Raw genomic sequence first — 121896 nt, 5'->3', positions numbered from 1 at the left:
CTCTAAACACAGGGTCTCTCCGATTTTTATTCATACCTGCAGAAATAAAACCAGAAGGTTGTTCTTTTTAAAAATCAAAATAGTCTCTGTGCAGTGTATCTGATTCAAACCATATTGCTAGCAAGGTGGAACCTTGAAAACATTAAGATTTTTCTATGGCAAAAGTTAAAGATTAGAGGGCCCTGAGGAAACAGAACACATGGGCCAAAAGTTTTAAACCCAAATATTAAAGATAGTCAGCCAAGTCAAAACATTGGCATCTACATGAAGGGGTCGTGAATTACAGAGGGACTGAGCACCCACTGAGTCTATTTATTCCCTAGCACTTCTGAAAACTACTCCAGTTTTAATTAAATACCTTCATGTGGCTGAAGCTGCTTCAATTTTGTACGAAGGAATTCATGTGCTCCTTGCTTTACTGGAAAAACCCCAAAAGAGTTTGATCCCTTGTCTTTCTACACTGGAAAGAGAAGAACAATGAGAGAAGCCTTTGGGGCTGACAGAGGTTTTTTCAGCTGAATCAGAACTAACCCCCCCAAAAAACACCAAAGGGACCCATCGCATAATTCGCCAATGGCTCAGCAAAAGGACTTTGGAGGAACAGACACCTCCCACCACAACTTCAGCAGCTTCAGGATCAAAAGCTTAGGATGGGCTAACCCCTGTGAGTTGCACAGCGAAAGGTACCTTTGACTTGCCACAGCTGATCCTGCCTGTGGTCCTCCGGGGGCTGACCTGGGAAATCCATTGCCTTGAGTTAGCTCAAGGAGCTGTTCTCATCTTTCGAGTATAAGAAAACTCACAACACTGAAATAATTTCAAAACCAAAGCTTAACTTCTCTGAATGATAAAGAAAACCCCAAGGTACTCTAGATCGTATAGTAAAAGAAAATAGGTGCCATATTTTAGGTTGAATTACAATGTTGACGTCCCACCTGATAGAAACAAATGAATATCTGCTACTGTAGAGCTAAAAGTAGGTCTCCCTCACCGATGTCGGGAGGACCTTTCCTAAGCTGGAGGTTGTGACAGCAAAATATGCCATCTGCCATCCTTCTGGACTCGCACACCTTGTGGGGTGACTGAAGAACAAGCACGGGGAATCCTCCGTCTGAAAGACATCGGGCAGCTGTCCTTCCATCACTCTTCATGTAAAAGCAGAGGAAAAGCTTTCCTTCTCTTAGTTTAAAAGATTATCTCAGTTAAAACCAATAATTCACATTTCCCAATGTAACCACAAGCCTGGGCTTCTCTGCCATTCCTGTCCTTTGCTGGACGGTATGGCTTTGGACAAGGCACAAAAGACGTGTCTGTACACACCTTCTCCATTCACAGTATAGCGAGCCCTGGTGCCAAACACAACATCGGGGATGCTGGTGTCGGGGCAAGGCACTCGAAAGTTAAGTACTGAGACAACGAACTTTGAAGATATGTCAATCTTTCACTGGATCTAGTCATAAGCATCTCTAGCCTAGAGGCTAATGAACTGGAGGGTGTCTGATTTTTCATGCCTACTCTGAGACATCCTAGCCTGACTATCAGAGGTTGTCTATTGTCCATACACCCGAAAATGCATTCTTATTTTAGCAACTGCCCTTCCTCCCAGTCGTTGAACAAGATGAGCATGCCCAGACTCAGGAATGAAAATCTATTCCTGTCTGTGGATAGACACGTTAAAATTTCTTGTCTATAAAACCCGTTCAGTGACAGTATTCTATTTCATTTTTGTCATGCAAAGTTTAGTTTGTATTTACAAGCCTTATTTTGATACCAGAATAAATGTGTGTTGTTTTTAATTATTAGTGCTCATAACGTGTCAGAAGGTTGCATGGGACAGCGATTATGAATCACACTTTCACCTCCAAAAATGCAAAACCTGATAAAATTTGACCAAGCAGCAGAGAATTGATCAGGCAGCCGTTACTGACGCTTAATTGTCTGGTTTATGTAGTGGCCTGTGGCGCAGCACGATCAGAAGGGATAAAGTCCCGTCAGCTTGCACTTCAGATTCCTTCTGGTGTGTAGGAAGTTTTTGCTCCATATGATAAAGCAGGAAAGAGCCCCTAAAAAGTCTGTTTCTGGCTGTCAGGGGACGTCAGAGTTGAATTTCAAGGTGTAGGTTTTTTGACATATTTAGTCGTTCTGTTCAGAAGGCACAGGCAGCCTAGGCGGGTGAACCGGGTTAGTAGTGGTAAACTTGGGAGTCAAAGGATGTCAGTAGCACTCAGGTACCTAATCTGCCAAAATCACTTTGGCAAATGTAACCTGGCCATCTAAGTCACATAGGCTTTGCCACTCGCAGAAGTGATATCCAAGGGCATTGGACAACCCGGGCTGAAAAATAAATACAGTTTGAGTGGCTGATGCAAATACAGGTGTTGCTAGCCAAAGGCTACACTACCGTTTTATGACTTGAGGCACAGACAGAAAGATTTCTGTGCTTCTTTGGGACTCCCTGCCAACACGCATGTACAGAAGACCTAGGTAAACACAGCAAAACCGGTATGTGTAATTGAAGGTTTAGCGCGTGTTCTGTGTCTGTAACAGAAGCACAGGAGCAGAATGAAGGTAAACTTCAAACCTAAAGAAAAACCTCTCTCCTGGTTCGGCAGAAATGCCCATATTCTCTAATTCTAACTTGAGCCCTTAGAGGTGGCCAGAGCCGTAGAGAGGCAGGCACCTGTGGAGACTGGCTGTGATCTTATGTGAGCCCAGACATGTCCTGGAGAGTCTCTGTTTCTTTTTGCTGCCCATGCCCCAGGCCTGGGGTGAGCAGGCTCCTCAACCGGGCAACTCACTTGGTGCCTTAAATGAAGCAGGGTGACCAGGTCAGCTGCCTCCCGAAATAACCGTCGCTCTGACTGTGAACACAGGCATGGCTGCAGTGCCCTGGCGAAAAAAAAAAAGGGCAGCATCATACTTTAACCTTAAAAATTAGCATATGCTCAAAAGTTTTGGGAACAGAGAGCTTCCTGGGATACCAAAGCAGCAGCAGAACTGGGGACCCTATTCACTTGTAAGATGCAGCAGCTGGCTGGGGCCCTCCCTGACCTCCCAGAAAAGGGAATGAAGTCAAACATGCCGGGCTGGGAGGGTCTCCTCCCACCCACCCTCACCTCTGACTGGCTTTGCTGGGATTTATTCATTCCACCCCCCCCCCCCCCAAAAAAAGTTGCTCTACCAGCTCTTCACAGCTACAACGACATAAAAAATAAAAGTGCAGAGGCCAGGGGAAGCTCCTGGGGGATAACCCCCCCCCGACTGGGTTACAAAGTACTTTTTTGGTGGGTTTTGCGCAGAGGATCAGCACCCTTCCTCTTGCCACGGGCACCTCCTCGCTCCCGAAAGCGATGCCCACCCCAGCCCCTCTCCCCACCGCCCCACTCCTGGGGGGCTCACGGCCTCCCCCTTGCACTCCTCTGCTGGAATGTGCCATTAAAGAAATCAGCGCGCTATACGGTTAGGAAAAAATAAAAGGAGAAAAATAAAAAAAAAATTTAAAAAGGAGGGGGGGGGGGGAAAGGTAAAAATTAAAAAAAAAAAACCAACCGCGGCAGAGGGAAGCAAATAAATTCCCCCACCCCGAGCCTCGGCGTTTCCGCGGAGTGCGGTGGGAAGGGGCGGCGGGGCCGGGCGCCCGCAGCGCGGAGCAGCGCGGAGCAGCGCGGAGCAGCGCGGAGCAGCGCGGAGCAGCGCGGAGCAGCGCGGAGCAGCGCGGAGCAGCGCGGAGCGGCCCAGCCGGCGCCTCCCGTTAGATGGCGCTACAGACTTACGTCAGCGTTTACCGAGGGGGGTGAAAAAAAAAAAAAAAGAGAGAAAGACTAATAATAACAAAAAAAATAACCCTTTTATTGTCCGAAACGCCGGGAGGGCCGGGGAAAGGGGGGGGGGGAGCAAGTGGGGGCCCGGCGGAGGAAGATCCTGGGGGGGGGGCCGGTTCCCAACCGGGGAGCTTGGAGAAACCTGCGCGCAGGTTCTCGTCCCGTGTTCCCCCCCCCCGTTACTTTTCCTTTCCAAAAAGCTGCTCAGGCAATCTGCGTTGTTTCATCACCCCCCCCTCTTTTTTTTTTTTTTTTTTTTTTTCCCCCCTGAGTCCCGCGTTTTCCCCCGGTTTATGACACCCCCCCCCCCTCCGGTCGGTCGGTGGCTGCCGCGGGGTCCCGCCGGAGCGGGACTGCCCCCGGTGCGGGGCAATGCCCCTCGCCCACCCCGGCCGAGGAAGATGAAGAGGAGTCGGGGGGGGGGGGAACGGTGCGAAGGCTGCTCCGCTGAAAGCCAACTCCCGAAGCCTGCGACCGACTCGGCATCACTTCTCCGCCCGGTCCCGAGCAGAAAAGCGGCGGGGTGTCCCCAGCCCCAGTCGCTGAGGGGGTAGGCGAATATTTTGGGAAGGGGTTAGGGCTGTCCCGACGCAAAGGGCCCCCCCCCCCCCCCCCTTGCCGTCGGGCTGCCAACTTTCCGGTGGGGTAAGTTCTCCTTTAAGCAAGCGATCTGTTCCTTATGCATATTTAACGGTGTTTGTCTGCAGCGCCCAGCTGACGCGGGGCTGGAGGCTCACACGCGGGACGTGAATTGTAGGGGAGTAAATCATCCGCACTTTAAATGCCCCCCCCCTTGCCATTGCTCTAAACACATGTAAGTCAGAACCGGGGGGTGGGGGGGGGGCTGGGGAGGAGGAGGAGGAGGGAGGGTGAGACTAGTTAAGGAGATGAGTGGGCTATTTTGTCCATTCCCATCACAAAAAACCAAAACAAACAACAAAAAAACCCCAAACCAAACACCAAAACCCAAACTGGTAATACAGTTTAGGGTAAGAAATCTTCTCCTTGGACTTTTTTCTTTTTCTCTTTTTTCTTTTTTTCTTTTTTCCTTTTTTCTTTTTTCTGTTTTTCTGGGTTTTTTTCTTTTTCTTTTTTCTTTTTCTTTTTTCTTTTTCTTTTTTCTTTTTCTTTTTTCTTTTTCTTTTTTCTTTTTCTTTTTTCTTTTTTTCTTTTTTTTCTTTTTTTCTTTTCCGTATTATTTTCCGCCCAGCCCAAGGGCTGCTGCCTCCCCCCTTCCCTCAGCATGCGTGTATCCCTAAAGTAGCCGAGCGGGGGGGGGGGGGAGGTTCGGGGCTCCCTCCCTCCTTTTACCCTCCACCAAAACGCTTTGCTGGGTGCGCAAGTGTGCGTGGGAGGAGCGCCGGGTGGGTAAATCAACCCCGGGTGGGTAAATCAGCGGGGGGGGGAAGGAGGACACCTTTCTTGTCACCAGGGCATCAGAGGGCTCCTCCGCCACACTGGGGGGGGCACAAGACCCCGAGCAGCCTCTTCGGTCTGCAGCGAGCAGGGTGGAAACCCCCCCCGGGGATGCGAGCGCCTGGGAAAAAGCCCCCCCCCTCGCTGGGTAGGCACCCTGCTACCTCTATGTATATATGTATGTATGTATGTATGTATACTTCTGTACGGATACGAACCGACAAAGTGTATGGGAAGGTCAGGCGGGCGATCTTCCACTGCAGCTCAAGTGGGAAGGAGCAACTTTCAGTGCTGTGCTCTTAGCGGTTTCCTGCCTTTTAAAGTGAACTTGTTCGAGTGTGTTATTCAAAATGTGGTTCAGTAGTTATGCCTTCAAATTAAGTTGCTTCTCGGTCCTCATTGGGAAAAGCAGACATGTGTCCTCAATTGTATAGTATAAAAAAAAAAAAAAATCTACTAGGTACTTTATGATTCCATCTGGAGAAATTAAAAGCCCAGAGCTGTAATGTTTATTCTTACATAGTTTACAAAAAAAGGGGGAAATGTGTGAGACACATGTCTCCAAATATAACCAAAGTGCTTTCCCTTCTGGTTAAAAAGTTGCATGCAAATGTTTTCATTTTAACACTCCCTGCCACCTGTACTTCGCAGGGAAACTTTTCTTGGCGTTAGTGATGAAGCACCAATAGTACTTATTAATGAATTAATTATTATTATGGCTGCTGAATTGACTTAAAGTGCTTTGGAGGCCAAACTAATCCATGTTAATCAGTTACAATTAATTGTGTTTCAGCTGCTGTTTTAAACACAGTTTCAAAGACAGAGGCGAGGAGGTTGTGTATGGGGTGTAGGCGGGGGGGTGTGGGGTGTGTGATCCTCCCCGGCCCCCAGCACCGACCCCCGTGCCCAGAAATTTCCTTTTAGGTTGCAAAACCCGTCGGGATTTTGTCCCGGTGCCCGCCTCAGGTCACACCAAGGTGCGAGGGGCAACTTGGGTGTCAAACTCCTCTTTCCCTTGCCGAAAGCTGCAAAGGTGATGGGATTCCCGGGACGAGGAGCGAAGCCCCGGAGGGAGATTTCCCTCTGGATTTTGCCTTATGGGAGAGGGCAGCGGTCGTGGGCTTTGCTGGGCCGCCTTTGCTTGCCCGCCTTGCTCCGGGGGGGGGCTTTTTTGTTGGCGGCGGGGACGAAGAGGCACCGGTGGGCAGCGGGGCTGGAGGGTGAAGCCCCTGCCCAGGAGGGTTTGGGGGGGGGGGGGGGAGAAAAAAAGCCCCCCTGAGGGGACAAGCGGCAGCTGGGCCGGGCTCTGTGCCTGCCGGGGAGGACAGAGGGGGGGGCCAGGGCAGGAAAACCCGGGGGAGGCAGGCAGGGAGCCGAGACACCAAGGGGATGGGCTCCCCCCTGCCCTGCTGCTGCCCGGGGGCTCGGGGGGAGCCGGGAGGGGCAAACCCCCGGGGGGGGGCGATGGGCCGAGGCGGGGGGGTCACTGCGAGGGCCGTGGTTTGGGCAGCCGGGCTCAGGGTGGCCCGTTTGTGCCCGGTACGGGGGCTGCGGGAAAGCATCCCCTCCCCGGGGGGGGGGTGTGGGGGGGTCCAGCTGCCCCTTTTCTGCTAGGGAAGCGGGTTTTTCCATAATAATAACGCCCCCCCCGCCCCCGCCTCGCGAAGTTAGGGGCGGGGGGGAGAGCGGTAGGTTGCGCTGGGGAGAGCCGGTGGTCCCCCGTGTCGTCGTCCGTGTCCCCCCCGCACCCTGCCGGCTCCTCGGCCTTCAGCGGCCCCCCCGGGGGTGGGGGGCAAGCCTGCACGGGGGGGCACCAGGTGTCAGGAAGGATTGCTTGTCGTTAGAGACTTACACTTCGCAAAGTAAAACTCTCCCCCCGCCCCCGCCTTCAATGTGATTTTTTTTAATATTTTTTTTATGGCAGTCCGCAGAATGGCAATTGGGAAACTGTACTCCCTTCCATCCTCTCTGGAACTGGGTTGTTGGGATTTTTTTGCGGTTTGATTTTTTTTCTTCTGCCACTCCGGCTCTTTCTGAAAGATTCACCCTCTTTTATTTTATTTTTTTCTTCTTTTTTTTTTTTCTTCCTTCATCCCATTGAGTCTGCTGAACTTTTGCTTAAGACGGGCAAGCAAAAAACCAGACAACCCTCCCCCTATACGTGCAAACAGACCTTTCTTGGAGAGCAGTTAAACAAAAAAACTTTTACCTGCAAGAGAAGATAGTGTACAAAATCACACCACCATCCCCCCCGTCCCGTCCCGTCTCGAATACAGCTGTAATTTAATGAAACTTGAGGGAAGAGATGCATTTTCCACGTGGGAACGGAACAAATAAGGTGGCAGCGGGCGGCCGGGTGGGTAGGACACCTCGTTCCTGCTCCTCACGCGTGGAATCGTTTTCTCCGGCTGGGGCGGGTGATGATGTTCTCGCAGAGGTGCAGGAAACAATCCCCGGCTCTCCTCTATCACAAAAGCAGGCTGCGTTTGATGAAACATGCCTATCAACCAACTTTCTCCCCTTCCCTCCCTATTTTTATTTGTTTCTTTTGGTTGCGGGACCTAGGTGGTCAAAAAAAAAAAAAAAAAGGAAAAAAAAAAAAGCCCGCTTGCGTTTGTGGAGGCACTTTGTCGTCGGGGCAGCACACCCGCATTAGATTATTGCCGGGGATTTATTTGCATGCAGCTGCAAACCCACAACCCGGCTGCTGACCGCTGCGCATAAAGGGGCTGCCGGGGCCGGCCCCTGCCCGACCGCCGCGGTTCTCAGCGGGAGCGCGGCCCGGGGGCGGCCGGGGAAGGGGGGGGGGGGAGATTTGGGAGTGGGTTTGCTCCCGGTGGGGGGGGGGGGGGGTGTCAGAGAGGCGGCAGCAGCAGGGTCCCCAGCTCAGCCAGAGGCTGCAGGTGCGGGGGGGGACACACACAGCCCGCAGCCCCCCCCCCCCGGCTCCCGCTGGCCTTGCTCACAAGCACCTCCGAGAAAAGCATGTGTCCCGGGGAAAAAAAAAAAAGAACCGGTGGCGGATCCTCGGGATTTCTTAGAGCTATTTTCAGTGCTTTGAAATTTGCAGTAATGCTCATGTTCCCCCCCCCCCCCGCCTTCTTCTCCCCTCTCTTCAGCCCAGTAGCGTTTGGCAACGTTTGACGAGGGAGCTCTTAACCTTTGAAGCAAGGACTTTAGGTTCCAGCTGCCTCCTCCGCTACCCCCGACATGCCCCCCCCCCTCCACGCACACCCCTCCACGTTGCGAGGATGGATCTGGGATGGATGCATTTGTCTCCTAAGGCCTTCCTCTACCTCGGGCTACACCACCAGCTCTCCTTCATCTTCTCCCGGAGAACCAGCCGAAGGCGCACGGTTCCCGGGATTTGAACTTGCTCCCCTCCCAAAGCAACGGGAACAAAAGCTGCCCCCCCCCCCCCCGCTTCCCCGAAGCGGGGTGAACCCCCCCCGGCAGCGCTGCCCTGGCCTGGCCCGGCTTTCCCTCCGTGTAGGGAAGGATGGGGTCAAACCAGCCCCCCCGCAAACTTTTTTTTTGGGGGGGGGGGGAGCTGCTATCCATCCCTCTGCCCCGACGGCCAGCATGAGGGTGTAGAAGACAAAACTGGCTGCGGGGTGTTTAATTATTTTGGCAGAGGAAAGGGATGTTCCCACTCCACGTGGGCTCCTTCGGCCGGGGGGGGGGGGCTGCTCCGGGCGTTTCTGCCAAATACGGGGGGCTACGGAGTGGGGTCTGCCAGGCAGGGAGGGCAGCGGCGGGTGGGCCCTTCCACGGGGAAAACCTCCCCGGGAGGACGATGCTGGAAGGACAATGGAGATCCACACACACACAGACAGACATGTTCGTCCCCCCCCCCCGCATCCCCACGGGGATGCGTGGGGATGCCGCGCTGCCCCCCCCCGGGAGAGGGGGGGGGTGAATACCTTCTCCCTGCTGACATGCCGGGGGGGGGGGGGTGGACACGGTTTGGGTGGGCAGCCCACCCCGCCGGGCCGCCCCATCTAACGTGGACCCCCCCACCCGGGTCCGGCCGGGCTGCAGATGCTCAGGAGCGCACAGACCCCCCCCTCCCTCCCCGCTTTATCCTTCCCAAGGCACAGAGAAGGGAGGGGGTTCTCCAACCCCCTTCCCCCCTGGAAAGCGGGGAATAGCGGGCCGGGGGTGCTTGCGCGAAGTGGGGAGCTCCTGTGCGCTTTTTGGGGAGGGGGTCGGTAGTGAGAGTGGGCAGGAGAAGTGCAGGGCAAGGCAGGAGGGGGCTGAAACCATTCGCAGGCTCCGTGCGGAGCCGGGAGGGGATGTTGTCATCTTTGTTTTGGTCGTGTTGTTTTGTTTTCCAGGGGATTGGGACAATAGCTGGAGTGGATTATTCATTCCCGTAGGCAATACTTCCCTGTATGGGCTTCAGGATGCAGTTGGAGGCTCGGGAACAAAGCGGGCATCTAATGTCAAGGTAACTGGTCCCCTTCCTTTGTTTATGCTATTGTTAATGACGGGGCTCGCTCAGCCCTGGCCTCAGCCGTGCTGTATGGCATTAATATTGACTTGAGAGAATAGGCAGGACAATTAAAAAGCAAACCCAAAACCCAGAGCAACAGCAGCATCCAGCCCAAGCCCAGTTCTTCAGGTAAAACATGCCTCTTCTGGGGTACTGAGAATGATATTGTCATCTCGCCTGGCATTCACAGAAATACACGTACCGTTCGTAAGATTAAACACGTCCGTATCCATCATTAACACCTAGGGGAGACACCGTAACCCTGTCCTTCAGTCCAAAACCAAAAGAGAAAGATCATTATTTTCAAATACCCACTATTAGAGCACGAGGGAATTCTCACCACTCTACAGAAAAACACCAACAAAAAACCAAAAAAACAACCCCCAAAACCCCTAACAAAATAATTCTTTTAATTACGATAATCTAAAAGTAGCAGAAACCTGAGCATTTATTGACTCATTTTCTTCTTCTCGAGGTAGTGGATGGTATTTAAAGTTCAACATTTCACACAGCTCCTTGTTTAGTTTAATTTCCTCGACAATCTAGGCGATTTCAGCAAACTGAGTTAAGAATTTTGGTACACATTTGAGTATGGATCTGCATAAAATAGAGAAGGCGGCAGAACCAGGGAGAGGATATTTTATTATTCTAGGAAGAGAAGGGAGAGTATGTTTGCATGTGTGTGGGGATGCATGGAGAGAGAGAAACAAATGGAGAGCTTTGCACCTTACATTTGATCTGTGGCTTTAGTGTGGACTCTGGAACAAATATCTATTAGATTTCTCTGAGAAATGTCCCACTTGGGCGGATGGGCCCCTGTTTTGAATAAGAGCTCCAGAAGACGAAAGAAATGTATGTTACTCCAGCACAATTCTTCACCAAGCCATTCCTGCCCCCCCCCTTTAGAAAGATTAGTTTCAGCTCTGCTACCCTGGGCCCATTTTCTGTCGGGGAAGGGATATAATAATGATCAATACCCAGCACTTCTCATTTCTTTTGTACTTGGTAAATACTCGCAATGTCTCAAACTTGGAGGGGAGGTGGAGAGATGAGCCCAAAGTCAGCTTCAGAGGATGTCCCCGTCCTCTGGCTCTCGCCAGCACTCACACAGAGGGGGGAAAAAAATCCAAACAACCAAACCAACCCACTCAGAAGACCCTCCAGCCCACACCTCCCCTACAGCCACACGCTCGCTTTTTGTATTTTAGCTGCCTGCTCGGTGAATTGGTCTGCACACATCGGGCTACCTGGGTTTACACCACCAGCTCAGGGTGTACGTTAGTGCTCCAGTTGGAAATGGAGCCTGGAGTTGTTGAGCAAACAGTTCCCGCTCGACTGTAGCGCGGACTGAATGCTGTATAGTCAGCTCTATGGAGCGCTGGCAGGGAAGTAGCACCAAGCATTTCCAAAACTAATAACAAAAAGGTTACTATATATAAAACGTTAATACAGCCCACACTGCCTCAAGTTGTTTAAATTTCGGTTTGATGCACATAAATATAGCAGCCATGCGGTTCCCCATTAGCCAGTCCCTGCTTTTTTAAATCAATTCATTTCAATTTGAAAGGATGGCCCCGGACGCAAGGCAGTCAACAACCCTTTGGCTTTCTCCACTCAACGTGGACCTCAGGAAGAAATAGCGCCTGTCTTTGTCATTTCACACGCGTATCTCGGTGCCTTGACGTTGTGTTTAAGAGCAGGCCTACCACCAGTGAGGGTAACAGTCCCCAGCTGGTTTCCCCTTTCTAACCCATTTTCCCCCTTCTCGTCCTAGGCTCCTTCCGAGGAAGAAATAATTCTGCTGGGACCCCGTGCCTGGACTTTGGAGGGCATGGCGCAGCGGTCTGATCTGAAAGCACCGTCCCTGTGGGTAGAAACTCTCCTCTGCATTGCGCGCCTTGCAAGAAAGGCAGCGAGGGGGCACTCGGAGTGACCAGGCATCTGGCATCAAGGAGCAGCCACCCGCTTCACGCTACTGCGGAGGGAAGTTTGTTCCCAAACCGAATACTTTGTGGTGCTCGGTACTGGTGTCGAATTGGTTCGAACCACCCCAAGTCAAAAATAAAGATCTCCGTTGTGGTATGCCAGTGGGCTTGTCTTGCTAAACCTTCCCTGTTTGCGTTGAAGGTATCGAGCTGATGTAACGCTGCCTTTTCACCCCACTGATGTGAGCAATAGGAACAATTCAGAAAAGTTCTGTTTAGCTTTTTTTCCCCTTGTAGCTGAAGAAATGCAAGCTATCAGAAACAAGCCTATGTTTGAAGGTACAGTTTTCAACACGTGAGGTGGGAAACATATGTACTGGCACAATTCAACCGCTCTGTAAGGGCTGTGCTCGGATTTTGGCTTTTAATCTCAACTCTGTTAGAGAGAGAAAGAGATGCAAAATGGAAGGGAACGTGATTATTTATGCTGTAGCCTTGTGATGCTCATCCTATAACCGTCGGGGAGAGAAGCAAAACACTCTGCTAAAGCTTTGGGTGAGCCTGAGTTTCAGGGGGACTCTGGTCTTCACAGGTTCTCACTTCACTGCCTTTCTTCCCTTGGTATTTGTTATATGGGATTTTTTTTTTTTTTTTTTTCCGCTGTTCTATGTTTTAAAGTGAGTAGAGACTAAATCCTGCTGAGAGAGCGAGCTCCCTCCATCACAAACTCACGTTTGGAAAATGCCTACCCCCCCCCGACCAGCCCCCCTTCAAGCCATCCTCCCCCTTTCAGGGGAGAAAAGAAAACCTTAAAAGAGAAAGAGAGAAGGGGGGAGGAGGGGGGACCCCCTGATTCCTCAGTGACCTGCACGGCTCGGACAGACCTCCAAGTTCCCCTTCCCCTCCTGCAGACAAACCCCGTCGGAAAAAAAAAAAAAAAACCAACCCACATGCCTGAACTTTTAACGTGGCTTGGGGTTTGTACAATACAGGCTCAATTTTAGCACTACCAAGGGGTCAAAAAAAAAAAAAAAAGAAAAAAAAGGGGAGAAGAAAGTTTGGATTTAACTCTTTGTTTCTAAAAAAAAGAAGCACCACAACCAAACCCCCAGCCATAAATAAAAGCAACCAGCGGCCCCCAGCAGCCAGTGCCCCATCCCAAAGGCTAACCCTTCCCGCAGGCAGCTGCCCGCACACAACACGGCAGGCAAAAAGAGAGAGACAGCTCCAGCCCCGGCTGCCAGCACCTTGTGCTGCTGCTGCTGTCGTGCCCGAGGGCTCCTGCCCCCCAGAGAGGGGTCACCTACCCCCCCCAAAACGCTGCGGGGGAAGGCAGCCCTGCCTGGAGGCTTCGGGGCTGGCAGGGAAGTTTTTTGGTACTGCTAAAGGCATATACACACACACACACACATATATATATCTCATACACACACAGCTTTATATATAGATTTATATGTAGGTGTCTAGTCTATGTTTAAATAATGCTATCTATACACACAGTCCTCCTCTGATGAGGTCATTCTCCCATATATACGAGATTGGGTGCATGATGCCAGAATCTACCGCCAAGCTCTTATCTCCACCGATCTAAGAGCAATGTAAAGTAAATGTTAGCAGAAGGGGAAATAAATTTTGGAGAGAAACATTCAACAAGGTGTCCCCGAAGGCTTCTCTCCTGCCCTCCCCAGCCGAAGTACCCACGCACTTTTATGCCAAAAAGAGAGCCATTTCGGCGCAAGCAAGGGCAAGGACAGGCTGCACCCCGGATCGTGGGGCTGTGCCTGGCTGGGGCTGCACCTTGACATTTTGAATCCCCCCCTTTTCCTGAGCGATGCTCGCCTCTCTAACGCGCTGGGCGGCTGCAGCTTATTTATTTTTCTTTTCCTTTTTTTTTTTTTTTTCCCCCTCCTGTGGCTCCAAATGTCTTAATGTTTTTTTGATTTCAGGAAACTCAGAGCGGAAGGGGGGATGCTACTTGAAAGTGTGACTCAAAAAAAAGGTTTCGCTTTACAGCCATCAGTAGCACCAGGAGACAGCTCCATTAAAAAAGTAGTTTTCCACTGCTCTTGAAAAGCCGTTATTTTTTACATCGCTTTTAGGAAGATAGATTAACAAAACATCACATTTCAAGCCACTCTGATCTGTAATTAAATGGAGGAGCCGGTTTGTATTCTCCTATGGCTTTTACAGAAGTTGCAGTGATCCAAAGTCAGGTTGCTGTGTCAGAGTGGCATTTTTATTAATGAGAATACAAAAAGCTTGCATATTCTTAGCCCGGCTTGAATTTAGTTGCTAAGCAACCGCTGTATGGTAATTCATCCGCGAAATTTAAATCTTGGAGAAAGGATCCTGCGTTTTGCTGAATGGTCGCCACGAGGAAAACAACTTGTGGGACCCGCAGCAGCTGCCGCCGCCTCCACCGACCCACCGACCCACCGACCGCCGGCTCCCCCCGGGGCCGCCCGCCGCCCCGGGACGGTTCCGTGTCCCCCCCCCCCCCCCTCCGGGACCACCGGCCCGACCTCCCCTCCCGGCCCGCTCCGCCTCCCGGGCCGCCCCACCGCGGCGAAGGGAACGCGGCCGGCCACCGGCGCCCGCCCCGTCGGTGCTGCCCCGGCCCGGCCAGCCACGCGTGGGGAAAGGCGGTACACCGCGTTTCCCCACGCGGGGCGAGGAACGGGCCCTGCCACAGCCGCCCTCCCTCGGGGAAGCGTGGTTTTGGTTTTTGTTTTGGTGGGGTTTTTTTTAGGGGGGGGGTGGTGGCCGGCGCGTCCCCGACGGCGCGTCCCCGTGGGCGCCCCCCGCGGCCCCGGTTGCTCCTTTGGCGTCGGGGAGGACGGGATCGGCGGCCAGCCTTCCTCCCCCCCCCCAACCCTCTCCTCCCCGCCCCAGCTCGGCCTTCACCCCTTAGCTTTTTGTCTCGCCAAAGCCTCTCGGCCAAAAAAAAAAAAAAAAAAAGCTCCCTACTGCTGTGTCATTGATACCGCGGGGCCGCTGGCCGCCCCCCCTCGCTCCTCTCCCCCCGCCGGCTATTGAAGGCTGCGCCCGCTCCATTATTGCAAACTGCAACTGAAAATACCGGTGGGGTAACCACCGCCTCCCCGCATCCATCTCCTCCGCTCCCTCCAGCCAGCCAGCCGGCTCGCCACAGGGCCACCGAGCTCCTCGCCATCCTCCTCGCCATCCCTGCTTCGAGCAAAATCCGTCCCTGTCCTAAAGCGCTCGCTCCACGCCTGCCTCCGAGGCCGGGACTTGTTGCATCCCTTTTTAGAGTTTGATTAATTACCCGGGAACTTAAGCAAAGTAAAGTGCGTGTGGCGAAGCAGCTCACGCCTACGGTTGGGTCCTGCAAGCCTGCCAGTTACAGAGGTAATCTTTACACTCTTGTGCCAATCCGAACAAGCGCCTCAAAAAAAAGGTAGCCCTGTAGAAATATATAGAAGTATCGATTTGGCTGTAGCTTGAAGGTGTCGATCATTTATTACAAAAATAAACGAATAAATACAACAATATATTGTTGCTTTCAACAGGATAAATATTTTACAAATATATAATTTAAAAAAACAAATTGAGCTGTTAAAATTATTGAAAATATTACACTTATTGATAAAATTATCAATAGTATATACTGCATTTCATAGTAGAACCAATTATTCTCTGAACGTTCCATTTAAAACCATTCATACAAAACAAGTTATGAGCATTGTAATGTGCAAACACGAGTCACTACAGTAAAGCATAAGGATTCTGTAAAGATCACTTTCCGATAGGAACCGCTGCGTTTTTAAACCGAGGGAGAGCTCTTTGCTAAATTCCGGGAAATATGCGCATCAACAGCAGTGAGATGACTATTTCAAATACACCTGAAAATGATTTATTGTGTACAGACTCGACGGGGGAAGGATGGGATGTGAGGGAGAAGACTGGGGCGTAGCAGAGGACCGCAGGATATGAAAACGCAAACTATAAATAATCACATCTCGGGATTACCCAGACTGATCAAACATAACTTTGTAAAACATTTGGCTTTCCTTTAGGCAGAAGAAGAAAAAAAAAGAAGAAAAAAGAAAAAAAAAAGAGTAAGGAAGACGATGCCGACTCAGTCACCAAGCACAGAACGCTGATATTATAAATGAACACAATTACTAAATTCATTAAGAGATCTGGCGATATATAACAATATTTTCATTATTTACACGTGTAACAATATAACCCTAAGCGCAAACCCTCTCACTTATTATCTACCTCTTGCTATCTCATAGCCTCACAACCCTGAAATTCCCAAATACATTCAAAGGCTTCAGTTTCTCGGGGGCGGGCGGGGGGGGGGGGGGGGAGTGCGGGGAGAGGGGGGGGGGGAGCGCCCATGGCCTCACTTTTTGTGCATAACAAGTCCACGTTTTGCCAGTCCCTCCGCCCAAACGTTACCCCCCCCAGCCTGAACCCCAGCTTTTTTTCAGGCAAGCAACCCGCAAAAGGTTTGCCTTTTCGCAGACACCGGTGCGAAGCCCAACGCGAAACCCTTTGTTGCCATCCAAAGCCGGTAACCGAACACCGCTCCCAAATTTCAACAGACCTTCTCCATCTCTAATAAACCTCTCCCCTTCGTGGGTACCAAACGGGGAGCCCACCTCACCTCCTAACGGTACCCGGTACCGGGAGAAGGGGGTCCGGCGCTGCCAGCCTGCCCGCACCCGGCCTTTGCCCCCCCCCCAGCTGCAAAACCAGCCAGGAGCTCCTGCTCCAAGGAACAAAAGAAAAGAGCGTCCTTTACCCTTTCGGGTTTTCATTCCCTTTGTTGTTTTTTTGTGGTTTGGTTTTGTTTGGGGTTTTTTTTCCCCCCTCTTCCCCCCCCCCCCTTTTTTTTTTTTTTTTTTTTCCCCTCCGTGTCAGTAGGGCCTTTCGGATTTCACAAATCAAACCCACGGTGATATTTACTACGAGGTGGTGTTAAAATAATGCATCCCGGTGCACGGCTCTCAGGTTGGCTTTGATTTATGGACCGACACCAGGCCTATCTGAAAGGAAGAAATGTTTGTTGTTCCTACAGCAGTTTTTCGGGGGGTTTAACCCCTGCCTCAATAGCACGTAGAGAAGCTAAGGCGGGGAGGGAGGGGGGTAAGGGGGGGAGAGGACGCGGACGAGGGGAGGGAGAGGAAGGTGAGGAAGGAGCCACGGACGAGATGGATCATAAAAGAAAACCTTCTTCGCCCGTAGACTATCAGCGGGGGTGGGCGGAGGCGTTAGGTGCAGCTTTCTAGTTCCCACAACCTCCCCGCTTCAAAAAGAAGAGAGTTGAAACGGTCATTCACTTGTCCCTATATTGCAATAAATTATAGCGGATAAATATGACAGGCCAGGCAGTGCCTCTGTTGGCATCCCCAACGTTACTGACACACGCGTGTGTTTGCAAAGAAGGTACGGCAGGGCAGAGTGGAGGAGAAAACTAGACTACAGCACTTCACACCCCAGCGAAAAAAACCACCCTAAACCAACAACAACAGCAACAGCAACAACAGAAACGGTGAACTAGGCGGACCGCGCGTAGGATGCTGGAAGCATTATTCTATAGAGCCTTTCGGGGAAAACAAAGCAAAAAAAAAAAAAAAAAAAGAGTACCTTCTCCTTCAATTATAAATTAAATACAAATATTTATACAGACATAAAATGCGTCAAAAGAAACGATAGCTTAGCCTCCCTCCCCCCCTCTTCGCCCCCCCCCCCCCCTCCCCCGAGTTTGAAAAGGAACTTTTGGAAACATCCCCGCTCTCCGCACCGAGGTGCAAACCAAAATGGAACGGACACAGCCCCCCCTCCCTTTTTTTTTTTTTTTGGGGGGGGGGGGGGGGAAGGTGGCTTTCGCTCATCCCTAATTTTCGCCTATCCTTCCCCACGACACGGGGGTCCGTGGGGTGGGTGGGAGAGGCGGTGGACCTTTGCTCGGCGGAGGGACGGGCACCGGGAGAGCCCCGCGGCCGGGATGCTGGAGGGCGGGGAGGGGGGAGGCGGGAGGGGGGGGCTGCAGAGAGCAGGTCGGACCCTGGGTACTCCTCTCACTTCAGCATTTGCAGTACTTCCCTCCAGAGAACTTTTTTTTTTTTTTTTTTTTCTTCGACACAGCGTTTATGCATCAGACACAGACTATTTCATTCTAACAAATTTATTTTCTCAATCAGCTCTTACGGAATCACTACTCAAATTAAATTACAATCAAATTATCACATCAAAAGATACCCTTATTACCTAACAACTGTCCATATTTTCATTTCATTTTGATTTGTGCTCGTCTGAAAAAAACACGTAATACAAGATCTGGGGAAAAAATAAATTACCGTTTTGCAGCAGTTCATAGGTATTCTGAATAAAATATTAAAAGAAGTCATTTAATGAAAATATAAAGCAAATTTTTTTTTAGATCAACAACGGATCTAACAATTCTATATTGCCGTCTTTTTGAAAAGTCTGTTTATTAAAACCTACCAAAAACACTGCTTGGAAATGGCAGTATTATATAATCACATCCACAGCACCCATTCAATCAAAGTTGGCAACGGATTTAGGAGAGGAGAAGTTCAGATAAGTGCAGCTGCAGATGCTCAGTCCTTCTAAATCCCTTTATCTGAATCAGTCCAGAAATAAAAAATAAAAATATTAATAAAAAAAATATTAGCAGTGGATTTTTTTTTTTTTTATGACTCTTCCATGATGATTGGCAGCCGTCAGGAGCAGGACTTTGACAGCCCTAAATTATTTCCCTTTCTCTCGCTGGTTCCCTTAATTCATGCAAAGTCCTTCTACAGAGCTCGAACTTTAGGGACCAACAACCTCTCCTTCTGCCCCCCTCCCCCCGGCGTCTGTCCCTCCCCCCTTTCTCCTCAGGGTCAGTTTTTCGGCGTGCGGGCATTTATTTCCATAGTTTTGTTCTATAGCTATACCTATATATATAGATAAATATATATATATGTATTTGCTTCCCTATGCAGTCTGCTTGTTTTTAGTGCTGTGTGCATATTTTATTTTTTTTTTTCCTGGAAAAAGTGGCCCCTTTCATTTTGCAGAATATATAGATATATAGATATATATGTTTTCAGAGTGGATGGCTGCCTTGCACCAAAATTCTACGGTTTGGCCAAGAAAAACAGGGTGCTGGAATGCAGCAGGCACCCTCTGATTAACCGGATTATTTTGCTTCTGCTTCCCTTTTTTTTTTGATTGCTCCCATTCAAAAAAAAAAAAAACAACCAAGCAAAAAACCCCAAAAAACAGAAAAGGAAAGGAAAGAAAAGAAAAAAAATAAAACCAAAACAAGAGGGAGAGAGAAAGGAGGAAAAAAGTTTCCGTGATTCATAGGAGAGAGCCCTTTTGGGGATAGGGGGGAGAGTGCGGGGAGGGGGGGGAGGAGGGGAGAGAAGAGGTGCAGGCATCAGTGGTGTTCCTCGCTGCGAGAGGGGGCTAATTTGGAGAGCGAAAAATAAAAAATAATAGCAATTTAAAAAAAAAAAAGCAAAAAAAAAGCAAAAAAAAAGCCCAAGCCCACCCTCCCAAGCCCTCTCCCCACAACCAACCCCCCGGCACATCTGCAGTTTTGGTGCATTACGCATCTCCACCCCGTTTTTTTCCCAACACGGTCTAAACGCTCTCGCTCGGATCGACCTTCTCCACCGCTCCCTATCGGTATCGACCTTATATATATATAGATGCACGCATATATCCATATATATATAAACACAAGCAGTCTGAACGAGCCTGGATCGTGTGTGTGTGTACGTGTACGTGTGTGTGTGTGTGCGTGCGGGTGAGTGTGTCCGTGTCAGCGTGCGGGTGTGCGCGCCGGGGCCGGGCCGGGGCCGGGGCCGGGGCCGGGGCCGGTACCGGGGCCGGTGCCGGTGGCGGTGGCGGGGCCCGGCCCGGCCCGCGCTGCCCCCCCCACCCCAGCGTCCCGTCCCTCGTCCCCCCCGTCCCCTCGGGCCCCCCCCTCCACTCCGCCCCGGCCCGCCCGCGGTGCCCCTCACTGCACGCTGGTCTGCAGTCCGTGGTGAGGGGGCGGCGTGTCGGAGTTGACGGTGCCGACCTGGGAGTAGACATCGTCGGGGGTCTGCTGCTGGATCCCCGGGGGGGTCATCCGTTTCTCTTTCTGCCTCCGATTGCAAAACCAAACCCTGACCACCTCCTTCTCCAGCTGCAGGCTGTCCGCTAGGTTCGTAATCTCCTGGGCGGAGGGCTTGGGGCATTTCAGAAAGTGGCTCTCCAAGGCCCCCTTGACACTCACCTCGATGGAGGTCCGCTTCTTCCTCTTCCTGCCCTGCGCCGCGATCTTGTCGATGCTGGTGGGGCTGCCGGTGGAGGAGTCGGCTTCCTCCAGCCACTTGTTCAACAAAGGCTTCAGCTTGCACATGTTCTTGAAGCTGAGCTGCAGGGCCTCGAAGCGGCAGATGGTGGTCTGCGAGAAGACGTTGCCGTAGAGGGTGCCCAGCGCCAGCCCCACGTCGGCCTGGGTGAAGCCCAGCTTAATCCGCCGCTGCTTGAACTGCTTGGCGAACTGCTCCAGGTCGTCGGAGGTCGGCGTGTCCTCGTCCGAGTGCGGGTCGTGGCTGTTGACGCCGCCGTGGTGCGGCGGGTGGTGCCCGGGGTGCTGGTGGTGGTGGTGGTGGTGGTGGTGGTGCCCGGGGTGCTCGCCCAGCTCCGGCGTCTCGCCGCGCACCAGCCCCGGGTGCACCAGGCTCTGCCCGCCGGGGGGGGGGCTCAGCATGCCGTTCACCGTGAAGCCCCCGGGCTGCGAGTAGAGGAGCGACTGCTGCTGCTGCTGCTGCCCGCCGGCCATGGCGGGCAGGTGGGCGGCCGCCGCCGCCGCCGCCCCCCAGGCCGCCGGGTGCCCCTGGTGCGGGGGGCCCAGGTGGGGCGGCCGGTGGTGCAGCGCCGCGCCCGAGTGCAGGTCGTCGCGCCCGCCGCCGCCCTTGACGTCGGGCGGCGGCGGCGGCCTGCTGGGGGCTGCCCGTCATGCCCACGGGGCTGCCGGACCAGGGCGAGCCCGCTTCGGCGGCGGCGGCGGCGGCGGCGGCGGCGGCGGCGGCGGCGTGGGGCAGGGCCGTCACCCACTGGTGGGCATGGCTCAGCATATGGCCGCCGTTGCTGGCGGCCATGGCGCCCGGCATGAAGTCGCTCTGGACCATCTTGGCCGCCGGGTCGCCGCGGTAGCCGCCCGCCACCGAGGTGACGGCCACGCTGCCCGGCTGCATGCCGCCGCCGCCGCCGCCGCCGCCGCCGCCGCCGCCGCCGCCCCGAGTCGGCGTGGACGATGGAGCCGGCCGCCAGGATGCCGTTGCCGGGGAGGTAGGGGTTAGAGGTGGCCGCGGCCATCCCGCGCCCGCCGCCCGCCGCCGCTCGCCCCCGCCGCGACGCCGCCGCCGCCGCCGCCGCCGCCGCCGCCGCGCCGCCGCCGCCGCCGCCGCCGGCTGCCGGGCGAGCGCCCTTGCCCGGCGCTGCCGGGGCCGCTGCCGGGGCCGCCGCCCGCGCCGCCGCCGCCGCCGCCGCCGCCGCCGCCTTCCCAGCCTCGCCGGGGCGCCGGGGCGCGGGGTTTCACCTGCTAGCGCTCCGCGGCGCGCTCTCCTCCGCCCGTCCGCCGGCCGTCCTGCCTCCGCTCCGCTCCGCTCCGCTCCTGCGGCGAGCTCTTTGCAGCCCCGCCGGCTCTCTCGCTTCGCCTGGTTTTTTTTTTTTTTTTTTTCTTTCTTTTCTTTCTTTTTAAAATCGCTTGGCTTTGCTTTCCGCTTGCTTTTTTTTTTTTTTTTCCCAAAAAAAAGGAGAAATATTTAGCTGTACATGTCTTTTTTTTTTCCTCCGCCGCCTTCTCGCCCGAGTTTGCTGCTCGCAGGGAGGAAACCAAACAAAGGCTAAAAAGCGAAAAAGAGGGGGGGGGGGATCAAAAAGCCCCCGTGCCTTCTCCCCTCCGCTCCCCTAGGAGTACATCTCCACCTCTCAGCCTTCCCCTCTCGGAGTGAAACTTTTCCTTTTCTTCTTCCTTTAAGGCTTTGTGTGTGGGTATATTTTCCTTTTTCTGTCTCTCTCTCTGTGTCTTTCTCTCTCTCCTCGGCTCCTCGATCTCCTTTTGCTCTTTTATTTGCAAGTTTTGTTGGTGTCCTAAGAAAACTTCCTGTGATGATGATGGTGGTGATGGTGGTGATGATGCATTTCTCAAAGTTGTGCTGTTGCTGGAGCACTTTGTCCCCTTTGAAACAAGAGTCCTGCCGGAGCCTTCTTGCTAGAGTCACGCTCTGGATAAGACATTTTTTCTCTCTACCTTTCCTTTAGGCGGTTGGAAAAAAAAAAAAAAGTAAAAAAAAAAAAAAGAAAAAGTTGAAATTTCTCGTTACCTCGCGAATTGTTTCTCTCCCTCTCCCGCTCGCTCGCTCTCTCGCTTGGTTTGTTGTTTTTTTTTGTTGTTTTTTTTTTTTGTTGGTTGGTTGGTTGGCTTTTTTTTTTTTTTTGGTGTTTGTTTTGCTTTTTATTTTAATTCCAGCAGTTGGTCGAGGAGGAGGCGGAGGAGGAGCGCCTTGCTGGAGAGGTGTGTGTATGTGTGTGTGCATATATGGTATCCTTTATACACTAACTCCAGCGGGGAAGTTGGCTGCCGGGCTGGCAGCGCGCACTGGCGGTGCCGGAGTCCCGCCGCTCGCCTCTCCCGCCTCCCTCTCCCGGGCCGTGCCCGCGCCCTCCTCCCCTCCCTCCTCCTCCTCCTCCTCCTCCTCCTCCTCCTCCTCCTCCTCCTCTCCCTCCTCCCTCCCTCCCGCCGTCTGCCCGCCGCCGCCGCCGCCGCCGCCGCCTCCCGCGCCGCCACGACCCGGCCCCGCCGCCGCCGCCGCCCACGCCGATTGGCTACTCGCCCCGTGATGGACAGCCCGCCGCCGGCCGCTCGGCCCCCCTTCCGGCCGTTCCGATTGGCTACTTTTTAATTTAGGCAAAAGTGGCGTCGGAGCTGGAAGTGCCCCCCCCCTTTACCCCCCCCTCCATCATCCCTCCATCATCCCTCCCTTCTCCATCCCTCCTCCCTCTTTCCTCCTCCCTCCGCCTCTTAACTCTTCCCGCCCGGCAGACACACGCACCTCGGAGCTCTCCCGGCCGCTCGGGCACGGGGGGGGGGGGGCAGCGGTAATAATTAATAACGATAATAATTAATAATAATAACGACGCCGAAGCCGGGCGGGGGGTAGGAAGGGCGTTTGTGCGGGGATGCCACCCCCGGGGCACCCAAAGCCCTTCCTCCCCCCTCCCTCTTTGTCCGCCCCCCCCCCGCAGCCCTTCCCGCCGGGAGGTCGATCCCGGTAGTCCCGGAGAATGGCCGCCCCGTCGGGGAAAGGGATGGGGCGACCGGGCTGGCCCGGCGAGCCGCGGTGTCTCGCAGGGAGCCGGCCCCGCGGTATGAAACGTTGTATTATTTTCTTCGTCCAGCCGAAAGGGTTAAGGGAGGCGGGGGGAAAAAGCCTGGAGGGGGGGGTTGAGGGGGGGGGGGGAGAGATGCGACCGAGCGGAAACGCCGGCACAGGCAACCTCAGTGAACCACGGAAAAAAAAAAAAAAAAAAGAAAAGAAAAAAAAAAAAAGAGAAAGTGGCAACAAAAACAAGGGCAAATTGAACGCTCCCGGGGGACCGCCGGTGCAATAACACCGGTCGGACATTCGAGGGGACGCGGCGCTGCTCGGGGTCTCCCCGTTCTCCCCTTAACGGTGGGATGCGCGGGGGCCCGCGGAGGGAAAAGGGGTGTTAAAATGGGGAGCGTGTTCCCCGTCCCCCCCTCCGGGCCTTCCTCCGCACGCCGAATGATTTGGCTCCGGGAGGCGGCGAGCTGCGGTCCCGCTCTCCGCGCCCGCGGAGCGCCCGCGGAGCCAGCCCCGCCGGCCGCTCCGGGAGCCGGTGTTCGGGGCTCCGGGCAGCCCCCTCGGCTGGCACGGGGAAAAAAAAAAACCCAAAAAACCAAAACCCACGGTGGGTCGGGTTAGAAAAAACCATTAAAGTGAAGCGTACGGATCTGAAGGGCACTGGTAACTAAACCCCAAACATAACGATTATAGCTGTATATTTTTTTTATTTTTTTGTTCCCATGCGTCCTCCAAAGGTTTCTTTTTTATATATAAAAGATCCAACACAGATTTCATTGAATAAATCTGAGATCTCCAGGTGCAGACGTTTGAATAGTCAGTGCCAGAACCCCATGTTTTCCTTTCCAGCCGATTTTGCTTGGATCAGGCTCAAAAACCGAGTGAGTCTCGTGGTTTTGTTTACACTGAATGGGGAGGATAGGAACGGTGCCATGGGGCCGTCTTTCATTAATATACAGTGAGGATTTTGTCTAAATTACTGCTATGAATTTCACAGTACACGCTTTCAAAAGCCGTCTCAGGTGGCCTGATGAAACGTGATAGCGCCTCTGCAAACAGATCTACTTTCTTAATAAAAAAGGAAGGGGGGGGGGAAGAAATCCCCCCAAATAAAAAAAAAAAAGTACACCCTCATAACAGCGACAACAAAAAATAAAGCTCGAGCTGGAGTAATGTCTTTTATTTAAAAAAAAAAACCACACAAACCCAACCAACTTAGTTCCCCAACTCTTCCCACCCCCTCCCTTGCAGAGTGTTGATTGTTTTGTCTGGAAAAAAATCCAAAGTATAACAAGGGGAGAACAGTTAGTGCTGATTTTCATTTGCATAAATTTTCATATATTTTGGTGAAAATAATAGACTAGTGGAGAGCGGGGCTTAGTGGAGTCAGTGCAAAGGAAAATCTTAACATGGATCGTTTCGCTGGAGTTGAGAACATGCTTTTTCCCCCCTGTCACCTTATTAAAATCAAAAATTAAAAAAAAAATCTCTAAATCCTGGAAGTATGACCGGTAAGTGTTTTACATTTTTTTATCTACTTTTGTTTTCTTTAAAGTCTTCTGGATGTATATTTTCAAAAGCTTAGGACAAGACAGGGAAACCCATGGCAACTGCCTGGAAGGAAACCGGCTTAAAAAAAAAAAAAAAAAAAGGGAAAGGGAAAGGAAAAAAAAAAAAATCCCACCAGCAACAAAAAGCACCTTAGTGAAATATTACATAAAAAGCATGGATTCATTCCAAAGCTCAAGGCAGCAAAGCAATTCTTCAGCGCTGGAAAGTCTTTCTGGTTACTACTTCACTTTTCTGGGCACTGTTAATTATTGTAACACCAGGACTCGGGGAAGGGGGGGGGGCGGGGGGGGGGAAGGAAAAAAGGAAAGCTCTCGAAAATATTACAGATTTGTAAAGGAGAGGAGAGGCAGAGACGCGGGCTGTTGTCAAAGGCTGCTTCTCGGAGCTGGGGGGGGGGAGCGGGCGGGCGGGGGGGGGTCTCCCGGCGGGCGGGGAGGGGGCCGGGGCCGGGGCAGGGGCCGGTGAACCGGGCACCTGCCGGGAGCGCCGGTGCGGAGGGACACGGACACGGACACGGACACGGACACGGGGGGGGCGGGGGGGGGGGGGGAGGCAGGGGAAGGTGCGGAGCGGCGGTGCACGCAGAGGGTTAATATCGTAACTAGGGAACAGACGGTTAAGCACAACATCTAGAGCTCTGTAGTGAAAGTCCATCAGAAAGAGTATAATCAATCAAAACTAACCAGGACATCCCTTCATTTTATTCTCCAAGGAGATTGGGGCTGGAGGATTACAGACCAGATTTCACTTTGTTTCTCGCTCGCTCTCCTGGCAGTCTTGCCTGTCTCTCCGCTTTGCCCGAATCCCGTCTAATTGAGAGGTGCAGGCTAATGATCTGAAACTCTTTTATAGCGTTTGGGTCAGTGTGATAAATAATGTGATAAATAATGTAGGATGAAATTAGTAGGCCAGATACCGCTCCTGAAAACTTTACCGAGGCTTAAATATCCCATTACGCGACTTTCATTTATTTTAATTTTGCCGTGTTATTTGCATGATTTTTTTTTCCCTCCCCCCCCCCCCCCCGTTGCTGCTCTTTTGGACACACAATAGCTGATGATCATTGTAATTTCCTAGAATTAGTTACTTCTTTGGAAACGGTCGATAGTCAAATCAATAAAATGGCTTGTAAAACTAGGGAGGTATAGGTTTCAATTTGGGGGGGAGAAGAATCGCTCATTTTCCACTTCTTGTTGACGTGCCCAGCGTCTCTTTTGACTGGGGTTAACTCTGTGTGCTCCATCGGAACAGATGCCGTATAGAGCTGCTCCCTCAAGATCATTTGTTTCCTTGATGGGGGAACATTTCTGAGCAGAACATATTGGTTGCCATAGAGAAAGAAATAAAAGGAAGAACACTAGTCACATTAAGCTATATGTTTGTGCACTGGGCTTTAGATAAAAGGACCCCAGTTCAAGCCAGAGAGAACGGGGCCAAACCAGAGCTTCTTAGCTTCACTAAAACTAGCTTTATTTTGTTTTGGACTTTTTACGGTTGAAACATGTAAGCTAATTTTATTGGCCGTCGTTAATTTTATACGATACGCCTTGCTGAACAAAATCAACTTTCGGCGCGCTCCGCCGAGGCGGCGGCCGCCCGCCAGGGGGGCGCCATAACCCCCAGCCCCCCCCCCCCCCGGGTCCGCCCCCCCCCCGTCCCGTCCGTCCCCGGGGTTTGGGGGGGACCGAGGGCGAGGGGGGGGCAACCTCGGGTTCCCCCGGTCTTTAACCCCCCCCAAAGGCACCTCGGTTGAGGGAGAGAGCCCCAAAACTCCCGGGGTCGACGGGGCGGGAGCGGAGCGGCGGTGGTGATGGTTGGGGGGGGGGTGGTGAAGTGGAGGTGGGGGGGGGGTGCTGCCGGTGGAAAGGCCGCCCCCCAAAAAGTGTCCCCCGAGCGAGCCGAGGCCTGCGAGGGAGTGAGAGCAGCTAATTAAAACACAGGCACGGGGTGACCTGAGGTGGCACGCAGGGTGGGTTTGGGTTTTTTTGGGGGGGCTTTTTTTTTTTTTTTTTTGGTCCACATAAGGCGCTCCAGCCTCTGGAGATGCAATAAACCGGCTCGGGGTTTTTTACATCATTTCATATTTAATCGCCGTATTAAACCTGGAAAAGTAGCTTTCCCCCCCCCCCCCCTCTTTTTCCTCCACCCCCCCCAAGCTGGCCACTCCCCCCCCCCGGACTTCTCTATCTACGAGAGCCAGCGCCGGGCTCCCCCCCGCCTCCCTCCCTGCCCACACCGGCGGCACACCGGGCACAAGTTGTCGCGACCGATCGGGACAGGACATGAACCTCCACTGACACCCGCTTCTTTCCTCCCTTTCCCTCCCTAAGCGGTTGCAAGAGGAGACAGGAGTGAGAATTTTTTTTTTTTTTTTTTTTCTGGTATTCCTGCTTAAACACGCCTCCCCCCCGCCCCGACCCACGCCGGTGCGATGCTGGGGACAGACGGACAAACGTGGCTGCAGCATCCCCTAAAGCACCTGCAAGGGGGATGTCCCGGGCAGCCCCCCCTGCGCCGGGGGAGGAGGTTTTGGGGGGGGGAGAATGTGGCAGCCCCGGGGTGGGGGGGTGGGTTTGAAGCCACTTTGTTCCCCTGCGCTGGAGCCCCAGCAGTTTCCGTGCGAGTGGGAAAGTTTTATTCCTTGCCTCCATAAAGGAAAGACCAATTGGAGCCCTGGAAATCACACAGCCCATAAATATGATAGATCCTGGCAAGATGAACTCCCCGCCTAAAAAGCTAACACACACACACAAAAAAAGAAAAAAAAGGAAAAGGAAAAAAAGAGATAAAAGTAATCAAAGAGAGAAAACGACCTACAAGAACGTACACTTTTCATTTCAAGCGTTCGTGGGTCTTCATTTGGAAAACGGAGTCAAGTCTCCGTGTGTATTGACCGTGCGGGAAAATGGTTGAGATATTTACATGAACAAAACTTTCCACCTACCGCATTTGGCGAAATAAGCACTAGCAATATTCCAGACTAGTAAAACACATTTCCAGAGCGCAATTCTCCTCAGAAACGTGGTCGCTTACTTGAGATTTGCCGTAATTTAGTGAACATTTCCCTCGCCCTCTGAAGCGGGCGGGTTTTGGAGTTGAAAGAGTCCGGTAAAGTTCAGCATCCCGGTTTTGGGATTAAGCGGATTTCCCCCCAGTTTTCGCCTGTCCCGTTCCCCCCCCCCCCCCCCCCAACCCTCCAAGCGTAACCTGCGTTGTATTTTAAACAAACCAGGAGTTAGCAGCGCAGCTCCTCTGCTGTGGGTTTGCAGCAGTTAGCAGCAGCGGGCTTCGGGGGACCCGCAAGCGAACAGAAAAAAAACCTAAGGCTAAAACGAGCAACAAGTTAATTCGGCAAAACTTCACTTTGCCGGCTGCTTTTGAAAAAGTCGGGTTCGGCCAGGACCCCCAGCTCTGTGCCTGCAGTGGCACCCTAATTGTAAGAGTGCTACAGAGAGCATTTTTTTTTTTCTCCCACCCCCTTTCTATTAATAAATGCCTATTTTGTCCGAATGGACGCCTTTGGAAAATGGATGTGGAAGCGATACTGTCGCGGAGGTAGGGAAAAGAAAGTGAATGTTTACCGTATTTAGGATTCATTTGCTTATAGTGGGAAAGGATTAGGTATCTACTAATATAACCGTGGAGACCAACTGCCTAATTAGCATTTACAAATTAAAATGTTAAACATAAAGACATATTCCGTATACAGTCTGCTATATGTAAAACACATTCGTGCATAATACAGCAGTCAGCTGAAAACGTGAAGTTGACTGGCTTCCAGATATGTAGCGTTCTTGGCTAATGTGATCTGCTGTGGGTTTTTCAAGCTTACCCATACTGTAGTTCATAGTTCTTATGACCACGTTGATAGCTGCACTAGGGATATTACACTAACCAATCTGGAGAAAATAGGGAACTATACAGATTACTTTTAAAGGCTGACGATAATAACGATAAACACAATAGGCAGGCAAATCATTTATCCATACCTTTTATTCTGAAGGCTTCACTCGGAACCTTATTTATTGTTTTGAGCATAACAAAGCATTTCGCGTTCTGTAATAAATTAGAACGATAATACAGAACTGCACCATGCAAAGCAAGATAGCTTTTAAAATAGGGGTCCTTTCTTCCCAGCTGCATAATTCTGATATTACCCAACGTGTCGTGCTCAGGGTTCACCTCACACGGACTGTAATGAAAGTTGCCAAATGAATGGAACAATCTATCTGTTGACTTGAGCTCAACGTAGACACATTACATATGATGGAAACCTAATGCTCCCACCGACGTTAAAATCAGAGGGATATATAGTTCCAATCCAGCTCCTTGAACATGTAGATTTTTATTTATAAGAATAATTGTGCATGTAGCGACATAAAAAGGGGATTTACAAGTTGGAGTCTTTTAAAAGAGACTGTGAAAACCTTAGCCCCGCTTTTATTAGACATGATATCATTCTGATTTGCGTGCTTGCCATCTCAATAGCGTTTCACATGTGAAAAAAAAAAAAGAAAGATCCATATGCATTACATAGATTTTCTTTTACGTGCATAAGGACTGGCAGTCTCTTAGTGGATAAGAGGGTGAATAATTGTGATACACTAGAAAACAGTTCGTGCAGTTTGGCAGCTCTGTTTTTTATTATTAGATTTTTTGACATTTGAACTTGTCTATTGTCTGAGGAGCTCAGTGCAGATTGCAGTAGGTCAACCTTAAGGCTGCTCTTTTTGGCATTGCACACAAACATGCACACGCTGTCCTGTTCTCCTTGCGTGAATGCAGCAGCTACAGTTTCACTGTGCTTTTTTTTTTTTTTTTAATGCACTTGTATTTATATTTATCTAATCCGCTTGGGGTTTTCACGGTCGTGTGGTTAGTTTGTACACGCGTTCATATTACACCCGTTCCTCCAATCTATATATTTGCCTGATGTTGCATACTTTTAAGTACTCGGTCGCTTTTACAGCAGTGTAATTCCAGCATCACGATGCTTGATAAAAGGGATTTCGGTAGCCCTGGGATTAAATGACATATTTCCCTGCAGCTTCCCTCAACTCCATCATGACTCCTACAGTCAAAAGTTAACATTATTCATCATCTCCTCGCATTTATTCCCTCCTCCCCTCTCGAAATTCAGCCCCGCCATCCGACTTCTGAAACAATTTCTCGCCGCTTGCTAAGAGCTGGGGAGGGAAGAAAAGCGAGGGGGGGGGCAAAGGCGGGGACCCGAAAGCCCGACGGGGACCCCGCGGCCTCGGGGGGGGCGGCCCCCGCTCCGCCGACCCTTCCGCGGGCGCGGAGCGGGCCGCGGCCGCGCCGAGGTGCCAGCAAACACCCGCCCAGGGGGGAAATGGGGGAAAAAAATGCGAAATAGGGATGGACCCCCCCCCCCTCGCGGGGTGGGAGGGGGAAGGGGAGCGGCAAAACTGGATCAAGCCCGGGTAGGAGAGTCAGTTTGCGCTGGGAAAATCCAAAGATTGCGTCTAAATAACTTTTTTTTCCCCGGAGTGATTTGCGCCTCTTCCTCTTCCTTCTCTCGGTTGGTTGGTGCTGGTTTAAATTGGTGCTGCCTGGGTGCAGGGACTCAGGCCGAACAAGAGCCGAGCTCTTCTTCTAGCAGTCTTTCAGTTCAATATGTATCTACGTCCATAGATAAGTGTACGCGTACGCATATATAGGTACACGTACAGCCAGGGATGCACAGACGCATATACGTCTAGATTTGTTCCCCTCTTCCCTTCGCTCCCCCCCTTCCTTCTTTAACAAGCGCCTGATAACGCGTTTAAGGCTTGTTATTTGAACTCTCAGATCAGCATGCAGAAATGTAATTGCATCGTTTTTCATCAGGAAAGAAAAGAAAGAGGAAGGGGGGGGTGGGGGGGAAGCCACCCACCCCCTTACACACACAGACACCCAGTGCTTGGTAATCGCTGAGTCACCGTATTGGGGGTCAGTGGGTAAACACGAAGGAGAGAGCAGCATCTTATTGAAAACCCCGGCGCAAACCGCATCCCTCCTCATCTCCAGCCTGGAGATTCCCCCTCCCCTCCTCCTTCCCCTGGATTTATTAATCCGGACTTGGAATAAAGTGGCCCGATGCTGGATGTCCCTCTCAGGCGTAGTAGGACCCGCTTTGTTGCGGGAGGCGGGGGGGAAAAAATCAACATTAAACTGCTATTTGGGCTGCTGGTGATGGGTGTCGGGTTGGGGGGAGAGGGGAGGAGGAGGAAAAGGGGGAAACACCGGCCAGTTCACCTAGGGATATAAAGAAAGGGAAAGCTTTCTCTAGGGCTGGGCTCTGATCTGGGCATGTTTATTCCTGTTTAAACGCTATTGTTCCTGCCAGCCTTTGACACAAACAGAAGGGGCGAGGGGGGGGGGTGTGGCTGGAACAAAGCTGATCAAACCTAAGCAACCCCCAAAGGCGGAGGAATACTTTCTTTTCTTCCCTTTAAAAATGTATGTGACAAGACTTTCTGTTCGAGGTTGTTTTCTGGGTGTCGTCCCCCCCCCCACACACCCCCTGTGAGCTGAGCAGACTGCCTGGCTGTGATTCACTTACCAGGGCCCGTTTAGAGAGGTACATGTCCCCCCAGGTGGGTGCCAGGGAACCTCGCAGGGACAGCTTCTTGGGCCCCTGGGCTGCCGGTGGGTTGAAGGAGCAGACTTGGAAATCGGTTTGCGGCAAGGCCTGCAGTGGGAAACAAAGAAGCAGAAATGTTGGGAGCCCAAGGAAAGCCTGAAATACAGAGAGGCATTGAGCTTCCCAGAGATGCTTCAGCTTCCCAGTGGGGGACAGAGCAGGATCCTTTTTGGGCTGGCTCCGTGCAGTTGAGGGCTGGACTGTACAGCCCACGCTGAATCGGAGGCATTGTGTGCAAATGAATAAGCGCGCATTGTTTTGAGATGCTGCTGTTTTATTTGGGGTTGGGGGGAAGGAGGGGGTTAGATTTTGCGTGCGTGGGTCTGTGTGCTTTCGAAAGGTGAGTGCAGATTGCAATAGTTGCTGCTCTGTTTTTGTTTGTCAAACAGGGCCCTTCTCTTGGGAGAGGGGCATGTGGCGGATCCCAGCCCAGGATTACATTAATCAAAGCATTATTTCCCCAGGGATGCACAGCACAAATGATAGTAAATCCTAATAAAATTGGATCGCTGAGAAATTGAACGCTTAAAGTAATCTGCTCTGCCTGATAAAAACTTCAAATTTATAAGATATTATGCATCCCCACCCCCAAACACCTTAGGTATCATCACTATGTGTGTGTATTACACATCTATCTGCAGGAGAGAAATCACTGCTCAGTTTAACAGGCCCATCACTATTGAATATATACTTATACATAGATATAAGTGTGTGTGTATGTGCACAGGCACATGTATTGCACATACACACATGCAGAGTCATAAAATAAGCTAAAAATCTATACGCACATCACAACAATGACTATGGTCAATATTTTAAGGACTTTGCATACGCCACCTTTGCTGTGGCAGGTGCTGTAGAAGGCTGGGACGAGGCTGTACATGCTTGTGTACCAGTGCTGTAATCTCGCCTGGGGACTCTGTTTTCTCTTGCTTTTTACTGAAGCTCACCATGGGCCTCCATGACTGCACCTGCGATCTCAGCCCCGCTAAGAGCAGCTTTGCTTTTTAAAGCTGAGACCACAGAGGTGGTAGGGAAATTAAAAAAAACCAACCCCAAACCAACACCCAAACGTGGACATGAGCATTTGAAGCTGAGTTTAGAAAGCCTTTGAAGGGATGAACTTCAGAAGGAAACTGCCTTGGACTGGGTGGGCATAGTTGAAAGAAGGGAAGGTGTTCCCAGGCCAGTTATTTCGCCTCGGACGTGCAGTGTGCTGCACCCACAGCCCCTCAGTGCCGGGCCCCCACCTCCCCTGCCCCTTGGCAAGGGCCAGCGAAGGCCAGGGTAGCCGCTGGCCACTGGCTAGCTTCAGACCCTCAGTCTCAGTTACTTCCTCTCTGCAGAAGGAAAGTTTGTTTGCAATTGCAGCCGTGGGACTTGACGGTAGGCTCAAAGAGACCCACTGTCCAGCAGGAAGAAGAAAAAAATAATAAAGTGCTTTCCCACCCCCCCAAAAGACCGCTGTGCTCCCAAATGCGAAAGGGGCAGAGAGCATTTCCACTCACCCGGCTGAAACTCTTGGAAAGGCTGCGAGTTTCCCCCGCAGTTATAAATACCGAGCATTCCTCCTACCCCTGCCCGGCCAGGCGTGGGACCCCAGTCTCCCCCTCCCTTCCCCGCGGGACCCGGTCCCACCGAGGAGCTCCCGCTCGTGACCATGCCCGGTCCTACCCACTGCCCTGCGGCAGCCGCCCCCCCCCCCCCCTTGCCCCTTTCTTTCCTGGCATCCCTAGGCAGACCGAAGATGGGTTTATCCTTTTCCCCACCGTGGATTTTTCCTGCCCCGGGTGGGGTGGGGGAAGAAGAAGAGCTGAGCCCTCTCCCAGCCCCGAAATGACGCAGCCCCTTCTCCAGCATCAGTCTCCCATTTGGGCTGGCTCCATTTCAGAAGCTGCCGTCTCCCCCCACCCCCTTCTTCCCAGCCTTCCTCCTTCCTCCTCCTCCTCGCCTCACCGTCACTCTCAACACCCCCCCCCCCCCCCCCAGCCGCCCCAAACTCCTTCCTCAGGACCGTGGGATGCTGGGGAGCTCTGGTGAGAGTTGCTGGTCTCCATTTCCAAGCGGGGAGCCGCCGGCAGCGGTGAGGCAGCCGGGGGGGGGGGCCGGTTGGGGGGGGGGGGAGGAGAGGGGGCGGCCCCGCACCCGCGTAAATCCCCCCCCCCCCCCCCCATTTTGGAGCACCCCCCCCTCGCCCGCCCGCCGACACGGGGTTGCGGTGGCTCCGCACCGCTCCGCGCCCCTCCGCGCCCCCCCCCGCCTCCCTTCGTCCTCCCCCCACGCGTGTGCGGAGCTGCTCACCCCGGCACTGCCGGTGCCTCTTTTTCTCTACCCCCCCCCCCTTCTCTTTTCCTAAAAAAAAAAAAAATCCAAACCCAAACCCCACTCCTCCCCCCCCCAAACCCCCATTCATTTCCATAGCGTTTGGCACCCCCCCTCGGTATTCCCCCCCCCCCCGCACTTTTTACCCCCCCCTCCCACACCGCCCCTTCTCTCCCGCATCCCCGGGTGCAAAGCGGCTGACAAAAATCAAAGCTGCTCCCAATTTACCCCAGTTGTCTTCCCGTGAACGCTCCGAAGGTAGGGAGGTATGGTGGGATACTGCGCTCCCACCCCCACGTGTGTTCAGGAAGGTGCCTTCCCCCCCCAGACCCCCCCCCACCCCGCTTTCTTTTCCTTAATTGGCTCCATCTCGATGTGCACTTGTTTTGTTTAGCCTATTTTACCATTGCGGACAAGATAGGCAGAAAAAGGAGCGTTTGACTTGGTATGTCTCTCTGATTTTTTTTTTTTTCCCCCCCTCTTCCCTCCCTCCCCGAGGTTAATTTGCATTTGAGGTCTAATTCATATTTCAAAATCCTGGCGTTTGAGGACCGGATAGGAACAGGGCATTCATTTCTGTTTCTGAGGAGGAGACTCCTGTATCCGCTCTTCTCCGTATAATTTCATTGTGTTCACAAGTGACAGGGATTTGTATCAGTTATTTCACAATTTATTTTTTTAGAGTTGGATCAAATTTAAAGAAAAAAAAATCTTATTTTTTAAATTGTAAAGGGAGCAAATACCAGGCATTACAAAAGGAGCATACGTTATTAACGATGTTGCAAACTTAAAGTTTAAGGCACAGACTATATATTCATATAAACGTATTCATCTGCATTCCTTGGGGTTGGATTTCTAGCTCCTGAACATCTGATTTTGATGACAGTCAGAGAAAGTCGACTATACAAATACTGAGGTATATTTATAGTTCCTTACATCTATTTACAGGTGATTTTACTGCTCTTTGCTACTCTTGCTCCAGCACTTTGTAATTATTTCGCTCCTGAAAGGCATTTCATAGGATTAGATGCTGCTTTACTCATTAAAGATTTTCAGCCTGTCCAGGTATAACTTCCATCCGCATCTCTGGAAATAGTTATGCGGCCATGTGGACTTTATGGAAAGATTATAAAAGATACATGGTCATATAAAAAGATTCTGTTTTATATCCACGGTTCTTTCAGTTCTTTGGATGTGATGAAGAATCCGTCTACGTTTAGGCCTTTATAGGTCCTTTAAGGACTTCCTTCATATATTTTATTCGTATCTATAAAATGGATTTTATTTATATATATAACGATTACATGAATGGCATATGTTGCATAATATGCATATGAGGCATTTCAAGTATTTCTACACGCACACAAATTTATTTTTCACAAATGTATATGTGTGCGTACGTGCGTGTTTATACACGTGTGTGATGAAATACATGCTGCAAGAGAAAACTACCCAAAATAAAAAATGTTCACAAAGGAAAAGCTGTTAAGGTGGTTCACTGGGAGTTTGCATCTGGTGCCTTGCAAAAGTCACTGAAGTTACAGACTTTACTGTAAATATCTACATACATCCCCCTCTCACCATAAAAATATTTGTGTATATATTGGTCCTTCTAGACCTAACTATACAGCGCTATGAATTATGCCTAAAAAGATGCCACTGAGATAAAAAACTTATAAAATAGTAATGGAATATGGAATTTTATATAATGCCAACAACTTTAGCATGATTCTTGGCATAAGCAATTTAGTGCAATTTCATTTGTCTGAACCAGAATGGTATTACAAAGTGGATTAATAGAACATTAGTACTGAAAAAAAGAAACACTTCTTCCTTTGAAATATGAAGTGCCACTAACTTGAGATGAAACCTGAAAGTCAGTGAATAATATATGGGAAATATTAATATTTTAAATGTATCATATTTAAAATTGCTGTGAACTTAAACAAGGTTTCATATCAAGAAAAAACAAGTAATTCATTTTAGGCTCCAATTTCATATGCAGCATTTTACAAATGAAGCAATTCACGAAAGAAGTGAAGTCAGGTATGTAAGCACATTTTGTTATTTTGCACATGAAATACGGTCATTATGGAATATGAATTTAATTTGGGAAATGATAAAAGAGAACATTGATTTTATTTTTCTACTGCGCTGCAAGGAAAACATTTTTAAGTAGCTGATTAATGAGATGAAATGAACTGATATGGCCCGGAATACCTGCATGGGCTTTCATACCTCGTGAAACCACACCACAACGGGACCTTTACAAAAAGTATGAAGTCAAGTAATGCAATCGTATTTTAAATTTAGAACGGGAGTTGATATGATTCAGCTTGATGTTGTAAAAAGTGAGCCCTCTGGCACTTGGCATTACATTATTTAAAAATTACTCCTGCAAGGAAAGTTAGTAGAAAGAGCGTAGCAGGGTTGATTCCCAGCACTAAAGCTCGGGGGCAAATTGCGGTGCCACCGCCTGCCTTGCCCTTGGTTTTAGCGGGGAGAAAACGTAGCCCTTGGTCTTCTCCGTCCTCAGTACAAGGTCTGTTGCCTCCAGCGTTTCACTGCCCTGCTCCAAGGACCAGGTACAGCTCAGCCTGTGGAAACCAAACCTCGTGCTCCTCAAGATGGGCCAAATCCTGCTCGTCCCCTTCGCTGAAGCCACCTGGAGTTTTGTCTCGTTGGAATGAGCAGGATCTGGCCCTCGGTCTGCTCCCTGGTGTATCTCTCCTGGCCCTTAGTATCAACGGAGGGATGATTTTTGCATTTATTTGGTGCGGATGGAGTTAGGTCTGAGGCCCCCATTGCCCTTGCCCTTGCGCCTAAGCCATCTACGGGTTGGATCCTGCCCGCTTTGGCTCCGGTGATCCCGGCCGGCAATAATTGCAGTCGCTACGTGTGATACGTAGGATCCGTATCACCGGGCATTTTGAACAGTCGGGCAAAAACCCGTGTCTTTGCACCGACGGAAAGCGCTGGATGCGTACGAGCTTCGTGAAGAGGGCAGTTGCGCGTTCTGGGGGAGGCTCGGGCTGTCATGGGGACGGTGAGCGCTTCGGAACTGTCTTGTTGGAGGCCGGGAAAAGTCGGCTTCGTCCATAACCTGGTTCCCACCAGGAGCTGGTCGCAGGTGCCACGGAAGAAGGCAGGTTGGTGGTGGTGGGAAGGGGACGCGCTTGTCACCGGCCACACAGCAGGTCTCTTTCTGGCCACTTTTGCCCAAAGCCCTGGGACATTTGCTACGCTTCCCCCAATTATCTCCCATTAATTTCAGTAGCTTGTGTTTTCATTGCAAATGCCCAGTGCCCTTCTGAAGCTCACTACAGATATTTTAAATTCAGAAGAACTGTGATGGGGAAAAAACCCCCGCTTTTCCTTTTTAAACAGTTTTACCTTTTTTTTAAAATGTTTAAATATACATTTCCCTGCTGTGAAATAACCTTTCTTTCCACATTTATACCCATATGCACAATGCTAACTCATAGCAAAACCAACATTTTAACACAGTGTCATGCTTATAGGATAATTATTAATCTTGTCAGAATAAAAAGCATACTAAAAGTACTCCATACAAAGGTTTGTGCCTTAATGTTTTTGAAAGTTTTTTTTTTAAGTAATCAGAGATGTCATAACAGAGGGAGAAACTATACAATATATAGCACGTAGTAAAAGTATATGACTCCTACAGGACTATTTAGAAATATACAAAGATTATTTTTTCTCCTTTTGGTTAGCAGACTGCTTGATGAAAAGGTATGTTTTTATTTTTATTCCTGTTTGTGTCTTACAGTTCTATGAAGACAATGTGAAACTACAAATTCCAAATTTTAGTAGCTATAAATGATATAAAAATAAGGAAGAAAACGTTCATGATATGTATCTGGAGGGATAAATACACAATAATCATGCAATCTGATAGCAGAAAGAGTAACTATTTGACAATAAAACCAACGCTAAATACAAACAGAGTAATATTGTTCTAGTGAGCAATATAGCAAATGATACAACAAAAAGACACTTTTGAAACTCTCTCTATGTTTAGATCTTTTCCAGTTGAATGTTAAATTTAGTGTTTTGTGACCATTGAGATACGGTTAGTGAACAAGTTAGTCAAAACTTTTGTGTCTTGATTTTCGTATCCTGTACCTACAAATCCAAAACCGTAACCTGTAGCAACACCACTTAACGTTAGGAAGGTGGTTTTGCTGCTTGTTGCTTGGGTTTTGCTTGAGATCTGATTTTGCATACTCTGACTCGTGTGCTGAAATTGCTGGGGCGTGTGAGCAGCGTTTGTAGGGTCATCTACTTATTTTGTGCGGGAGGGCCAGCTTTTTCATACTGGGAGTTCATACAGGCACAGGAAAAGGGTACCGCAGGAACCGGACTATTTTTCAAGGGCATTGGGCATTTACCCCTTCATTTGACTTCAGCGAGAACTGTGAAAACTCAGAATTATTAAAAAAAACCCAAAAACAAGTGGCCACTTTTCTTTAGAAAGTCAAATGTGGCCATAGGAATCTGACTTCTGGTATCTCTGGCTGAAAAAAAAAAAGTAAAATGCTATCGCTGGCAATTTCTGTTTTTATCTTTGTATAGGTTTAGCATCAGCCCTATGGATGTAAAGCACAAACCTACCTTTCCCCATGTGGTAGCTGTTTGCTTTGCCTTTTCCTTCAGAGAGGTAGGAGAAATGGTTAAACCATGACCACCCTGAAAAAACCAGATGTCAATAATAGAAATTATTGCTCGTTACTCAATTCAGAAAATAAGAAGTCTGGAATCTGCATAGGGTGAATTATGATTTTAAGTGCCGACGTTTTGACTTTCTGAAATTAGGATCTTAGCACTGAACTCTTCCAGCTATTTCTTACTACCATTAGGTAAGGATAAGATGCAAATTTTAAAGACTTGTTGGAGGGACAGCTTTCTGCACTGTGACATGCTGAAACCTAAGGAAAATATAGCAAACGTTTTGAGGAACAACCAATGGCTGGGGAGAGGAGAATATGCCGTAGACGCCTCTGCACCAGTGAACGCCGTAGCAGGTCGCGTGCACCTGAGCGTAGGGGCTCCTCTTCAGACGAACCAAACCCCATGACCCGTTATCGGTCAAAGTCCCCTCAGTGCAGCACCATCAAGTTTCGGGATCAATTTTGGCCGGATGGCGTCGAGCCGAAAGCGGGAAAGGGCCCCCATCCAAAGCTCTGCGCACCCCCGGCGCCCATACTTGGGGGGTAATTTCTTTGTCTGCAAGCGGTGGGTGAAGTCGTGACCCTCTTCCCAGCAAAACCAGGGACAAGGCGGCCCCCCCCGGCCCCCGGCAGGAGCTGGGGTGCCCGGGGTGGGAGCTGTGCCCCTCTTTGTCGTGCCGAACCCGTAAGGATGGGGCTCCCCTCCGCATCCCGGCCCCAACTTTGCTCTTCGGTTTCATCTCTAACCGCGCTGCTAGGTTTTGATTTTATTTTAAATCCTGGCTTCGTCTAGAAATGATTGGGCTGTGCTCAGCACCGGCTGTCTTGATAGGTTCGAAATTCCTGGGAAACCTCAATACTGGCATTTTATAAACACAGTAAGCAAAGCACGCTGGAATATTAATGGGTGAAACACATTTTAAAGGGGCACCATCACTTTGTAATTTCATCTGTTAAAATAGATCAGCTAGGGGCAGTTTGGGGGAGCTGCAGCCAAGCCACAAGTGTTCTTCACAATTTAAAGCTTCTGCGTTTTAATTATTTCTTTTTTCTGCCCCTGTGAAAGATCCCTGGAGACAATGGGGGCTGTGACACTGAGGAACAGGTTATCCTGACTGTGCAGGGAGCGCCATAAAAACCACAAAATGGACACACAGAATAAAATACAACTCCCCACCCCCTCACCCCTTCCCACTTTCTCTAATTTCTGGCGTTTATAGTAGTTATGTTACATCAGCAGCGCGTAAAAAGGAAAAAAAAGCAGACGGAAATGTGGTCCCTAAACTGACAGAGCCTCTTTAAATTTGCTTGGAGAACCATCTCAGGAAAAAAAAAAAAAAAAAGAAAAAAAAAAAGACATACTACACTGTTCTGGATTTTATTTGTTTAAATGCAAATTTATGGAGCTGGCCACCCACCAAAAATTGGAGAGTTTGGTACTGCAGTTGCTTTGGTGTATTTTTCAGCATTGTAATGGGCTACAGGGAGACAAAGGAGAATATGAATATATGGCAGATGATATTTAGATTTGGGTGACATTTTTGCTTGTTGTAACTGTCATTTTTAAAAATCCATTTTCCTTCTATCACGCTATTGAATCGCAGCAGACGTTGATGTAGAAAAGCTGGAATTATTTAATAACCAAAATTAGGAGTGATTTTTGTACTGTATTTCTCATTACCGACCTCCCGACTGATGAGGAATCCTGAGGTCCACGCTAAACTCGCCCGTGGGGTAGAAGGGGCCGTTAAAGAGTGAGATGATAGACGAACCTCTTCCTCACCCCCCCACGCCCCCCAAACCGGTTTCTTTATAAAGCACTAGAAAGCAAACCCTTTCACAGAGCATTGAAAAGCAAGCTCAAGCATGACACTACTATCACACCTTTCACGGTATTTTTTTTCAGGAGGCTGCCCCCGATTTTAGTCCAAAGGAGCTGCTTTTGGGAATTGGGTGTCCGGCTCCGGTGTTTGCCTGCTGAGGAAGAGGTATGCCCTTTGTCCCTCACCTGCAGATGGCTTGGATGCTTTTGCTTTTCCGAGGCGAGCACTTCCCAGTGGGCTGCATTCAGAAAGTGCTTTTCATAGCATTAGTACAGAACCAAGTTACAAAAGAATATTAATCTAATACATTCCAAAATTCAAATATGTGTGATTAATAAGCATTATTATCTATAAATAAGGCTCTAATGATACTTTGGCAGTGTTGTAAACACAAGAATCAGAAGCAATTATTGTCATTATTGTTCTGCAAGTACTTTCCATGAATACCAAATGGATATTACTGTCCAGCTCCTTGGCACATAGAAATCCTGTAAAGAAACAGTTGTCACTCAGTTAAGGTCTGGCCGGCTGCTGTTAACTACGTTTGTCTAAAATGCAGCGTACCTAAAGACAAAGCCCGCAAGTTATTGAAAGCGAGACGATTGTTGATTTAAAAAATTCTTCTTTGTCTCTTGCAACCCCCCAAATGATGTTAAATAAAGCCTGTGAGAAAGTTTTTGCATCCTCTGAGATGAACTGTTTGTGTGATGGTTGTGATTAAAAATGGAAACGGATGCTCTGCCAAAAAAGCTGCCCTTCTTTGTGCGAAACCCACAAAGGTGAGAACGTCCCAGCTGAAAGGTGGTGTGAAAATAATGACAAAGCTCCCCCCCCCAGCCGTTAGAGGTAGCCCACGGCTGGTTTTCAAGGATGCGGGATGAAAGGGGCATTCATCCCCATCACGTTTACCTCTCCCCAGTTTGTACAGGTCCCGTAGACTCGAGTCACGCCGGTGGCGGGGTCCCACTCGCTGTGACACCTCCACTCGCCTGCCTTTGGCGGTGTCACCTCCCTCACCGAACCTCACCGCTTTAGACGGCGCCAGCCAACAGCAGCGTTTTGTGGTGGGTGTCATGTTGTTCTTCAGATGCCAGGGTGTCATCGCGAGCGGGAACAGTGTGGGTCTGACTCTCCGAATCTGCAGAAAGAAAAAGAAAAAAAAACCCAACAAACCCCAAACAGTAAGCTTTACTTTCCAAATGTGTTCAATTCTTCTTTCCTCTCCTTGATATTTGGGGCGTGCAGCACCCTATACCATGTGGTTTAACATTTTGTTCTCTATTTGTAGGTCAACATTTCCATGATTAAACTTCATCCTTTATTCAGCCTGTTCTGGCTAGGCTTTGCAGCACATGTGATATAAGCTGTTTTCACAGCTAGTAGGCCAAATCTTACTCTGGATAAGGGAGCCAAACATATGTGACTGAGTCAGACACTTAAATCAGCTCCCTGGTAAATGGGAGATAACTCCAGGTGCAGTGTTGAACACTGAGAACCAAAAAAGTGGGAAGGGTGGCCAGCATTCCTCCGTGTGGGAAAGGAGACATCCTATGCACACAGACAGTGAAATCATAGCCCTGCCCAAATTTCGCTCTCCCCCGTTCGCCTGAGGGTACGGAGCCCTCGGCACTGAAGTCACCGGCAAGCTTTCCGTTGACTTCGGTGGGCTCGCGATCGGGCAAGCTCAGCTGGAGCTGGGCATGGGACGGGCTTGCGCTGGAGGGGGACGAGGTGGGAGGGAGCGAGGCCCTTCTTGGAGAGCCCACCTTGCACTTGCGGCGTGCACGAGGTGGTTGGTGGGGGGGACGTGGAGCACCCCCGCCCACGGCACCAGGTTTCTTTCACTCGCCCTCTCTTCGTCGCCCTTACGTATCTGGCTCATTTACTGACCGAGACTGGTGACTCTTCTTTCACCTGGTGGCAGGTACCAGTTGCTCTAACGCGGGGTTGGACTGGGCGACCTCTCCTCATAAATCAGGGGAACAATTCCTGGAAGTGCTGGCCGCCCGGGGCGAGCGTTACCCAACGCAGTAATCCTCGGTGCAGAGGATTTGCGTTAAAGGACTCTTTTTCTAGCTGCGTGGCCAGCAGCCCTCCTTCTCCTGTCCTTCTTTGCCATTGCCTGGTAATTCTGGTAAGTAGAGGGAAGCCTACAGGGCTCGTTAGGTGCACACAGAAGAGCCAGATGAGCAGGCGGGTGTCATATATGATCCAGAGCTGCTATGTCATTGCTGCGTGACGTTCCTACTTTCACCAGGGCTGGACTGGTCCTGGCTGTTGGGCTGCTACATGGCAAATACCGGGGTTGACTAGAGTGAAGAGCAAAGGAGAGCTCCTGCAGCAAGGCCAGGGAGGACACATTTTCCTCAAACGGGCAAGGCCGAACCCATAACGTTGCAGAGAGAGGACTGTGCTTCATCTATTATTTGGTGCTGAACTGCGGCATCACACAAGGGAGCTGGCAATGAACCGTTTCCCTCAGAAATAAGCCCTTCCAGAGCTGCACTTGGGCTGACTCCCTCAGCTAAAGGAAATACTGGCAATGTAGATAGCAGGACTTTCAGTGACTTTTGCTTTTATCTTTTTTTTACGGCACCCATCCCTTAGCTTTTGTTCATTTTCTTTGATGTTTTCAAGAGCTTTTTTCATTTAGAAAGAAAACATCTCCTGCCCAAAACCTAAATCTGCTTGCTAGATCTTCAGTGGATAAGCTCACATAAGGAATGCTGTGGCCGTTTAGAAACCCACTGTTTAGAAAGTCCTGTCCTGATAACACACACGGCGGCACGTAGGATGAAGTGGCACTACTCCGGGACTTTGAGGACCTGCCTCATGGTTGGGCAAGTCCCTGGGCATGCATGTGGGCATCTGATTGACTTCCCTGCCATTGCGTCGGGAAGAAAAGCCCGCTGGCTACACGAAGAAAGTTGCTGAGGACTTAACAGAGGGCAGGTGCCTTCAGTGCTTGTCGTGCGGTTAGGGGATGCTGTCCTAAAGTGAGGTGCAGAAGTAGATGATCCGGTCTGCTGTGCCCGGGGATGTGAACCGGTGCGAGGCAGAGGGAGGATGAATCGCACGCTCCTGGAAAGCAACAGGGAGAGTACCACGATTCTGCCCTCGCTGGCGTGAAAGTTAATCAGGAATGCGCTGGAATAAATCCATATGTGCTTCAAAGACACATCGGTGTCAAATTAGTGGAAAGGAGAGGGGAATTCAGGCCAGTAAGATCTGCTGATAGGGTCAAGTGGCCTCCCTGTCCCTGGGTCTGCCTTTTGGAAACACAAACTGCACTTTGGTTTCACTTTTAGAAGTGTGAGCCAAATCGTGATGCTTACAGAAAGCAAGAGGAGCGGAAGAAGATGGGAAAGTCCTGCGATCAGGGTGCGAGAGGATCACACCACGGTACGGTGACGTGAAGTTGAGGAAAAGCAAATTAAGCTTTTTCTCTGCTGTTATTTAGACAAAGGAAGTTAAGTCCCCATTTTCTTGTGCTTGAATAACAGTGTCCCTCTTCTGCGGTATAAAAGATCTCAGGTTCACACAGGAATGAATTAAGACTGTGGTACCAGGAGTAATTTCAAGTTAATGAAGAGACAGTGTATTTTGTATTATCTTTCCTCTTGTTTCTGATTGTCTTTTTTGGGGGTTGATATTACTGTAAGTAAATACATTTGTCTTTTGTTTCATTTTCCCCTTGTGACCTATTTCATTTAATTAGAAGGAAATGTATAATAGGAAATGAGTAGCATCACACTGGGCTCCATCCAAAGCCTGTGAAGTCATCAGGAATCTTTCCCGGGCTTTTCACGAGCACCGGATCCAGCCCAGCAGAAAAGAGGGGCTATTTCCACTTTATCTGGAAGAATGTGTGCTGCCAGCGTAAAAATATTACAGTCCTCGTTTTAAGATCTGGCCCAGATACCGGGGAAGGATTTTGCTACTGCATATGCCTCTCTGTGCCACATGTTTCACATCTGCGGCAGCACGTTAAAGGATAAAGGTTCCTAAAACCTTAACTCCGAATATACATATAAAAAGAAGATACAAATTAAGGAAAAGATAAAAGATATTGATGGAAGTACAGGAGATGCTCTTTAACATGCATATTATTGACTCAATAGATTGTTACGGCTTCAGAGCTATTAGGGTCTGCTGTGTCAATGTGTACTCAGGGACTGTTTAATATGCAGATGGTTGACATGACAGACCGAAGCCATTACAGTCTATCATGTCAGGAGGGATACATGAATACGCACTTTGCCAACACTGTAAAAAGTCCCTTTAAAATACGGTTGCTCTGCATACTTAGCTGCTTTTTAAAATAATTTAATAGGTTTGGTTCTTCAGATGCCCAAAGACTGCAGAGTCTGGATTTATCAGCAACAACATTTATTTCCAAATTAAGCCATTTTCCATGTGGAATGTGCAGTCAGGAGGACAGGGTGTAATCTCAGATACGCAGCTCCTATCAAATCTTGTAAAATTAGCTACTGCACTTGTGCGTGTGTAGAAGAGATCAGAATCTATCTGTCGGCATGTGTCTTTTTGAAGAATATAGTTTTGTCTTTTTGAGGGGTAAGGGAGAATGTCGTCTCTTTTTTCATTCAAATAATCTTCAGTAGCAATTAAATAGCTTATGCTACCTAAGAGATCAGTTATTACAAGATAAGCAGCATGACAGTTTGGAAAAACTGAATAAGTCTTTGATTATTTACTAAGTTTTGATATCTGCTATTTGCCTCAAAATGCTAAAAAGTGAAGTATAAGATACAAACATGAAAGGCTCATTTGATCATCATAAGGAAAGGAATCAGTAGTTTTGCTTTTCTTTTCCTCAACAACTTATTTTTTATTAAAATAGCAAAGCCAAGTGTTGTGTTTAATAAGATATATTTTTTTCATTTGAATATCAAATGGAAAAATACAATTAAAATATTTCTGCTTTTACATTAGTTGTAGGCTATATTTCAACAACACATATATCTAAGAAGCTCGGCATACACATTTGGTATATATTAGATGTTTCTAACAGATGCCCAGACCTCTTCCCCTGATTTTTAATGTTCTTTTTTATGGCAGCGATCCAGGGACATTTTAATTTGCAAGCCTGTGAACTTGGAAATAATACTTGTAGTGGGGCATTACATCTAGTCCATTCCCTCTAAGTTTATTGTCATGTGTCACCTCGCTCTGATTTGAGCTGATTTGCTGGACGGAGACACACCGTGCAAGTCCGGCACAAAATTCACAGAGCAAAACCACTCTGCCTTGTGAATAATAGTTACTGTGCAACATTAGAAAGGCCTTTCCTCTTATCTGTGGGACAGCTGGGGGGCAAATCTTGCAAAGCAGTGCATTTTCAGGCAAATGTGATGGTTGCTTTTCTGACGGCTCCTTTTACTGCCTGGTGCTAACGGGGAGACCATCGGGATGGTCGGGATGTGGTGGTGATGGGTAGGGCAAGCGCCAGGAGGTAGAAAGTGCGGAGAGGACATTTCCCGTAGCCGTTTTCTGGGTCTTCGGTGAGATTTCTGCAGTGATACGGGAAAGCCAGGAAAAGCTTGGGGCAATAAAGGGGTCCAGGAAAGCCCAGGAGGTGGCTGATTCTTACAGCTGATGGAATTCACCCTGCGCTCCAGGAGAGGTCCCTAAGGGGAGATGCCTCTCCCTGTGCCGAGCGACCTCTGCAGCAAGGAAGGACCAAGCACCAGGAGCCCGAGCCGCAGGAAAAACATATCGTAGCCTCTAACAGCATCAGTGCCGGTGGGAAAGGTACGCTTTGCCATCCGGGGTGACTTGGGGGGGGGACACATCTGGTTCTGCAGGGCTCTGCCCTTCTCCTTCCCCGGGGCAGCCCTGGCAGCTCCACGTCCCTCTCTGTGTACCCACGTGCAGGGAAACGTCAGCTGAAACAGGGACGTATGAGGGTGTGATGCGGAGCGGTGCGTTACCTGGTGCTAATCAATAAAGCGAAAATGTAGCTTTTTGACAGCGCTTGTAATTTTGACTATTGCGATGGTGTGCCATTTCTTTGAACGCAGTGCGCTTCTGTGCCCCATTAAAGCATGGCTGGCATCGCTTTCAACTATTCACAAATGCTGAGATGTTGAAAAATGTAACATTTACAAAAGATACATCTGGTGTATATTTACAAGGCTCAGGAATCATTTAAATAGTGCCTGTGCCATCACCATATTAGGAGAAAAGTTAGTCCCAGCCCCATATGTGAAACCAGTAGTCAAATGTGTGCTGGTTGAAATTCCACTGATATGATATAGCATTTTGGGGTATTAAACGTGAACATACCGTACTGGGTGTGATACCCAAATGAGATAAGTATAGACCGGCATAACATGTGTGATGATTGCCTACGTGCACCTGTTTCAAACTATGTGGTCGGAAGAGGATTGTGGGTTTTGAGGGACAAAAGCTTAATTTTTTTATTGAAGAAGAATCTTTGGCTTCTCATTATGAGAGGTCATCATGTTTTTTCCTATTCTTCAATGAGAATTGTAAGACCTACCCAGGAATTGAGGAAAAAGACGTTGAACAGCTTCCTTTATATCACATAACATGTTGAGGACAAAAAAGTGTTTGCCTCCTCCTGCCAGTGCAATACCACTTAAGCTACGTTTGAAAACTATTTTTTAATTAATGCAATGGGTCGTGTTTTCACCACGCTAAGCCAGGAAATTCAAGGTAAACCAGATACTCCCTTTCTCAGTCACACAAACATGAATTAGGCATGTAGCATCAGACTTAATTTCAATTTCTAGGTCTGTAATTGAATCTAGCTCAATGTGAACTTTTTTTCTGCACCATCACATTGATATCTGGATGTTAGTGACATTATTTAAAGCAACAAATCAACCTATAGGACTGTGTTCAGCTATACTTTCTTTATGTCTTTTGACAGTAAATGGAATAAAAAAATGTTACTTTTCTCTAGGGGCAGATTTGTTAAAGGGTTTTCATCTTTTGTCAAGATATTTAATCTTGGAATGTTACAAAAAAAATGCATGGTTTGTACAAGTGCAGATTTCTGCATGCACAGTTTGCCTGATGATTGCTAATTTGGATGAACATGCTTAGGCTTAACACAGGCAAATGAGAAAGGAAAGATAATTTTTGCCTATATCCTTCTGAGTCAAGTGTGAGTGCCTGGACTCTAAGGGAAGCAGGTATCCACTTTTGGGGCTGAAGGCTGTCACTCTGGATCGCCCCATACATCAGTCTCAGTTCACACGTGCCAATGAGAACAAACCCTAACAATGAGCTGTTGAGTGATGCCAGCAGAAATGAACGTTTCTGAAAGCTTCGGGGTTTTGGAGAAAGCAGCTGAAGCCGACTCCGCGGCACTCACCACTGCTGACTAAGTGAAGGAGGGTGAGATTTTGGCGAAAGCCTCCCACGTAAAGGACAATTTTGAACACACCTTTGTTTTCCGACGGGCTGAGTAAAACTGATATGGGACTATAGAATTAAGCCAAAATGCCCAACCGTGTTATTTTCTCAGAGGGGGTCACTACAGGACGACCTATCCAAAATTATCAGTGCTCCTAGTGATGATTATTATTAATTCCTGTTGGTAAGTCTGAAGCTTCCATCACAGTAGCGATCACGTGCTGGGATGTCTACTGCTTAGGACATTGTATGCTTTTGGAAGTGGACAATTGTTTAATTGATAGATTGTAAAGATGGGCTGACCTATTGCCTTTTCGTGTTTTGCTTGGCTTCAATTGCCTGGACTCTCGCAGCTCCTTAGCAGCTTTTCTGATCCATCATGTCAGGCTGGCAGCTGTGCCTCTGCACTTTGCCTGCCTGCCCACCGCGAGCCAGATTTTGATCTCAGCCTCATGGCATACCCTCCTCCCTCGCTGCCCTCTCACCGGAGAGCTGATTTTGCCTGCACCTCTATTAAACGGCTTGATTTTAATGGGAACAACTGCTTTCTCCCGCGGGTCCTCTCAATCCAGGGCACTAGGTGTGCAAGGACAGAGGAGGGCACATTCCCAGATGTCCCTAGGTGTGTGCTACGCATCCGAGATCAGGAATCCGTGGGCTGAGCCCTCCACCCACCCCGGCGAATGGTCCCGCTCAGTACCGTGGCCATTTTCAGTTGGAGATATTTCCCCCACGCGGTGTAACTTCTGCCCTTACTGCGGACTCCCCGCTTCCCTCAAGCTTAATTTCTCTGTGGCATGCAGGCCCGCGAAGGACAGCGTCTTGAATGAATAAACTCCATTTTTACATCGACCCACCTGGCAAATAGTCCGTGGAGGTTTCCACCCCCTCCCCAACACTAGGAAAAAATAATTGGAAAATGGTTGAAATTTTATAAGCAAATTTTCAAGAAGGAACAGATTTTTTTTACTGCCAAGCTGTATAATAGGTGTTTTTGAGAGGTCGTTAACTTAACAGGGTAGTCAAAAACAGTGTTACACCCCACACTGCATCCTTCGTTAAGCAATTAAGTTACTGATAGGCTTTTACATTTATTTACCTTGATGGAAAGATATGTTTACTCAACCTGAGTACAAATCAACACGAGGAGGTGGAAGTTCAGAGTAAATTTGACTAATGATGTTGTGTTTTCATCCTTAAAAGAAAGAAAAAAAGCCTTCCTGCTTTTGATGCTATTTTATCTTCATTGGAAGGGATCCGAAATGATCCCAACTGTCATGTGAGCGCTCAGTTAGGCTCAGATCCTCTTTGATTGCAGCTGAACATCTCTCTCCGTTGGCTCATACCTTCCCTTATATGAACAGAGCGTACAGCACTTCAGGTTGTTTATTGAACAGCACTTTAACTCTTCCTCTGTGGATGCTCTCACGATTATATCTTTAAGCAAAATATGGGCTGCGGCCACCTTTGCCCGGGGAGATGTTAATGCGGCCGCACCGCTGATGTGAAGGAAGAATTGCCTCTCGGTTTCAGAATAACTTCTAAAATACAAACCTGACTGGTACAAGTCATATTTCTTTCAGTGAACCTTAATTATGTCTCCTTTTCTTTCAGGCTCACTCTGTTCTCCAGTCTTGTTACGTGGATTTCTCTCTCTCCAAGTAATTTCTCAGCATCCCCTTGAATGGCATCTACCGCACGTGAGCATCCTCCACCGTCTCTAAGATACTTTTGTTGGTTTTCGTTTTTGAACATTTGTTTTTTTGAGATGACATTGATAGACGTGAGGCCTAAGTCTGGAGATGTTCTGTGGGTAGAGCTCACATTTATTTCAGTATGTCGAACAGTTTTAGGATCTGATCCATATTGAAGACTAGCACGGCGTAATGAGGCCCGGGCATATAAAACAATATGTATTCTAACACAGCTCACTCAAAACAAATATGTTGCCTCCTCCTCAGCTGGTATAAACAAACAATCTCCATTGTGTTCGGCACGGCTCTGCCACGCGGCAAGAGCTTGGCTTCCCAGTTCACGAAACAGCATCTCCATCCTGCCACACGGGTCCTCCCGCTGCAGTCCCAGGCAACCCTGAGACTTAGGACACCGGTCCTAAAAGCTGACCTTAGGTCTGGTGTTAAGTCCTAAGTGCTTCACGTGGGGAGAACTTTTCTCGCCACAGATACACTTAAAGGGAGTCTCGTTTCTGAGTTCCGTGCTCTTCGGTCAGACAAAACGGACTCCGGGTTGCAGGACGGTTTTGCACGGTGGGAAAGCAGAGGATCGGTGTTTATCGCAAGATACCCTCGCGCTGACCCGCAAAATCTCCTCTGATGTCTAAATTTCCTCGCGATAAAAACTGGCAGCCGCATGAAAAATTCGTGATGACTCGAGGTGGAAACATTAGCAGGGGCCAGTTCAAAACTCACGTGCAAGATTCATTGTCTGTGTGAAGTGCAGCGAGTTTGAACCCAGGTGTTCCTTCTGCGATTGAACTCAGAGTTTCATGCCGTTCTGCAAAACCATTACCCTCTCCCATAACTTGTGCTGGAAGCGGAGTGAGCTGTTTTGGCGCTGAAATGATTTCATTGTTAGGCTAAGTGTTACACAGATGGCATTCTTAAATGTAAAATTCTTTTTATGATTCTTTCGATTTCATATTTATTTCATTAGATCATTATTTATGTTAAAGAGACACCATTAATATGAAACGTGCTCAGCTTGAAAGAAAATGTTGAGAGGAGTTTCAGGTATCTGATCCTCAATCCTTTAGTTTTTGTGTTTTGCATTTTCCTATTTAAAATGTTTTTTTGTGTCTCTAGGTGCTATGTGACAGATCCACACAAACAACAGAGGGGAAAGAGCCTCACTTAACTGATTAGAGGAGAGAAGCAGTGAAAGGGAATATGCACAAAGCGCTGCCAAGTTCACAGAGCAAAGGAAAAGATAAAAAATAGAATCATTTCACCAACCTTTTTTTTTTATTTAGAGTAATGCGAGGTATTTCTTATACTAGCAGCAGGGAAACAATTTTCAGACAAAAATGTGATTTCTTAATCAAGGGTCTCTAATTCAAAATATATTTATTTAATAAACAGTAATTATGATAGCTGCAACTACTCATTCATATCAATAATTCATTCAGAAGTAAACCATATCAACATATTAGCATTTATTTTTCCATTTAATAGGCTGTGATTTAAAATAAATGTAAATCGTCATAATCATTCAGCTCCATATGCTGGGAAAGGAAAAGTCACCTTAAACCAGATGCATATTGTGAAAAAAAAAAAGGGAAAGACAAGTTGTTCTAAAGAAACAGCATATGGGGGCAGATCTTAAGCTGGGGTAAAGATGCTCTGCTTTGTAGACGTCAACATGGCGAGGCTGAGTTACGCCAGACGAGATTCTGGTCAGTAATTTTGAAGAACTGGATGTTTTAGAGGGTTTTCCAGAGATACATATGATTTCTTCCAGTTTGAATCAGGAAAAGGCAATAAATATGATCAAGAAAATTCTAGTTGGAAGATGTTTGTGGGGAAACAATAGGCTGTTTGCAAGTCGTAGGTTGGCTCTGCGCATGTATGTGCTTGCGTGTGTGGAGCTGTATTTATTTTTTCCTCTTGCTAGTTAGTTAGCCAAATCCTCTCCTAACTTGTATCCCTAACTACCCACCTTGTTTTGTCAGCTGACAGCTCCTTTTAAGCTCCCTAACCCATCAGCATTCTGGCAGCAAGCTTTGTTGAAAATCTTGCTTTCTGTCCCCTGTCCGAGGTCCAGAGAGTGGCGTTTGGAGGCTGTGGAGCACGGTCACCCTTGTTAGAAAAATCTCTTTTTTTGCTTTGGGCATAGGGAAAAAAGCGATGAAGGACTCGAGCCCTGGTCAGCATCTGCTACTGCTGCTAGAGCATCTCAAGCACTTGGTGCAGATCTCTTCTCGCAGCTTTTTCTGTTGCTTTTGCTGTCAGTAGGTGAGGCCAGCGCCCGCGATGGGGAGCGGGCTGTCACCGCGCTGCCCGTTCCGCTCCCACGTCCGAGCCAGCGCCGATGGCACACCCTTCGGGTCTTGCCACAGCCATAGGGCCCTCTCGTCCTCCGACGAGCTCAGCAAAGCCCTTTTCCTCCCTCAGACAGAGCGCCCTGTGTTCTGGCTGGGAAAATAAAGCTGCGCACCCCTTCTTCCCCTGAACCCTGGCAGTGATGCTTTCAGGGGACGTCTCGAGGCGGTGGCTGCAGCCACAGTGCTGTGGGCACGGTGCGGGTTAACCCCGCAAAAAGGTGTTTTCACAGCCTTGCAGGTGAGTTTTGCCACCCGTGGAGTTATCCTGTTACTCTTCCAGGTGCTGTCCCACCACGTGTAGCTTGCAGTGCGCGGGGACGTACGGCCACAGGGCAGGCGAGTTAAGGTGGTACCTGACTTTTGTTTTTTTCCAGTCTCTGCCATGCTTTGTGCTGTTAACATTCCTCCAATAGTTTTTAAGGAGAAACGTGAGCCGTGTTGTTTGATTTTCCCCGTCCTAATAGAGAGGAGCCATGCTTTTTCCACAAGTTATTGCATTATTCCTCTCTCCGGTGTGGCTCTGATTTAGTGCTGGATGAAGCTCAAAAGGAGGATTAGTGTAGATATACTCCCATATGCTTGGATGCATTTCTGAACTGTGTCTGTACCATCCTCACTGCTTTTGATGGAAAAAGCTGGGCTATAAACCTGATGAGAACAGGCTTCCATGCAAGATGTTTAGTATTTCCTGCTTCCATTTGGGCCAGGAATACGGCACATCCACCCCCTTTTGGCCCTGCAGCTCTTGGTCACAGGCTTGCCTGAAATTCAGAAAATCACAGCGGCAGAAAATGAACGGGGGAATAAAAGGAAGTTGATTTCTCTCCACTTTAATAAAGGCTAGATTAGGGTTTAGTTCCGGCTTTGGCAGAAACTTAGCTGGGGGATGGGCACAGGTAGAATGTTTTTATTTTAATGGAATTGGTTCATCCACTATTTAGATGGTCGCACTGGAGCGCGAGTCCATTTTTACGGTCCTGAGTAAAAGAACCTGTGCTGCTTTTTAAGAGCTGCACCTTCTGGGAAAATTAGGGCTGGTCATAAAGCCCTGACTGTATTGCATTCAAGCAAAATGGGAGCCCAAGAAGAGAAAGAAGAACAGAAAGAGCAAAAGAGGGAGAGAGGGGGCCTTTCCCAAAGGTATGCTGCTACAGTGAGTTGTGTTACTCCTTGGTGTCACACATGAGGGCTTCACTATGCCCAATACCTGGTCATTTTTCTAGCTGGTAATCAAATCGTTAAATAATCAAACCCCAAGCCACATTGAAATCGATCCTAAAGCTGCTGTTCTACTGTCATTTGGGGGCTTTCTCCTTTAGTTGTTATTTTTTTAAAGAATTTCCCAATAGTGCTGTAATCAGCTGATCATTTTTGCCGGTTCTCCTTTCTCCATTACAAGGGTTCCCTAGTTTATGAATGAAAGGCTATGCTTTCTCAACCAAATCCTCGCTCTGTTAGTAAACTCAAGTTAACTTACAAGATTTGACTGAAACCTCAGGCTCTGCCAGCTGGATGCTCGTGGAGTCCAAGCTGGGTAGGTAAAGAAACACCTTTTTCACATGCCCCGGCCCGGCTCCCGCGTTGCCCCACAAGTTTCTTTAAGTACAAAGGCTGACATTGTCTGCAAGGAGCAACTCAGATTACGGCCCCTTCCAGCTGCGTTGCCCCTGACCCTGATCCTGCCCCAGGCTGCCTGCGCTCTGCCCTCCCCGCACGCACGGAGCCTTCAGCTGCAACCCGCTGCCTGCCAGTGCCGAGTCTGGTCTTGAGGGTGGCCTTGGATGCATTTTAAAAGGCAGCGCAGACGCTCTGCGGGGATAACATGGAATGATTATTTTAGGGCAGATTTTCCCCTAAAAAAAATAATAGTTCTACATGCACGCAGTTTGATCTTCGCACAAAGGATTTATATAAGAACTCACTTCTCTCTGTCAGTTACAAAAAAAAAAAAAAAAGCGTGCTGGAGGGATTTAGGGAAGTGTGCGGGCTAGAGGATAGTGGCAGACAAAAGGGAGTTTTTCTTCTAAGAACATCTGCACAGCTGGAGCTCTGGCAACGCTGCGGTTAGAAAGCCTAGGTGTTGCCTGGCTGGGGCAAAGGACAATGTCTATTTGGCACCCTCCTGACACGCAAATTTGGCCAGCGGTTCTTAGAGCAATCCTCAGCCCCGTCCCCTGCCGTGTGCATGCAGATGTACACACGTTGCTTTGCCATCAAATGCCTGTTTTTGGGAATCTGCCACCCTGGAGGTAAACTGTACATAAATGATGTAAGGGTGGAGGTAGAAACCGTGATTCCTTTATATGCTAAAGCAGATGTAAAACAGTGTCGTGGTTTAACCAGAACAAACAGGCACAAAGTTCACCTGGTATCTCAGGAATAGAATTGCTGCAGTGGCTCTAGACCAGCACAAACCCAACATCCCGACTCCTAGATGTCCTGCAAAAATGTGCCTATAGCTCAGGGTGGAGAGACCTAACAACAGGTCTGCTAGAGAAACAGCCCTGGCAGCCTAGTATTGACCCAGCAGGATAGGAAAGATGCTCCCTTTTGGCACCCGCATCCCCGAAAGTCTTTCTAAGTTCAGGTAACCACCTACGAGTGAAGCACTAGCTAACTCTGTCCGATCTGCGTTGTGGTATAAAGGAAACCTGCGTGTGAGTCTGAAGTTGCTCAGGTTTTTGTCTGTCTCGGGCTGTTCAGTCATCTCTGCCCTTCCTGGGGAGCGAGTCCCAAATCCAAAGACGATCCTAACAATACAACCTGTGTGCCTGCCTTTAATATAGCATGTACTTAAAACTGAATATAAGCAGGGATGAGGCTTTAGATCTTCCTCAAATCTCAGTGTAACTTTGAGGTTGTCAGACAGTACTGAAGTGAGAGATCTGGAGTAGGAAAATTAGTGAACACAAAAGTCATGATATTTACTCAGTTTATGCATTTTCTCCCTTTTTTTCACAAAACCTGCATAACTGGCGTGTAATTGTTTTGCTAAGCGAGCCTTGAAAGCAAAAGTCTTGATAGCTGTCACATATCTTCTTTGTAGTACAGTGTGTTGTCCTTAGAAGCTAATCAGTAGAACTTACTCAGAAGAACTTAATCAGCAGAACTGAGCACATTGTCAGTGCTTAACAAATAATAAATTATAATAATAACAGCAGTTCCTTTTGACACAACCTATCAAACTTTTGCTTTATTTCCAGGAGTGCCTTACTTGCCTGTAGTTAGGATTTAACATCTACTACAGCTCTGCTTACTATGGTTGAGAGGACTGGTGATACAACCTAACAGGGTGGAAGTATTGATCAAAATGAAATTTTGACAAATGGCGGAAAAAGAATCCTGAGAAAGTTCTTGGACTGTTCCTTTTCATTTACCAGTGTTGCTTATAAGACTTCAAAATTGAATTCGAGAATAGATTTGATCTGTTCAATTGTTAAAATGTAAAACGCTATGCTTACAAGTTAATAGAAGCACATTTGAATTTCCTGATAGTCTCTTTTTTAAAAGACAGACTCATTAGGTTTTCCTTACAGAAAGATGAATGCATCCAGAAGCAGGTCTATTATTATTAATTATTTTTATTATAAGGAGCTTGGATAGCTCAGAGAGTTGTTAACATATCCGGGGCTATCACTTCTTTGTCACCGTTGTAATTTGGCCCAGGCTGGGAGTTACTGACAATCATTTCATCTTCTGATTGTTTGGTATATGCAATTAGTTGGTGGGTTTTATTCACTTTCAACAAAACATATATCCGTGTTATAAAGAAAACCACCAGGTCAGCTCTGAGCTGCCGCTAATTGTCCCTGGCTTAAATGGAACCGTGTCAAGTTATCCCAGTTGAGGATCTGACCAATGATCACAACTGGCATTAATGAGCAGATGTGTTATCAGACTCCGTGGAGATGCCCCGGGTTGAGTGACAACAGAGGCGCTGAGCCGCCGCGGCCGGTGGAGCCGTGCCAGTTTGGCAGCTGACGGCACAGCGCCCGGCGCCGGCAGGTAGAAAGTCCAGGTCGCCCTTGACGGAGGCACGGTGCTGGCTTCTGCCGCCTGTCCCCATGCAGAAGGAACCCCAGAGCCCGAGGCGGGCGGTTGTACTAAGACACAAGCAACACGAGGCACCTGGGAGGGGGGAAGGCGGGGAGGGACGAGGAGGAGGATGCTCCAGCGCTGAACGGACACATCCCTGGAGCCGCGTACGCACGCGAGATTGTGCTGCTAGTGCGACGCGAAAGCCACCGGCAAACGTGTTGGGGGTCTGTCTTTTTGGGGTTATGTGTGCACCGTCTGAGCTGATACTGTAATGCCGGTTGCGTGTGTGTGACAGAAGAGGGGATCCTAAAAAGCAGTAGCATTTCACAGGGGCAGCTACTGGTGCCTGCAGCACTCTTATAGCTGTAAACTAGGGGTTTGGACCATGACAAGAGACATGTCTTGAGCGGGTCATGCAGGTGAATGAAGAACAGGAACGTGACGAACTTGAGAGGCTGCACCTTTACCAGGAGAAAAGCAGAACGTACCACCCTCCTTTTGCTTTTATCTGAGTGCCGTGGGGGTTAAACGCAAGCCAATAACCTGTGCAGATACTCCTTGCTCAATAGCAGCCACCTCCTTTTTCATGCCCACCTGCCACCACGGGATGGTGGAAAGGAACAAGCTGCCAAATTAACCGTGTGGGACCTTTGTAAAGATTTCTGGTCTCTCAACGTTCACAGGACAAACCTGGACCATAGGTAGCTCGATCTGTTCAGCTACTGACGGTTTCAAAATTGACTCAAGTTAACTGACCCCATATTTTTTGGTGCACTGGGAAAAAATTTCTTTTCACTGTGAGATTTTTTATTGTAACCCAGGAAAGGAAAACAGCAGGACAGTGAGAGTTAAACAGTACGGGGAACGGAGAGGTCTTTAGGCTGGTCCCAGGCCTGTGACCCAGCTGATGCAGAAAATCTGAGGAAGGTGCAACAGTAATCACCGCCTGCAAAACCTCTGTCACCCTTTCTGCCCATTTTTCCTGCCATTTTCAGCAAGATACGAAAAGATGTTTAGCCACCTATTTGCTGTGACAAATCTGGGTCCTTCTCTGGCTAGCTGTCTCTGGGCCCAAAGCCACAACAGGAGATCACTGAGACTTGTGTGGGATATAGATGTCCAAGTCCAGGATCGCAATCCACACACCCCCTAAGTTCATCACCCGCATTTTTGCTAATAAAGACCTTAAGGCATCTAAAATCCTTCTTCTGCTCGTGCCTCTTGGCCAGACAGTCACCAGCTCAGCCGAGCTGAACTTCTCAGCAGCTAATCCTGATTCACCTCCTCAAACTGTGCATCGCTTTGCTCACGTGTCTACAAAGAGTGACCTGGCAAAGCACATGTAACACACGATCAGGACTGAGCAGTACACAAAGTACGGCAGCTGCCTTCGCCGTCATTCAAAGCAAATGCCTTCAAAGTCCACCTGAGCTTCAGGGGGTTCAAGCCTTTATCTCTTATCTGCAAAGAGAGCAGGAACCCTAGCCAGGAAGCTACAAGCTAAATATTCATGGGGGAAGATATTTTCCATACTTCCTGCAGAAGTGGTGCTGACACGCGTAAGGTTCTCTGGGAGGAGTTTAAGGCAATAAGGTGGAGGATAAGATACCTTCCCCAGCCCTCCTCTGCTGAATTAGCTGGCTCTACACTTAGCTGTTTTGGATTGGTACAGGATAGAGGATCTTGTTTGGTATACTCATTGCTGTGTAAGGCGTTTCTAAAATACTGGCTTTGCAGCCTAATGAAAATACAGTGATTTTTCAGGAAAATCAGTAGAACATATCCTCAAAGGATATACAGACGGGATGATTATTGGAGTTTTAATTAAAATAGCAGGTAAAATAAGTATTATGGTGTGTTATTATTTGTAAGATAACAACAGAATAAAGGTGCCCATTTCTTTCTCGAGTGCAATTTTCTAAATGAAAAAGTAAACATTAATATCTTCAGAGATCTTACTGATCTTGTACGATAATTTAGAAAAATATCTCTATTAAGGATAGTTATATATGCTTTTTGTTGGAAATGCAATCACCGGATATGCACATAGCTGCAATCTGTAGACAGATTAAGTAAATTAAATCACTCAATGTCTTTTTTCAATAGCTCTAAAGTTAAAAGTAATTTGCAAAGAAAATACTCAGTTTCAATTGGTTTGTAATATCTGTTAATGATCTTTGGAAAAATTTCTGATAACATGCAGGAATTCCCTCAGGGACAGGGTTGTGAATAAGTGGATTTTTTTAAGTTTGAGATGTCATTAGCTAGTGATTTCTTTGAAGTAAAAAGCTGTTACAGAATAAATTGCAGAGGTATACAAGTGAACAGGACAATCATTTTTATGAATAATATACATTTTTCCACTGTGCTTTCTGCCCCCCAAAGAAATAATTTACAATCTAACTTGCCATTACAAACATCGTGGAACCACAACTGCATGTGCATTTTGTGCTTACTTGATGTACATGCTCTGTCTTTATACGAAAGTACAGGTTGCTGGTGTAAAACTGCTAGTAAGGAGCTGATTTGCTCCTTTTAATTTTTTTTTTTTTCTTTTCTTTATTCCTCCGGTAGATAACTTTTCCAACCCACAAGGCTGAAACAACTTCCCATAGCTGAAATGACTGCAGCGCAGCTATTCCCTAGAAGACATCCTCCCTGATTTCTTGTGGGGCCTCTAAGATGACTGAAGTTCTAGGTAAGTGCAATCATGGAAAAAAAGGGCCTCTATTCTCTTGGTACCTTGTTAGCATTAACACCTTTTTAAGAGTTCAGAAGTGAACCAGATATCATGCATCACCACAGTAAGGTAACGTTTCTCAGGATGAATGAGATCTCCTGGTCTCTGCCCCCATCTGAGGATATCCCAAGTAGAAAAGGGTGCCAGGGGCATCGATAGCCTACACCTGCCGATGGAGAACTTCGTTCTGTACAATTCAGCCATGGGCAGCTGAGGATGGGCCTGATGGCTCCATAGGCTCCTGTGGGTGGGTCTGGGTTTAGACAGGGACTGGGGACAATGTGAAGGGGTGCTGGTCTGGGTGACGGGGCACTAGGACTCCAAGGTGTGCTGTCACATAGGTCAAAAGATAAGGCTAGTTGCAGCCATTGAGCCGTTGGTTTCCTCCCCTTCCTCCAAACCTCTTTTGCCCAAGACCTTATTGACCTTGGTCTGCTTTTTCCCGATCTGCAGACAGGGCTGTAAGGCACACCAAGCTAGCGTGAATATGACTGCTGCCTCCAGGGTTCCCACACAGGGTTGGAGGAGAAAGGATTTGCCCAGCTCTAGAAAGAGACGTGAACAGCGACCAGTTTGAAAAGCCTCCTAGTCTTTCCTGATCCTCTGAAGGCCCCGTGTAGGAACCCGTACCTACCCTGATAATCCATCAGTAGGTCAGACAGCCCCTCACCTCCCATGCGTAGATGTTCAATGATGCTCTGCAGTTACTCTGAGAGTAGCAGGACCCCTTCCTGGCTGCTCCTTGGCCGTCACTGGCACTGCTCAATCCTAAGATGCCTTGACTTTGACAGAGGCCAATACCAGAAAATATGGAAGGAGACTCTCCCTCCTCACCCCGTGTTTAACAGTGTAACAGTTTACCATGGATGAAGATGCCTTCCCGACCCTGTCCATTGACTGGCACATGCCAAGGACCGCTGGGATGATTAGACATTATTACATAATACCAGCTAGTAAAATTCTCACAGATTTTTTTTTAAGGCTGGGAGCAACCATTATTATCATCCAGTCTGATCTGCTGCATAATACATGCTACCGAATTTAACCCAATCTGAACTTTGTGTGAAGATTTGCTTTTATGCCTGAAAATGCCTCCTCATTTACAAATATGATGCTGTTTTTCTCAGTACTATCCGTGCAGCAGCAAGTTCCATTAATTAACTGTACATTGTTTGGAAAAGCAATACCTCTTATCCGTTTGAAATTTGATACCTCTTCGTTTCACCTTGCAGGATAGGAAAGGTTTGGTTTTTTTCCTTTGCTGCTAATTAAGTTGGAAGATCGTGAGATGAAATGTTATTTATATTATAGTCATGCTTAAGTAGAGCTCTGACAAAGCCTGGGGATCCCATCGCACAAAGTGAGGGAGACTGTGCAAGTCCTTCAGGGCTGAGACTATTTGAATAGGCAATTGGCACAGTTTTGAGGAAGCTGAGTGATTTAACTGAAAAGATTGCCAGGCAAGTCAGTGGATTTGTGCCTCTGAATCACCTATGTTTTTCTGAAAAACTCATCTAAAGTTTGAAAGAAAGGTATGGAAAACTGAAGTTTCTAAAACTGAGACCAAAAAAATGAGTTTGGGATATAGTCAGCAAAGGAAAAAAGGTGTTGCTAATATGTAGCTCTACGTCCTGTCCACTGTCACATTGGCCTCCAGTGGCTGAAAGTCCTTGAAGAGAACAGGGTGCATTGAGGAAAATATCAGCAATGTCTGCTTCATGCAAGGGCCCAAAGCCTTCCAGAAGAACTGCTAGGGTCCAAGGACATCTCCTAGATTGTCTCAGGCAACAGTGTTTGTTCCAAGTTTACGGAGAAGGTTCGTGTATGATTTGCAGTTCCATGAGGGTGAATCTTCCCTGAGAGTCATGTGTTCTTTATCTGTTCTCAAGAAATTTCCCATCCTTTTGACTTTTATCATTTTTATTGCCATTCTCTGGACTTGTTCTATTTCTACTTTCTTTTTTTCAGGGATGAGGTGACCAAATTTGAAGACAGTATTCAAAGTGAGGATGTGCCGCTGATTTATATAATAGCATTATAATATTTTCCATATTATTCTCTAAAACTCTTTTCTTCATACAAACCCCATAAGATTCTTTTTAATTCTTTGAACTACTGTGCCTTTTAACATCTGTAGTTTACTCTGATCAGATTTTGACAAAGGAATAAAAGGCTCCATTTTTCACATAGAATTTTATTTATTGTTTGAACTTTAGAGAAGAAATTGGTTAACTCACAATTTAAAATTCTTGGCAATGTAGACCATTGGGCAAGGATTTCATTATCAGCCCTTCTATACTTTCTGTAGAAATGTGTGAGGCTGAAAGTCGGTGTACAAGGTCTTGTCTTTTCTTATATAAACACAGCCAAAGACTTAATTTGGAGCTGCCAGCATCCCCAAAGATGCCAGAAATGTTCACCGGTACCCCCTTCCTGACAAAACATGCTGGGGCCATGCATTTACATGCAGTTCAACCAGGACCACGCACACGTGCAAGCGGTACCCGAGTTCTGTGGTCTTCTGTTTACTGTACCGCACACCACGCCAGGTCAGGGGAAGACCCCTTTGAAAAGGAGGCACTTGATGATTGCAGAGGGTGAGGATCTCGCTCTCGTGTCACAGCTGGGCATTATGCCTTCATCAGGGTATTAGAAAAGGCTCAGGGAAAACAGTTACGTCTATTCTATTGCCTAAGACACTTCCTGCAGCTACTGCCTTTCCTTAGAGTTACCGATCCAAGTGCTGACCCTGCCTGACCCTCCTTATCTTGTAAAAGCTGACAAGATCACAGCCTGAAGCAGTATAGCCACAGGCTCAATACTGGCTACCAAAATGTCTGTTTAGTATTTTCAAGAAATGCTGCTCTAAAGATTTACAATACCAGCTGCTAGATATATGGACAACACCAACACAGAGCCCTGACCCCTGAACATTCAGCCCCACTTACACAGAAATTTGTGCCTCTCAAGGGGCCAACACTGAGCTGCCACAAAATAGTGATTCCCTGCCTGCAAGTGAGCTGGAATTTAAGCATCATATGGTTACATACACACAGATATTGAGTAAAAGTATTTGAAAACTACAGCCTTGAGTTCAGAATTCATTGTTAGCTTCTTTCATCAGTTGCATTACCACTTTAGCAATAGAAAGAGCTCTGCCATTTCTGTGTAATATATATACATTTTTTTAGTTTAGTATAGAGAATCGTCTTAATTCTTCCATGACCAAAGCAGTTTTTCATCAGAAGTTGTTTTTAGATGAACTGTAAGTTTCTTCCCTAGCAAACATTTTAGCTCCACTGTGTGAAAGCAAATGCACATTTTCCCAGATATCTCTAAGGATAAACACAGGTTTAAATATCCAAGAAATATTAAGAGACTGATCTGGTTTAGTTGTATATACATTCATACACAACATACATTAATAGTTCTTGCAGAGTGGTCTTTTGTTTTGTTTTGGTTTTTTTCTTTTCTTTTTAGAACAGCAAAGACATGGAAAAGGCATTGAGGTCCTATTGCTCCTGTCGGAAATTTCTGCTGACTACAGCATGAGTTGGATTGGGCCCAGAGAAACCAAATACACACAAGTAACAATGAGTTGGCCATACAAGCAAGGAAAATCACAGATAACAGGTGCACACAAATTAGCAATGTACCTTTTAGGTCATCCAGTACAGCTCCCTGACACAGTGAGATTGTTTCCTATGGCATATTTTCATTTTTTTTTGTGTGCCTAGATTAAATGTCCTAAGTGATGCCATGTCCCTAGGGAGAGATTGTGCTGCCTAGAGTATCTTGTTGTCAGAAGTTTTTTTTCCTTTCTTAACATCATCATATTTCTCCTAGTTATGTCCCTTCACAAATCTCCCTCTTTTCCTTCATTTATGCTATTTGCCTCCACTATTTTTTAACTAGCATGATGTTGTGTTTATTTAGCATTAAGCCAACCCATAGCTATTTAGCTCATTTAATCTTCCCTAACAAATCCGTCCTTCCAGTCTCCTGGTTATTCTTCCTTTCCTCTTGTCACACTCCTGCCTGTCAGTATCTTTTTTAGTTATGGGATTTTGAAGATGTGATGCATTTCTCTGGACTGGTGACAGATCTGGTATAGAGCTGGGCACCCTCAATGTCTTCCCACTGAAAAACCATCCTGATGTGCTCAGGAGAAAGCTGCCAGGGTTCTGGACAGACACACAGGTAGAGTATCTTGCTCAAACCACTTCCTTGGTGCCACTTATTCTATTGGCCAACTAAACCCTATTAAAACAGTTAACCTAGTAGTTCAAAAAACAAATACATGTCATTATGGATTTATTTTATTTCTCACAACGTTAGGAGAGAGAATAGCACAGATAAAAAGGTCTTTGTTGCTGTTGTTGAGATTTTCTAACTCTTGGTCGTGGACATCACAGTTTAAAATTATGGAAGACGTCATCTTCCATAACTGTGTCTGAGTGTTAGGAGAGTACATTGTAGAAAGTAATTATATACATAGTCAGAAGCCTAGCTGTTCACTTCAGGCAATAAATTTTGATCAACAAACAACACTCCTTTAGTGCTAAATGAGATCTTGGTTGTAATTGAATGTCTTTACCTTTGTGTTCTGTTGGATTGGAGGAATATCATCTTAATCTGCTCTCTTTAAATTTTCATTAAGGAACGTTTCAGCTACCTGCAGCCTCATCTGATGATGTTTAATGATATCTGCTAGCTCGGTCTTCCGTGCACCAGCAGGGGCTTCTTTAAATTGGTCAAATGTACGGAACATTGTTTTCAAATTTAATGTACTTGGAATCAACCTTTTAAAATAATGGCATCTCTAAAGTCAGTTTATAGACATAGTGCACACACATGCATGCATTTATATGTGCACGTGTGTGCATGCATATATATATGTGCGTCAGTGCACACACATGTACAGAAACGCTGATCCTATTCACCTTCTTGAAACCATTTCAGCTAGTATTAACATAAATGTGCTGTTAAATTGGCAGTGTTATACATTTTTGTTGGAGTTTACTTCTGTAACATAAAATCAGAAAGATAAGCTGTGAAACTCATGCAGCTGATGACATAATGCTAGGATCTCGTGATGCTGAATCTCATATTTCTAGGAGTGTGGGATGGATGTTCCTTGCTGAAATAATTATACTGTGTATTGCAATATATGTTTCCTTGTTTTCATGTGGGCACTGAGATGTCCAAACCATTAAACGCATATGGTATAATAAGTCCTGTGTTCCTTATTTATTCTAAAGAAGGCATTAAATTTCTATGGTTGTTTTATTGTATAATAAAGCCAACTACTCTAAGAATCTGTGACGAACATAGCAATAATCTGTGACAATATGCATATCTACATTTAATAATGGTGTCCAAATGTACATATGTCCATATAAATATGCATATATATATATACGCACACACACAAACACATGTACACAAATTAAATGGAACCAATTAGAATGTGGCATAAATAGATTCAAAGCTTACCTGTTATGGCTGTATGAAGGGATAATTTGAGCTACAAAGACATGCAAGAAAGCATAGCTCAATACACTCCATTGGCTCGTTCCCATTATGCTCAACAGCGACAGGCTGTATGCTAAGACGGGGTACCAGCAGACATTCGTAATGACAGCTGGTTCAAAACAGAGCTTTCAAAATAGTGCAACACCCCTAACTTCCTTCCAAATCTTGGTGTTTGCCAGCACTTAACTGAGGCTGGTTCTTAAGGTCAGATGTTCAGATAAAAGTTATTTGGAAAGAATCTGGTTCTTTATGTTTGAACTGTTTATATATTCAACGTACAGGCTCTTTGTTGCCCATGAATTTGCATTTGCTCTCACACATGGATTATGTTTGGCTACTACCTGCAAAAATGATGGATGTTTCTCCCTGATACCGTGCCCTATTTGCCTGACATTGTCCTCTATCGAGTTCTCTACGCTTTTGTGGGCTACATAAACCAAGATCCAGACAGTAGCTGTTTCTTTTTACTGGGACAAAAAAATCCCTCAGCCTCTCTGTTGAGAAATGGAAGAAAAGTGGCTTCCCTTTAGCATCACCCACAGCACACCCACTATGCTCAGCCAACTAGGAACAGAGCAAAAAAAAAAAACCCAAACCTTCAGTTGTCCTGTGTGACTTTTCCTAGTGGATGCGTATAGAATCTGGAAATGAACACGTTCCTCCTTTGGAAGGAAATGCGAACAGGGTTTATCTATTTGCATTTGAACTCAGTGAAAAATAACCAGGTACAGAAAGCAAGCTTGAAGATAAGGCATGACTATAAGTAAAGCTAAATTTCGCTAAGCTAAATTCAAGTGAAATGTGCCACATTGTTGTAATTACTACACAGAACATGTGCTAATTAATTGTTACGCTGTGCTGGCGAAACAGTTAAGTGTTACATATGGGGCAAGTAGAGGAGCTTTCCCTGGGATGCTATTGACTTTGCTGAGAAGCCAGCATGTGGGGAGCATGCCATGAACAACCTTGTGAAAATGAGGCTGGTGAACTGATTTGGTCTTAGAAATGACTTTTCAGGGTGGTTAGAAAAATATTTTAAATCTATGATAAAATTTAGTTGTAGCACTGGACTGCTAAGTGTGTGAAAAGCAGTTTTTCATTTACCATATCACCTGGGGACCCCAAGCGCTAAATGCCAGACCTTCAGAGGAATTCAGACAGCTAAAAGTGCTGCTGTTTGGGGATCTTCAGAACTGCCCGAACACTTCTCTCCAAATGAAATCGAGGGGACTTGGGCACCAGGGTGCTTCAGAAAAGCGTTGACCAGGTACCTATCGGTCTCTTGGGGACCCGTACTCATTTCAGGAGCATTGACCCTGCTTCAGCTGGAGGTGCCTCTGGGGAGATGCCGAGGGGAACAGGATGAGTCTGTGCTCATTTCTGGAGGAGGTATGGCTCTCTTGCAAACCAGAGGCTTGTGCGGGGCGGCTTCCCTGCGGCAGGTTCGCTTGGCTTACTGACACCCACCCTCTTAGCTCCAGCATGGTACATGCGAGCAACGTTGGCCACGCACTCTGGCTGGCGATGCTCCTGTTTTTGCCATCAGCCTTCCCTCCTGGATCAGGGCTGCCGCCGATTGCTGAGGGGTGGCCAGGAGCAGTTCCCTCTGGTGAACCTCTTTTGTGCTTTTATCTCCCTCTTCTTGGCAGTAAGCTGCCACTGGCTCCCGGCCACGGCCCTCTCGCCCTCCCCAGTGCCCAGCTTGCATGCTCAGCCAGTGCCTCCATCTCTTCCAGCAGCTGGCCCTACTTCTCCTCCACAGCTGGCTGCTGCCCCCTGCTGTGGTAATTATTATTTATTAGGGATATTCAGTGTACATTATGTGTCCAGAGTCCAGTACTCTCTGAATCGCTACCAGGGCCCCACTGTGTGGGCAGAAGCACGCAGCAATACACAGTTGTTCCACATCGATATTCAACCGACTCTCACGCGGGGACAGGCTGAGGGGGAAGGAGTGAAGGTGGCTGTTGGCACCTATTAGCACTATCTGATGTGACACGTACTCTCTGTCCTGCGTTACATGACTCCAGCAACAGCACAGCTGAGTGCAGAACTGCTTTTTCTCCACCTTGCTATCAATAGCAGGTCTCCCGCTATTCCTGCTATCTAGCAGAAAACACCTGAGGTGTTTTCCAAAAGTCATGGCTGCTGCTCAGTCACAGTTTAACTCCCTATTGCTGTGAACGCAGATATTGCTTGGTTTTCAGTTGCTGTCAAGAAGTAATGCCCTTAGACCCCAGCGTGGCTATGTGGGACATCATTTTCTTTCCTGTTTCTCTCCCTCACCTTCTTCTCTGGGATTCTCTGTTCACACCGGTTCCTTTGTGCATGCGTCCTTCTCCTTGCACTTCACCCTTCTTCCTCGCCCTGCCTCCCCGAAGTCACCACCCTCAGTTAAAAACACAGGGGCTTTAACTCCCACAACTTAGTGCACAGGCAAAAGCACCTGGAGGAAGAAACAGCTTCTGTACCTTAAAACACAGAATCCTAAACATATTCCACACATATATGTACATGCGTGAGAGGCAGGTTCTCAGCTGTGGTGGTTAGGGTTAGCTCTGTTCAAGAAGATGGACCAATATTGCTCCATGGCAGCTGAGGATCTGTCCCAGTATGTAAATGTAAATATCTATTTTTACAAGCCCTCCTACAGTTTGCTTAAAAAAACCCCCCTTTCTTTTTAGACACTGAAAGCATACAAGCCAGTCAGAAATGTCCCACTTTCTATATTTCGTCTAATTCCTACCTCTGACTTCCTTTGAAAGCTTTCAAAATCTAATGAATTCAAAAGAGACAGAGTGAATTAAAACTGAAGTAGCTTTGCCTTCAGCGCTCTGGGCCTGCAGGAAATGAAAAAAACAGGAGAGAAACTGGAAGGGTACGAAGCCCTGTAAATCCAGATAATTTAAAATATTTGATTGTAAGCAGGCTCACCAAACCCAGCAAAATTCCCACTGTCCTATTACTCGTAATCTTCTGCCCTTTCAGCTAGCTGCAGCAAGTTAATGTCAAGAGCAAATACTCACATAATGCAGTCTCTACATCAGAGCACTTTCTGCCATGAATAACTTCTTAAATTGTTTTGGGTTTACATTTAATTGCTTCCTTTGCATGCTATGTGTACACATGCACTCCTCCCGCCCCCCATATTTCGTACGTAAACTGTCATGTAGGCTGGAGCTATAGTCTTTGGATATGGAGTATTCAAACCTCAGAGCTCAAGGAGATGGAATCCAGGAACTGATTTGTCCTCTTTTAAGATGGGAACCACATGTGTGACTTGGATCCAGATCTGGGCTGGATTCTGGATACGTTAATTTGAATGCATTAGGATTTGGGATTCAGACTTGTTTATTTCTTATGACACTAGTCATAATACTCACTACTGGGTGTTCACCTTTCCCCTCACTAGAAAGAGAAATGTTTCCCATATTCACTTCTTCTGGATTGATTTGTAGTTCACTCCAGGAACAAATCATCTTCAAGAGATTTTTCCCAGTTTTATTTCTTAACGTCCTCTATGACAATTGCTTACCAGTGACCTCTGCAAAAAGTTTTGAACATTTGGATCACTTGGTCACCTTCCTCTGAGAAGTCCCTGTTATCCCACTCTCCCTCTGAAGGCTGCTCCGCTGGTTTTTCAAAGTACTCCGATCCTACAGGGAGGTACTTTTCCTCCTTGTAACAGCCTCAGTGGTTTGAGAGACTGAAGAACACCCTCACGGGGTGTTCCTGTCCAACAAACTCTCTCTTGAATTGCTGTTCAGAACCGGTTTCTTGGGCTCCCTAAAACTGTGGTAAACTTCAAAGCTCTGTAATTCCCAGGATTTTCCTCATCTCCTTTTGAAGACAGGCAACATAATAGGGCTTCCCAGCCTTCTTGTGCTGCTGCATTTTTCAAGGGAAGAAGGCATCCCCTTGTCAGTATCTTGGCTTTTTCTCACTTTATTTCCCCTCAGAACTCCCAGATGAACACCATCCGGTTGTGGTGATTTACTGCACTTGAGTTTCTCAAGTTACTCTACAACTTCCTCCTTAGAGACTTCAATCTGTATAAAGGCCACACTCTGATTTTCTTTGCAAAGTGCCTTTGGCACAGGAATTTCTACACGACTCTCAGCAGCAGACATGATGCAAGAGATTCATTTAACTCCTCTGCTTGCTTGTCGCACTCTTCTCCTGACCCACTTTATATGGATTTGTGGGGATCTCTGGGGTGTTTTGGTGCACAACCCAGACTCAGATTTATATTCACCAACAGGTGACGTGGCTCTCGGCTGATATTCTCTTGCTGCTCCACTGAAGGATATTTCTGTGCATTACTGCAGCCACACTCATCACATCTTATTTGGCTTGTTTATTAAACCCGATACCTTTCCTCTGCACTACATCTGTCACAGGTGGGTTAAATCCTCGCTGATGCAAACTGGCGCTGTCCCTAGGAAGATGCTCAGGTGAGGAGCTGGTCCTGCAGGAGCCCCCTCCTGCAGCGTTACGGCAAGTGACCCCCCCAGCATGGCACGCAGAGGGGCACGCTGGGGGCTCAGCATCGCAACCCAGGAGGAGCGGGACCCACATGCTAGCCCCCGGCCCGGCCCTCAGCCAAGTGAACAGCCCTTTGGTCTTTTACCTTTGATGAAGGGAAGCCAAAAGGCTGCAGCAATCCTTTCTCTTTTCCCCTTTTTCTGTTGTATAGCTTTATTTCTGTTTCTTCCCACTCCCTTTCTGGTTTAAGAAAGCCAGAAACTGCCGTACAGCCAATCCAGTCTTTAATGATTGCAAAGGACAGAACTAGAACATCAGAAATGGGGCAAATATTTTCCATGTCCTGTTTTATTCTCTGGCCAGTGTAGGCTGGCCTTCAGTCCAGACATTTCAAAAGAAGGTCAGTTTTATGAAAACACGTGTTTGCAAACAGTACTGAGCTTTGTGACATAAAACTTATTTCAGTGAACTTTGATGACCGCTACTTGGTCTGTTTATAGACTCAGACCCCAGATACTAGCTTAATTTGTATTACAGTCCCTAAAGATATATATACCTGATTTGAGACACAGACAAACATCCCTTTGATAAGGGGTGGATATGAGATCGACATTAACTATAATTGCCTAAGGCACAGATATGGAAACTATATCTGAAACCAGTTCCATGGCTTCCTCCATCAATGAGAAAAGTATTTCTGCTGTTTTTGAGGTTGTCCTAGCTTTCAGAAAGAGTGGTCAGTATGCTTATTTCACTAACTTTCTTATTTCAAGTGAAGAAGAAAAACTGACACCAAACAGCTCTACTGTCTCACTGGCTTTTGGGAATAGATAAAAGAAGACCCTGAACTTCCTAACCTTTCTAGGTTGATGTTAATTATGTCTCAAGATCCATAATTCCAGAGCTGTCAGTCGAAGTCCTGTCTATGAAATCTGTATCAAGATACAAACAGGCATGCTCATTCCTAGCACATCTGTTTAAATAAATGAAAAAAACCTTAGAATTAGCTATCTAGTCTCAGGTGACTCTTTTCTTTCTCTGTCCACTGCAGGTTGCACCTCCAGATCTCACTCAGTTCAACTGTTTCTTGTGGCCATTTTAGGACGGTATCTCAGGTGGCCATAGTAAAATTGGTCTCTCTTACAGGTGGAGTCTCTCCTTCTCTCTCTTGACGACAGAGGGAGAGTAGGTAATTGCCTTAGACCAAATCACTAAGGTGACATAATCTCATTGTTAATGTCTTGGTTCATTGCCATTTTTAATCTAAGTTAATTTAGTGTTCTGATTTGATAATTTTTTTTTCTTTTACTGTAGTCCACAATAATGACGATGCCTCTCAAACATCCCACTTCTAATCTGTTTTTACTGAAATGATTTTCAGATTTTTTGCTTTACATGATGTAAAGAAAAATTCTACTTCCTTGGTCTCATTTTCATCACCAACAGGTGTTCTTATTTTATCTTTCAATATTTTGACTGAATGCAGTGATATGCTAGGATCCCACTTAACAGTGCATGAGCAAAATCTCAGCAAATGGCCTTGTAGTGCAGTACAAAGTTAAGATACAGAGAATAAACTGGAGAGAGGACGCTTTTAAGATGGTTGGACTCGATGATCTTGAAGGTCTTTTCCAACCTAAATGATTCTATGATTCTATGATTCTATGATTCTGTGTTTCTTCTAACTGATATAACCAATTTTGTACAGTTATAATATTACATTGACAAAATATATCACAATACATTTTCCAGTAGGTTTGAAAGTATCATGTCAATGGCCAGAACAAATATAATGTGTGGATATGGTTAGCAATAACTAAGTGAAGTAATTGAAATCATACTATACAGCACTTAAGGCAATTTCTATTACTCCATTTTTGCACCCTACCTTCTCACAAAACAAGCAGGTTACACAATCCTGTAAAAAGTAAGTTTATAAGAGATCAGAAATCTTTCAGAGACATTTGGGAAGGAGCACTCAAAGGTATACAAAACACAGAAAGAAAAGCATCTGTTTGTGTTAGTAAAAGGAAAACAACAATCCTAATAAAGAAGCAAGGCAAGTCTTGGCCCTTTATTTTCACCATGCTTCCAGAGTTTGGAAAGCCAGTTACTACAGGTGACAGAAGAACACTTCTTATCTCTAATGCTGTTTGCAAGGTGCAAAAAGTAGCAAAGCTTAGCCTTGGGTTTTGCGTTACACTTGGAGTCTGCTTAACCTGTGGGATATGTGCACTGTCCAGACACAGGCTGGTCCCGTCTCAAAACCTCTGCATTCACAGTTAATTTTTCTCATTAAAAGTTGTATGCTGTTCTCTTTCTCTATTCCCTCCCTGCCTCCCTCTTTAATGTACTGAAGACGTTGCTGGCTCAGGTTCTGGTTCACCTGTCGATGGTCTGATCACTCTCAAAAGAAGCTTTCTGCATACCATTGCATCCCCTCACCTTCTTACTACACTTTATCCAGGAACCTGCACCACCCTGCTCTCCTCTTCGTGGGATTTTTGCCAGGACTTTGCAAAGTCTTGCGTGCCCACAGGACAAGGCAGTTAGTGCCTGGAAGCACTGCCTCCTGGGTCAACCAGGCTTCTAGTCTACCTTCTCTACCATTCCTCCATGCCCCCATACGGCTTACTGCATGGCACTATAAGAAAGCCAGAGAGAACATTTTTTGGAGAGTGCCGCCTTTGCACTGCCTTCCTTGCATGTATCTGCATAGTCCCATGCAGTAATCCATATTTTTGTTTGGGATGTATAGAAAGTATCCATAGGCAAATAACAAATAACCACTACCATCATTTCCTTTGTGGATATCTAACAGTGTTGCATAGGTGAACCAGGAGAGAAAACTTATTGTAAAGTGATGGGGGTTCCTTTCAAATCAAGTAAAGACTATGTTGAAACATCCTACAATTGAGACCATTTGCAGGGATGATTACCTCTTCACTTCACAGTACTCAATATACTGCTCACTTCTGTCAGTAGGAGCTACTTTCTGGGGGAATACTACCAAGTGGAGGAAATTTCCTGTGGTGTAGGCATGACTGTTGATGCAAAATGAGTGATTAGTAAACATCTTTCAGTTGGTGTTGAAAACAGAGCTGTGCAAGAAATGAACCTTGAACACAAACAGAATTGTTTGGTTAGCATCCATTCCACCCATGGGGTGATTCATGGTTGTCTTGTGTCTGTGGAATTTTCATCAACGCTAGAAAATTTTGTCAAAACTAAGATGATGTCAAGACCTTGGCAGAAATCTGTTACCGGCTCATGCATTTGAGTCTGGACAACATTTTCTCATTTGGTCACAGAACATTTTCTAACTTATCTATTACCTCTGGACTCTTTCAGATTTAGGAAAGTTCTGACACAAATTTGGACGTGGAAATGAGATCTTAATGACAGACATACATACCTCTGTGAAGAGTTACAATACAACCTCGGCTTGCAATTCTCTGTTCTAGGAGGAATTTTGATTAAACTTCAGATGTGCATGTCACAGTTTAGGGCCATTTATAAAATCTGTGAGTCTTGCATCTGGCTCTGAACATTAGTGTACTTCGGGGGACCCATGACACTCTGTGTGATCTCAAAGTGGCATCTTGGAAGAGCAGTTTTTGTTCTTCTTTTTCTCCCTACAGATCCTTAAAAATATGCAAATCTATGTGATCTGCTTCTCATACAAAGAGTTGCAAATTCAGCTACGGATCAAAGATTAGAGCATATGCCTATTATTGCGGCTGCCAGTTAACCAATCCAAATGTTTAACTCTTTAAAGAAATAGAGGGTCAGCAGCTTTCTAAATAATTGTTTCCAGACAGTCTTCTGTTGGTTGGATTTCTACATCGCATTCAACTTCAATTGCTGCTGTAATTTATCTCCACTCCACAGACTCTAACTTTACTAAATTCACGTGTTAGTATTTGAGTCACTTATGCTTAGACAAATCCAGAGCATGGTCCATGATTATTGATTGTTTTTTACTGTGCCTCACAGATTAAATGAGAAAAACCAGTGCCATCCCGACACCTGCCTCCGGCCTTTTGTTGTTCTAGGAAGTGTGGAGAAGAAGAAACTGGGCCAAAAAGGACTCAAAAATAAATCAAGTCAGGATGTGTACTAACCTTTTTTGTAAGCTTATCTTCACTTGAGTTTTGACAGTCAGAACAGGGGGTGTTTTGCTGACAGTCACGGTTGCCAGCGTAGTGCCGCGTTGTGAGAATACGCTTCTCCACTGGGTCACACTTCCTTGTCTTCCAGCCTTGCCTTGCCTTCGTGAAGAAAAGCACTTTAGAGGTGCTCTGATCATGTCCTTTGTCCCTCTCCGGCGGGCATCACCTCACCCTCAAGCCTCCCAGAGAAGGGACCTTGTGTTGGGGTCGGCAGAACCAGCCGCAGGTTCAGTGCTTCCCCCCAGAGAGTCACCGACCGTCGTCTGCTCCACGCTCCCGTGCTGCATCAGTCTGCTTCACCAAAATCCTCCCGCCTCGGTGCCGTCACCAACCAACCAGTCGTTATCTAAAATGATGGCAAAAATGGTGTAGGGATTTTACTTTTCACCGATGTTAAGCCGAAAAATAAAGCATGTTGCATCTCTGTTCATTTTCCAGTTTTGGTCTGGGCTGTTCAATGCCAGTGGGCCCTACTTCATCAAATGATCAAGCCTCAAGTTAAATATGTTCCTCAACGGGCACTTGATTTTGATGAAGAGAGCAATGTGTGAGTTTAAACTAAAAAGGGCTGAGGAGACAAAATGGTTAAGGACACGCTCTAGACCCTTAGCCTCTCCTCAGAAGGAATGATAAACACCTCTCTTTGGCCAGGTCTACTTTCCTACAGCTTTCTGAGGAGAAGTAATGGAGAGTGCTATTTATTATGTGTTGGGATGAAGGTAGGGAATGTTTTCCACCATTTAAAAAAATAAAATCCAGAATTTATGGGAGTTTGAAAAGCAATTTCCTTTAAAGGTGCAAATTCCTAATTTGCCACATAAAAGTACAGGAATTAAGTGCTAAATCCTGCTTTGCCAGTGAGACCTGTGTAAGGAGGTATGAAAAAAAGAGTTACTGTTAGGTTTCTATTCATGTTTCCTGAAAGCCTATGTATGCAAAAGTGCACTGAAACAGCCCTGATTTTTTCAAAGCCTTCCTGCCGTTCTGACTGACTTTTAAAAAATGAACCCTTGTCCGGTTTTATTTGTGTGGTGGGTTCTGATTTTGTTCTGCCTGTACTGTATCACTTTTCTCTCCTCACCATTAATCTTCCATGAATGTTCCCCAGGGCACAGTTCTCCCTTTTCTGCATGGAGAGTTTCTATTGAAATTAATGGACATTCTTCTTGTGGTTGGAGGGAAGAATACACCCTTATATCAGCCCTGCTGCAAAAGAAGATTATTCATTGAAAGGAAGCGTTAGTCTCACTCCTGAAAGCCCAAGGTCTAGTCAGGCAGATTATAGTGGGAGATCCCAACAGGAGGTCTGGTACAGAAGTGAGAACTACTTGTGCAACATGAAAACAAAAGCCAGAACAGAAGACTTTTTAAATGTTGGAACAAAACCCTGTGGAAAGTCAGTGGTTGTACTCTGTGATGAAGTGTACTGTCCCAAACCTAGTTTTAGGGCAGATCCATGCAGTGGAATACGGTGCAGTGAAGATATCCATAAGCGACCTGTAGAACTAGGCATGGTCAGGAGAACAGCATGGCGCCAGAGACTAATTTGATCTGCAAAGAGGCACTGCAGAGTGGCCAGGGGTGCTGGGCCACACAAATAAGGGTATATTGTGCTGTGCAGATGTATCACCTCATTTGGAACTTGGGCTTGGGAACTCGGGCATCTTTAACACAGTCGTGCATTGCACAATATAGACACGCTAATAAGTCTCATTCCCCTTAGAGGCTTAAATGGAAAAGTCTTATGTTCCTTCACAGAGGACCCTTTAATGAATTAAAGAGGGTGTTGACAACCTTCAAGCGGAACTGCATAAATTCTCATAGGAAGGATAGTAGCTGCAATGTGAGGTCTTGAAGCAGGCGGATGACCTTATAAAATATACTACAGTATCTAAGTTTAGTAAAACAAACACACTATATTTAAGTAGGCTATGGAAAGGTAAATACGCTCCAGGAATGGCCCCAAGCAGTTTATGTTACAGTAATGCTACTGTCACGTTTTGGATAGATCATTACTGTAGATACTATAATCTGAGGGTAGGAGATAGAATTTAGTATGCATAGGAGAAAGTTAGATAGAGGATAAAAAGCTCTCTTTCCTCAAATGTATTTTCAAGAATGAACCTCTCCTCTACCTTCTGCTCCAAAGAAAGAACCAAGCTTGTCTAAGGAAGCATTACATGGATGTGCTAGGCTACTCCAATATTTTTAATTCTTTGGGATATTTCATAGGGGAGTCCTATTTGCAAGGATGACTCCTTCCACCATGCCTGCTTGCTTCCTGTGATGCCTTGTTCCATGCAGTGCTGGAAAGGGTGTTAAAAGTTGGAGAACGACAGTGGTGGACAAATAAGGATTTCTTGTGTGTTTACAGTTTGTGAAACCTTGATTGTTGTATAATTAACATACCAGTTACCCTTGGATTTTCAGTTTCAGCAACCGATGTGGTTTTAATGTTTAAATTTGATTTGAGGGTCTCTGGCAAAGCTCTGCTATTCATTTGTGCATATTTGTATTTTGGTTGAAGATTATATACATATCTATCAAGATGATTACTTTAAACAGTGCTCTATCTACTCCTTCCACCAAACCTGGAAAGCTTGCTTTAAGATTAGCCTTGTCAAATTTACTTAAAGTGACCAGGCAAATACATACAACTAATTTTGTTATAGGGAAAATTAACTAATGCTCTTTTTCATGGTGAGATGCTGTAATGATTTTATATAGCAGTCAAACTATTTAAATACTAATGCTGCCTTCATGCTGTAATCACCATTCCAGTCAGATGTCATTTTTAGTAGCCTATAGGGAATTCCATCCCTTAATTATTCTTCAATACACAAACCAAGCATTCTTTAATTGGTGTAAATTGAACAGTGTTCCAACGCAAACAAGGAGAGGACAAACTAATCAATGATTCTGTGCATGTCTATTGGAAAGCTATTGCCATTAGATCAAGTAACAAATCCTTGACTCCATTAGCTTCAGAGGAACGATGGGGGAAAAATACTGCTAATGCTACTTCTTGTTATCAATCAGTAGTGGAAAGCATGTAGCAAATCCTATAGCAGAACTCCAGCTTTTCTTGAAAGTGCTCATGGAAATTTAAAATATGAAGATATTCTGACTTCAGAGTCCCCAGTCATATGTCTTTGATGGGGGTTTGTCTGGAAACAATGTGTTTTTATCTTCTGCTGCCTCTAGTCATATGGCCTGGTTTTTATTTTTCTCTTTTAAATAAATGACTCTTGAATGATAACATAACTTTTTTCAACGTGTCAGGAAATTTTTGGTGAATTTTCTGGCTCTCCCAGCCTATGCTCCACATATTCATATGTATTCACTACTGCAGCACAACATAAATTGGGTGGCTCTCCCGTCTCTTTTTTTAATACGATCTGAAATAAAGGTGCTGTATTTAAGAAACAGATGAAAAATCCGTCTCATAAATGTGTCATACTCACTTTTCATTCTTGTCTCTTTTTATCAATTCTCTAAAACTGATTATTTATCACTGGAGAAGGAAGGGAAAAAAAAGTAAAAGGCCCATTACAAACCTCTGGCCCAGATCTGCCAGTCTTACAGTTTTAGTTAGTGTGGAAAGTGAAACTCTTCTGGAAAGAAATATACTGGCTATGGATGTTCACTTTTTAATCTATTTGTTTTTGATATAATATGCTATTTACTGTTTAAGGACCTTTCATGTTGGTTTAAATTGAAGTTTTTAAAACCAGCCTAGCATAAAAAGCTCTAAGTAAGTGACATAGACCGGGTAGAGAAATACAGCATCTTCTACAGACAGCCTTTGTTCACCACATTACAGTTGAAAGAAGTGTAGAGCAGGCTCCGTAGATAACCCACCTTCGTAAAACAAGAGGGCTTCTAACTTCTACACGTCCTAATCACAGTCACAGTACTTCTCCCTCTGTACCAGACCCCTCAGGGCTGGCTCTAGGTTTTGCTGTGAAGTCACATGTGTGGGGCCTGAGGCACTTTTCCACAACACCTGCAGCTGGGGAGTGTGAGATTTGGGTTTGGTTGGGTTTTTTTTTCCCTTTTGCTGGTTGGGATTCTCTAACTGGCTCAGTTGTCATGGGTGACTGGCTTGGGCGGTAGGGAAGAGAGCAACACTAAGGTAATCGCTTTCAAGGTTTCATACTTATTTCTTTGCTATGAGGGTGAAGATGCTGCAATATTTGTTTTCTGAGGGAAAGGGAGCTCCTCCCCTTGCCTCCTTTCCCAAACCAGTGTGTGTGATTTCCAGGTAATGAATTCCCCTCTGTTTCCCTACTCTTGCTTCTTTGCTGGTTGGCTCTTGTGTGTGGTTATACTGTTCCTCAGAAAAGTAAAGTGTCCCATCTGATTTAAGGCATCTTTCTTCTCTCTGTTACTCTTCAGCATCTTCAGCGGTAGCTATAAAAGTGACGCTGATGCCAGCAAGTGGTTATGACACTTAGAGTGGGGTTTTTGGAGTGCTGAAGGGGCTTTTCAAGAGTGATAAGCTATCCTGTTGCTCCTCACTCTGCTGAGAGCACATTCTGAAAGGCAGGAGCTCGTTTGGAGTCTGTGTCTGCTTCCTCGTTTTGGAGATTTGGACCCTGAAATAAGGGATACCAAGTGCCTGGGGCCCAAGCAGCTGGGAGACACCCAAAAAAAGCTTGTGGGGCTGCTGCAGGGTGTGGGTGGGATACGTCCTTTGAGATGGCACTGCGAAGTCTGTGGGGTCTGCCTCTGCCATGTTATACAAAATAGAGACCTTTTACATTGCCGTACTATGCCAAAGAGAAAGCTTTATCAAAGCAGAATGTTAGATAAGATGTTTTTCAAAAAGTTTATCAAGTCAAACTTTTTTGTAAAGCTTGTGAATTCCACTTATTTAAAAAAGACTGGTGTTGTGCCACTGTTTATGCACACAGGATCAAGTCTTACTGGAGTTGAAACCACATAAGAACAGAATTGGGCCAACTTCAAAACTACACTTGGGATCCAAACGACACAACTGGCAGGATTTAGGGTAACAAGTTTACCTGAAGTTGGAAACAACCATTGCAGTCGCATGTCAAATGTGGTTTGGGCTGTAAGAAAAGGCTAAGACTTGTCATCCGATATTTATGAAAAGCAAAGCAAGGCATTTTTATTTTGGTTTCTTGTTCAAAGAAAAGCCCCAGGTTGCTGGGAGAGTTTCAGTAGAATAATTTCTTAATCACCTTTATATTCTTAGCATATCTGGCCTTCAAAGTCCATATTAAAACTCCCCACTGATTTCCTTGGGATTATGCCCTTCAGAATGGATGACAGGAGGAACAAATACTCTCCAGGCCTGTGCCATTGCCTGGCAATCCCAAGGGAAATGCCCCTCTGATCCCCAAAAGACAATTCTCAGTCACTTTTACAGGATAAGGAAAATCCCACCGTTCCCAAGGATGACAGAAAGAGAGAAAGACAGACTGCGTGAGGTGGGATGTGTTGCTCCCTGTTTGAGACAAAGAGAGAACGATAGCACACAAACATCCAAGGGAAGGGAAGCCAGCAGAAGGCTTCTGTAAAGCAGCTAGAGTATTTAGTGTTGGTGCTTCAAAGTAAACAGATACAAATGCATTAATAAAATATCTTGAAATGTCCTAATTTTAGAGTGTGACAATATTTTAAAATTCCTTGTAGCTTGGTATGTACTTTAACACTTTTACAAATGACTCCAGAGATCATTCTGATTTGAAAGATTTATGTTTTAAACAGTATGACCCATGAGACATTTATTAGTTTTTCAAATTTAAGAGTGAAGTGCTCTATTAATGTGAATTTTATTTATTTTTGCATCAAATAGATACTGTCTGGAAGAAATAATCATTCTCACTTAAACTTGCATTATTGCGGTTGTGTTCTGTGTATCTTTACCAAATTGCTGTCATACCACCATTGGGCCAGAATCTGAGATTTCTTTGCCTCGTCCCTCTCTGCTTGGTCACAGGCGCAGTGACTCTGATCCTAAAAGCTGCTGAATAAACCTTAAATTCCAAGATGAAGTTCTGGGATATTGACTTCCTCTATTTTATAGGATTTAATGCCAGCTTATTGATCATTGAAAACTTTTATTAATTTTTTTTTTTTTTTTAATTTTAATGAGCTCACCTTTCGTCATGCAGACCATTCTACCTGTCCTGCAGATACACCCCATCTGCAATTGCTTTCACTGATAATGGCAGCTGTGCTGGGCATTCATTGCATGTTTCTTGCCCTAGATTAATTTAGAAGTTTATTTTATCCTACCACAAAAGTAGGAGTTCCATCAGCTTCTTAAAGTCAATTAAAAATATCAGTGTAACAACTGCTAAGGGATTGCTTTCAGCCAGAAGCTGTATTCACATTATTTTGGAAAGTAGTTTGCCCAGCCTATTCTCAAAGGTCTTCAGTGAGGGGGACTCCAGGCTCTCCACAGACAATCCCTTCCACAGCTTCAATGTCTTCACTGTCAGAAAGTTTTTACCAACATCAGACTTGAATCTCCCTTGTTTCAGTGTAGGGCTGTTACCTTCTGTCATTTAGTTGTAGACCTGAAACACAAACTCTTCTCTGCCTCTTTGCAGAAGGCTCTTTCAAATTTGAAGTCTTTGTTGTTTATGTCCACTCATTCTCTTCATCTCAAGATGAAATCATGTCAGTTCAGGTCTTCTTGCAGGTCACATTTCCGAAACTTCTGATCATTCCCATTGCTCTTCTTCGGACAGTCTTGAAGGCAGTTGCATCTTTCTTGAAATGTGGTGCTTTAACTGGGTCCCTGCCCAGTGCTCAGCTGAGTAGCACGAACACTCCCGGTACCTTACAAGAAAACTTCTGTCTGCAGAGGTCCCATCAGCTGAGCTCTCTCGTATCCAGTTACATTTCTGATTTTCTCTCCCACAGCTGTGGGGAGAAAGAAAGAGATTCTCCCTCATTCAAAATGAAGCTTCAGCCTTGTGTTGCCCATTGTCACCTGGTGAAACCTTAAAAGTTCTTCAGATTCTGCCTAAGATGGAAAGAGGGTCCTGGGCGTAATCCTTTGGGGGAGATTGGAACCAAATTTTGTCTGTGTAGGTGAGACACATAATTTTGATCCCATACAATTCTCCTTTTGTTTTTCCTTCCAAAATTAAAATCTCCTAAAAATGCAATGTTTAGTTTTATCTTTCTTCTGTTTTTTTTTTTTTTTCCTCATGTAATTATTGGCATTAGTAATTTAAGAAAAAGTGATGTAAAAGTACCATTTTGCACCAAAAAAACCCCAACCCCAAAGAAAAATATCTTGACTTTTTATTTCCTTTACCATTATTTTGTCTAAAACAGCTTGCATAGTTAAACATAAAAATGTGACTTCTCGTGATCCGTTTAAAACTTCATCTTAAGGTCAGTAAAATTTTGTAAAAACCCCTTACCCAAATCTAGAGCGGATGGTCTCATTCTTGACTTGAATTAATTAAGCAAATAAACTGTTAGGAAATTCTAATATAAGTCTGTCACCTATGTAAATTCATTCAGATTTTATATCAGGCTAGCTGGTTGGGGTTGTTTACAGCTGCATATTTTGAATATTTTCTAAAAAATTGCATGATTTTAATAACGGAAAACTTAAGACTTAGACTTAGTGGTCTCACTCCCTTAAAGTCAACAGAAAACTCCCTTGAGCTTCTCTTGGGAAGGGCTGAGCCTTTAATCTGTGTTTGTTTAATAATAAAGTCCCCGAGATAGGCTGGTAGATAGGTTTCTTTGGGCCACACTTGTAGCAATATTAAGCATGTTTTTTGTTCTGATATACCCCGGTTTCTTAGACTGTTTAAGCAGGTACTAATGACTTTGCTACCATGATCTGTTCCTGACCCTCTAGTTTGTCTTTCTGTTCCTAATCCATGAAGGTAGATAAATATTTTGTAGCAGAAGTGCGAAAATATATATATTTTTAAATGAGTGGTTCATCATTATTCTGCTGTTTTCTTAGTCCATTAAATTCCATCACACGTGATCATTTCTGAACAAACATTTGCAGTCAATATTTGCTAAAAAAGTCCAACTCAACCTAGTAAATAAAGCATTAGAAAATATAATTTTGTTCCTTCACCCAGCTAAATCCATTAAGACTTTAACACAAGTAAAAACTAAAGACAAAGGGAATTTCTTAAAACATGAAGGCCTGTAGCACATTTGCATTTTGAAATTAATTGCTGACCTAATTATTTGTCAGTAGTAGGATAAGTTAATCAAATATAACTTACAGTAAAGCTTCTAAACACCCACAGGATTTTCTCCCCCAGAGTAAATTGTCATAGTGGTCCAGTTTGACAATCCATTCTCACTGTCATCTTGTGACCAAAGGAAGACTATCTGGGAAATGGTACCATATGGAGACACAAGAGAGAATGAAATACTTAGATCTCCTGTACAAAGGCATGATAAGCTAACAGTCACCAGAGGAAGTCAGGAACAACAAAGCTTTGAAAAAAGAAATACTCTGCCTTTCAAATCCATTTAGATTTATTTTTATACTGTCTCCAATTTGGACTAAAATACTCTGATATTAAATATGCATATAAAATAGAAAGCAAACGTGTTGTGTAATGTTTCATTTCTGGTATATCTGTGGATCTGCATTTCATGCTTAGCATCAGTTTGATGGAAAGGCAGGTATTTATAGACAAGACTAGGACCTTTTCTTCTTCATCTTAGGGAAACCGACTGTGTTATCTGCAAGTAATATGTCGCAACCAACCACTTGATGACCTGAGGCTAAGGATGCACAATTTTATTTCAAAACGCACTCGGAAACAAAATCCGATGAAACTATCAGGTAATGTGACCAATGCATTATTTTCAAAAGGCATACCTAGGCATTTGAGTTAGAAATACCTCATCAGTAGTAGTATGAACTACTTCATCGCTTCTCTCATTACAGTACTGCCTCTCTCCTGTCATCTGCTGGCAATGGTAACCCACAGTAAAGGATGTTTTTCTGATCATTTTGCACTCATTAAATACAGCTGTCACAATAGTGGATGCGAGAATGCATACAAAACTTTTATGCCACGTCAAAATAAAGCAGAAACATTTTAAAAAGATCTGAAACCTTTGAAGCCTTTTCTTGAGAAATATTGAAATATTGCTTTTTGTTGTTGTTGTTTTCGACAATTGAAATTGTTCCACAGCGACATGCATTAAAACTCACTGCAGAACAAAACATCATCCATCAAAATTAAAGAAAAAGGCAAAAAAATTGAGAAAAAATAAAAACAAACCCGACTTCTCAGAAGCACAAAGTGTTTGGTTTCTGAGAGTCTGAAGTTCTGGTTCATCACCTGATTTCTGGTGCTGAACACGCATCGAGTTCCAAAATCTCAAGGGAGCTGACATTTGCTTCTGGGCCATGGATGAAATCTGCCCCATAAAGCTTCCAGCTGAGCAAAAACCTCTTCCCCAAGTTCTGCATTCTGAGAAACAGCTCCCTTTCAGGCTAAGCAGCAGTAAATTCTGTAGTTGTTTGACATTATTACTGTAAAAAAATATTTAAAAAGGGCAGCATGAATGACCCCAAAGCCATTCTGTAGCCAGCGTGAACAGAGAATCCCCTATGCGTAGCATTAATTAATATTCCTGCCTGTATGCCAGTGTGTTCTGAAGACCTGTACCATCCAAGGTGACCCGTTGAAGACTTCGGTCACCCTGAGCTAGAAGAAAGCAATAATTTGCACCTGTTTTGCACCTCCCCATTTCAGGATTGCATGATCATTTAAAAAAAAAGTGGTTAACTTTGAAACATCTCCTTGAGTTGATTACTATCCTGAAACCGTGAAGCAGAGCCCTCGAGCAAAGATATAGATTTTCAAAGGTACAGATTTTTCAAATGACACCCACTTTGTGGGTAAAATAGCTACTCACAAGAACAAACTCAAGATATTCTGGATGCCTGATCTTAAGCTTTAATCAAGAGACTTCTTCAAAGACTGGACCACACAGGTATAAATCTACTACTTTTATTACTTACAGTTTCTCATTTAGCAAAAATGGCATGAGCTCCATTTCCTTGTTGTAAGTCCTACCTTCTGCCTCTCCTGAAGGTATGGGCTGGGGCCAATTATGTGATTTACTCATCGTGGGCTTGCCATTCCCTTTTAATTTTTAATTTGCAAGTTTTGCATGTGCCAACGATGGTGGGAAAAAATGTGCAAGTGCACGTGTGTGTGTCTAAACGTACCCTTTACACACACCTGAAAAGTGCTTCATGCTGACAATCCTATGAGCAGCAGGGTGCAGCAGGGATGCTGGGAAAGGAGGCCCTCGAAAGCCGAGGCTGGGATGGAGCAGCCCCAAGCTGTCTCATTCCCCCCGCAAAGTGCAAGCACGTGATGGCCAAAGGGAGACAACTTCTAGCATCCGAGCACTTGGCACCCACGCAATGCAAGCTGCTTTCAGTATGGGAAGCTGAGCGTGTCTCCATGAGATATGGTGAACACTACAACTGTTGTGTGGAGATACACTCAGCTCTCTCTCTCTCTCTCTGACTTGCTTCTTACTGATGCAACTCTTTCCTGCTCCCTTTACTTCTCTTTTTGGTTACCTTGTGTATTGTCCTTTACCTTTGTTGAGGGTGTCTTTCCTGAGATGAAAGAAAGAAAAACTGTGTCCCTGGCTTTGGGAAAAGGAGAAAGACAGCATGAGTCTTACTCCAAGAGCGTATTCACCTAGAGCAGCCGTTTTTGTTAACGGGTATAGTGAAGGCATGACAGAATTTGTGGGTTAGAATATTAACACCAGGGACAACATTGCTGAGCTCTCATCTACCATTACTGCCTACCGCTACCATTCCAGGCTCAGCCTGTCCCAAGCTCAGTCTGTCCGAGTTCCCGGCTAGCGTCTACTTTCCAGATTGCAGAAAACTTTTGCAGACAGCGCTAGACTCCATAAATCTGAATCTCAGGGCACTAGGTGATCCCTGCTATGGCTGTAGGGTCAAGTCACTTTAGGACTTAACTGGATGGGGATAAATCACAGTAGAGTGACCAGTGGGAGAAAATACAGCCAGAAGAAATCAGCATGTAGGTTGTGGATGAGTATGAACAGAAATTAAGGTAAAGATGAAGAATTCGGCATGCTGTACAGAGAAGAAAGAAGTGGGAGGATTCAGTTAAAGGGCACAGGTAGTGAAAGGGAGATAGAAGAGCACAGGAAAAGCAGAAACATGAAAAACATGAGAAAGAGAGGGAAGAATGCAGTAGAGGGAAGGAGAAAAGCTCCTGTGGCAGACTACAAGAGGGAGAGGAGAAGGAGTGGTAGAGCAGCAGAAGGGAAAGAGGGATGCTGCCCTTAATGAAGGGCAGTGCATGAAGTGGGAAAAACTTTATGGGGAACATTGAGAAGAAGGGGAGACAAAACCCACTCAAAACAACCACAAGCAACCTCTAACTTCCCTTGCATGCATCCACATCTTCTCACTGGCCTGCAGAGTGCGACTTCTCTCTCAAGGCCAGAGCCTTTCTGCTGGCCTTGGGCCAGCCAGGACACCCGGCTGATGCACCGGCTGCTCCTCACCCTCCCTGCTGGGACCAGTGCTCCTCACGACTGCCATCCCATGCCAGGCCGGTACACTCGAGCGCCTGGCCAGCTCCTGTCTTATGGCTTTCAAAAGTCATTTTCAGACTGGACTGTAATCTTGAAATCTGCCCCATGAGGCACAGTGTAATCCCAGCTCTATTTTCAAGGTCAATTCCTGCAGGTTTTGCTTGGTTTTGACTCATTCAGACCTTCCGGTGATTTCAAAAAGCCATCGACCCAGATAAGGGAGGGCAGAACTGGGGCCACCATCAGATTTACAGTGTAAAAAGTGACTTCATTTTCAGATGGCTTCACTGTACCTGCTGTAAGGTTTCACTGTTCTTTTTCTCTCATTGAAATACATGGAAAGATCTGTACATCAAATACATAAAAGATTTGACTTTTAATTCCTACCATGTATTTTGGTAAGAGGAATTAAATGTCAAAACACAAAAGCAATTATACACTTAATGGTAAAAAACATATAATCAAGTCATTTTTTTTATTTTCAAATTGCGGGGATTGAAATAAAAGGGCAAGAGGGTCTTACTTTGACATTATGTGAGATGGAAAGGCACATTTGTATCCTTTTGTACCTTTTACAAAATGAATACGCCTGTAATCAGACCCATTCATTTTGAAAAGGAGATTGTGCTTTAGATCTATGGCATATTTGCGAGGGTGTTGAGAAAGTATCTAAGTAAAATGTGCCATAGGAAATCAACTCTGGGGAAATGCAGTTATTCTTCATGATGATATACAACTAGTTTGGTGTAACACTTGGGGTGAAACAAAGCCTGCTGGTATGGGAGAGTCATTGCTGCATATTTTACCAACCATCATTACAGCAACGTAGGCAAATTTTTCTGGCTCGGGAAGTCCCTGAGCTGCAAATTGCTGGAGGCTGGGAGAGTGATCTGGGGCACTCTGCTACGAGGTTGTCCTCTTCTCCTCTTCTGCAGCCAGCTGCTGGTGGCTACTGTTGGGGTTAAAACACAGGTTCTTAGGTCTGCCTTTGTCAGGGCAATTTCTATGTTCCTTTCCTCTATGTGCCCAGCAAATTTAAAGGAGGAAGAAAGCAAAGTCATGCTGGTTCCTCTATATTTCTGTGATAGTAGTAACTAGGGGCTAGTTGCTAGTGTATCTGTACAATCCCTAATGCAGTGAACCACCGCTCCTACCGCGAGGCTGGTAGGCACCTCCACATTACATGTGGGCAGCTATATAGCACAGTGCATGGTTCATACGGCAGTATGTCCCACAGTCCTAGCAAGGTGGTCTTCCAGACTGGGCACAGGACAGGGTTCATCACGGCTCTCACTGGCCTGAGTGGGTAGGTCTCCTTCCCAGAGGCTGGGGATGACTGTTGCACACTTGCAGCCCAATCTGTCATTTCTCTATTGCAAGTCCTTCTGTAGCTGAGACAGACTGAAGGTACAGAAATGGACTTCTATGAGCTTAGTGGTAACACGGTCCTGGGATGGCACTTTTCCACTTCTACAGTGGTTTATGGGGGAGCAGAAGTCCGACTAGTGATAAATATTGCTACGTTATTGTGATACAACAATTGCTTACACTCAGCATCAATCTGTTAACCAGTAGACCAAATTCCCTTTTACTGCTGCAAAACCTATGAACATCTCCTACCAGAATCATACCAGCTGTAAGGTGTGGGATCGTTCTTCCATCCCACTGCCTAGTGTACCCAAATTGCTCCAAATTCTAGGATCTGATTCCTACTTAACGATGATATTGCATTCCTGAAGCTGTGCAAAAGGATTAAAAATTAACATGAATGTACCTGCCATGTAGGTAGAGATATACAGCTGAGTGGCTTTGGCATGAGCTAGAACTAAGTTCCCAAAGTACAAATCTGAAAACACAACTTAAAATGCCCCAGAAATTAAATTCAAGCCGAATTACCTATCAGCCCACAGTTTTGTCATTCTAAATGGGAAACGTTTCTGTGGAGTGTGGTGGTTCTCTGCATACATAGAAAGTTGGCATTCTGCTTAAAGCTTATCCAGGTAGCCAAGTTACAAGAAAGATGCCTTCAATGACATTACACCAGTAACCTGTCCCAGACTAAAAGTAGGTTATTTACTATGGAGCTGGGCCAGCTAGGGTTCTATTTTAATGTAAGCTCTAATTCTTGACTTCTAAAATTCATTTTGGCACATCTATTTTTGTATAAATTCTTATATGATTTCTCACTGCCTCTTGTATAATGGTGACATAAAGATTAAAAAAAAACCAACCTAAAAAACCAACAGAAAACAGGTAAAAATAATCAGCTGAGGAAGTATGAAAACACTGGCCAGTTCACCTGGAGATCTGCTGCTTCCTTATGCCACTTCAGGTGTACAGAGGTCTTAAAAAAACCCAGAAGATTTTAAGAGAATATTTGTATGTGTATTTTATGTCTAAGAAATGGTAAAACATCTATTTTGTATGCCAAAGCACTATTATATATCTATATTTAGCTTTCACTTTTAGTGGGTGTTATCTGCTAATGTATATTTCAGGGAGTTTGGAAATCTAATGTTAAACCGTGGTATTTTTCACTTTCTGAGAAGAATGGGCTTTTGATAACAAAGGAGGCAAAAAAAAAAAGACAACCTGCTAAATGGTACTTACTGAGAAATAGGATTCTCTCTTCCAGGGAGAAAGAGCTATCAAACTTTTAAATCCTATTTGCAGGCTTGAAATTTTATAAAAAAAAAAAAGATTAAAAAATCCCTTTTTTCACAAAAGTTAATTTCTCTTGAATTCGGAGAATTGAGTTGAATCCCATCGTGTTGAGTTTCCCCACAGAGAGAATGCAATGGCTGGCATAGGAAGTCCCTGAAAACAAATTTTTTGATGGAAATTTTCTGCCACCCTTTGCCATCACGGCATACATTTCCCTGTCACATAATATACGGTAATTATACGGATTTTCCTCTTTCCAAATCGGAGGAATGCTTCCTTACTTGAATGGAGGGGCCACAGACTACTAGTCAACCTAAAAATCCTGTTAGCATTACATCTCAGCACAAATAAAGAATTTGGATCAGTGCCTTGTTAGATCACCTCTATTTCTAGCTCGCTGAGTAAAAAGAGCATTTTCTGCAGCCTAGTTTGATAAGTAAAAGGTGTCTTTCTCACCTGCGTGCACTCTGAATTGTCACTCTCGTTCTTTGTTCCTTTGCATGCGGCTGTTGTCAGCTCCCGAGTCACAGAACCACTTGCAGGAACGGCTCGGGAGAGTTTTGGAAGAAAGGAAAGGGAAAAAAGGAGCCGCATTTTTATTTAACAGGAGAAGGAGAACATAAAGAAAAGAAAGGTGTTCTCAAGAATGTAGCCTGCAGCCTTGTCAGGTAGCATTTCTTCAGATGGTTTTTTTTCTCTCCCCTTTCCCACCCCAAGATCTCTCTTCATCATTTTTTTAAACATCTCTTCTGGGACAGGGACATGAAAGTGAATTGTGGGTCAAAGGCAAGAATTAGGGGTTGCCGGGGCTGCTTTCTGATGGCTTTACTTTATCTTTGTGTCCAAGCTTTTGCCAGTCAGCAGGTACCGTGGGTTATCCATTCCAGTCACATCATTTTCTGCTTGATGACAAGCATCACACCTTCATCCATCACATTTACATTTCAAACTGCCACACTGCTCTATTGATTAATTATTTAGCAGCTCTTGGCCACTTGTGAGTGTTTCTGCGCTCACGTTTCACAGAGAAGGTCCGTTCTTTTTATTTATGTGTGGTTTTGTAAAACAAAAAAAATACGTAAAGCCTTTAACATACACACATCCTAATAACCCTTGTGCGCGTGCCTGTATATAAGCATACATGTGTGCATATTTACGTGTGTGTGCGCGCGTACACTGGTACAATTAGGTACACACAGGGAGCAGAAGCAGGTAATCTGATCAATAAGCACATGCTCACACTGATAATAGATTTCTGAGTTTTCAGAGCACTGAGCAGCAGATCAATGAGACCTTGCAGGTGTGCTGGAGCCGGGAATTGCATCAGCTACATCACGCTCCCTACAGACTAGTGAGGAACATACACATCGTCCTCCGGGCTCTGTCACTTCGAGTGAAACCAGGTGGAGGGCTTTTGCAGGTGCCTGATAATGGTTGCGTTTCTTCCACGTCACGGGCAGGAAAGGGCAACCTCTGAACAGGACAGGGGAGATGGTTCCACCGAGGGCTCTGCTTGGCCCAGCAAATCACTCCGTCTGTCTTTTCCTCAGTTCTCTTTTGGTGAAATGGAGAATTAGGATCTAATCTTATAGTCCTTTGGCATGCCTGATTTCATCTGTGAAGAACCCTAGTTCCACCGTAAGAATAAAATCTGCCTGCTCTAACTAGAAATGAAAAATCCAGGTTAGTTTAGAAATCTTTCTTTGGAAGAGTGATGCTTGGCCTTGCTTCTGATCCCTGGGGCACTCCTGGGCACTCTGCTTTGGCTGGACACTTTTCTGACCCACCACCACCTCCCACCCAGCAGTTCCCGCGAGAGCGATCTGTAATCCTTTGGTGTCCCAGGTGGTGGGGTGCTCCAGACTACTCTCTGATATTCCTAACTTCTTGCCCAAAGACACGAGTCTCTAGAAGGAACAGCTGCAAGATGAAGAGTTTGATGATGGGAAGAGGAATGTTTTCAGTAAAGGTTTTGAAAAAATCTGATGTTCGTGACATCATGTACTTAGGTTGGAGAAGGAAATAAGGTCATCTCAAATTCTAAAATAAAGTTAGTATTTGGATCTGTTTTAATGTTTTCTACTGTTTTCATTTTTTACAAGTTTATTATGGATATAACCCAACAAATGTAAACAGGGCGATTCTTTTTCCTGCTATTAATTTTCAATAATTTCTGACTTATGCAAAGCCTATTAAAATCAAAGGGAGTATGTACATTAACTTAATAGGCTCTGAATGAGACCCTTGAAGAGGAGGGACCACATGGTTCTTATTGCTCCATCTCTTGTATTTCTGTCTTTATCCTTCAAATTGTAAAAGTAAATGTAATACCACTGACTGTTTTAATGGACGGGATTTGTGCCAGTATTGAGCTCATTGTCTGAATGGTGTTAGGCTAGGGTTGGTCAACGTTTTTCTGTCAAAATTATTTGGTTTATTATAAAGTACATTGGGAACTTGGATAAGGCAAGTGAATATCCTATTTATATATTTACAGTAAAATATTACAGCATTCAAACAATAAAACAAAACCATCTGCTTGGTCTATTAGTGATGTTAGTACACTATTTAACACAGAGAGAATAACTGACTGGCTCTTTTCTATGGAGAGCCCTGAAATAAAAAATGAAGTGAACCTTAGTCCTGACTTGTGGTGGAGGATTTGGTTGTTTGGTCAAATATAATCTCCACCTCTGACCGCAGTTGAAGGAAATATTTAATGTTTGAGTTTTCCCATTTCTTCCCCTCTGTGTTCATTTCTCCTCCTGCCTTGTTTAGTCCCTTTCTGTCCCCTTTTTTAACAGAAATTCTGTGAAGTGCAAATTCATCTACTGTTTTTTTTTCCCACCTCTTTCCAAAACTCCTCCACCTCTAGCATTTAAGGCCAGCACTCAATGCTGACAAAGGCCATTTTATGTGGACGGACTCGGTGTCAGGTAGACTGAAGTCTCCAGCTTATGTCTATAGTTGGCCATCAGGGCCAGGCCTGAAGAAAGGCAAGATGATGGGTCCTGGGTCAAGTCCATTCCCTTACCTTGGGTAAACAAAGGAATGGAAGATAGAGCAGCTATTCCAGATATCCCCCATATCTTCTCCAAGGTAGCAGTCGTACAGCACCAAAACTTATGCCTGATAAAGAAGACCACTGAATCCCTGCTAGTGAGGGAATAGGTTTTCTCGCTTTGGTATGTAAGGGAGGAAGGGAATGTAGCATGGATGTCCATGGAGGGAAACAACAGCAATGGATGGTCTTTGTAAGAAGTCCTGGCCTCTCAATTTCCAGTATATTATGAATATACAGAGAGAAAACCTATTTATTTCTGCCTGTTATCCCAAGTGGTTTACACTGATGTAACTCCTGCATGTGAAATGTCATGGAGGCAGTACCGAGTTATAATCACAATAATTAAAACTTCAAGTTCTTTGAAAACCAGCGCTTTCATGGTTAAACAAAGGTGATGATATCTATCATCTCTACAACTAACAAAGTGCCTTATAAAGTGCACAACTCTGAAAGATGCTGCAATTTGCATGACCATTGAAATGCCCAAATCTAGTTTAAGTACAAAAATGAAGGACAGAAGGTGAACCTTCAACTTGAACGACAGAGTGGTTTCTCTCACATGAGTAACCTCAGCAGGAAAATGGCAATACTAGTACTATGGCAATACTTGATAAGATCAAGGACATTATTCTCTAGACCTCTGCACAATACTGTTCCATTGTAAAGATCTGAAGTTAAAAGACCAAATGAAGCTCCCTCTCTAATGTTGCCATCATATAGTGTCTGAGAATGTATTTACATGCCTTTTAAATTTTTTTCTTTATTTGCTTTGAAATAACCCTTCTTTGTAGAATAACAGTGTCTCTCTTACCTACCTATTCACTCATGGATCCTAAAAGTAGGAGCTGATACAGTGTCATAGATGATATGGCAGTGAATCTCTTCACACTTCTCTTTGTTTTTTGCTTGCTTCATCTCTTCACTTTCACAGTTAACAGGCTTGCTCTGTATAAAAAAAATAAACATAGTAATTAGTTCCCCATAGGTGTGTTTAATTTGTATTGTCACAAATAAAAAGGAAAAATAACACTTCATCATTTTTGGGCTTAATGAGATCAGGAAAGTATTTTCATAATTGAAAAGAAAGATTCTTTTAAATAAGATCTTTTATTAGGAAGTGAGAACAATATAAAGTAGGCACCTTCCAGTGAACTATTCTGTAAAATGGCAAACATGATAACAAACAAAAACAATTAGATTATGAGTGGACTCCTTACTTTACAAAGATTAAAATACATAAACATAATAATTCTGAGTACTTGACAGGATTACACAGGCTCTAATTCTAAGTTATGCCATTTCTGACTGCATAAATACTAGCCAGCACATCCTGCTACTGCCAGTAATGAGAAAGTTCCCAAGAAATCAATGACATGAGAGAGAGAAAAAACCAGCTAGAGCAACAGGTGGTTCTTCATCTTATCTATGGGTACAGCATTACTTTACCGTTTCAAGAAGGAGTAAATACTCAGCTATTGCTGAGAAGGTGGTCAGTCGCACCATCAAAGTTAGCTGGTTTCCACTTTGGTTACTAGAGTTCATTAAAGATGAACATCCACATCTTATTGTCAATCCTTTTCAGCAAAAGAATTATTGTTAATCAATTTTGATATAAAGGTCAGAGAAGAAGAATGCTGTATCTTGTGCCCAACCCTGGTCATTCAGTCAACAGAGAGAGCCAGTACAGTATTTTCCAGAGGAATTAAAAAGACAGACAAATAAACAAACAACCAAACCACGAAATGGCAAGTCATACATCAAGCTAATAGTGCAGTGCTGCTGTCCATGGAGAACGGTCCTGCCTGACTTCCCAGCACAAGGAGCACTTGCTCTTACTTTATTAGCCAAGCAGGACACACTTCTGCCTTCCCAGTGCACCCAGTAGTCCCAGGAATACAGGTTTGGTCCCATCTATTATGGTAATAGCATTAACAACTACTCCTTCCAGCCAAGGAACCCTATTTATGAGATGGTCACCTGTAGCAGCAAATCCCATAGGTGGACCACATGCAACAAAACTAATTTCTTTCTATTTCCTCTAAATTTACTATCCTATACCATTTAGCTTCACTGACTGCCCCCTTGTTTATAAGTAATGTGACAGGAAAAAGAGAAGGTCATGACTCATGGTTTAATTAATGACACATAATTAATCACACCTTCAGGACCCTCAAGTAGGTACAGTATTGAGAAACAGACTTCCTTGCTGTGCCTTTTACATGGTAACATTGATCCAGAGAAAAGGGAGAGTGCTCCTGTCCCTCAGGGGCGTAACTCCCAGCCATCATTTTGCTGGAGAATCACTGCAGGATTGCATGGAGGACACATCTTTGGGAAGCAACCATGCCACAGGACTGCAGGTTTCTAGTGCATTCCTACCCTTTCTGTAGAAACGCTTGAAAAACATGCAGAAGTCATTGATCCACAGGTGCACCAAACCAGCCATTTGCATAGTCCATATTAACATTAATCTGGCTAAAATAGATAAGCAATAACATGCCTTGGCTTGTGGGATGAGCTCCTCCAGGTAACTGTCTACCTCCACAGCAGGGAAAAAACCATAAACTATGGTACCTCTTTTGTTTTCTCCAGACCAATAAAACTTAAATTGTTTCTTAAAGTGTGGCATGTGTCCAACAGAGATGGAATACCCCGATTAAAAGCACTGTGGTTAAGGGGTGTCCCTGCAAGGTGGCAGTGACAAGGCTGACTGTTCTGGGGCTGGAGAGAGAACTGACCTGGGGTGTCCTCATATGTGAAACATTGCCTAAACCACTCCTAGGCTGTGAGGTAAAAGATTAGTTTACAGCATCACTCCTATGACTGTGCTCATGCTGCAAAAGACAAGAATGGGGTTATTAATTTATTTGAATCAAATATTGTTAGCATCTGCCTGAGGAGGGGACTCCAGGCCCCGAGCTGGCTAGGGGCCACATGGCTGAAAAGGGCTATGACTACAGATAAATGCTGGAGCATAGCCCTTATGCTTGAGCCTTTCCCTGTCCAGCTGTTTTGGTTCCTACTCTGAGATTTCCACCTTGCCCTACATAGCGTTTAAAAGATGACAAACACGTGTCTGCAGTCACTTCTGCAAACTGGTGCTTAAAAATGATGTGCAGTGCCGTGCCTAGACATTCAGGGAGCTAGTCGTTAGTCTCTCTTTCAATAAACCCTTTTGGGGACAAAGAAAGTAAGAGTGGCACTGCGGTTAGCAGGGGTGCAAGGTGCATGGATGCAAGTCCCTCTTCTCTTTGATTTCCCTATCTCTAGAAAATGGGAGCTCTTGGAAGGAGGAAAGTCCTCTAGACCCTACTGACTCTAGATGTCATCGCTTCATCTTGATGCAGAAGGGAAACATCCTGGAGTCCAGTATTCTGGTGGGGTGGGAGATCTTTTTCCTCCTCAGCTGGAGCTGCGACTGAGCTGTGAGCTGAATTTCACACTCAAAGCAGCGATCCAGTAAGATAGTGACTTGATGTTTGGCGGTTATCTTGATTTGGTAGTGCAGTGGAAGACGATTCATACTTAACTTCACATAAATGACACAGGCACAGCTACGTGAAAAATCCTGCGGGAGCAGCAGCAACTACATACAGCTTTTAGGCTAAGGATTAGCTGCCTTTAAGGAAGCCTGCCCTCACGAGACAGGAACTGATTGCAATACCTTCTGGTCTCTTCTTTACCTCAATCAATAATTTTTAGGGTTCAAAATAATCAGAGTACAATAATGCCTCCACAGGAACAGTCATAAAGTGATGAATTACATACCCCAGTCTGCATAAGTATCAAAGAATAAAGGCAAATTTTGAACACAACTTGCTATACTGAGGCAAAATACGTGTCTCTGCAGCTGACAGATATGTGTCTTTGCTGCTTCGCAAAGCTTAATACTTAGTGGGAATAAACTTTGGTAGCACAACAGACTTAAAAACCCAAACAAACCAGCCCAAAAGTGAGTGGTACGTGTCCTGCGTGTGCCTTTAAATTCTATTAAAATTGAATTTGACTAGACTTGCTCAAATCAGACCTGTTATCAACAACACATTGTCTCAGGAGACCAACATTTGTCCAGTTAGGGCTTCCTTCATTAATCGTCCAGCATCAAGCAAGCCAAATCCAAATCTGTGGAGAAAAAGCAATTAGATATTTTAAGCAGTGATAAGAACACCACAAATAATCAATTTCTATGGCATTAGCAGCTACCTGGCCCAGCAAAAGTCTATAAAAGCTAGAATTTATTGCAGAACACCAGACAGCTTACAGAGCATTGATTCTTAGTAGTATGCATAGATTGCTGGATTTAAAGAGAAATCCCTAATGGTTCTTACCTTTAGTTTTTTTCCTTTTAAAGGGAAAACAAGGATAAGATGTTCATAAGGCCAAACTGCAGCAAAATAAATGTCTAACAACTGTTAAACAGAATTTGGTTACCTTTCAGACGAGCAGAACACTACCATACCGTTTGATAGCAATTATATGTAATCTGATGCATAAACTTCATAAAAGATGAGAAGCTAAATACAATCATAGTATCCTATGGTTAGGAAAATATTAATTGTGTTTGTTTTTAAAACATTGCACCTGAGAAACCAACAGACTAGAAATCATTTTTGCATTTGTTCAGTTTGTGAGTCTTTAGGCTTTAAAGCCTTCTATTCCTCCATAACTATCTCACACTGGAGTATTTTAATCTGCATTAACCTTTGTGATTTTTAGCTACTTATAAAAGCAAAACAAAAGGCAACGCAAAACTCAGCAAGCAAACCCCTATTGTCTACAGCAGACAGCGCAATTCTGAAAAATATTTTGTCTTCATATTCCCCAAAGGCAATTTCTGCATGTAGATGTTATAACTGATCTTTAAACATGAACCAAAACATATCTGAACTCAGATTTCCAGGCCAACAGGCTCAGAAGTCGAAAGGGACTTTGGCGATTGTTTCGTCTGACCTCCCGTATGCATATACTAGAATCTTTCCCCAGAAGCTGGATTAAATCATGTCTTTCAGAAAGATGTCTAATCTCATTTTAAAGACTCCAAGCTATGGTGAGTACACCTCCTCCTTGGGTAAGCTCTTCCAGTGTTTAATTACCCTTACTGCTAGGAAATGGTGTCTTATTTCAAGGTTGAATTTGTCTAACTTAGCATTCAAATACTGAAAACGCAGAGTGTTTGAGAGAGAGCAAATATAAGTGACATGATACATTTTATACTAATCCTAAATCAAAAGATTATGGAAATACAGAAAACATGACAACTAAAGCTCTAGTCTGGCAAACATTTATGCAAGGGGGTAGCTTTCTGCATAGGAAATGGTTTGTTTCATTTCAGCAAGCCTACACACATGTGTAAAGTTACACCAGGGCTTCAAATACAATTTAAAAAGAGGCATTTGGAGTGACTTTTGCTGTGAAAAATATTAGGCATTGATTAATAAAGACAACCTCCCTCCGCCTCTGCCCCACTCTGAGCAGCCTTTGAGGTGGGATACTATAAATTACTACTCGAAGAAGAAAAAGTGAGAAAACTTCCTATTGCAGAAATCTGATTGTTGCCGTAGGGGGATGACTGCTGAAATCCAAACACAACCCAAGGGGGAAGGAAAAAAAAAAAAAAAAAAAAGGGGACGAGTGAAAAAAAAGGAGAGTTGTCAAGATAATTAAAACTTTGCAACAATTCAGTAGTGGTGCTGATAAAAACAGCACTGCTGGCTGAATGCAAATAAGATGGTAAAGGCCCTGTTTGGATTATGGTAATTACTCAGTCTGAAGTTAGCTCCAGCCACACACACATATGAGCACACACATACACACACAGCAGTGGAGTGGAACCTGACAACCATACTTGGCGTGTGATCATAAAATTCCCTGGCACGCTCTCCGGGTGCCATGTGGAGCTATTTGTACAGTTAGGTACGGGGACTCTGCGGCGCAGGAAATACCAGCGGAAGCACGGCTGACCTGCCTGGCCTTCAGCGAGAGCCTGCCCCCCTACTTATCGCTGGCCTGGATTCAAAAGTGATCTCTGGAGAAGGCAAATCAATCGAACACATGTTTGGTCTAAAAATGTCATTTTGGAATATGCTAAGATATTTCCTTACATTAGACCGTTTTGTTTGCCCCAAAGATTTGTCAAGTGCAATTGAATGCGTACACATCACGACGTGCGCCGGTGCCAGAACAAAATAATTTCAATGTGTCCTTTAGTACTCCGATAAAATGCAGGCAGTCAGTGTTGAAACGAGATGCCCTGTGAAAGTCTTGTGCGCACTGGCATTCTGCATTTCTTCCAGGAACTTGTTTCTTTAAAATTTGGGATCTGTCCAAATGAGCAGATTTTGTGTAAGAATGGAGAAGGGGACCAGCTCAACCTCTCCTCTTGCCTTCTAGACGGAGGAGTTGAGGCAGGCTAATTTATGTGATGAAAAATCATTAAAGAAATTACAATTTCCAACTCCGATTCCTAAATAATAAAGCCTTTACGAGGACAATATCATTACAAATAACCCTATTAGTCCGTTGATTCAGCTTTAGAGCCGATTCTGATATATGACAAAGATGCGTTTCTTCAACAATTTTCACAAGTTAATATTAAATAATATTGGCACACACATCATTTTTATTACTAAGTTCTTTGATTTGTTTACCCTGCACGGTCTCTACAGCTGTGTGTTTTATGACCTACCCATCACAGGAGAAACTCCCATTAGCACCGGCACACAGCGGAGGAGATGTGAACTTTGCAATCAGCCTTCCCATCCTCATTCTGGTTTTGGTTAGCGCTGAAAGGGCTGTTTCGAGCAGATCAGAATAGGCGCAGCCCCATCACCGCGGCTGAAAGCGCACCCGTACTGTGAAGGGCAAGCTTCCCTGCCTGGCACGTTCAAAGTCTGCCGAGACTATATCAAATCCAGATTTATACGTGACTGCGGATGCCGCGATACAGTCTTCTGACCAGCAGGCTCTTGAGGGAAGGCACCCACACCTCCCCCTTCTCTCCCCTTCCCACCACCTTCACCCCCAGACCCTTTTTCTCTCTCTCGGCATCGACCCGGCGTGGTTGCTGTAACACACACACACAAGCGCGTCAGCCTTGAGATGCTGCAAGGTGCTTGGGTTGCTGTACTTCAGCTGAGACACAAATTAGGTGTGTTTTGACTAGCCATGCGATCCTTTGGCGGCGTAAGTGTTTCTTCTCCTTTTCCGAAGAATACTGCCTTAAAAGAGTGCTCTAACAGCTGATAGGCCAAAAATCAAAATTACGTGGTGCCTCTTCTGAAATTATCTCGGTGGAGTTTACACAATGTTTTCTCTGAGATTTTTATCTTGATTAAAACAAATAAGTATAAAAGGGGAAAAAAAGGAAGATTAAAACCTGCCAAGATCTTAACTCTTACAAATCACCTGACAGTATTAATCCGGGACTAGTGATTGTACAACAGAGGAGGAACAATTGGTTGCAAATACGTAATTTCAGCTTAGAGATTCAGTTTGATGGGGTTATCATGAAAAGGGCGGTCAATACAAATTACACATATGACCTTAACATCATCCTTTCCACTTTCCTGTATTTTCTGCATATTTAATCACCTGCGGTTCCATTTGACAAGATACAAAAGTTGGGCTATGATCCTAAAGCAATCAAAAATGTTAAGCAGTTCAGCAATGGCACAGCGTTACTTTGCCATAAAATATGAACATTTATGAAGGATATAATAAGATGTTATAACGGCAAAAAATAAAAAAAAAATCTGTAAAAGATTGCTAGCTGTTAAAAGAAGTCTGATGAAAAGGCACATTTGTTAGTTCATATTAGACAAAAAGCACTTTATAACTATATAACGTTGCTATTGCGATAAATGCAGTATTTGTACCAAAACGCTCAGTTCTTCTCACTGCTGAGAGATATGGGATCATGTGTCTTAAAATTGAAGAATAATGATAAGACTTAAAAGACGAATTGAGGACTCACAAGATCTTGAATTTTTGCATTATATATAAATTTCCAGAAAGCATAATAAGTTTCTGGACCCTTTAGTGTTCTGTACTGCATGGATTTTTTTTTTTTTTATTAGTGTGGACAAGTAAATTTTATTTGATAGCTTGTTGTATTTAAAGACAGTGTAAAACTCTCATTGCAAACAGTTGTTTACAGTGCGCTTTTCAGCACAAAGCTGTTTTAAAGCTCAATTGTGCATTTTGCAGATAAAGTGGGAAAACTAACTGAAGGCTGTATTGTAAGCAGTGGTTGCCGTGGAAACCCCAGTTTCAAGAGCTGGTTCTCCATTACCACTTAATTTAGGCTTCCTAATTGCATTCCACTAAATCGGTAGCGACAATATCTGCAGAGCAAAACTGCATGCCCAGTCTAGCGCAAACCTCTTTGAAACAGGCTTTTTGAAAGCCAGGAGCTATAAAAACTCAGCATGACGTGGAGCATATGAGAAACCTGTAGTTCAAATGTACTGCTGCTTGCTTTCTCATCCTTAGTAACTTCAGTGCGCTCCACACCAATCTATTAGTTCAGTCTACCTTAAAGATCATAAAGCTCTGCCATGTGGAAACTCATCTGTCCACCAACACATTGGTGCAAAATAGATTTAATTGTACTCCCAACCCAGTATCATGTCCATCTTATTTTACTACACACCAGCAGGTAGCCGGTGCAGAGCCTTACTTTCCTTGAACTGCCCTTGCTCCATAATACGAGGAGAACAATACTTTCTCAGTTTAAATCATTTGCCACTGTTCAGCTGTGCAGCAAGCCAGACCGCCCATATGTGACCTAAAGAGAGCCTTGTCAGAACCACTAGACATAAAAGCATTCCAATTATCGACCATACTGCTTTAATAGAGGAGGCAACTAATATGATAGTGTAAGTGATTCTGCCACTGAGAAGCTCTTCGTCACTGTCAGATTAACACTTGAGTTAAACTCTTGTAAATCAGTCACATTATGCCGTCGGTTGAGAAATAAACACAGACCTATTACGCTTAGAATTCCAGAGGGCTCTCCCCACCATCCGAGTTGCGCAGGATGCCCTATTAATCTGAATTTTGTCATGTTTATTATTTTGCAATTACTAATGTGGGTAACGTTGGAAAGATTTAAGTTGGCCATGATTAGATTCTGAAATGGATGTACATGCCTAGGAAACCTTCTGCAAGGGAAAAGGAGAGAGAGGAAGAGAGAGGGATACAGGAGACAGCTTACATGTAACTTCTGACTGGAAAAAGCCAGCAGACCACCAATTTAATTAAATCCCATAACTCTTTAAGAAAAAAAAAAAAAAAGAAAGCACAGAGCATTTAAAAGCAAAATACTTCAGTGTCTTCAAGCACAAGACCTCCTACAAGCTCGCAGCAAAGTGCACCTCCTAGCCACTAATGTGGTTGCATTTCAGCCCTCTAATATGTATCAAATGAATGCTGAAGTTGGAAATAATAAGCAAACAACTGCTCTTTCAACGCTTCCTTCCCTCCACAGTATTATTGAATGCTGGTAAAATACCTTTAAGTCATACATTATCAGCTCATCATCAGCTTTTTTATTTCTGCAGATTTTCTCAAGTTTCTGAATTGTCTTCTGCTGTACTTGAGCTGCTTGGAAACCAAAACGACCACACCTTTGTTTTTGATATTGGGGTTTTGGATGTGAGAATGGACGGATGAAGATTGTTAACACTAGCTGCGGATTTATTTTTAGTGGCGCAGTTCTGCCCGTTCAAGGGAGCCCTTTCAGGTGGGTAGTGAGGTTGGGAGAGGAGGAGATGGGGCCAGGGACTGTTGAGCTTGTTTGGTCCCAGGTTGTTTCAGCCAGATGGACACCCCTCAACATTTCCAGCCAGCTCCTCTTTAGATTTTAGGAGCCCTATCTGGAACCAAGGCAGATTCTCCAATCAAAAATATGTACAGATCTTTCTAAAAATGCTGATCTGAGATGATATGCCAGTGTGTCCCAGGGCAGAAGCAGCAGCGACGAAGAGGCTTTGGGCTAAATACCCTTCTCACGCTGTCAGTTTGCTCCAGCAAGGTAGGGAAACAAGCCTCCATGTCACTTTTCTTCTGTTTGGGTTTCTGCAAAGATCTTCTGGGGAGACAGGGAGAAAATGCTGGAGGTAAGAGGGGAGGAATAGGAAGGAATGGTCACCACTGCGCTAAAACTCTGCAGAAAAACTGCTGGAAAGTTAATGTGGTTGGAAACTGTATTAACCTTTATATTCCACTTTGCTCTTCAGAAGGCCCTTAAAAAGGGGCAGTAGCAGAAACCAAGGGAAGGCCCGTAAAACTATATTGTAAGCTGAGGAAATCCAGAAACGGCACTTTTCCACTCTGTCTGTCTTAGAACGATAGAATCATAGAAAGGTTTGGGTTGGAAGGGACCATAAAGATCATCTAGTTCTAGTGCAGGCTATCTTCTAGTCCCTATGTAAAAAAGTGCCGGCTTGAAAAGGCTGCGTGGGAACTTAAGGGAGGAAACCCTTCCCCCTTGTGTCAGATGAAATGAGTTGGGGCAGAACTTGATCAGAGGCTGCTCCAGGCATCATCCACAGCACATTAAACTTTCCTTGGGTAGGTCTATAGGAAGAGACTGTAGACATACATTACTTTCTCTCAGCAGTCTCTGGAGTGGGAGTTAACAGATTTAAAAAAAAACAAAAAAAAAATTGCCTGTCAGAGACACGGTATATTGGAGAAAAATTCTGTTTTTCAGTTTAGGTAATTCATGTCCTAGAGAACAACAAAGAAAAATTAAAAACCTCTCAAGACACAATGGGCTCTATTCTGTCCTCACATGCATAGCTTAGTTACAAGTGGGCTTTGAGCCAACTTCTGTGCTCAGCTACACACGTGCAATTTCCTTTGACTTAAACAGAGCAAATCTTTTTATGGGCAGAATCTGGCCTTTTTGTGTATGGGAATTCCTATGATTTGTTTATTATTTGTATGGTATTATAAGGATCAGGGCCTCATTGTTTTGAGCTTTGGGAAAACAAGGCTCCGTGTTCTTTCCACTGGAGAGATTACGGTCCATGTGAAGGGTGTGGGCAGTCTGACCATCAGTCCTCTACACGGTTATATCTTTCCCAATTATAAAGGAGCGTACATAAATTTTAGCCATCTAGAAAATAATTGGCTTTCTTGACATGGAGTGGATTCAGATGACTGAGAAATTCTCTGTGTGCCTTTCCCATACCTCCCTGCCCCCAGCACAACGCTGCTTCCCACCCCAGATTTGCTGAACCGTAGTCTTCATCCTTAAAGCTGGTTTACCCAGGGCAGGCACTTGGTCTTGTTTCAAGCACCTGCTTTTAACAGGGTCTACACACCGCTGGAGCCAACTTCTGTGCTCAGCTACACGTGTGTGGTTTCCTTTGACTTAGAGTATATGTTTTTCTGGGCAGAGCCTGTTCTTTGGGGGTATGGCTCTACACAGGCACCTTTGCTTGGGGCTTGTAAATGCCCTGGCAGAGGCCACAGAGGGAGGAATTTGAAGCAGGAGAGGGCAATGGCCTTACTGCTCTGTTTGGGGACCATATCCAGCATCTCACACGGCACTGGAAGAAGCAGGAGGATATTGGTAGGTGGGAATTGTGCAAATCAGCTCTTCCTCTGAATACATCTCTCTATGCAGTGCTTTGCTATTTAGGGATCAGCATAGTGCAAGAAAGAAATCATATGGACCTAGGTACTTATCCCCCCGATGGAGATAGAAGAGTAGGGGTGAGACAGAGGACTTTAAGCCCTCAGAAAAGAGCCAAACCAGCGTGTTTAGCCTCCTCCATGTGCTGGATGCCCGTTCGCATGCCGGCAACGTGGCTGGGGTTCTGCAGGTTTGGGAAGGAAGGGTTTCAGGGCAGGGAGCAGAGCCAGGGAGTGACTGCTTTCCTTCCCTCGCCACCCCTGGCGCCTTTCCCGGTGGAAGTCAAAGTGGGAATTAACACACACGGAACTGGTGCTGTTCCAACTCCCCAAGAGGAAAACAACATTTTTTCAAGCTATATGATTCTTGTTTGTAGCTACGTGACACTTTATTTAATGACTGTGAAATACTGCATTGTTCTGATTTTGAAGATGCGTACATCTTTGGAGGACCGCTCTCATTTTTCTAAATGCTTTTTAAATGCAACATTTACAAACACCTTCATTTTCTTGTTGTTGCTGACTTGTTCATTGACATTTTAAGCTAAACAGCATATGGCTTATAGCTTTGTACAAGCAATTGTATACAATTCATACATTTTCTGGAATTAAAAAGCCTTGAAAACATGATGACAAATTTCAGAACTACAGGTTTATTCTTAAAACTAGGAGATCTGTGAGGTCTATTCTTCATTTTTACAGATTTTTCCAAGTGATCCAAAAAGAGGTGCTCAGGGCATCCCAATTTCCTGGCTGCAAAATAACAGTAACAACACAGGTGGATATTTAGATGTTTAATTCCCACATGTGTTCAATGTGCTTTGCGGTCTTTAGATGGAAGGGTATTACTGGAGTGTAAGGTATTAATTATTGTTATCAGCATCTAAGACATCTCTTGCCAGAGATTTAAAGCAGCTTCCCCTGGAAATGTAGGAAATAGGATTTAAAAGGACCTCCTGCATCAAGTTCAAACCCCAGCTTTTGCTGTCAACCACACATCACATAATTAGTTTCATGAAGTGCTCAAGTTTCATGCAAAGTTTCTTGCTCTCCCTGCTCCCGTTGGAGGGCTGCTCCAGGATTTCATTCCAGCACTTCCTCCTAATTTCCTGTTTGAGTTTATTCATGGCCATCTTATAACCATTTGTTCTTATGTCAACATCATCCTTTAAATAGCTCTTCTCCCTCCTTGTATATTTATAGACAACAGTTATGTTCTCTCTCAGCCTTTGTTTTGTTTGTGTAAACAAGTGAAGCACTTTTAGTATCCCTTATTAGACAGCCTCTCCTCCTCCTCCCAGTATACTTTCTAGGTGCTTGTCCTAATTTGAATTAATTTTCTTGCACATGGGTGACCCAAGTTGTATACTGTGTGCCTGTACTTTGTCTAGAGCAACAGCATTCAATGAAAACCCGAAAAAACCCCACCATTGCTGGATAACTCTCCCTCATCACACTTTTGTTTTATAGGCACAACTTATCCAAGGCTCACAGCCACCTTTTATTAGCAAGAAGTGTGATCCAAATTGTTTAAGTACCTAACTTGTATTTCTTTTTTTAGCCAACTGCTGAAGCAATGCTAGCCACCCAAACTGGGTGCCTAAACCCACTACTTCATTATTTGTCTTCTGAAGTGTACCACCTCGAGGCTATACTCCTGGATTTCACCTGGTCCCTTCCCATTCCTTTTCTTCCCTTTCCTCTGCTTGCACTATTACAACTCAATATTGGCAGTTCTTCCTAGCTTTGTGTACTCAGCAAATTTCTATAGCACATACTTCCTTTTCTGTAGTGTGGTTATTAATGAAAATATGACCCTACAAAATGATCAGTCCTAAGAGCAGTCTGTGTAGGACTCCACTACTAATCTTTGTCCATCCCAATAGATCCTTCTTCAGCACAATCCACGGTCACCTCTCCTTCAGTCAGTTCCTTACAGTTCTTCTCTGCTTTCTCTGGCTTAAATAATACTCCTTCCCCCTGCAACTCCCTATAATACATTTTACGGATGCCCACAGGTGTGAGATCTGTTGTATGTATGTCTTTTCTTTAAAAACCCCATTATTTATGAAAGTGAGTTATGAGAGCAGTATGGCATGATCTATTTTTGGTAAAAACCTGATGTATTTCAACACATCTCTCGTTTCCTTCAAAATTAATTTTAAAACCTGGCATGCAATCTGAATAAATGCTGCAACAGTCGTGTACTGGGTACTATAATGGGTTAATTGCTGCAGCGCAGGAGGCTGATAGGCAGCCACAAGAAGGTGCATGCCTTAATGAGGAGCTGGTAAGGAGCCTTGGGGCATGGAATAGGGGCTAATATAAAGGAGAAAACAGTAGGATAGAAAGCTGAGTAACCCAAATAAAGATACATTTGCTCTTTACTTGTTTATGCTGCAACTACTGTCTTGCATGAACACCAGACAAAACTCAGAAACGTGCAAGTAACTCAGTGAGATGGATGTGTGCATGGGATATTTCTGTCCCATGCTTAATTTTCTGTGTTTTAAGGTTTCACTGACACTCCCTACTATGTTTTCTCAAAACAATGGGGAGCTACCAGTTAAACTGAAAACACAGACTAAAATTTACACTGTGGAGCACTACTTTGATTGGTGGACATACTGTTCTTACAGTCAATACTTTTGATTTCGGGGGAGGCACTCTGTTTCCAGGCTACATTTTTTTTAAAGAAGCAATTTTTGAAAGACATCAAGTTCACTTGAACTAAGGACAGTCCAGCAAATATTGGAAAGGAGTAACTCCAACAAATGATTCTGAATAACAATGCGTATTATGCAATGACACTGATCAACTTTGTAGTACTTTGTTCAGGTTTTCAGGTAAGACTACATCCAGTTACAGTTTCAGATGGGATGGTAACATATAAAATATAAAATTTGTCTTAGTATTTTGTATTAAATCAGTTATTCCTTCTTTCTTGGGGGCTGGCTGGCAGGGGCAGAACCTTGGAAGACATGAGAATCAAAACCAAAGCAAAACCAAACCAAAGTTGTTCAAACCTCAACATATGTTTAGCTTGTTATCCTGTCCAGAATGGTTCATCAAACTTTTGCTATCCCTCCTACTCTATGCATTAATTAGATACCTTTTAATCATATTTTCTTCAATAGCCTTTTTTTTAAGTAGATAATTTTTTGTCTTTACACCTGGTGCACAAGTAGTGGGCTTTAGAATATACACCTTCTCTAACTGTAGCAGCACATGGTATTTGATCTTCACAAGTTGTTAATTGTTGGACATTCCTTTCTAGGATTAATTAATTGTAGTAATAAATCAATATTACTGTAAATGGAACTGGGAACAGGATCGGACTTACTGGTATATTGATAATCACCTAGGTAAACACTGGAGGTAGCTTCCAAGTCAAATAATATGATCCTCAAAAGCATATTTCTATAAACCACAGGTAAATACATAGTCTTTAAATAAAAAATCAGGAGAGCCCCACTGAAATACTAAACTGGAACAACATAAAAGACAGTTTACCTAAACTTTAGCTCTAGCTTTTTTCTTTACTATTCTTTTATTCTCTTTTTATTCTGATGGATTTTTTTTTTCCTACCATACTTTTCCTCTCGACCATCCAGCCTTCTGCTTCCTCCTTGCTCTCCTTCCTGTAGAAAATGCCACACAGAACCAGGCGATAGGTCTCTCAGGTCTAATACTCAATCTCTCTGAAAGCACCAGCATATCAGGTCTCGTCCTTGTCTTTAACGGAGACTGACTTATAGCCTGAAGCATGGGATTAGTATCTCTCTTACAAAATAGATAGCTACAAGTATTTTGTACTATCTGTGTAACTATCTTAAGGAGTACTTGGCCTTGGTGTCATACAAAGGCAATTATTACACAAGCTAATTATACACTGTGGCTGGCGGGGGGATGGGTGGGGGGAAATACTTTCTTTTCATGAGTTTCCATAGTCCAGCTTTTACTTTCAGGCAGTATTCCCTTACCCTCATGTAATGATAGGAAAGGGAAGACGCAAGTTCCTGATTGACTCCTACTATTATTTTGCAAATATTTATCATGTCAGCTCCTTTTTTGTTTCCTTCCTTTATTTCTGAAGTCTCCCATTCATTATCTGTTATTAGCAATTTTATTGCTGTGTGGCCTTGCTTTTGCAGGGTCTCTGCACCAAGTACTGCAAAAGCGTTTAAGAAAACAACATCTTGCTCTGAGCAGCGTATAGCCAACACACAAAGAGGTGAGGGAACAAGAATACACCCGTTAAGGAGCTGTTCTACTGGAAACGTGGCATGCACGTGTATGGATGTGCGCCCTGGAGTGGGATGTCCTCCCAGAGAAGCAGCATCAGTTTTACACCACCTCTGACGATATCCCTCTGCACAGACGCCTTGACACGCCGTGGCGTTGCTCTCCGCATCCCGCGGTTCGAGCTGAGCAGCCTGTGGGTGCCAGGGAGGGACGGGGAGCTGGGAGAGCTGCAAGGTCGGTTGGGAAGCTCTCGTGGCCCAAAGGTGGGATGCCACACAAATCCCAGGGAGAGCGAGCCCAGTTCGAGCCGTCTCCTCGCTCAGGGGAACAGGTCCTCAGGGGGGGGATGGAGAGAGCTGCCATGGGCAAGCTCCTGGGGGAGGAAGAGGCAGGAGGAGAGTCTTGTGCGGTTCACCAAATGTATGGGGAGTGTGGGAGGGGGGAATCTGGTAGTAAATAGAAACAGATGGGCAAGTTCACAGGAGAAGAGGTGGAAGAAATAAAAAAAGGCTTTCTTTGGGGAGATGGTGGGAAGGAAGGCTGGGAAGCTCAGAGAAGGTGAAGCATCCTCCTTCTTGAGATGAAAGGCTTGCCTCTAATATGAAAAATCCAGGAAAGACGGGTCTGTCATGAGCCCCTTGATGACTTTACGTGCTAATGAGTAGAAACAAAGACATGCTTAATTTTCTACTAAGGTGATAGTAGGTACATTAACATTTTTACAAGTGCTTTATGCATATCAGATCTTAGTGTTTTGATGGTACTTTCTCACCATGTTCATCCCAGACTCAGCCACATTCTGCCACACTCTCAAAAAAGCAAATAACACTTGGTTGCCAGCAATAGGGAATGGTCTAAATGGTGTAGCCTCAGTAACCATGAGCTACGTGAATTTTAGGAAACTCCAAGTAAACAGTCTACATAAAATTGTGGCAGCAGTATCTCTGACTGTTATTGAATGGAGAATCTATTCCCACAGAATCATTTGCTATAAAAATGCTACAACACAAATCTTATCAAATTATTCTTAAAATTTAATTCAGCTAGGGTAGATCTGCCTATAAACTTCTGTGAAAGTGATTAAATTGGTACTTATCCATATTCTTGCTATGTAGTTGGATATCTGTGTATGGACAATTATTTTGCCATAGAAGTCTCTTCTATTGATTTTTCTTAAATTATTTCTTTACTATAATCAGTTATCTTTACTGCATAATAGGGCCCAAAGAGGGACTTGAACCAAATTAGTAACAAAAATACTAAAATAAAAGCCTATATCATTAATTTGGGTCACTGCGGCATGTAGAAAAGTTTCTGCAAATTAACCCCCAAACCCCCTTATTCCTGCTCAAGTGCAGTCTCTAGGACTGATACTACTGATCCAGAGCAGACCTCCAAGTGACTGAATCCTCTGTTCTTCAAAACTGCAAGTCTACCACAAGTCGATTGCTTCTCTTGTAGGCTCTCCCCATCTCTGTACGAGTGAAGAGAGAAAAGAAGATATAGCTGGATGTGCTATTAGGGGTAATGTTCAAACAAGAAAGTAATGTACAAATATTACTTTAAATCCCATCCCATCAAGAAACTGCTGAGACCTCTAATTCTCATGATGATACCTTTGGGAGCTGTAGGGCATCTTGAAAACATTGCTGCATGTCACAGTAAGTCTCTAACAGCATGTGAACAAAAGCGTTGTATTGCAAGAATATCACAAGAAATAATCCACGTAGTTGATCATTTCCTTTTCCATTTAACAAACAATTTGTTACCCAGATACAATTCTTGCTGTGGAGAATCCATAAGCTTAAATTTGGGATGATACAGTAATTTTAGAGGTGCATTTCAAACATCAGCTAAAGGAACTCACTGGAATACTGAGACATAAATATATCTGCATGGAAATCAGGGGAAATAGGGAATTAGTCTTAACTGGCACAGTATTTAAAAACACAAAACAAAAATTGTAAAACTTTATACAAATATAGACACTTTTACCAAGGATGCAGGAGACTAATCAAGTTTCTTGTGATGAAAATTTTCTTTTTATTATCATTATTGTCTATTATTTGCATTGTGATATGCCTTCAGGCCCTGAACTAGAAGCCAGGTTCCATTATAATGGATATTGAGCATGTAATGAAAAGACAGCCTCCCCCTCCAAAGCGTTCTTGAGCTAAATTTATGTCTATATTGCAGTCAGAAGACAGAAGTGACTGCATGTAGCATGGAGATACTGGAGTCAGTTTTAAGTTAGGCAGCTTGGTAACCTAGCCCCAGGAACACGGGCTCAGTGAGGGCTAATTACCCTTCCTTCTCGGCAGATTTTGCAAAGGTGGCAGGGAAAAAAGCAAAAAGTGAATCTGGAGGGGAATAAAAAAGACTAAAGAGCAGGGCAAGTTAGTAATGTCATCAGATTTGGCATGTAAATAAATGGCTCAGGAGCACATACAGGGTAGAGGGAAGGGAAGGTTAGAAGTAAATACGGAGTTTGGAGTTGCACCCAGTCTGATGGCAAAATCCCTGCTGGAGGGGAGCTGTGCAAATTAGCCTGCCATCTTCACTGTATTCAGGATGCTTCTGGTGGAGGAACACACAGCTAGCATCCCTCGATGCCACTAGGGATTAATTGAGCATAATGTCTTTTGGAAAGTAACAGCATTTTCTTGGAAGGCAACAAGGGAAAACTGATAGTTTTGCTGTGTAACTGAGTTTCATAATGAAATGTTACCATACGGTGAATCCTTGTTGCCTCATTACTCTTAAACCTTTATTAAAAAAAGCTTTTTAATTGTATTACTTAATTGTTTAATTTGGGGATCTTACTGCACAGTTCCATACCAGATCTATGTTTGGCCTCTCCTAGACGAGACAGCATAGTACTTAGAAGTTAGGAATATGAAAGTTAAAGTTGAATGGACCATTTTCCATCCTTTCTGCAAACACCTTGTGACACAGTCTAATTATATTGCCCATTACAGTTTCTCTGTTTTGACATTTTGCAGATCGTCAAATAAAGCACTTAACCTGTGGCACTGATGTGTCCATAAGTCCAAAGCCATAACATTACGTTGTTCTGTAGTTTTCGTCAAGATCCAAACATGAGAGGATGCTTGAATGAAACTTAGGAAGTTTTCAAGGTAGACAGCTGCAATCTTACACAGTTTTAGGAAAAAGTCTGTGGCTAAAAGGTTAAAAAAAGGATTTTTCAACTCAATGTGAATGGTAACTTATTTTCAAATGCTTATAAATGGCTTATTTGGCAATGGGTAGTTTTAAAGTTAGGTATGCATAGACAGTATTCTTAAAATTTGTCGGCCTTTTGTATTTGACTGCTAGAATAAGAAGTTTCAACAAGTTTTAATTGTGCTTGATTTTTTTTTTGATGGGAGAAAGTATCCACTTAAACTGTTATTTGAACCTATACTGATTGGAAAATTGGAATCATCACATCTGGAAATGACATGAAGCATGGAGAATTCAGCTCTGTTTCAAAAGATGAAGAGCATCTTAAAATCATGAGGTATAAAGAAAAGGGATCTGCATATTTTGAGCAAATGTTCTGTAATGCCAGCACTTTCTATTCTACTAGATTTCCTTGTGATTTCTGTTGTGGAGCTTTTGACTTATGAACCTCTGACTAATGAACCTTTCACAGGACTGGCCACTCCTAGGCTTCACAGGGAAAATACACATGGGGGACAGGAACAAAGATGATAGTACAACAGGCTCCAAGGTTTTCAGGCCCTCCAGAAAAATTCTGGGTGAACACATCAGGTGAAATCTTAGTGCCACTGACACAGATAAAAACCCTGTTGTTGCATTTCATGAGTCTAGAAGTTCATATGGGAACACCGCAGTGTATGCAGGCACCTAAGAAATGACAGCCTGGTTGTTCTAGGTGAGGCTCAGCTGTCTGTTCTGTATCTTTATCAATACTGATACCACTGCTGACTTTAAAATCCATTCATTCAGCGATTGTTCTCAGGCTACTTCTGTAATTCACCGCAAAGTAGGAAAATTGCCTGGCTTGAGTCCTTCTGATATCACTTGGTGAAGCGAAGGGGACAGGAGAGAGGGAAACAAAAAGAAGGCAGTTTTGCTAAGAAAGGAAATTCAATATTAATCTCTATATCCATTTCTTCTTCTGTATCCAAGTAAAATCGGAAAGTTTTCTTCATATTCACTGGAACCAATTTACCTCTCTCAAAGTTCTTTTACAATTAATATAGATTTGTATAGGCTAGCTTAACCAGTCCTAGTTACTGGCATGGTACTTATGCCCTGGTTTTCCATTAATTGCTACCACCTTTCATTAAATAAGCAGAGATAGAACCTTTCTACATCAATAGAAATGTTTCTGTAGTTGTACTGTGAGACTGTAGGAGTCAACCTGACCTAAAACAATAGGTTTCCTCAAAGAAGTTTCTTTCTTTTTTTTGTAAATTAATAATGGGTTGAGGGGCATATCTTTCTGATATAAGAGATATTTACCCATCTACAGCACAGGAGTTGATAATAATGAGGAACTTTTCAAGTCTGTTTACTGTACTGTTTCTGAGTGGCTTACAACAAGTAATTAAACCATTGGCCTTACAACACCCTTTTGTATGAAGTGTCCTCAGTGAACAAAATTACACATTTATTTTTTAGTGTTTCTCAGATGCATTAATTCTCTCCTATCAATCTTGCTTAGTATTAGTATTATTGTAGTTCCTAGTATTCCCAGTCATGGACACCACTGTGATAGATGGAGTAGAAAATACAGAACAAAATACAGAAACTCATTCTGCAAAAGCTTGCAAGCAATACAGAAGTTCACTCTCCATGTGCTTGAAAGCTAGGCATAAGATGGACGACAACAGTCAGAGAGGCAGATAATTGAGGGCATATCAGAAACAGGCAATATGGGTCAGTATGGTAGGTAGTGTGCATAAGGGGCTAAAGAGTAACTACAAATTGCTGTATATGTACCAACTGACTGTTCAAGGTAAACAAATATGGTTTCAGTAATAATTGGTATTCAAATAGAAAACAAATAGCAAGCATATGAGCATTACAAGGCTCTAATTCCATAAAGAGTTCAGGTGATCCCATGACGGACAGCTCAGCTTTGCACAGGTAGCTGCCCTGATGGACACTGGCACCCTCGCTGAACCTAATGGAAATTACCCGGAATCTGTCCAGGGATCCTCAGTGCTGGCCCGTGCGAGTGAAATTTTTTTTTTTTTTTTTCTGTTATGAGAGCTGGTCAATGGAATTATAGCCTTTTGTACTCGCACACTTTCCTCTTATTTATGTGTAATACCAAGTCCACTCCACTACATACTACACGTTTCCTTTGACACCAGTCTTTCTGTACCTTGGGCTCTTAAAAACTTCCCACTAGTAAGCTCGTATCTCTCAAGCCTTGATGGTTCAGACAGAGTCTATTACGAGTCTTCTCTCTTCTGTGTTTGGCAGACTCGCTATTCTATATGAAGTCGTACCTAAACTACAGGGCTTTTTCACAGGGGTTGGATGTTGAACAGAGCATCCCATAAATTATGCAGTGCCTCTTTTTAGAAACTTGAAGAGGAGAGCTCTGTGAAACATTTATAAGGGAACGTTGTATCATAGAAAACCTGCATTGTATGAGATTTCAGGCAACTCTGAGGTTTGTGAATATCTCTGAGAAGTTTGCACATCAGCTTGCAAGTTTCAGGCAAACTTTCAGCGGTGTATAAGAAGGTTCCCCACTGCCCAGCAAGTTTGTAGGCAACCTCAGTCCCCAGCGGACCTCTTTCAAGCAACATGCAAATAAATTTCTCTCTACCTCTTGGCCATCCCCGGTGGAGAGAGGGTTTCAAACATAGCTATCAAGCTGTTTTCTTGCAGAAGGATAGAAATGGAAATCCTGAGGTGTGTCCATGCTGCCTAACTTTTGGCACCTGACTACTGATGAAGGGAGACAATCTCTCTTCAGGGGTAATCTGAAACAGTAACCATTAACAACACAAACAGCTTAAGGAGACAAATCTCCTGAGTAAGTATGTGGCTAAATTTGGATAGTGTTAATACCTCACACTATGTTTCAGACTTCCTTCCCTACGGGAATAGTGATAAATAAACTTCTGCCCCCTGTTCCTCGTGGAGGTGACATGAAATGTTAAAATACTAGGTGGGGGGGCGGCAGAGAATGGGAGAGAGCTGTGAGTTAATTAACTGGCATGTCTCTGAGAGCTGTGCCTGGAAGCCACTGCCAGGACTGGCAACAGAGCACTGTACAAACACATAGGGAGAAATAGCCGTCAGCCCAAAGAATCTGCCGTCCAAATAGACAAGAAAGATGAGAAGAATAGAGAAACATGGAAGGGTATGCTATTTCTGAGATTTGCTTCAGTCGTCTAATCCCATACTCAGTAAATCCCGAGGAAAAAACCCAAACAACCGTTTCATTCAGCCAGAGCCTTCAGCAGATACCCTTCAGTGCAACCTTCCAAAATTTTTTCCAACAGCCGGCAGGCAGCAAGCTCTTTTAATGAGAGGATGTTGACTACCTCTTATATGTTTCTAAGTTCCCAGACTCTACAATTATCAGTTAGCCTGGCAGAAATTGTAATTCTGACATCAGTGCTACCACTGATTACCATTTCACAGGTAGCAAAGAAGCCTAAATTGCCAATAATAGTTGTGAAAGAGTTACTGAATGAAGAGTAGAAGGCAGGCAGAGAGATGCAGTGAGGAATTATACAAACTATAAATTGCCTAATTTTATCATTTTACATATTCCTTTTCTGCTAAGAGTGGGATATTATACAAAACAGGCCAAAATGAGATACCCAAATTGACTTAATCTGTGGTAAAATAGTAGGTGCACCGGAATTAATAGTACAGTAATCAAAATAAAACATCTTAAAAGAAAAAATACAAATTAAAAGGCTTTTAGCTTTTGAGAAAGGGAATCCCATTGTATAATTAGATCATGAACTAAGGCCTTTCACCGCTGCAAATTCATACTGTGCACTATTTAAGTGCCACCTCTTGATTCTCCTACTGCAGCTTCTAATAGCAAACCCTGTTCTGCTTTTCTTTGTGCAAACCCAATCACATCACATCAAATTATACAACTAATTAACACAAACTCCTTAAAAAATTGCATATTATTTTGGCAAGCCAAATTAACGTCAGTCCCCTGAAACCATGTTTAGTAATTCCCACTGACTGTAGTAACGCCTACTACTGAGAGAAGGGCTAATCAACTACAGGCTCTCCTGCTGATGAGCTGAACCAAGTAACCAGATGTTTCTGCCTTCTAGGCTAATGAAAATGTCATGCATGTTTTTCTCTCCACCTAGATGAAGAACTAATTCCACCATGGCCACGGCCTAGGTAGCTCTCGTTTGTCCGGTTCTGCATCCGACAGGTCTTGCTAGTTAATCCTAGGGAGGCAGGTCCAGCTTTCCTAAAGGCACCCTGGTTTGAACCCGCTAACCCAGCCCGCGGAGGCAGCCCGCTGCTGGGGCTTCCTCATGGAGGCTATGGAGGGCAAAGGGAAAGTCGATGAACCTCTACCGTGGAAAAAAATATTTCCCTCGTATTGTATATAAAAGCTGGGCAAAGTATGTTTTTTTGTGTATTGGTAAGAGGTCCCATTGGCATTAAATTACTTAATGAGATGTCTATTGCAATTAAAAGAGGCATAACATTTATATTAACATTTTAAAGCTTGCTTATTTCAGGAGTGTCAGTTTACATGAGTCTAAATAGGCAATAATGAACATGATGAAGTATTCCATATTAAAACTGAGTACTGTGTAACTGTCTAGTAAAATCTTAATATTAAACTATACTGTATTACAGGGCAGTATAAAAGCTTCACATTTAGATTTATCCCATCTTGAATCTCAAATAATGGATTACGATTAAATATGAATACAAATGAAAAAAATGCATTTGCATGTAATCTTACAAAATACATTTACATGATACATTTGTTTAAAAAGCTTACAGTATACTTTGATGGATGATACAGTCATTTTCAGAAACAGTAAGCCATAATTTAAAGATACTGTGTAATTATTTAACAGCAATATTTTCTAAGTTCAGCTGACTTGTACCTCTCATGCTAGATGCTAGTGCTAGATTAAAAAACAGTGTATCATCAGTAGCTCCTACTGTCCCAGACGCTTACCTGGTGCGCCAAAAAGATACGTGGTACATTTAAAATGCTACTTAAGGAGGAAGGGAGAGAGGTCTATTCAAACAGCTTTGGTTTGAGAAATGCAGTGAATGTGTTAATCTCAGACCCCACCCCCAGCAGCTAAGTATATTCTTTATTTTGTTTTTCAATAAATCTGCAGTAGTATATATAGACTGTAAGCAGAAGTTAGTCTTTTTATATTTTAAATTTCCTTAACATGCTCATTGCTGTATTAACATCTGTTCTGAAACTCCCACCACCACAGCAAGGAGGCATCAATTAACATCAGTTTGGAAGTGACAGATATTCAGTCAAGGAGGAATAAAACTCTACAGCAATTTTTGCCAGCAAAATCTCATCATGTGTGCAAAGATGCAGTCTACTGGTAGCACCAGTTCGATATTTGAGGGGATGGATCACTGAAAGAATGAGGTTTGCCTCTCATGAAAGGAGACATGCATGAGCCCTTCATTCTAAATTCAAAGATAAGGCCACTGAACTGAGAGTGACCTGGCTCTGGTCCCAGAAAGTTGTGTTTCACTGGATTTAGTTTCTACAGCAGAAAAATCTTACACTATGAGAGGCAGTCTTTCAGACAACTAGACTCACTTGCCAGTGAAAGAAATACTGGAATATTGAAATTTACCCAGGACACTGTGGGTTGCTAGAGCAGACCATGGACTACCCGACACTGGTCATCCTGTACCAGTGTGTAAGCCAGTAGTTACTAAAAGAGTGGAGGTTTCTGGCTGGATTTCAGCACTGGCTCCAAGAACAGTGGGGTTGAAATATCCCTGCTATTTGATCATCGAAAAGGTACAGTGTTGTGCAAAGATCCATGTCCAAGAAGTGAGAGAACAGCCTTGGGCCATCTTGGCAACTGTACAGTTCTTCCAGCGGTTTCCTTTGCTTTTGCATGCTATGACTTTACAAACTAGAGTATCATTGAGAAATTAGTGGAAAATGAAGAGGGAATAATAATGTACGCACTGTTAGTATATTGCCTTCTTGAAAAACAAGAAATAAATTTTTAAAAAGCAAAAAGAGAGAGAGATAAAGGAGTGAAATTGAAAGTGGGTTTTTTTGGAAGACATATGAATATTTGAGTTGGAAACTAATTAGAGGTTTTAGGAGTATTGAAATTTTCAGTGAAAAAGTTTCCCTTTCAAAAAGGAAACTGCTGGTCTTCTTTCAGTGAGGAAAAGGTTACTTTCATAAAGTATTTTCTATTGATCTTATCAACATCTCTGTGATGGAATGACAAGAATCGAACAAACGTTGCTGAACTGTGAAGAACTTTGGCTTAGGTCCAATAATTTTGGGGCCAAGAGCAGCTGTCATGAAGAGTGAGGGACTTTTATAGGAGAGCCAATGGTTGCATGAAATACACTAATAATAGTTATTCCGGTGGTGAAGGCAATTTTTCAATATGAAAGAAAGATTCAGAGTAAAAGAAAAAACCCCATATATATATATATATACACACACAGGTAGAGAGTGAGAAAGAGGAACAGTCTAATATTATGAGACAGTTTTGGAAGCGGGGGAAATTAAATATGTATTTGGAGAGGATATAATTGAATATTCTTCATTGTCTAGTGGATTCCACAAAATGAAGGAGATTTTGTTTCCTTACAGAAGCATTTCCCTATGCACTGGTTTGTGCCAAAAAGAAAGAGAGAAAAATCACTTTGAACGGTTCAAATTAAAAGCAATAATCCTGGACAAAAGACTGCCACGAAAATCACAGGATCACACCAGCATAACTTTGACCCATGCACTTTTTAGTCAGCAAAGCGTCATTGGAGCCTCGTGCATCCTGGTCTGCAGCTCTTGCTTTTCAGTTTGTGTAAGGTTGGAGAAGGAATAACAAAATTTGGTCCTAAACACATCCATGAGAACCAGGTTTATCCTGGCACAGATGTGTTCTGAATAAAACCTTCACTTACCACAGTATGGAACAGTCATGTGAACATGTTCCCATGGGGCTTTTCTGGAGAAAAACCACAGGGGTGATCCATCCCGCTGCAGAACTGGGAATGAAATCAAACTTCTGAGCTATAGGTGTTTGTTCACCTGTTGCTAGCTTCTCTCTAACCAACTTTCTATCATTCCTGTATTCACCAGTTTCATAAACTTTTCTTTGAGGCTACTTGCCTGGGCAATAAAAATAGATAAAGGCCTATTCACATAAAAAATTATATAGAGGAAGGACAACAGCTGAGAAAAACAGTTCTTGGAGAAAGAGCAAAATGATCTAGGATATCTGTTACATCCTGAAAAGTCTCGCAAGTTTATCTATCATGCTGAATGTCTTCTAGCATGAAGGAATCCTGCGGCATTCGGGATCACAGGAATGTTAAGTTGTATCACACTGGAAGTCCATTTGGTCCACTGTCCTGTGAACAGTGATCAAAGCCACACACTTCAAAGGAAGGTGCAATGAAGTATGAACAAGACACTTACGGAAACACCCAGCTTTTGATTCTTCTTTCTTATTCCAGACAACAAATGAGTGGCTTATGCTTTGTAGCTAGAGAATTTCTGCCTCTTCTAGCTTTTAAATTTTTTTTTAGTATCATTATGTACTTCTTTTCATATACAAAATTCTTTCCATTGCATTTCAATAAAATTGAGATAAAGTGTAATCTTATTGCATGAATTTCTCCCCATTTTATCGATATGGTGTGATTAACTTTCCATATTCATATTCACCTATCTTAGTGGATAAAATACACTTTTTGGCAGTCTAGTAGCCTTTGAAAGACTTAGGTGAACAAGTTATAACAATCTGTTCAAAGAATTTTGTCCCCTTTGCTCTTTGCAATGCAAAAGCTTCAAAGGTCAGTTCAGATAGACTTTGCACACTGCAGAGGTGTTCATTATTTAAACTCATGGATACACTTCTCATGCAGGCAAATTGTAGCATATGAGCAGCTTTTAAGATGTATTTGCTGTGTACGTATGTTTATTCCTTAATAATTGAGCACGATGATGAAGACTCTGCTGGAGAAGGTAGTTGCTAGGAAGGGATCGTCAGTACCCTGAGAGAGTCAGGAAGGATTTTGACAGACTTGAAATGACACAGTAGAGTAATTCCTTCCTTTTCTCCAGCTATTCCAAGGTTAATAAGCTGTGTTGGATTTCTTGAAGGAGGAAGAAAAATCTTTCTGCTTTGGACACACAAGCTCCACTAAACTTTTTGGAGGAAAATTTTTCTTCCTTCTGTGCTCGCACTGCAGCTGAGGACAAACAAAGAAATAATACTTCCCTGACAAAGCCTTCAGACTGTCTTTCTGGAGAGTTCTTATTTGATTGCAAGAGTACAAGAAAGTCCAAGTATTAAATGCGCCTGAATTTAAAAATCATTTTCAATTTCATTTGTGTGGATGGCATTGACAGACATATAGTGTTTTTCTTACACGGGGATAAGACTGAATAGTGTCCTGACTTGTGCACCATTGGAATATTGACTTTCTTGAGCAGACTGGGATAAGGTTTGTTACAGGTTTGCAAATTTTTAAAAAGGAGAAATCTGCAATCAGACAGTGATTACTGATTTTTTTGTGTCCTATGTTTGGGGCTTGAAAAAGAGCTATATTCACTCCTTTGAGTTTAGCAGATGTATCAAGTGTGAACAAGGGCGCAAATCAAAAGCCATGGAAGAAGTCAGATTTTGGACTGGGGAGTATACCATAAAATAATAACAAAGGGAATTGAAAAGCCACTGAAATAAAAGACTGTGATCCAGTTTAGGTCCACACATGGTAATGCATTATCGAGCAGTTATTTCTCCCAGTTAATCATTAAATGCACTCCTACACTCTTAAAAAATAATGCGAGGAACACTTTTTGGACAGAGAAGAAAAATACACACAATGGATATTTGAGTAAGAAGCATGCGAACCAACAAAATAACAGCTCTCTGTTCTGTATAGCTCTATATTCCTTTACAACTAGGTTGTTTCATTACTAATTCCAGAGCATTAGTATGTATTGTGTTATTCTGTACAGCTTGTTGTACAGAAACAATTCAATAAATGAAAAGTCTGAATTCTAAGTATTATTATTATTTTTGTTCAGATTTGCTTTGTGGTGCAAGATTCTTTTGATTGCTTCAGACCTACAACAATCCCCTGTTGTTTATCATAAATAACAAGTTGCTTTATTTCTCGGGGCTTGCAAGTTTCATTTTCGTGTTGCTATAATTTCTATTCATTTTTAACATGAACACATTTTCCTACAGAAGTGGTCTTATATCTAACTGTACCTTGTGATTTGTTGGCTGTGAAAAGCATTCTAGTTGATGAGAAAAGGGTGAAAATCATTCCACCCCCTCACCAGAGTGAGCTGAACTTTCTAAGGATATATTTTTGTCCCTTTTTGAAAGGGGATAGGTAATGCCCTCATTTCTGACTGCCCACTTGCCAGACATCTTTCTATATTGAATTCGGAAACAAGTTAGCGGTGGTGACATTAACTTTATTTCCCACAGAATTCTTACTGTATCAACTTGATCCAGCACTGCCACAAAGGAGTATTGTCTTTTTACAGAAAGCGCTATTTGAAACAGCATAGTTGGTGTTGATTTGCCCACGATCACCAGTTCTGCAAAATCTTTGAAAACTGTACAGTCTTTCTTCTGAACGGATCTTTTCTATTATTGGTGAGGAGAGGGAATTATGGCCTCCATGATAATAAATTATCTCATATTTATATCTATCTTTCTTCCCTACTGAAAGCTTTGCATATTTTCCATGCTGAAGGTTGAATAACAGGGCTGTCTGACACCAATACTGTAATTTTTAACTGTGGTCTTTTAGCCACCTTTTTCCCAATCAGAGCCCTTCAGAGCCCATAGTCAGGGATTCACTGGTTTTATGAAAACAGACAGGCTGGATCATGCTGCCTGTCTGTCCACTCTGCCACTCTGCACTAACACAAGAGAGTACACATAATTTACTTCAATGAACTCCTACTCCCACAGTTTCCCAGTGTCCTCCCTGCAATCTTTAACAAAGATGTGATCAGTCACTTTGGTCTTCATTCAACTGGGAAAAATGTTCTAAGAGATACTATAAGATGACCAGAGCTTGTCTTGCTGTCTAACAAACTGATAAATCTGCATAACCAATTTATACAGTTTTTCTAACTGTACAGGAAAATGAGGTACAGCTAATAGCATGCCTCTGATAAGAGTCGATTGACATTTTAACTGCTGAAGACCCATTTTAAACCTGCAGAATATAAATCTGCTGGGGGCAGGGGAGCTGAAGTGTTATATCTGCCATTTCTTGTGGTTGGGAATCCCTCTTCCACAACCACAGGGGCAGCTGCATCCAACAGGCGAGGGGCGAATCCATCAAATAACTGAGTGCTTCCTATTGAAGGCACACAGCTTCTTCAGGAGCTCCAAGGAAGCACTCAGCATTTCACATGTCATAGCAAACACTCCCACCGCATCTCCAGATCGTCTTTGCCCAACTCATATTCTTGTATTTCTTTTATTTTTTGGAACATCTGTACTCTTTTGTTTTTTTCGCTACAGGACAAATTTATTTTAGTCTCTGCCACATTATGAACGTGCAAGCAAGCAAGCAAGAAAACACTACAGGTCTTCTTGCGTACTCAGCAAGGCCTGTTTCCTTGACCATGTCCCTTTGAACCACATATAACGGCCGTCTGGGATTCCTCTTCTTCCAAATCTTTCTTCAGCACTTCTTGATCCATCAGTCTTCACTGGCACGCCTCTTAACAAAATCTGTCAGGCATCCTTCCTGCTTCCAGAGCAGAATTCATTCATGTCTAACTTCACGTGCCCATTTTCTTTTCTTTGGTTTTCTATGCTCTTTCTCCTTTGAGCTGTTTTAAGACTCTAATATCTCTTCATTATATGGTCTCTTAGATCCTCCGCCACTCCCTCCATCTTTTGAGTGAAGACCCCCTGACTCTTTTCCTGATTCCCTTCTCCCTTTTCCACCCTTTTTTTCTTACCTTTGGATAATTTTGTCTGCAAAGATAAATGTAGCTATCAGTTCTGTTTTGGGCCATATAGATATCTGTTTTTGCCAAATCTGCCTTATGTCCGAGCAAACCCCTCACCTTTACGGGATAACGTATCCTTGTCGATGTCCAGCCATGAGCTCAAGTTCAGCAAAGCCAGAGCAGAACAGCCAAACGTGCCTTAACCTTTTTTCCTGTCCGTTACTGCACAAGTAATGCTTATTGTCATTGGTGACTTACACCTATTCCTGATCTCTCACACCCAGGCCATATCTGAATTTTGCTGACTCTCTGCAATGCATGTCTAAGATGCATCCTTGTCTCTGTCTCCATCACTTACCTACAACTCGCCTTAACTTTTATCTGGAGAACTGCATTTTTTTTCCTTTCAAGCACTGACAGCTGCTGTTGTTTCCTGCTTATGGCCATTGAAATGACAACACCAATCACCATTTTCCAAGGTCATGGGATCATTGCCTCAAGTCCCTCTACTGGGTTTCCTTTCACTGTCACAGTGAACATTTTGTTTTTCATCTTCTTGACTTAGCTTATCAATACTTCATGGCGTTGCTCCTGTTGGAGTCTCCGGCAGACATCCACCATCTACTGCTTAAAGTTCAGATGGGATGTCAGTGGTGTCCTCCTCCTTTGAGAGATCACCCTCACCAACAATTCTAAAAGCCACCTCATTATCTTCTTTCAAATCTTTAAATCTCTCCAACTCTCAGTAACTGCTTGGGACCTAAGGAGATCTTTGTCCTACTTACGTAGATATCTTCATCTGAGCTAGTTTTCTGTTATCTTCAGTGGAAAATAATACACATTTTATGGTTTAACTCGTCTGACTTATTTCAGGTATCTACTGCAGGGTGAGATGAATCTCACTTTACAAGTGATTATTCTTTCTTACTGACTGCCAGGGGAACACAGAAAAAACAGCTCAGATGCAGATGATTTTGCAGCTATTCCAACTAACCTACCTAGTTATGCAAGTCCTTCCCCAAGACCGTGGTATGTTTAGGTTCCGATAACTCTAACCATCTAGCTGATAGGTTACTGGCCTATACTTTATTTCATATTGCTGGCAAGTGAAGCTACCACTATTACCTCAGTTTACTGTAACATTGGATCAGCAGACTCAGTTAATGGAACTGCCTCTAATAAATCATCAGTTATTTCTTTGATCTTGATGACTTGGGACTATTTGCAGTATAAAAATCTTAAATATATGAGCTTTAATGCACACAGAGTGCTTTTACTGACTCGTGAGGGCAAATGCAACACTATTAGGGAACGCTGCAAACAAGGACTTGTCTTTCTGGGAGCAGCATCCCAGACAGATGTTATCAACTTGAATTTGAAACTGAATTTTTCTGTAAGAAGGAAAAAATGGTCATTAAACTGAATGGTGCACCACTTTCCCCCCTTGTGTGAAGTTAAAGAAACAAACTTTCTTCTAAGAAAAGCATATTGAATCCTAATGCTAGTTAATCCAACTTCCCCTGTTGCATACAAAAAAAATGCTATTGCCACCCACACTTCTGCAGAATATTTTAAAAAGGATCTCTTCTCTTAAAACAAGGGACATTTTAATCCTTTTTTTCTTGATTCCCCTGCTTACATCTGGCATGACCTCCCATAATTTCCAGGATGTAGATCTAGCTGCCTAATGACATTAAAAAAAAAGGACCATTTAGAGAGAAATACATTAAATCCAAGTATCTTTTCCTTTGGACAAACCATATCTTTAAATCAACTTGTGAAGAAGTTACAACCTCTTTCCTGCATCATATGCAATAAGATCATAGCTTCATATTCAATTTTTTTTTCCAACAAGCACAATACCCAGTCATGAGCTTAAAAACTGCAGTCCTTGAATTACCTGTTCCTTTCCTAAACTTTTTCTCTTTCCCAGCTTCTTTAAGTAGGCCATATTTCTTTCCCAGTCCTGCTAGATTTCAGGGGCCACCATTGACATTCTTTTGATGAAAAAAGTTTTTTTTT

The 121896-nt window shown here is 44.6% G+C and overlaps 2 protein-coding genes and 2 long non-coding RNA genes across 15 annotated transcripts; 2 read left to right on the top strand and 2 right to left on the bottom strand.

Moving 5' to 3' along the window:
- Positions 1-573: 573 nt before the first annotated feature.
- On the top strand, positions 574-11773 carry LOC128135329 (uncharacterized). The gene is made up of 3 exons (XM_052774147.1): positions 574-664; positions 9332-9687; positions 11507-11773. The coding sequence occupies exons 1-3, from the start codon at positions 574-576 to the stop codon at positions 11663-11665; spliced, it is 606 nt and encodes a 201-aa protein (XP_052630107.1). The 3' UTR covers positions 11666-11773.
- Positions 11774-19630: 7857 nt separating this feature from the next.
- On the bottom strand, positions 19631-21014 carry POU3F3 (POU class 3 homeobox 3). Its single transcript, XM_052773950.1, is given in 3 exon segments — positions 19631-20635; positions 20637-20936; positions 20938-21014. Coding segments are annotated over 3 exon segments (1347 nt in total). The 3' UTR covers positions 19631-19665.
- Positions 21015-23688: 2674 nt separating this feature from the next.
- On the top strand, positions 23689-63556 carry LOC128135218 (uncharacterized). Of its 12 annotated transcripts, XR_008233001.1 has the most exons (6): positions 23713-24537; positions 40164-40245; positions 41000-41144; positions 49099-49184; positions 58157-58280; positions 61803-63556. It is a non-coding gene; the product is annotated as an uncharacterized LOC128135218 (long non-coding RNA). The 12 variants fall into 12 exon arrangements; XR_008233007.1 differs by lacking the exon at positions 41000-41144 and having other exon boundaries at positions 23720-24537; positions 61808-63556; XR_008232999.1 differs by lacking the exon at positions 41000-41144 and having other exon boundaries at positions 23725-24541; positions 40167-40245.
- An 8160-nt stretch (positions 63557-71716) lies between these two features.
- Positions 71717-91396, bottom strand: LOC128135220 (uncharacterized). The gene is made up of 3 exons (XR_008233009.1): positions 91269-91396; positions 90638-90767; positions 71717-72860 (listed from the first exon to the last, which is right to left on the bottom strand). It is a non-coding gene; the product is annotated as an uncharacterized LOC128135220 (long non-coding RNA).
- Between the last annotated feature and the right edge of the window lie 30500 nt (positions 91397-121896).

The sequence above is a fragment of the Harpia harpyja genome, chromosome 22, assembly GCF_026419915.1.
Source record: "Harpia harpyja isolate bHarHar1 chromosome 22, bHarHar1 primary haplotype, whole genome shotgun sequence".
NCBI lineage: Eukaryota > Metazoa > Chordata > Aves > Accipitriformes > Accipitridae > Harpia > Harpia harpyja.
This window is presented reverse-complemented; position numbering and strand designations above follow the sequence as displayed.

Excerpts from the sequence above, each read along its gene's own strand:
- LOC128135329 (XM_052774147.1), top strand. The coding sequence starts at position 574 with ATGGCTCAGCAAAAGGACTTTGGAGGAACAGACACCTCCCACCACAAC. Across the intron at positions 665-9,331 it reads CTTAGGATGGGCTAACCCCT|GCACAGAGAAGGGAGGGGGT; the intron begins GTGAGTTGCACA and ends ATCCTTCCCAAG. Across the intron at positions 9,688-11,506 it reads AGCGGGCATCTAATGTCAAG|GCTCCTTCCGAGGAAGAAAT; the intron begins GTAACTGGTCCC and ends TTCTCGTCCTAG.